General features: G+C 36.6%; 2 protein-coding genes across 3 annotated transcripts; one reads left to right on the top strand and one right to left on the bottom strand.

Moving 5' to 3' along the window:
- The first annotated feature begins 33,039 nt into the window (after window positions 1–33,039).
- Window positions 33,040–71,261, top strand: LOC131150895 (GTP-binding protein At2g22870). Its single transcript, XM_058101959.1, has 4 exons — window positions 33,040–33,732; window positions 68,725–68,794; window positions 69,828–69,990; window positions 70,520–71,261. The coding sequence occupies exons 1-4, from the start codon at window positions 33,234–33,236 to the stop codon at window positions 70,736–70,738; spliced, it is 951 nt and encodes a 316-aa protein (XP_057957942.1). The 5' UTR covers window positions 33,040–33,233; the 3' UTR covers window positions 70,739–71,261.
- Window positions 71,262–86,805: 15,544 nt separating this feature from the next.
- Window positions 86,806–91,092, bottom strand: LOC131150894 (large ribosomal subunit protein eL37z-like). Of its 2 annotated transcripts, XM_058101958.1 has the most exons (4): window positions 90,963–91,092; window positions 90,720–90,855; window positions 87,204–87,305; window positions 86,806–87,035 (listed from the first exon to the last, which is right to left on the bottom strand). In XM_058101958.1, exons 1-4 carry the CDS (start codon window positions 90,963–90,965, stop codon window positions 86,992–86,994), a joined length of 285 nt encoding a protein of 94 aa, XP_057957941.1. In that variant the 5' UTR covers window positions 90,966–91,092; the 3' UTR covers window positions 86,806–86,991. The 2 variants fall into 2 exon arrangements, with proteins under 2 accessions (XP_057957941.1, XP_057957940.1); XM_058101957.1 differs by having other exon boundaries at window positions 86,806–87,305; window positions 90,963–91,086.
- Between the last annotated feature and the right edge of the window lie 53,087 nt (window positions 91,093–144,179).

Raw genomic sequence — 144,179 nt, 5'->3', positions numbered from 1 at the left:
CAACCTTAGTACTCTTCATATGACGGTTAATTCGGTGTTTCATGCTCGTAGTAAACATATTGAGTTGAATTATCATTATGTGCGCGAACGAGTTGCACTTGGACTTCTCATTATTCAATACATCTCCACTAATGATCAAGTAGCAGACCTCTTCACTAAACCAATGTTAAAGGCTGCTCTCGGTTACTTTTGGACCAAACTCTGCCTCCTACCCTGACACAGTTTGAGGGAGGGTATTAGCACAACCCAACAGCTTATTTTGAGAATTTAAACTAGGATAGATTTAATTTATAAAATTCTATTGCAATCTTTAGTGAGAAAGCATATTTGCATAAATCTCTTATTTCTAAACTTACGAAAGTATACATCTTAACAGAAATTTGTTTCTTTAAATTCCATACTATTTTTTTCATATGAATTTGTATATTTAAAAAATGCAATATATATATAAAAAATTCATATACCCATGTCATGTTATCAATATTTGATATATTTGAAATTTGATGAAATCATCTATAAAATATTATTAATATTAAGTTATGACTTGTTCAATATCATGAACAATCCACATATCCACCCATTCAAGAGAAATCACAAAATAATGAAAATATAAACATCATTAGAAGATAATTATAAGTATGTAGTAATAAGCCTAAAAAAGTAAGAGCAAAGTGAGCGAATGACATTTATAAATATATGTTATTTTTTTAAAAAAAAATTATGATAATTTTAGAATTTTAAGAATTTGTATGTAACTTGTGGCATTTTATAAATGTTTATTAGATTTTTTGAAATGTTATGAGTTTTAATTAAACAATTTTTTATATATTTTTTTAATGAAAATTTAAAAATTACAAATTTTATAATACTATTTAAGATTTATGAATCTCTATGAATTTTGTAGAAACTTTTGGACTTTTTTTTAATCTTCTTGGACTTTGAAGAATTCTATGGATTTTTTAAAAAAAATGTACGCTTTTGATAAAATTTATAAAAAAAAAAATTACAACTTCATGATTAAAAACATTTAAAAAACTTGAAACCTTTGAGTGAAAAATCCATATTTTAGTTAAAAATATTGATTGTTTAAAAAACTCCGCAAAAGCAAAGCGTTAAATTTAGGAAAAAAGTAACATATTTCAGCAATTAAGCCACTTCATAAGTGATTACTTTGAAAAAAATGACATATTTTATAAATTAACTTAAAAATCAATTTTTTAGTGGGAGAACTATAAACTTGCCTTGAAATCCCTTTGAAAGTGAATCAAAAAATTTATAAAAAATACCCAAAAAATAAATCATTGACATTCATTTCAAAGAAATAAATCACTTAACTTCTTTTAAGTCTTAATGCTCTTGAGTCTAACTTTACGGAAGAAAGTTTTGAAGTTAATAAAATTAAAGATTGGAAGAGTCAAAGTCAAAGAACTTATTACAAAAAACCTACCCCTCCGAGCCTTTTATCAGAAGAATCAAATGATCTCCTTCCTCAACGAAATTTTCAAGGAAATGGAATCCACGAATGGAGAATTGATGGGCTAACTGAACATCAACTTCATTCTTTTTTACATCAAATGGCTATGGTAGCAACTGTCTATAGGCTTCATTCAAATAAAGTTAGTGAAGAACAAAGTGTTGCTCTACTTGTTCATGGATTTACTGGAACCCTTAGGGAATGGTGGGATCACTACCTCACTCCCTTTGAAAAGAGACAATTTTATGAATCCAAGAAAGTTAAAGTAGAAAATGAAGTTCATACCCAAGAAAGTGATGCAGTAGCAGCACTTATTTGGTCAATTTTAAGACAATTTATTGGAGAACAAAGTAGTCAACATGAGAAAAATAATGTTATTCTTCTTAATCTTACTTGTCCAAAATTATCAGATTTTCAATGGTACAAAGATATCTTTATTGCAAAAGTTAGGGGTAGATCAGATGGAAGGTCTGGTTTTTGGAAAGAAAAGTTTATTAGTGGGTTACCAAAACTCTTTGCTCAAAGAGTCAGAGATCGTGTCAAAGAAACCTTAGGAACAAATTACGAATCCATCACTTATGGTCAAATTGTTTGTACAATTAATTATGAAGGTCTAAAATTATGCAATGAACTTAAGATTCAGTCTCAAATGAAAGCTGAATTTGAGAAAAATAAAGGCGAACTTGGTGATTTTTGTGCTCAATATGGTTATGAGAAAATTCAAGCACCTTCAAAGAAACATCAGAAAAAAATCCATAAATGTAAACCGTCAAGAGAATATTATAAAAAATATGACAAAAAATACTATAAGAAAAAGAAAAGGAAACCTGAAGAAACTTCAAAATTTCAAAGAAAAGATAAACCCCAGAAAAATAAGAATCAGAAAACTTGCTTCAAATGTGGAAAGAAAGGACATTATGCAAGAGATTGCAAAGTTAAGCAAGAAATCAAAGAACTCAATATGGAAAGAAATTAAAAAGGAAAATGCTTAATTTAATCATAAATAGCGAATCAGAAGAATCTGAAACCACTAGTTCAAGCTCATCATTCTCTGATAAAGAATTTGTCAACAAAATTTATTCAAATTCTGAATCTTCTAATCAAACGATTTCTTCAGAAGAATCTTGTCAAGAAGATTTAGGATTCTGTTCTTATAATAAATGTTCAAAATCTATAAATGTTATTTCAAAAGAAAATGAAATCATTTTTGAAATGATTGAACATATTCAAGACCCAAAAATTAAAAACAAATATTTACAAAAACTGAAGAAAAATATAGAAAAAGAAAAACTTCCCAAAATCAATGAAGGATATAATCTTGAAGAAATTTTTAACAGATTCAAAGATAAAGAATCATTACCAAAAGAGGAATGAAGCATTCAAGATCTTCAAAGAGAAGTTAATCAAACTAAAGAGGAAATCAAAAGGTTAAAGAAACAAAGTGAAGAATTTAAGCAAGAAATGCTTCACTTAAATTCGAAGATTGACAAAATTAATTATAAAGGGAAAGAAAAAATCAATTCTGATAATGAAGATGAAAAAATCAATTCTGATAATGAAGATGATTTTCAAATTAATCAAGGATTTCTTCATTATTTGTCCAAGGTTAACATTCATAAATGGTACTCAGAAATCAAGATTGTTATCAATAAAGACTTTGTTCTCAAAGCCTGCGCCCTTCTTGACACAGGAGCAGATTTAAATTGTATTCAAGAAGGTCTTATACCTTCCTGTTATTATGAAAAAACCAAGGTACAATTATTTAGTGCAACAAATTCAACGCTCAAAATACAATACAAAATTTCAAACGCTCATATTTGTAAACAAGATATCTGTCTCAAAACTACTTTTGTACTTGTCAAAAATATGCAACAAGAAATCATACTTGGAACACCTTTTTTTACAATGATCTACCCTTTCAGAGTTAATGAAAGTGGTATTCATACTTCAATTGGTAGTCAAGATATTACGTTTGAATTTATTGATAAAATGCAAGAAAAGGAAGTCAATTTACTCAAAAATCTTGGAATAAGTAACATAAATCTTATCCAAAATAAACAAAAGCATGTCAAATCTTTATCAAGAGAAATCTATCATAAGAAAATTGAAGAACAAATTCAAACTCCAAAAATCAAAATACAAATTAATTTATTCAAAGAAAAACTTGAAAAAGAAGTTTGTTCAGATCTTTTGAATGCCTTTTGGGATAGAAAAAAACATTCTATCAAATTACCTTATACAAAAAATTTTGATGAAGAAAAAATACCTACAAAAGCAAGACCTATACAAATGAACAAGGAATTACTTGAATACTGTAAAAAAGAAATTCAAGAATTACTCAATAAAAAACTTATTAGAAAAAGTAAATCCCCTTAGAGTTGTGCAACCTTCTATGTTCAAAATCAAGCTGAAATAGAAAGAGGTGCCCCAATGCTTGTTATCAATTACAAGCCTTTGAACAAAGCTCTACAATGGATTAGGTATCCAATACCTAATAAAAGAAATTTACTCAATAGACTTAACACTGCTTCAATATATTCAAAATTTGACATAAAATCAGGGTTCTGGCAAATACAAATTGTTGAAGAAGATAAATACAAGACTGCTTTTACAATACCTTTCGGTCACTACGAATGGAATGTAATGCCTTTTGGACTCAAAAATGCCCCTTCAAAATTTCAAAACATTATGAATGAAATTTTTAATAATTATACAAAATTTACCATTGTGTACATTGACGATGTCCTTGTATACTCTGAATCAATAAGTCAACATTTTAAACACCTCAATATTTTTTACAATATTGTAAAAAGAAATGGATTGATTGTTTCTAAACTAAAGATTAAATTATTCCAAACCAATATTAGATTTCTCGGTCATCAAATTTATCAAAACAAGATTACCCAAATTCAAAGATCTTTAGAATTTGCAAACAAATTTCCAGATGAAATTACCAACAAAAATCAATTACAAAGATTTTAAGGATGTCTTAACTATGTTGCAGACTTTATTCCAAACATTAGAATTTTAATTAAACCACTATTCAAAAGACTCAAGAAGAATTCTCCATTTTGGAATGATGAATGTACTCAAATTGTTGTTAAGGTTAAAACTTTCATCAAGACTCTCCCCTGCCTTAGTCTCCTAGATCCTAAAGCCTTTATGATAGTCGAAACAGATGCTTCTGATGTTGGATTTGGAGGTATTCTCAAACAAAGAATTGATTCAAAAGAAACTCTAGTCAGGTTTCATTTAGGTGCCTGGTCCAGCCCTCAAATCAATTACTCAACTATCAAAAAAGAAATGCTTTCAATTGTTTTATGCATTCAAAAATTTCAAGATGATTTAATTAATAAAGAATTTCTACTCCGAATTGATTGTGCAAGTGAAAAAAATATTATTGAAAAAGATGTTAAGAACCTTGTTTCAAAACAGATTTTTGCAAGATGGCAAGCAATTCTTTCAGTTTTTGACTTTGAAATTGAATTTATCAAAGGATCATTAAACTCCATCCCTGATTTTTTAACAAGAGAATTCTTACAGGGAAACCATGGCAAGAAGGCAAACAACCAGTGATTTTTACTCAAAAGCCTCTTCTTCAAAACCTTCAGAAGGAATTCCTATTTCAAACAGGTATTCTCCCCTTGCGTGACCTTCAAGACCTAAAACCCCTAGTTTCAGAGAAATTCTAGAAGGTCAAGTTTCCCCCCCACATCCTTCTCCTTCAAAACCCACAGCAAAAGGTTACTTTACTAAAAGCTTTTATGAAGATTTGTTTCCCGTTGAACTCGAATGGGATGCATGTCAACCTTTTGAAATTATCAAGAAATGCTTTTTCAGGGGATGTCATTTTGATACTCTTGACATTCTTAAAGATAGACAATTTTATGAATTAGTTCTTACTAAAACTAATTCTATTGCTATTGATCATACTTATGATCTTCAAGATGCCACGAAAATCAATTTCTTAAAAATAAAGATTTTGAAGATTATTTCCCCTTCTGAATGGGGTCAACATCCTCGTACTTCAAAAGAATTTAAAGGAATTTATGTTCCTCAAACCTATGATTATCAAGATTATCAAAAGGCTTGGTTTTATGCTTTGTTTGTTAGAAATTTTACTCACTCTTAGTTTATTCACTTTGACCAAAAAAATTATCAAACATTTCCCAAAATGGTTTCTTACATGGTTCAATTTCTTTGGACTTGAAGTTGTTTTTTTTCCAAAACAAATCCAAAATGATTTTGATTTATTCAAAAAGAATTTCAAGCTTCCTTTTGATTACTCAAAAGGTTCGCAAGACTTAGCGAGTCTTCTCTTCTTTTGCTCAATTTTTATGATCACCTAGATCTCTTGTTGGGACTATATATTGGTTCCCCCTTCAGAAAGTTCTTTTGGACACTCGAAAACATTACGAAGAATTTTTAAAGTCCGTTGGTAGGATAAATTCTCCATGCCAGAAGGAAAAGTTCAGGCATGGCTAGCACAGTCCCTCGGCCTAGAAGCTCCTTGTCAAACTCAAAAGGATAAGAAGAAAGCCTTTGAAGACGATGATACTATGTCAACAGTATCATCAAGAAAGTCAAAATCTTCAACAAAATCAAAATTACTCAAGATGATTGCTTAACTCAACTCGGATGATTCTGGTTTCGAGCTCGACTCACCAGTCGCTCCAAAGATCAACCTATTGGGAACAGATATTGACACCTGGTACAAATTTATTCATGATCCAGAAGAAAGCTCCTCAAAAGGAAATTAAAGTTTGAGGCAAATTTGTCAAAAGTTGCGGCATATTTATCAAAAATTTCTCCTAAGGTGTCTTAGTGAGTAGTACTAGATGAATCTAAGGTGATGTATATTTCTTTCTTAGGCTCTTCATGGGTGCTTTGAAGTAAATCCCACATTTCTTTTGCGGTTTCACATCCACAAACGCGACTATATTCACTATCATTTAAAGCACAAAAAATAAAGTGTTTTGCTTTAAAATTAAACTCTACTAACCTATTTTAGATTAATGATAGCTCCTCTATTTATTTTGGTTCCCCTTCTTCATTTTTGAAGATATAGTCTCCCTTTGAAACGACCTGTCACATATTCAAATTGCACACTTGAATGAATATGGTCATACGATTTTTCCATGTCAGGTAGTTGGAACCGTTGAACATCAATGGTTGATATACGGATTGTCCTTGGGAATAAGTATCCATCAAATACGTCATTTGATCTTTTATGCTCTGAATTTTACTCCAAAAAAGCAAGCGTCTCATTCTAATAACACTTGTAAAATGTCCCACTCGAGAGTATATAGAGTCAGACGGGGGTGAATGGACTCTTTTCGTGTATTGTCGACTTTATCTACAAAATAATTATCTTGGCAAGATTCAAATGATTATATCACAATAGAGAAAATAAATCAAGCACAAGACAAATAATAAAGAGTAAGGAGAGAGAAGCTCAACACTGGGATTTTTACGTAGTTCGGCGCCAACCCTATGTCCACGCCTTAGCACCAAACCAAGGATTCCACAATCCACTAAGGATACTCCTTCACTGGCGGAGAAGCCTTACAACTAGAGAACAAATTCCTACACTCAGGAACAAGTCCCTACCCTCAGGAACAAATCCCTACCTTGCTTATAAAGAGCCTTCACCAAATGGTTCACAAAGAACCTAACAAGGTGATGGAAATACAAAAGAATGCTCCTCAAATGAGCTGATATCAAACACAATCTATCTCACACTATTCTATCAAGGATTGAATCACACAAGATTAATAAGTAAGGGAGAATTGAGCACTTGTGAATGAATAACTAAAATGCAAAGTGTTAGGATTTGGTAAAATGACATTTTTCACAATTATGATCAATAATGCTCAAAACCATACCTAAACAAGTCTAAGAACTTGTATATATACCCAAAACCACGAACTAGCCATTATTGGACCGTTGGGAGTTAATCCCAAAAGAAACTAGCCGTTTTCTAGCCGTTATTGCATTGGGCTCGAGACCACTAATCGACTAGTCCCACTTACTAGTCAACAAGTGCCACCCACTAGTTTACTAGTGCCCTAGACTAGTCTACTAGTCACCTAGGCTGCGAGACATAAAATAGCTACTAGTTTTTCTACTCGACGAGTGCTCTGTTTTTCCATGTCAAAAAGCTTTTAATTATTTAAAACATTCTTGGACAAAAGTATATGAAAAGATATTAAGTCTAATAAAGTTTAATACTTGTCCAAATGAGTTTCCCCTTGAGTGTAAGATATCTTATTAATAAAAACACATTTAAAAAACCATTTTGATATCTTATATACTTGTATGTCCTTTATTGAAAATATACTTGACTTTCTTTGAACCTTTAGGATATAAGACTTGTTTTGATAAAACCGAGACTAAGTATGAAGATGTTTAAATTACCAAGATGTTGGAAACTTGTCCCTTTGAAAAACAACTTTAAGTTTAGGATTATTTTGACAAACTCTTTGAGTTAACTTTAAATACCATGAATGTTGAGTTTGTTGACTTTATGTAACGCTCTGACCCGCCACGTAGGGCCCGGGGTTTTACTTAAGTGACGTTTGTGTTCCTGATACCATATTTAATATAAATGCAGTGAAAATAAATGATACATTCTCCAAACACATTACTAGAGTTCTAATTACTATTATACATAAATGTCTCCAAATATCCATATTACAACCCATAATACGGTACAAAAAGAAAGCTCAGTCCACACTACATATACAGACTTCACGACTAACTCGACCCCTCTAGCCCTGCTAAACACGATCTTTGGTGTGTCTTGAAAAGGTAATTTGTACATTTGGGCGAGTCACTTCTCAGTAAGGAAGACTAAGTTAAAATCAGTGTTTGGCCAGCATAAATTTTAGTGTATACAGAAAATAACCAGTTTTCCATTTAACCGAAAATAGTATGTAAATATATTTTCATTATACACCATTAAAAAAATGCCCTTTTTCCCTCCCACAGTATGAACCAATTCAATAAATATTTAACACCGTTTACATAAACTAATAGATATGCATAAAAGACACTCCCTATGACTAACACTGTAGGAACCCGAACTCGGAAAATAAAAGAAAATAAGTATAAAAGAGAGAAATAAAGGAAAACAAAAGAAAAAGGAAGGAAGTTAGCTGGCAGGACCAAAACCATAGACAGTTTTTTAGAGTAGGAGAAAATCATTGCCGGTTTTGGGATAACTGGGCGAGTCAACCACAAAATCAGAGACGTTTTTGTGAGTGCAAGGGAAATCAGTGGTTTTCCTCTGGGCCTGTTGCTTATAAATAGAATGAAGCTCATTTTTTTAGAAAATTTCATATTCTCTCCTTTCTCTCTCCTAGGGTTTCGAACTTTAGGGGTTCTTTTGAGTTTCTCTCACTCTCCTAAGACTACTCGGAGTATGTGTATATGCTCCAATCGCGGTTCTTTCATTCTGACTCGTAGGAGCTCATTTTTGGCCGATTCGGGAAAAAGTTAGGGTTTCGGTTTTCTAGCATCTCGGGTCATTTTTTGAAAAATAGGCAAGGGGATTATATTATGTCAGTGATGTTTATGAGTTCTAACCAAATGGAATGCTAAAATGGTTTTTAGATTTATATTTACGACTTTTTTAGGGTTTCCAGGCCTAGGGTTCAGTTAATCGACTTTATTTTCGAATAAATTTAAGTATGATATTTTTAAAGTATAGTATTGGACTTTATGAACGTTTTCACCGGTTAGGAAACTGTTATTTCAAACTATAGGCTTGTTTTTAAAACCAACCAAAGACAGTAGGGTTGATTATCTCCATTTTTCTCGTATTTAGCTATATATCTATATTTAGTAAAATAACAACTTGGAGATATTCATACCCCAGTTTTAGTCGCAATATTTACATTCTCAAGCAGATGATTTATTTATGAGTTACGAGATGAAAATTGTGTGGCATGAGTATAGTTTTTAATTAGCATTAAATGAGTAGGTTTTGTGTAATACTGAACTGTAATGGCTATATGCCGAGATATGAGATGTGATGGCTATATGCCGAAAGATGAAATATGATGGTTAAATGTCAAGTTTTTGAAATGTCGATTTTTACCGAGCTAGTTTGTGACAGATATGATGCGTCAATTTTTACCGAGAAAGTATCTAGCATATTTTTCACAAAATTATGTATAACTTATGTTATACACAATTTTATGAAATGAATTATGATTACAGTTTTATACGATACAAATTGCCATATATGATAATAGAGCCCTGTTATGATCTCATGCTAGCCACACACTGATGATAATATAATTCGTCTTACTAATAGGTTTCTCACCCTAACATGCAAATGTTATTTCAAGTCCTCCGAGTGATTGAGCCTAGCGTTCTATTGGGCTAAGTTTAAAAAGTAGACAGTCCTTGTCGGAGCTGGTAAGATATTAGACAATGTCTATCTCTTTTCGGGATTGTAATAGTAGATTTTGTTTTCAACTATGTATGTATGTGTGTGGAGAAACATTTAGAAACTCTGGTAAGTTTGTAAGAGGATGTATATATTTCCGCTGTGTATGTTTCTACAGATCAATAAGGAACACCTATTTTTCCCTTTTTTGGGCAGGTTGTATATGTATGGTATTAGAGAGATGTATATTATGCATATTTAGCAGCACTCCGAGCCCACCTAGAGGGCCGGGGCATTATAGTTGGCATTAGAGCACAAGGTTTCTAGGTTTTGTAGACCAAGTCAGAGAGTCTTACTAGAGTTTAGGTGTCAGAGTAGACAAGGATAGGAATGGGGATGATATGACTTTTGAGTTTTCCTTCATAAGCCTGGAGGGCGAAATCCATTGGCAGACTTCTGTGTTATTCTGGATCATTCGACGGGTTTAGAAAATCATGACAATCCACTGACGGTTTTGTTTTCGAGTGGAGGGGTGAAACTTGAGTTAGAATAAGGGTAATAGGTTGGTAGAGTACGTGGCTATTGAGGACGTTGGTTTATTAAGATAAGTTTTATAGTATTGTAGTTGTAGCAGATATGTAAGGTACCGAGAATCTAAGCAATTTTCTTAATTGTCTCTTTGGGATGGAGTCCAAGGATAATACTGCTAACGCTGGAGGCAGTAGCAGTGAGGGGGCTGGCCATGAGACTGGAAGTGACTCCATAGTGGTATTGTAGGACTTTGCCCAACAACTTATGGCTGAAGTTGTATGAATTTCTAGGGGGCAGGATCGCCCCACGACATAACTGGGAGGTTCTATTGATCAGTTCACCCGACTGAAGCCTCCTACCTTCACAATGAGTACAGACCCGATCCGAGCAGAGCATTGGATTCGGGAAATTAAGAAGATCTTGGTTGTTCTGTGTTGCACAGATGAGCAGAAGGTGCTCTATGCGACGTTTAAGTTAACTGGAGAAGCTGAGAGATGGTGGGAATCAGTGAAGATGTTGGAGGAACAGAGGCCAGTATAGGCGGTAATGACATGGGTAGTTAGAGATATTTTCTTTGAGCGGTACTTTGCAGCCTTTGTTCGGAATGCGAAGATGGAGAAGTTCATGGTTCTGACTTAGGGGCAGCTAACGGTTTAGCAATACGCCGCCAGATTCATGGAGTCATTGCGCTTTGCTCCATTTATGGTATTAGATGAGGCGAGGAAGACCTGAAAGTTTAAGAGGGGTATGAAGAAGGAGATCTTGAAGCATACGACAATACTACAGATTCAGGATTTTGCTATGCTGGTGGATAAAGTCACCGTGGTATAGGAGAGCCTGTAGATGGATTTAGAGGTCCAGAACCCGAAGAAGAGGCCGACGCCTTCCAGTTCTTATTCAGGTGCGAGGTAGGGCACTTGGAAGAAATATGGTGGTGGCGGAGGCCAGCGGCAAGAGACTGGTGGTGGTACATCTCAGGGTACCATATCTTCCTCAGCTTATCTTACTTGTGGCAAGCGGCATCCAAGGAAGTGTATGTGGGGATCAAGCGTTTGCTATTGGTGTGGTAAGCTAGGGCATCTAGAACTTGATTTTGGCACACTGGGGAGCAACGCACCCCCACAGTAGCCATATCGGGAAAGCTATTAGGCACCACGTGGCTAATGCAGAGAACACCAAAGATATGGTGACAGGTAATATTTATATGCTTTCGAATAAAGTTGTTATACTATTTGATTCAAAAGCAACACATTCCTTTATTTCTCAAGGATTCTTCAAACTATGTGGGATATAGGTACAACTATTAGATGATGAATTAGCAGTGGCTACATCGTCAGGGTCAGTAGTCGTATGTAGTAGGGTGATTTGGAATTTCCTAGTAGAGATTCAGAGGAGAGTATTACCAGTCAATTTAATTGTGTTTGATATGCATGACTTCGATATCATTATGGGGAAGGACTGGCTAGCAGCTATTTATGCTAACATCGATTATCACAGGCGAGAGGTAGGCCTCCAGGGAAGTAGGAATTCAAGTTTGTGGGGCTGTGTGTGCGTTTTGCACTATGGATCCTTTCAGCTATTTAGGCTAGGAGGTTACTTCTGGAGGGATGCCAGGGGTACCTAGAGTTTTTGAAAGAAATGCCAAGAGAAGAACTTAAGTTGGAGGAGATTCCCATAGCAAGTTAGTTCCCATATGTGTTTATAGAGGACTTACCGGGATTGCCTCCTGATCGTGAGGTGGAGTTCACTATAGAGTTGACTCCAGGCATGGTACCAATTTTGAAAGCTCCGTATCGAATGGCTCTAGCATAACTGAGGGAATTGAAGGAGTAGCTACAAGTGTTACTAGATAAGGGTTACATCCGACCGAGTGTTTCACCCTGGGGAGCACCGAGGCTGTTTTTTGAAAAAGAAGGATGGGTCGATGATGATGTGCATCGACTACAGGGAGATTAACAAGGTGACAGTGAAGAATAAATACTTGTTACCCATAATTGATGATCTGTTTGACCAGCTACTCGGCACACAAGTCTTCTCTAAGATCGATCTGCGATCTGGGTATCATCAGCTAAAGGTGAAATTGGAAGATGTATTGAAGGCAGCTTTCCGAACCTCGGTATAGCCATTACGAATTTTTGGTTATGTCATTCGGCTTGACGAATGCGCCTGCAGCATTCATGGATCTGATGAATAGGGTGTTCCACGAGTACTTAGATCAATTCGTGGTCGTTTTCATTGATGACGTCCTGGTTTATTTAGGGAGTCCTGAGGAGCATGCAGTTCATTTGAGGTTGGTACTACGGGTGCTAAGGGAGAAGAAGTTGTTTGCGAAATTTAAGAAATGCGAGTTCTGGTTAGAGCAAGTGGCATTCCTAGGGCGTATAGTGTCCAGGCAAGGGGTATCAGTGGAACCAAGTAAGGTAAAGGCGATAGTTGAATGGGTGAGACCGAGGAACGTGCATAAGGTTCAGAGTTTTTTGGGTATGTCCGGGTATTATCGCTATTTCGTCAAGGACTTTTCTAAACTATCAAGTCCTCTAATGTAGCTTATAAGGAAAAATAGTATATTTGAGTGGACTAGGGAGTGTGAATAGAGTTTTTAGGAGTTGAAGCAATGTTTAGCCACTGCTCCAGTATTGACCATTCCGTCAAGGGTTGTTGGCTGTGTGATTTACAGTGACGCATCCCAAAAGAGACTTGGGTGTGTTTTGATGCAACAGGGAAAGGTTATTGCTTATGCTTCTCACAAACTGAAAAAGTACAAGAAGAACTACCCTACGCATGACTTGGAGCTAGCAGCTATTGTATTTGCATTAAAGATCTGGTGGCACTACCTATATGGTGAAAGGTGCGAGATCTTTACGGATCATAAGAGCGTAAAATACTTCTTCACCCAGAAGGAGCTGAATATAAGGCAACGTAGATGGCTTGAGCTAATTAAAGACTAAAGTTAATGTGGTAGTTGATGCATTAAGTCAGAAGTCAGTGGGTGCATCGGTTTCAGCAGTTGTTGTACAACATCAAATCGTAATGGATCTGGAGAGGTTAGGAGTGGAGTTGGTGGACAAGGATCCACGGGCGTATATTTCCAGTTTAGTTATTCAACTAACCTTGCAGGAGAAAATCAAAGCTGTTCAGATGAGAGACGTAAAGTTAATGAAAGTCGTGGAGAAGGTGCAGAGTGAGCCGCAGATGGCCGTTAATGTTTGTGAGGATGGAGTTCTCAGATTTCACACCAGACTGTGTGTGCCTGACAATGCAGAGATTAAAAGGACGATTTTTAAGGAAGTTCATCGCTCTCTCTATACTGTTCATCCAGGGAGTACGAAGTTGTATAAAGATTTGCGAGAATCGTTCTGGTGGAGTAACATGAAGAGGGAAATTGCTAGATTTGTGGAGCAGTGTCTGACATGTTAGCAGGTTAAGGCAGAGCACTAGAGGCTAGTAGGACCATTTCAGTCCCTTGACATTCCCAAGTGGAAGTAGGAGCATATCTCGATGGATTTTGTATCAGGGTTACCTACAGCGGTGCATGGACAGAATGCCATTTGGGTGATAGTGGATCGACTGACGAAGACTACGCACTTCGTTCCCATCAAAGTCAACTATTCCATGAATAGATTGGCAGAGCTATATGTACACGAGATTGTACGACTCCATGGTATCCTAATTTCTATCGTTTCAGATCAAGACCCATGATTTACCTCTCATTTCTAGAAAAGTTTGTAGGATGCTTTGGGATCATAGCTCACATTCAATACCTTGTTTTACCCGCAGATGGATGGACAATCTAAGAGGACTATCCAGAATCTAGAGGATATTCTACGGGCGTGTGTGCTGGATTTTGGGGACAGTTGGATTCGGTATCGACTACTCATGGAGTTTGCATATAATAATAGTTACCAGGCCAGTATAGAAATGGCACCATATGAGGCTTTGTATGGTTGTCGGTGTCGATCTCCATTGTACTGGGATGAAGTAGGTGAGCGATAGATTTTGGGACCAAAATTGATTCAGTAGACCTCTGCAAAGGTCGAGCTTATCAGGGAGAGGATTAGCGCAGCACAGAGTCGGCAAAAGAGTTATGTGGATACTCGCTGATGCGAGTTAGAGTTCGAGGTTAGGGATATGATATTCCTGAAGATTGCCTCGATGAAAAGGGTGATGAGATTTGGAAAGAAGGGGAAGTTAAGCCCTTGATACATTGGGCTGTTTGAGATCATGGAAAGGATAGGTCTAGTTGCTTATCGAGTGACATTACCCCAAGCACTATCTCGAGTTCATGACGTGTTTCTCGTATTAGTGCTGAGGAAGTACGTGCCGGACCCTTCGCACGTGCTAAGTTATGAACCTTTAGAGATCAAGGATGTGTTAGCATACGAGAAGGTACTTCAGATTCTGGATTAGAAGGTACAGAAGCTGTGTACTAAGGAAATACCATTAGTGAAAGTGTTGTAACGTAATCACACGATGGAGGAAGTTTCATGGGAATTAGAGTCAGAAATACATCAAAAGTATCCTCATCTTTTTAGAGACGCTCAGAGCTAGGCAAGTAATTAGAACGGTAAGTAAGTGGTGCATATGTATTGTAGTTAGAGTAAGTTTGTTTATGATTTAGCGTATGTTTGGTTATCGGGAGAGTTTTTTTTGGATTTTGTAATCTTTTGAGACATTATGTTGTAACCACGGTATTCCCGCGCCATAAGTGAGGGTATGTAATAAACTTGTTCTCAGAAATAATTAGTAAATTTCGAGGATGAAATTCTTATAAGGAGGGGAGATTGTAGGAACCTGAAAACAAAAAATAAAGAAAATAAGTATGAAAGAGAGAAATAGAGAAAAATAAAATAAAAAGGAAGGAAGTTAGCTGGCAGGACCAAAACCGTAGACGATTTTTGAGAGTAGGAGAAAACCATCGCCGGTTTTGGGTCAACTAGGCGAGTCAACCACAAAATCGGCAACAGTTTTTTGAGTGCAGGGGAAACAGACGCCGGTTTTCCTCTTGGCCTATTGCCTATAAATAGAATGAAGCTCATTTTTTTAGAAAATTTCATATTCTCTTCTTTCTCTCTCCTAGGGTTTCGAACTTTAGGGGTTCTTTCGAGTTTCTCTCACTCTCCTAAGACTACTCAAAGTACGTGTATATGCTCCGGTCGCGATTCTTTCGTTCTAGCTCGTAGAAACTCGTTTTCGGCCGATTTGGGAAAAAGCTAGGGTTTCAGTTTTCAAGCATCTCGAGTCGTTTTTCAGAAAACAGGTAAGGGGATTATATTATGTCAGCTATATTTATGAGTTCTAACCAAATGGAATGTTAAAATGGTTTTTAGATTTACAATTACAACTTTTCTAGGGTTTCCGAGCCAAGGGTTCGGTTAACTTACTTTGTTTTCGAAACTAATCGTTAAAATTTAAGTATGATATTTTTAAAAATATAATATTGGACTTGATGAACGTTTTCAATGGTTGGGAAATTGTTATTTCAAACTATAGACTTGTTTTTAAAACCAACCAAAGACGGTAGGGTTGATTATCTCCATTTTTCCCGTATTTAGTTATACATATCTATATTTAGTAAAATAACAACCTGGAGATATTCATACCCCAATTTTAGCAGAAGTATTTACGTTCTCAAGAAGATGATTTATTTATGAGTTATGAGATGAAAGTTATGTGGCATGAGTATAGTTTTTAATTGGCATTAAATAAGCAGGTTTTGTGTAATATTGAAATGTAATGGCTATATGCATAGATATGATACGCCGGTTTTTATAGTATCTAGTAGATATTTTCATATAATTATGTATAGCTTATGTTCTACACAGTTTATAAAATGAATTATGATTATAGTTTTATATGATGTAAATTGCCATATGTGATAGTAGATCCCTGTTATTATGATCTTATGTTAAGAGTACGATACCGTAGCTATATGTATATAGGGGTGGAACCAGACGTCTCAGATAGAGTGTGGATATAGTAAAGGCGATTGGTGGCCTGGGTAAAGAACTCCCTGATGTAGAAACTCCCGGGCTCCATTAGATGTAGTAATTCTGGATGACTTTGCCTTTGGGCATAGGGTAGGCACTGTCGTACGACTTTATGTTTGACTTAGCATTAGTCGGACAGCTATTTGTTAGGTCCACCCTCCGGGCCGCACAACCCATCATGGGGGGAAGCATGTTGCACGTGTATGTGATAGCGTGACAACGCTAGTCCTTCATACCAATTTGTATTTTCTAGGCATATGTGGGCATATTTACTATAGAAAGGGCAATATTGAGCCAACAATACGTTAGTATGAAAGTATGTATTTTTAGAGTTATAGAGCATTACAGATTTTAAAATGGCAATTAAATGTGTTTAAATGTTTGCAGTATATGTACACACGAAACCTCATGCCAGCCACACACTGATGATAATATAATCCGTCTTACTAAGAGGTGTCTCACCCTAGCATACAAATTTTGTTTCAGGTCGTCCGAGGGATCAAGACTAGCATTCTGTCGGGCTGAGTTTAGAGAGTAGACAATCCTTGCTAGAGCTGGTAAGATATTAGACAATGTTTGTCTCTTTTGGGGATTGTAATAGCAGATTATGTTTTGAGTTATGTATTTATATATATGGAGAAACATTTAGAAACTCTGGTAAGTTAATAATAGGATGTATATATTTTCGTTGTGTATGTTTATACAGATCAGTAAGGAACACCCATTTTCCCTTTTTTTTGGACGGGTTATATATGTATGGTATCAGAGAGATGTATGTTATGTATGTTTAGTAGCACTCCGAGCCCACCGAGAGGGTTGGGGTGTTACAGTTGGTATCAGAACACTAGGTTGCTAGGTTCTGTAGACTAAGTCAGAGAAATGTTTGTTATGTACCATTTATGCTCTGAAGCTTCTGGAGCTTGGCTAAGCGTCTGAATTCGAGCTTTGAATCCTCCAAATTCTCCTTGGCTTCTTGTAATGCTTAACTCCACGGTTTTAACCTATTTTCCTTGAAAAGACAAACAAACCTTACATAACTTTGAACAATGATAACTCTAGGTCAATATATAATAAAATGATAATAAGCATAGGTAAATGAGGGTCTAAAATCATATATTTTAGGGACTTAGCATGTGTTAAATATTTTCCTAGAAAAAATTATTTAACTAAGGATAATAGCAGGCCATCTTGTCATAAACAAATCGAAGCTGGGCACCAAACTTAACTAAGAAACTTGGGGATTTTTTTTAAAAAAATTGATATTTAAAAATAATGTATTAAAATACTATGTAGAGACATTTTTCTTTTTTCTTTCTTTTTTCTTTCTTTTTGTCAAAACTTGTTCAATTTGAAGATATTTTTTTTTATTAAATTTGATATTTTAAATTTTTATTAAATCTTGTATACAAATTTTTTTTTTCCTTTTTGTGAAAACTTGCTCAATTTGAAGATTTTTTTTTAATAAAAGAACAAAACACAGTCTCAAAAAATATACTTCTAATTTTTAAGTTATGGAAAACATTTTCCATCTTCCAATTTTTAATTTTCCAAAGAATTATAAAAATTTTAGCTTATTTTTAAAATTTACAAGATTCATATTTAAAAAGTAGAAAATAAAGAGTTTGTTTAAATGTGTAAAATAATTTTTAATTTTAAGGTTTCAAAATAGTGACAAAAAGTATAACTTTTTTTTTCCCAATTTTTCAAATGTTATATAAACGTTTGGAATGATATATTTTGGGGTTTGATTTAGATTTTTGACAATCTAGAATAAATTTTATACATAATCCACGCGAAAAAAAAAAAACACAAAGTCTGAATTGCATTCTCCCATATGTAGGGGAAAGCATAATTCAATCAAAGTTGAATTACCCAAATTAACCGAACCATTTTTGGTTTGGTTTGGTCAAAAAATAAATTGGTTTAGTTTGGTTTTAGGTTTAGTTAATTTTTGGTTTTTGATTTTCGATTTAGTTTGGGGATTAATTACTCTCAGTTAACTAAATTAATCGATTATATTAATAATAATAAATAATTATATATAATTTTTATGTATGTTAAAATTAATTCTAATGTTCTACAGCCTACACAAGTAGACCCTGAACCGGTTAACCCTAAAATCTAAATCCTCGCATCTAGTCTTCCATAGTTCCACTCTTCGTCTCTTCTGCTTTTCAAGTTCGTGAATCCCCTTCTGGGCTCTAGGCTCTGGCTCTGGAACTGAGACTCTGAGAGTTTAAGGCATCTTCAAAACATCCCATCTTCAAAATTGTGTCTCCACTCTCCAATATTCACTAAGGTATCTTCAAAATCTTTCATTGTCTATTCATCTTCGTCGCTTTGGTGGCCCGACCTTTGAGTTCGTTGGTCACAACATGTTGACCTTATAGGTCACGCCCTGTTTGATAATGACAAATACTCATTATATCTAATGGGTGTTTTAGGTTATGTGTAGGAACTTAAATTGAAATATCTTAATGCACATGAAAGAAAGTGAAGATTGAAGACCCAATCTTTGTGTTATAATATATTTTATTCATGTAGAGGGTTTGTAATAGTAATTAGGGTTTTTACTTGTAATAATCACACACATCACATGCATAGTCTAATAGGTAAGCTCAGACTGAAAAATAATTGAAACAAGATTTAGAAATGACTTTAGGACACTCACCATTGCACTTGTATGTGTTAGGCATTTGAATAGGGTGATTGTGGAATGAAATAGGATCGAAATGCACTAAATGTACACATTCGGTCGACTGGAAATTCATGTTCTTTTTGCCCCCAATCGACCAACCCTAGATCGGGTCAACCGGTTGACCACAGTCCGATCGACCGAAGTTCAATAGTTCAATTAGCCCTGATCGACCGAACACTTATGAAGTCAACATTATTGACTTCCTAGTCGACCGAGAACTTTTTGTATTGTACCAACCTGGTTGACCGAGCTCCCACATGTGGGAACCCAATGGTTTGGTCGACCGACCAATCTAGTTCAAATCGACCTTGGTCGACCAAACCTCAAACATACTGAAAAATCGCCTCGAATATACATGTCCAGTCGACCGACCTAGGCAGTTCATTTTTTGCCCAGTCCACCGAACCCCAAGAACTTGGGTCGACCGAACTTGTCCTGGTCGACAGGTGCTCTCGGGTTGGACTTATTTTTTTACCGCAGTTAACTCGGTTAAATAGGGTTAAAATAATTAAATATCATTAAATCTTTTCTAATTATTCCAACCATGTCACTAACGGTTATATTTTTAGAGAAGTCTATAAATACCCCCTCATTTGGGATAATTACTATGAGATTAAAAATCTTGATTAAGAGAAATTTTCTAAAATTCCCAAAATCCATAATACTCATATCTAAGTTCCATTCACTCATACTTACCTTCTACTATTGCCTAAATCCTTCGTAAGTTTGTTTTGAGTGATTATTTGCTCTAAGAGGGTTTGCTCTCCTTTGGTGTGTGATTGTATGATATAACTTTTTGAGAGTCAAACCTTAAGTATTCTTAGGGGACTTTGTTAATAAGTCTATCCTAGGAAGACTTTGTTTGATCTTCTGAGATTGCACTTTCATTGCAACATCTTGAGAAGCTCGTATTTCATTTTGATTGCAAAATCTTTTCTAAATCATTTTCAAATATCTAGTGCATTTTATCTTGAAAAGTATTTGAAGAGATATTGGTTTATGAGGCGAAAATCTTTGTTACAATATTCTTTGAATTATATCTTTTGTTGAACACAAAGATTGAATCCCCTTTTGCAAACCAAAGTTATACGTTGCTTAAGCTTTATATGATTAAGATATTTAGCTGATTGAAATATTTGAGAGTTGATTGATATCTTTGTGTGAGCATTTAGATTGAATACATATTGTGATACAAAGATCCTACTGGTTTGCACTCTCACGCATTGATTACATCGATTGCAAATATATTTGAGAGTTGATATATTAAACGACATTGAGCTTACTTATAAAATCATCTGGTGGTGTATGTGATTGTGCGTAACTTGGTACATATCTGCTTTACCTAAAAGCATAAACATTGTACCAATCTCATTGTTTGTGAACATATTGTTGTATTTCTAGTCATGGGCCTGAAGAGAGAGACTAGTCCTGTGAAATAGTCTCGGATTGGCTTAGACCCAGTTAACAAAGCTAGGTACACAATCCTGTTAAGGCGTAGGTTAAGGTCAGCCCCGCTAATTGACCTAACTGTAAAGGTTGAGGTCAACCCTATCCTAATTGACTTGGTTGTAATCTGTTCCGCCCCACCCGTTAAGTGAGCCTTTAGTAGAATCCTCGGGCTTGCGAGCTAGAGGCGGGGACATAGGTACAATTGGTTGAAACCCAATAACATATCGTGTGCCTTGTTTTTATTTATGCACTTTATATTTACTGCATATGTATGTTATGGTGTGAATGATGCGCTTGATTTAAATTTCCGCACATTATATCTTTGGTGCATTGGAATTGCATAGAAAGACCCTAGGTCGTATCATACAGGTATTTTGTTTAACCTAGGAGATAAAATTTTAAAATTCCAATTCACTCCCCTTTTGGGAATACACCAATTCTAACACAACAATATTGCAACACGTCACGAGCTAAGCTTATTCTGGGCATTATGCTTGCTTGTGACCGCTTGTCTCATGCGTTTGAGATGAGTTTTTATCGTGTAAATACTAGTGTAGGGTTATTTTGTAGTATTTATTTCGTTGTATGCCAAATTAGGCAGTATGACTTCTTGGTCACTTTGATGTTTCCTAGTGCCACGATGAATTTTGCATGTAAAACTCTTTAGGGGAGGGTGAGTGTTCATCAGTCTTGTAAAACTCACTAGCTATTGTCAGTGTGTTTAGCCTACTTGCCTCCTTCGCTAAACACACAATGTCAATGGACGTGTTGTTAATGAATTGTGTTGCTTTAATGTTTACTGCTTGCTTGCCCCTGTTTTCATAATTGCTTACTACTTCCGCTGCTAATTGATTGAATACTAATGAAAGTTGTTCGTAGATGAATGTTGGTAAACGATAGGTTGACTAGTTAAGCAAGAGTGCTTTAGCTAGCATCGCATGGCCCTTTCACAAAAGTGTGAAAATAGTCGACCCATGACATCTAGTATCAAAGCAAAGGTTAGTCACTATATGAATCCAATTATTTTCGTGCTGAGATTTGGAAAGCTTTGGTAAATGACTATGACACCAGACAATGCTAAGAGAATCAGTGTGCTGGAAGCACAGACTGAGCTGCTAAGGCAACAACTAACAATGTGGCCAATAAGGTAGCCCAATTGAGGGAACTTATTGATGAAGTGATGGGATCACAAAAGCATTATGCAAGTTTGATAAGTGAAATGTCAGAGGAAATTCACCATTCGGTGGTGTTGGCCTAACAAGGCTTTCACATCTTGTTTTGATGGTAACAAATAAAGGATGATTTAACTAATTTGTGTTCAAATGATGAGATTTTAGGAACTCTAAAATGACAAGTTCAAAAAGATCAAGAAAGAATGACCAAAGATCACCAAGTGCTTAAAGTCATACTACATTTACAAAGTGATCAAGTGGAAGCTCAAGGAGACTCAAGATAGTTAAAGCAAATGCAGCTCAAAGAATGATCAATTTCAAGGAAAAAGAAAGGATATTCATGAAGACTTCAAAGATCAAAAGAGTTTTTAAGTTTTAGGAAGCTTCGTGTAAGTACTTCAACTCTAAATATCATTTGGGATGAGATGAAGTTCATTAGGGGATAAAATGGACTTAGAGACCTTATTTTAAAAAACCCCGAAAAATATGTTTTAAAAATAAGAAAGCAAGAAAGCCAAGGTTTTTGAAAACAAAGAGAATAACAGATTTTTCATCTATTTAGGCGACTGAAGTCACTGCTTAGGAGCCTGAAGAATTTCCTCAGGCAACTGAAGATTAAGTTCAGATGCCTGAAGATTTTCCTGAAAGAATCCTGGAAAGGCAGTGTAGCCTCAGGCGACTGAAGTTGGACCTCAGGTGCTTGACCCTGTTTTCAATAGAAAAAATAAAATAGTGGGCTAAAGGCTCAGGTGACTAAACCTATAGTTTAGGCGACCGAACCTCAACAACGACTATATTTTTTAAATGTTTTGATTTCAAATTTAAATTTCTTGCACCCCAAACTTTCAAAAAACTTGGGGGACACACCAAGTAATCTTGGGCAGCACAAATTAGACTCTTTCTAAGCTTATAAATACATGGTTTATAAAATCAAATAACACCAAGAATTGAAAATCATCTCTAAAAGCTCTCTTGCTCTCAAAGCTTTCTTGCCTACTGAATTGCTGCTAATCAACTGAGATTATTCTGAGTTATTGATTTCTTCTCTAAGCAAAAGTTTTGAGTTCTTGAATCTTATCAAGAGAAGAATACCGATGATATAATTCTTGAGGTTCATTGTTCATTCTTTTGGTATTTTGATTGAAGAATATTAGTGATTTCATATTGTACTAACTAGCTCTATCTCAGAGCATTCTTTGTACACATATTTGATCTTCTTCTTGTAGTTTTTTATAGTTCAAGGTTGTTTGGATCGTTGGACCAAGCATGGGGTATCGCTTGGAGTGGGGGCTCTATCCTTAAGGAGGTTGCAAAGGTTTGTTCCGCCCAAAAAGGAACGGTATAGTGGAAACTTTAGGTGGTATTGACTTAAGGCGAGGACGTAGGTCGGGGATAAGTTGAACCTCATAAAAAATCTCGATCTGACTCTTAACCTTTCTCTTTATTTTCTGCATATATAAATTATGTGGTGTGTAATCAAAGTGCAGGAAGCTAAAACAGAGATTGAGAAGACTTTTGACTTAAGAAAGTACATTGATCTTTGCGAAAACCTTAAAAGGAGTACATTGATCGTTTGTGAAAATCTTAGCTGAAAGAAAGCAAAAAAAAACAAGGATTGAATCAAATTAATACAAGGCTACAACTAAACTCTACTTTGAGTGTTTGGAATCAACTAAGTGCTGCAACTTGTCTATTGTTTGGATTATTTGTTTGTTGTTTGCTTGTGTTGAGATTAAGTGTGGTTTATGGATTGGTTAAACACCTAAGCATTATTGTGTGATTGTTAAATTAACAAAAAGGTTGTGAATTCATAAATTGTTTACAAAGAAAATTTTAATAACCTAATTCACCCCCCTCTTGGGACTACACCTTAACTTTCAAGTGGAAACTTTGTAATTGCGGATAACTGATATGGATGCAAAGATGAATCTGATAGTTCTTGCTATAGGGAACGCCAAACGTCCAGGAGTTAATAAGACCAAGGTACTAGAACCCAAGACGTATGGGGGTGCCCGTGATGCCAAGGAGTTGGAGAACTTCTTGTTTGACGTGGAGCAGTACTTTCACACTGTGAGGATAGCCTCAGAACATGTGAAGGTGGATACTTTGACCATGTGGTTGGTTAGTGATGCTAAACTGTGGTGACGTACCAAGTACAATGAAATTGAAATTGGACGTTGTGTAGTGGATAGTTGGGTAGAATTAAAGAGAGAGCTTAAGGCCCAATTATTTCTTGAGAATGTTGAGTACAATGTTAGGAAAAAGCTGAGAGACCTCAAGCATACTGGGTCAATCAGGGAATACGTGAAATAATTTTCTGCATTGATATTGGATATGAGGGACATGTTTGAGAAGGACAAGTTGTTATATTTTCTAGAGGGGATGAAACTGTGGGCAAGGACTGAACTTTATAGCCAAAGAGTTCAAGAATTGTCTACTGCACAAGCTACTGCAGAACACTTGACTAACTACGCTTCGAAAAACCCCTATTCTTCCAAATAGTCTGACAGAGGGGAAAATAGTGAAAAGCCTTTCAAGAAGGGCAAACACAAAGGTGGGGGAGCTAACTATAAAGCATCAACCTTAAAGGAAGCTTCATCGTCTCGTGGATTCAACGCACCCAAGGGAAAGGGTAAAATTTCGTGTTACTTGCGTGGAGGCCTTCATAGAGTTATGGAGTGCCCACACCAGGGATTCCTCAATGCCTTACAAGCTTCCACTTTGGGACAAGTTGTGGAAAGTAATTGGAAAGAGGGCGATACCCCGAGGAAGGGTGCAATGCGATAGGTGAGCACATTGGAAAAGCAGACAAAAACACCAAAAGTTACATGAGTAAAGGGACTAATGTTTGTGGACTTGAGGATCAATGGGAATAGTACCCTTTCTATGGTGGATACTAGGGCTACTCATAATTTTGTTTTGTAATTGGAAGCATGGAGACTCAACTTATTTTTGGATAAGGATACATGACACACAAAAGCGGTAAATTTCATAGCCCAACCTACTATAGGAGTAGTCAAGCAAGTGATCGTGAAGCTTGGACAGTGGGAAGGTCATGTGAATTTCACAGTGGTGCCATTGGATAACTTTCTAGTCATTTTAGGAATGAAGTTCTTGAGGTTGACGAAGGCAGTGCTGAGCCTTTCAACTGGTTCTCTATGTCTGATTGGAGATTACCCTTGCATGGTACAAGTCGTTGTGATGAAAATATATGATGGAAAGTCCCTTTTAGCCATGAAACTCAAGGATGGATTAAGAAAGGGTAAGTAGACACATCTAGTCATAGTGGTGGTAGATGAAGAAGTAGGCCTTAAGTTGGTGCCTACGACCATCAAGGCAATGTTGGATGAGCATAAAGAGGAGATGCAAGATAAGATGCCTCACAACTTGCCTCCATAACAGACTGTGGAGCATGAGTTCGAGTTGTTGCCAGGAGTGAAACCACCTACTAAAGGGCCATGTCGGATGGAGCCTCCAAAGGTATCAGAGCAGAGCAAAAAACTTGATAAGTTGGAAGCGAGATATGTTCGCCCTTCCAAAGCACTGTTGGGAGCATTAGTGTTGTTTCAGAGGAAACATAAAGAGCATACGCGGAAGGTGTTCAACAAACTTAGGGGAAACAATCTGTATGTAAATAAAGAGAAGTGCTCCTTTGCTCAGTGGAGCAACAGATTCCTTGGTTATGTGATTTAGTAAGGTCGTATCCAGAGGGATATGGAGAAGGTAAGGGCAATTCAAGAATAAAAAATCCCCACAATAGAAGGATTTGCGTTCCTTTCTTGGAACTACTAGAGCAGAGGTATTATTGGTTGCACATGCGTGATGATGTGGTTGGTTATACCCGAACTTGTCTCACTTGCCAACAAGACAATGTGGAGCTGCAGGGTTGCAGGAGCCCCTACTAGTGTCATCCAAACCATGGGAAAGTGTCTCACTAGACTTCATCACTAACTTGCCCAGAGTGGAAGATGCAGGGTTGATCTATACTTGTAGTTATAAACAGGTTTTTGAAGTATAGTACGTACATGGCCGCAACAAAGTGCTGTTCGGTAGAGGAGACGTCACAATTATTCCTTATGAATGTTGCAAAATAGTGGGGTGTTCCCTAAGACATTATTTGTGAGTGAAACTTAATATTCACTGACAACTTCTTGACATAACTTTTTAAGAACCTTGGTTCACATCTAGACATCTCTTCGAGTTATCACCAACAGACAAATGGAAATATGGAGAGATTCAATGGGTGACTAGAAGAGTACTTGCGCCATTTTGTTAATGACAACCAGAAGACTTGGGTGCAACTACTTGATGTGGCTTAGTTATATTTCAATGCCCAAAGGACCTCAACAACCAAGATGAGCCCTTTTAAGCTTGTTACAAACTAGCAGCTACTATTACCTCACATAGTGGATGAGTTGTCTAGAGGGAAGAGTCCCAGGGTGTACATCTTCACCAGAGAATCGTTGACGATCCGTGTAGAAGTCAGTCAAATAGAGTAGAGTTGAAGACAGTGCAACCTGAAAACATGAAGTTGAATATATCCTTGTACATATGAATTTCATATCCTCAAGGAAGAAGCAGCAAGAGTTCGTAGTGAAGTGGAAAGACCTTGGTGATAAAGAAATCAGCTTGATTATTGCAGAAGATATGCAACCGTTCGTGGACAAAGTTGAAGTGTACATAGCGCCAAAGTCTATGAGAACGTCGATCGCCAAAGTTCATATCTTCAATGTTTATTGCTTGTTTGCCATTGCTTTCATATTTGCTTACTACTTCCGCTGGTAATTGATTGAATGCTAATGAAAGCATTTCATGGATGAATGTTGGTAAATGATAGGTTGGCTAGTTAAGCAAGAGTGCTTTAGTTAGCACCGCATGGTTCTTTCACAAAGATGTGAAAATAGTTGGCCTGTGACACCTTGCCCTCCCTATTGCGCTTGCCTATCAATGACTTAGTCCTCAATCCTACCCTATCGACCACTTCCTAGTTTGATATCCCCCCACTCCCTAATAGCCAACTCCCCTTACTCACAGACTCAAAACTTGGAGCCTTGGATAACTTGGAAGTCCCAAAGGCTAAAACCCTGGCATCTTGGCCTTACTCTATTCATCAAGTCACCACATATCTTATTTATTTGAACATTGAAAAGGTTGGTAGGATCTTCCTAGAATTCCATTAACAAATCAACATTACACTTCACAATAACATGATGTTTCATGAATTCTTATTCTAATTTATCAAGGATGATCAAACATCAAATAGGCATGTAAATACTCTTGACTATCTATGTGCATGCATTAGTATCTAAAAATCATCCCTTCTCATATAATTAGAAAATCATTCCTTCTCTTGTGAAAGGGTTCAATCCCCAGGTTCGTGGTTTCTAAGCCACTGCTAATGTTACTGGACATCTACTGAAAAGGCGTCAAGACTTATGTCATCGTTGTTCCAACAAGGATCAGGCCATAGAGGTGCACTTTGAATTAAATTTTAAAATAAAATTTTAATTAAGAATCCACATTTTAAGAACTCATTTAATACTTATTTTGTTAGTTGTACTAATCAATGGTGAATCCTACCTCTTCTTGTGTACTAGGGAAATAAATACAACCACTCAAAGGAAGTTAGAACAAAATGACCAAGCTAGGATTAGCATGTTTCATAACTTACATTCCATGATAATAGAATGTGGCAATTGTGAGAATACCTCATTTATAGGAAAAGATTGTCGCAATCATATTGAAAATGCAAGGCGTTCACGCCTTTGGGTTGGATATGGATAAACACTTGTTCAATGCTTTCAAAAGATGCAGACAAAAAAAATAAGGGATTCTTTTATTGTTTGGATATGGATGAGAATAATAGAATAAAAAATATATTTTAAGCTGATAGTAGGAGTAGGGCAGCTTATGCTTCATCTTGTGATGCAGTGGCATTTGATACAACATACTTGACAAATAAGTATACATGCCATTTGCACCCTTTGTTAGGGTAAACCACCACACTTGGTCTGTAGAGATCCGAAAAATATAAAAATAAAAGAAATTGGGAAAAAGGAGATTTTTGACTGGGGGATGAGAAAACCGGCGATGGTTTTCTGAGAAGCATAGAAACTTGTCGACAGTTTTGGTAAATTACCGCGGCCGGGTAAAGGGTAAACGGTAAATCTAGGCCAGTTAAATAGAAAATTGGCGACAGTTTTCTAAGAGATAGAGAAAACTGACGACAAAGGATCTGCGAGCATTCTTGTAAAATGAAATCAAGTTCCTCTCTTACTCTCTCTCTCTCTCTAAAAGCCCTACGGTCTTCCACTCTTTTACTTTCGATTTCCACTTCGTTTAAGCCTGAATTAATGATCAAGAACCACCACGAGGTTCCTAGGAAGATTCTCTATAGCCTAGGCAGAGTGGAATTTCAGTTTGGGGTTATGGGGAATCATCCCAAAACTGAGGTAAGGATGTTGTTTGAGTGTTTATGGCTGGTTTTTTTAATTTATTGAAGGTATAGGTTTAGGATTGTGGATGTGAACGTAATTCTAGGGTTGATCTGAGCAATTAGGATTTTGTGAAATACAGGGTTTGGTGCGTTTACCACAGACAAGCTAAGGATCTTAGTGGGTGTTTCCTTAGGGACTTAGGTAAAGATGATAATGGTATATAATTTAGGAAATTATGAATATGCAGATTCAAGACAAATGTGAATATGATAGTCGTTCTGAGCATTCTGTTTATTGACTGGGAATATGTATATGCATTATCTCAGGGTTTTGGAATCATGAACGCCGTAGGTGTGAGTTAGAAATTAGTACATGAGTTGAGTTAGGCAAGTAAGGGAAATATGTTATGCCAGTTAAAATTTAGAAATTTTATTACTAAAGCATAGTATTTAATTATGGGGTCCAGAGTATGATTTTTAAATAATTCAGAGCATGGGATTTTACAATTATAGTGCAAGAGTTTTATTTAATTGTGTGGCATGGGGAATACTGGTATATTATAGAATTTTATACAGATTTACAAAATTATGATTTTATATAATTTTTACAGAAACATGATATACAATTTTATATAGAGAATGATTTACACAGTTTATACAAAAACATGATATACATATTTACAGAATTATGATGTATAATTTTCATAGTACCATGATATTTAGATTTCAAAACCATAACATTCAAATGTTACAATTTATTCAAATATTACAGTTTTATTCAGATCAGTTTATTTCACCATTATGATTATTACAGTTTACTACAGAATTATGGTAAAATACTAATATATATAAATATTATATAGTATCAGATCCTGATTGACCAGATCAAATTTTTGAGCACAATATCATAGCTATTTTAATTTAGAGTGCAACCACATATCTCAGATAGTGTGTGGATTTTATGTGTAGTCGATCGTGCCTTGGGAGAGATTGCAAACTACCAAGTAGTCCGGGTTGAGGCGGTTGATCTGACGATAGAGGTTTCAGTTGACTTATCCTGGTAAGCTAACCAGTGTTAAGTCCCGTCTATGAGCTGAACAACCCTGTCATGAGGGGTTAAATCATGACATACAACCATCTAGGAAAGTTTTCACAGCTATGCATACATATACAAATTTACAGAATAGCTGCAGATATATTTATAGTTACTAAAAGTATGATTAAATAGAAAGTTCAGAGACCGTTGTATTTTAAGCAACTTAGGTGTGAGTTATATTGTATTTTATCTTCACATGTTATCTAAAATTCAGTTGTATTTAGAGTATATTGCTCATGTAAACTCATTTGCCACACACTTGTAACAACATATTTTGTCTTACTGAGAGTTGTCTCATCCCAGCAATTTAAACATTTCAGGTGATCCAGTTAGACGAGCTGATCAGGCTCAAAGATAGAGGGGATCTTGTACCGCCCTGTCTGTAGGGTAAGTGAATGTTGGGAGATGTATTTTTGTGTGGATCATAGATGATCTAGTGGAGACTACTGGAGAGATGTGTATATATATGTTTTGGGAAAATACTGAATTCTAGTATTGTAATTATGGTTATATGATTTTGTGTTTTTCGCTGCATAGGTGTGTAATCTTATGAACAAGAATTCCTCGGTGCTCATTTTGGGACCAAGATGTTATAGTAGATTTTATCAGGGGCATCAAAGTAATATAATTTTACAGTCTAAAAATAAAAATGGTATGAATTTTTGGGTCATTACACGGTCGATATTGTTGGGATGTGGATTATTATCGAATAAGGACATTCTTGCATTTGTCTGGTTATTTAATGCTTGGCTCTCATGCATGGATGGACATTTGCCTAGTGCTATATCATTATCGATCAAGACAAAGCTATGAAGAAAAGCAATTGAACAGGTATTTCCTACCAGTAGGCATCGTTCATGCATATGGTATATTATGAAGAAACTACCTGAAAAATTGAGGGGTTATTCAAAATATGAGGCACTAAAATATAATTTGCAAGTTGTGGTTTATGATACTTTGACAAAGGATGAATTTTTGAATCTAGTTGGGGCACCTTTATTGAGAAATTTATTCTACAAGATAATGCATGGTTGAGTAGTTATACAAGGAGCGTTCTCGCTAGGTTTTGGTTTTTATGAGAGACATCTATTTGGCTAGTATGTCTTCCACACAACACATTGAAAGCATGAATGCTTTTTTTGATGGATATGTGAACTCCAAGGCATCATTGAAGCAATTTGTGCAATAATATGATGGTGTGCTGAGGAGTAAGATTGAGAAGGAAACTTAAGCTGATTTTAAAAACTTCTCTTCTGTTGTTCCTTATGTGAGTCAATTTTTTATCGAAAAACAATTCCAAGGAGTTAACGCTTCCACAATGTTTAAATGATTTCAAAAAGAGTTAGTGGCATTGCTTTACTATATAGAGCATTCTCCATCTTTACTCATTGAATATATTTGGCAAATCCCAGTGCTGGAACGGGTGTTTTTTGATGGGGTAAAAAAAACAATGTAAGTTTCTAGTCATATATAATGAAAGGAATGCTGATGTTTGTTGTGCTTGCAACTTGATTGAATTTAAAGGAACCCTTTGTAGACATATTCTCACAGTCATGATTAAAATAGGAATAGAACTTGTTCCCATGTAATATATTCTTCCCCGCTAGAGAAAGAACCTAAAAAGGCATTACACAAAGATTAAAGTTGAGTATGATGGTTGGTGTGGTAGTGATGCTATAATTCAACATGATGTAATGCTAACGAAGTTTGAACGTATAGGGGATTATGCGTTGGAGGATAAAGAAACCACATCTGTTGTTTGTGCAACTTTGGATGGATTGATCGAGACCTTACATATGCAAGACCTTGAAAATTGTGGAAAACAAAGGATGAGGTTGCAAGATGCATTACAAGTGGAAGGAACTAATGTACATAGCCTAGTGGTAGTTCGAAGACACGGGCAACCCCCAACCAATAAAAAGGTGTATAAAGTCAATCAAGATGTAAAGAAGTAAAGAAAAGAGCACTCAAGAAAAATAAAAAAAATTATCCATGGTACGCGGCAAAGTTAATTATTTTAATATTTCTTTTGTATAGATGAAATTTTAAATTACTAATTATTTTGAAAAATGCTTCAGTATAACTCACTATGTGATCAAACACCAACATCCTCTACCCTTGTTGAATTATCCTTACAAGAAGACATTTTTTTGCAGGTATAATTTTATTTCATTAATTTATTTATATTTTTAATTTATGATTGTAAGTTTTCAACGTTTCTATTTTAGGTAGAGTGGAGAGTTTCAACATATGTTGATGGAGCAAGTTGATTTTTTCTTTTCTAATCACCCCACCATGTACCAACACCCCACCATGTACCAATTCATGTCTGAGTAGAATTCTTGGTTTCAAGGTGGAGCCCTTTAGAAACCCGGCTATGGACACATTATAGAATTTTACTAAGTATTTTAATTCGGACATGCTAATGTATATTTTAAAGCGTTTTGACATGATTGTTTATTAGCTAACTTTCTAGAAATTTTTTTGGCATGATTGGTTATTAGTTAGATTATGACTTGTGTTCTAAGAAACTTTTTGGCATAGCTTATTATTAGCTATGTGGAACATATGATCATTTTATATAGCATTTGAAACTCTGGCTTATATCTTTTTGGATAAAACTATTTTTTTTCTTTATTTATTTATTGTCAATACATTGAATACCCAATTGCTTTTATTTTTATTTTTATTTTAATTTTTTTGCTAGGTGATTCCATGAACCACTTGATGCATGCATAAGTGCTTGTTCAAGGATTTAAAATAAAATAAATGATCTTTAGTTTTGATGAGAATTTAATATTGTCACAAATAAAGGATGGTGATATTTTCTTATATGACATCTCTAAAAATTGAAGTGGATGCTATTGAATAAACATTCTATTTTGTAAAATTCATTCAATGAATATTATTTATTGGTCTTATTAAGAGTGTTTTTAGAGAATAATGAAAATTGAAACTTGAATTGAATTTTTTTTTTTGAATTTGGAAGAACTTAATAGAAGGGACCATATTTGTTTTTATATTTTTTGCTAATAATTTTAGGGACCACTTGATGAATGTATATATAAGTGTTCAAGAATTAAAATTTTAATTAATGATCCTTTGAGGATGGGTGCTATAAAAAAATTAATAAATAATTTTGCTATAGAATCTAAGGCTATATATATAAGTGTTTAAGAATTTAAATTTTAATTAACAATTCTTCAACTTTTTGCAGAATTGACGCTATAAAGGAAAAATCAACAAACAATGATTCTAAGGACTATTTGATTGATGTATATCTAAGGCCTAGTTTGGAAGTTAGTAAATATTAAGAAAAAGAAAAGAAAATTTCAAGAAATTCTTATTTTTATGATTGTCAATAATAGTGAGAAGGAAAATAAAAAATAGATCAAATTTATAAATATAAAATTAATTTTAAACATTATCGATATTTAGTTTCTTTCTAATTTTTAGTCATATTAAAGTAAATTTATATTTTTTTATAGTATTTTATATAAAAAAAAATATAAAGAAAAATAAATTCCTTCTTTATTTTTCTTTTTTTTTCTTTACTCAAACAAAATCTTTAATCAAATGGAGTGTTTAAAAATTTAAATTTAAATTAACGAGCCATCGACTTTTACGAGGATGGATGTTATAAAAGAAAAATTAATTAATAATTAAAAATATAAAAGGCATATAAAGCAATTGGGCAGAAGTTATTAAAAAATCAAAAAGTAAAGGCAGAAAAACAAGAAAGGCCATACTCAGTGCCGAGAGGAAGAGCTAACTATCAAAAATAAAAAATAAAAAATAAAAAATAAAACTAATGGTAGTGACTAGTGAGGAACAGCGGGTGTTAGGTTGCCACTCTCCCGTGCGCTTCCCGCGAGCTGAATCCCCGCGTCACTCAGCAGTGTTGGTCTGACTGACGGTGAGCTCCCTCCGTCGCGTCTCCTAAGCAATTCCTTCTCTCATGGCCACGAGAGGGTAGGAGAGAGAGAGATAGTGCGATGACTATATGTAATTTAAGTTGGTTCAGCCCACCAATGTCGATGTCCATTGCAAAACCTTCCTTCTACACACATCTCTTCCTCATCCCCAAATCCAAATTTCTTCTCACTCCCACACGCATCTCCATCCCCAAATCCACACTTTCTGCCCCACAGCCCGCGCACATCGTCTCCGACCCACCTGGCCCAGAATCCCACTTCGACAATTCAAGCATTCCCCTAGAAAAGCTCTTTATCCCCCCGAACACACCCACTTCTTCCTTGAATTCCCCTTTGAGCGCTAGAGTCTTGAAGGGTTCCAACATAGTTCTCAGCGGGTATGCTAGAGATGCTCAGATAAAGCAGGCAGAGTTCCTGAAGAGCAGTACGAGGACGGAGGATTGCCCCTCTGATGGGTTGCCTGAGTTCGCCCTCGTCGGGCGCTCCAATGTTGGGAAATCTTCGCTGCTCAATTCGCTTGTCCGGAGGAAGCAGCTTGCTCTCACCTCAAAGAAACCTGGTAAGCAGCGTGGAGTTTCTGTTCTTTATTTCTTAGTTCATGTATACTTCGTGCAGTCTGAGTAATTTAATTTAGTAAGGATCCATTTGATTAGAGAGAAGAGGAGGGAAAAAACGAATCCCTCTCTTCCACTTTTCTAGAGTGGGGAAGTGAAAGGAGAAAGGAAAAGGGCAAAAGACAATTTATCTTCCTGAGGACCTCCTTTAATGTTTCAAAAATTCCAAAAAGATATTTACCTCTTGTATTTTCTGAAAAAACAAAAGTTTTGAAGGGTGTAAGTATCCTAAAAATCAAATGTTAGGAGAGGTCTGTGGGAGTTTTGAAATCTCAGGGACGTTCATGTGATTTTTTAAATCTTAGTGTCTTTTTCCTGAAGAAAAAAAGGTAAAGACTTTTTTTTTCGGGTGAAAAATGTGGAGAAATTATGTTAAAAAAAACAAAACTAAAGTACCCCTAGATAACCTTAGAAGTAGTCTTGTGGGGATATTCTTATAAAAGACAATCAATTTTTGTTTTTCTCTATATTTCTCTCTGCTCTTATTAAATCAAATAATGTGAGGATAATCTAGTTATTTTTTTTTTCTCTCTCTCATTCTTTTCTTCTCTTCTCTCTATTAGTTTCTTTTCCCTTTTTCTCCTCCTCTTTCTAACAAACCAAACCTTAAAAGAAAACAATAATTTTGAGTAGTTTTTTGTCAGTGTTGATAATTGGGGGTAAATGCTTACCACATGGAGTAAGTTGGGAAACCCACTATGATAACTCCCCAGGCCATGAATCGTCCTAGATGCGGAGTGGGGTAAACGACACCAAAAGTCTTGGCATAGGGAGGATAAGAAGGAAAGGTAAGGATGTTCAATTACAAGCCCCTATCTTCCTTCCATAGAGAAAATATCTCTGAAACTCTCATTGGCTGGAAAAAGAGGGTTTTTTGTACCCTTTACGGTCACCTAGTCCTTTTGTAGGGAAAGAGGGTATGGGCTACACAATGCATAGGATCAAGTTGGAAATAGTTCTAACAGTTTGGAACTATTTGGGGACACTATCCACATTCTCGTTGGAGTAACAAGGAAATAGTAGTTTGAGAATATGAGCATGAGCACATTTCATAGTTGTCTCATCTTAAAGAGCCAAGAATTGCATCTTGAATGCCTATGGGACATGTCCTCCTCACATAGAGCCAAGTTAGGAGAAAAGTTTGGAAGGACGCGAACTTGCAACAATGGCGCATAGATAAAGCAATTTAAGCAAAAGAGAGTTGAGACCCACTATGATAAATACCTATGAACCTTCTGACAATGAGTATTGGGGTAAATGGTTAGCATTTGAAGGCTTGACAAGGTATCGCAAGCCAAACTTGTTCAAGACACTATGCTTTCCTGTGACTATTTGTCTTATGTGCATGGGATGGGTAACCATTATGTAAATAGTTGTATAGGTTTTATTCATTGAGTGTGCCAATGTCTTTGTTTGAAAAGGGAGTATGACACCTTGGTCAGTTTTACGTTTCCTAGTGCCAGGGCTAGAATAGCATAAATAGTTCTATAGGGGAGGGTGAGGGTGCATCAATCATTGTAAAACTCACTAGTTCTTATAAACGTATTTAGCCTATTGGCTTCCCTCACTAAACACGCATTGCATATGAAGGTGTTAAGAAAGGATTGAGTTGCTTTACGATTTACCGTGTGATTCTTGTCTACTTACTTGTTTACTGCTTCTAGTTACTTTGCTTTCGATGGTTGTGAATGTGTTTTTGTGGTAAATTGCGGTATACTTTTGATTGATTAGTTAAGCAAGAGTGCATTAGCTAGTGTCGCATGGCCCTTCACTTGGTGTCAAGTGTTTGACCATGATGTAGGGGGAGGATGAGAAGGGAAAAGGAGGAGAAGGGAAGGTAAATATGATAAATTGCTAGCTCCAATCAATAGAAGTTTCTCTAACACTCTCATGGACTTAAGCATGACAATGTTTTTCTTACTATTTTCAGTCACCCAACCCTTTTACAGGGAAGCACACATAAGGATTTGAGATACGCTCTATAGGACATCAATTTAGAAAATGTTTTATTAGTTTGGTGCCATTTATGAAAACTATTTCACATTCTCGTTGGAATAACAAAGTGAAAGCAGTTTGAGAAGACGAGTGTGAGCACATTTCAGATTTCTCGTCTCAAAGAGCCCTTAGAAGAGGAATTTGCATCTCAAATGCCTACAGGACGTATCTTTCTCACATAGGAACAATTTCAAACTATGCAAAGTTTGGCATCGTCTTGGAAATCATTTCACATTCATCAAAGGCAAAACAATTTGAGAAGACAAGCGTGAGCACATTTTAGAGTTCCCTTGTGGAGCCCTCCTAGCAAGAGTAGTTGCATCTCAAATGCCTTGGTACAAGCTCTCCTCACATATGACCAATTGCTTGAGTTCACCCTCATTGGTCGCTCCAATGTTGGGAAATCTTTGCTGCTCAATTCGCTCGTCCAGCGGAAGCAACTTGCTCTCACCTCAAAGGAACGTGGTAAATAACATTGAGTTTCTATTCTTTAGTTCTTAGTTCATGTCTACTTCCTATAGTTTGAATAATTTATTTTAGTAAGGATCCATTTAGTTATATAGAAGGGAAGAGGAGAAAGAAAAAAAAAATGGGGTTAGAACTCCTTTGTTTGGTGAAAAATATAGAGAAATTATGTAAAAAAATAAAAATAAAATGCCACTAGATAACCTTAGAAGCAGTCCTGTGGGGATATTCTTATAAAAGTTAACCAGTTTTTATTTTTTTTCTCTATATTTCTGTTCACTATCTCTTATTAAATCAAATAATATGAAGATAAGTCCCCCACATTTCTTTTCTTCTCTTCTCTCTTATTTTCTTTTCCCTTTATCTTTGCTTTGCTCTAACCAACTAGGCCTTAAAAGAAAACAATAATTTTAAGTAGTTTAACTTGTCAATGTTGATAATGGGAAATATTTTTGGGGTACATTGGTACCACATGGAGAAAATTGGGAAACCCACTTTGATAACTGCAGATGAACCATCCCAAATAAGGAGTGGAATAAAGACACCAAAAGGCCTGGCATAGGAGGATAAGAAGGGAAAAGGAGGAGAAGGAAAGGTAAGGACGATCAATCACACGCTTTTGTTTTCCTTCCATAGAGAAAGTTTCTTTGAAACTCTCATTGACTTAGAAAGAGGGTTTTTTTGTACTTTTTGTGGTCACCTAGTCCTTTTGCAGGGAAGTGCACAAGAGGATATGAGATACATGCTGCACGATAACAAGTTGGAAATGGTTTTAGCAATTTGGCACTATTTGGGAAACTTCTCACATTCTCGTTGGAATAACATGGAGAAAGTAGTTTGAGAAGAAGAGCATGAGCACATTTCAAAGTTCTCTTATCTCAAAAAGCTAGGAATTTGCATCTTGAATGCCTACAAGACATGTCCTCCTCATATAGCACCAAGTCAGGAGAAAAGTAGCTTGAAGGACACCAACTTGCAACAATGTAATATAGACAAAGTGATTTAAACGCAAGAGAGTTGAGACCCACTATGATAACTCCTCATGAACCTTCCGACAATAAGCACTAGAGTAAATGGTTAGCATTAGAATGCCTTACAGGGTTTGACAAGCCCCACACTTGTTTAGGGCATTATGCTTGCCTGTTAGCTTTTGTCTTGTGTGCATGGAATGGGTAATCGTCATGTAAATAGTAGTATAGGATTTATTCATTGTGTGTGTCAATGCCATTGTGTAAAAAGGGAGTATGACTTGTTGGTCAGTTTTGTGTTTCCTAGTGCCAGAGCTAGAATAGCATAGAAAGCTCTTTAGAGGGGGGTGGGTGTTCATCAATCATTGTAAAACTCACTAGCTTTTGTAAACGTGTTTAGCCTACTGACATCCTTTGCTAAACACGCATTGGCTACAGAGGTATTAAGGATAAGTTATGTTGCTTTATGGTTTACCACGCAACTCTTTTCCTACTTACTTGTTTCCTGCTTCTGCTTACTTCGCATTCGATGGTTGTGAATGTGTTTTTGTGGTAAATTACGATAGAATTTTGTTGACTAGTTAAGCAATAGTGCATTAGTTGGTGTTTTACGATCGTTCACTTGGTGTGAAGTGTTTGGCCTATGACATAAGGGGAGGATAACAAGGGAAATGGAGGAGAAGGGAAGGTAAATATGAAAAATTGCTATCTCTTGTCCATAGAAGTTTCTCTAAAGCTCTCATTAACTTAAGCATCACATGGTTTTTTGTACTATTTGCACTCACCTAGCCCTTTTGCAGTGAAGTTCACATCATAAGGAATTTTGAGGTAAACGCTATAGGATATCAAGTTAGAAATTATTTTAATAGTTTGGTGTTGTTTGTGGAAACTATTTCACATTCTCGCTGGAGTAACAAGGCAAAAGTGGTTCGAGAAGATGAGTTTGAGCACATTTAGGAGTTCTTTTGTCTCTAAGAACCCTCAGCAAGAGGAATTTGCATCTTACAGGACATTTCCTCCTTACATAGGACCAAGTTCAAACTATGCAAGATGAGATGAAACTGTTGGCAGAGAATGTGCAAGTTCTTGTTGCTACTACCTTGCAAAGCGCTAGGTTAGAAGAAAAGTAGCTTACAGTATGCAAACCTTCAATGTTGGGGAAAATACAAAGTGATTAAAGCACAAGCGAGTTGAGGCTCACTATGATAACTCTTTATGAAAGGCCTAGCAAGGGGAGGATAAAAAGGGAAAAGGAAGAGAAGGAAAGGTAAGCATGATCAATCGCAAGCTCCTGTCTTTTGTAGCGATTGTTTGAAACTCACAAGTGTAAGCATCATAGGATATCAAGTTGGAAAACTAGTCCTTTAATAGAGAAGCACATAAGAGGATATGAGATACACTCTACTGAATATCAAGTTGGAAACTTTTTAATTGTTTGGTGCCGTTAGTGGGAATTGTTTCATGTTCAAAAAAGGAGACACAGTTTGAGAAGATGGGCATGAGCACTTATTAGAGTTCTCTTGTTGAGCCCTCCCAGCAAGAGGATTTGCATCTCAAGTGCCTTGAGACTTGCCCTCCTCACATATGACCAATTTAGAACTTTGCAAGATGAGATGAATTTTTGGTAGAGAATGTGCAAGTGCCTAGGGCTACTAGTATGCAAGAGAGTTGAACCCCCCACAGGGAGTGGGGTCGGAGATTGAGCAAGCAACCCTCTTGAGAATGAAGAAAGTTTGAGGCTGGAGAATTGAGTCGGAAAGATGTTGGAAAAGACCATAAGAAGCAAACCATCACGAAGCTAAGGTGAAAAATCAAAGAAACGTAATTCCCAAAGGAGATATTGGATGTATCAATGTCTATGCAATTCCAGGTGGTGACTATAGATTTGTACGATGGAAACATGGATCCAACAGACCACTTAAAGCCTAGGTAGTGTTGCACAGAGCATCGGTTGCAATTATTATTATTGTTTTTGGAAGAAAATTGGATGCAATTATAATTGTCACTTTTTTGCCACAACACTCAAGAAATCTACTTAGAAGTGATATTCAAGCTCATTTCATCCTTTAAGCAATTCAATCCATTCATGATTAGTTGATGCATGAGAAGGCATCTTTGAGCTTTGGGGGGCTTGGAGAATTCGAGTACCTTAAACTCTTTAATTTTAAAGAATTGATGGTTCCCAACTTTGAGCAAGTAGTGGCAATAGCTGATGTATATGGTTAAATCCCTCGAAGTTTAGCTTTGGAATTTTGCCAAAGCTCCTCAAGACTTTGCTAGAGTTGCTACAAAAGTATATTGCAATGGGAAAACGTAGATAAAGCCAGGAGAAATTTGAACATGAGAAAGACTCTAAGAGGAAAGAAAGAGCTATGGAGAACTCAAAGCTAACAATAAAAGAGAGGTGAACGGAAAACAAGAAGATGCTAAAAAAAGACAAAGCACCAGAGAAGAGGTCTTCAGTCCTTTAAGCACCTGCACTGGTTAGATCCTAATATAAATCTTAAATGACCCAAGGTTGCATTGGTTGGATCCCATGAAGCCGGGGATGTAGAGGCGACACCCCAAGAGATATTGCCTATCACATTGAGATTACAAGTGAGAGCTGTAGATTCCCTTCAACATGCTTCATTTAAGTAGCATCTCCCGTCTAGGAAAAATTTCTTTGCTTGATTTGTATTACAAGTTCCTTAGTTGAGTTTTAACTTCAGCAAAATTTACTTTAAGTAATTAATCAACCTTCAACAATCACTTAAATAATGTAATATTGATTAATGAACCAAGTTTAGTCAATATTCAATCCAAATTCAATTCATTGATGTTAAAGCCCAACTGATAAATTCTGAGTATCTTTAGAATTGCTAGAAACAAATCTCAGAATCTTTTGAATTAAAACTTAGATTTAATGAAATATAATTTCAGAGATTTGATTTTGTAAAACTTGCAACTTAAAATACCTTTCAGCTGTTGATATTCAAAATCAGAATTTTAATTGAACATATCAAATCAACCAACAACCAATATTATAGTATGCTGATTTCAAATATGGATTAAAATCAAAAGTCCAGCATTTCCCCAAATTCAGCAAGAGTTAAAGATCATACACGCAAGGTATGTTTGTGCAGAAAATTAAAGAGAGTAGGGAGAAGTGCTGAGAACTGGATATTTTACAAGGTTCGGCCAGAAGCCTATGTCCTTGCCCCAAGCAACCACTGTGAGGATTTTCCTTTCCAACTTTCTTTAATAGGCAAAGTTACAACCTCTCTCCTTCTCAGGTGGAGACCCCTCTCTAACAAGAATACCCCTTCTTGCTAGGCAACGATTGAATGCCCTTGAATCATCAAAAACAATAACGAAGAAACAAACTTTGTTTCGTACAAGAAAACTCTTTGTTAGAGCAGATTTGTACAATTTAAAGAACAATATACTTCAGCAATATAACAATATAAAGATTGAAGCTCAAGTTATCACCGTGGCTCTAGCTTAGATTGAAAATCTTAGTGAAAGATCAAAGAACCGTGAGCTTTTATCAGCAAGAACACAACAGGTACTTCAGCAAAAGTATTAGCAAGATAGCTTTGAAGAGTAGAAAGAATTTGCTTGAATGCTGATTGTTGTTGTGTTTAATTTTTGGGATTAACATGTATTTATAGATATGAAAAGTAAATTTTCGTATTCCCCAAGTTACTTGTAGTGCTTCCCAAGTTTTCTCAAAGTTTGGGGGCCAAGCAATCAATTTTGGAAACTTTTCCTCGCTGTTTTAAAATTTTAAATACGTCAGTCAGTCGACTGTGACATGAGGTCAATCGCCTGTGCCTCTTAAGTTTAGTGTATTTTTCTAACACAAAATGGGGTCAGTCGCCTGTGCCCGATGGGTCAATCGCTTGTCTCAATTCTGTCTGTTCAGTTTTTAACAACACAAAAATGTCAGTCGCTTGATGTTTCATCAGTCGCCTGTTTTGGTTCTGTTTGCTCAATTTTATAAGCATAATTATGTCAGTCGCTTGATGATAATGCATCAGTCGCCTATCCTTGCAACTTGTATGCTTTCAAGAAATTTGTTTCCAAAACTCTTTAGCTTTTAAACTTTGAATATTGAAATGAGACTTAAAAAAAATATTTTTCGTGGTTTTCAAAAATGGGTCTCTAAGTTAATAATAATTCCTGAGAGTTTCAAACATTTATATTGAAATTTGTGAAGTACTTACATGAGACTTCTTAAAGACTACGACTTCCTAATCACTAAGTCTTCATGCATTGCTTCCATTCTTTATTTTTGTTTTGACTTCTTGCTTCAATAGTCTTTAGCTTCATACGATCTTCTAGCTTTAAGTTCAAGCTTTCAAAAAACGTTTCAATCACTTGATCTTGATCTTTTATCAACATACTTGAATCCTAAAACTTCACTTAACTAAATATGTTAAGTTCCTTTGATTTGTTATCATCAAAACAAGATTCTAAACCTTGTTAGGCCAACAATGTGGTCTTATGAAAACTAGAACACTTGGTGGTGCATTGCACTTTGTTACTTTTATTGATGATCATTCCACAAAAGTATGGCTGCATGCCATGAAGACCAAAGATCAAGTGTATAGGGTGTTTAAGCAATTCTAGACTAGAGATGAAAGAGAGAGGCAGAAAACTGAACTGCATCCGATCAGATGATGGTAGTATGTAGGACAGGAAGCAAGACCTCAAAAAGATTCTTGTTGGAGATTAATAGAGAAGAATAAGACAACGGTGGTTGTGTTTAATTAATTAGTTTATTATGTTAAGTTTAATAGTATAGGATTATGTGTATTTGGGGGCTTGTTGGTAATATTTGTGTAATGTAGGAGTTTGTTGTAATTACATCTAGATTTAAGGGCATATGTGTAATTTCATGTATTAGAGGCTTTCGTATAAATGTGTGAAAGCCAATTACAAGTTGACAAGCTGGTTGCTGAATTTGAATTGAGAAAGTGAATGTGTGTTTCCCCCTTGTATATCATCTCCCCTCTCTTCCCTCTTCCTTCTTCCCCTTTCCTCCCTTCTATCTCTCATGGCTTTGGATCCTTGATCTTGTCCTACATCATTTGGTATCAAAGCCCAATCATGATCTCCATTCTTCAATTTTTCATTCCCCATTTTTCCTTCCAGTCGTTCTTCTTCCCCCTCCTTTAATCTTCATGCTTCTCTGTTCAGTGTTCTAATTCTGTTTCTTCCCCTATTCAGTTTCTGAATCTTCTGTTCTGTCCTTTTGCCTATTCCCTCTTCTACGAACTCTCTCTTATTCTTCTCCTCTTCTTCTCTTCCTCTTTGTACTCTTTCATGTTATTCTCTCTTGCTCTGATTTTTTAATATTATTGCTTGTTTTACATCAGATTGTTCTACAAGTTCAGAAGTCGCAGGAAGATCCCAGAAAAAGAAGCATTCATAGTCTGAACTTTTTCAAAAATTCCAAATGTGTCCCCATTTTCCAAACACCATCCCCATAACACCACCCATCCCACTGAAAACATAGCCCCTCAAAAATTTTCATCAACATCTAACCAGCCTTGTCGCCGCACATGCTGCCGTCGGCCTTCCAAAACCCTTAAGTTTCCTGTGTTTCTTTTAATCACACCTTCACGACCATTGCAATTCTTACCCCCTGGACCACCTTCACCTGAAATTACATTGCTGGAGACTCACCACCAGCTACTCACACCTCACCCGCTGGCAACATGCTCATAAAAAATCCCAGCATACCCCACAACTGCCAGAATAGCGATAAATTGCTCTAGCAATGATATTTTGGGTTTCTTTCGTGATATATATATTTTAATAGAAAAATATGAGATTTCCTTAGAAGGAGAAGAATTTACAAAGAGGAGAATAAGACATCCTCCCAAAAGAATTCTGGAAAAAATCCACAAAAGGAAAGAAACTAAAAACACAAAAATTACTTTGAATATCAAAGCAAAAAATTCTTCCAATCTCGCTGAATTTCTGAAAAGCTTGCTTCCTTAAAGCAACCAGAGCCAATGCACCATAAAGAAGCCAAATAATGGATATTTTCCCAAACCAGCTGTCTGCTCAATATTATACCTGAAAAATCTGTGCATTTCGCTCCAAACATAAACCTCACAGCACTGCGAAAATTCCACACGTCCACAGAACAGTCCTATCCTTTTTCCTTTCAAAACCTTCAAAAGAGATGGCCAATATTCCATCCACTATCGCTCGACAAACCCAAGTTTCTGCCAACACGCCAAATAAATTATTCCAGATGCTCCAAAAAAAATCACAATGTAAGAACAAATGAGGAGCTGACTCAGAATTCAAATAACAAAGCACACAAACATCTGGAGATAAGGCCTTCAAAGGTCTCCTAATTTGCAATAGATTATAAGTATTTGATTCTATTAAGCACAATCAGGCAAATGAAAGCATTAAACGTTGGGAGAGCTTTAGTATTGATTCTTTTGTGATATTTTGATTTGCAACATGATATTTTGCATGTCGACTTGATATTTTGCAAGCAAGTGTGATAATTTGCTATGAAAAGCGAAAAATTGTCGCTGCCTGCATAAAAAATCAGGTTTTATTGCAGCAATTTGTTAGTTTTTTAAAGTTGGGTTGGGAGCATGGATTTCAGGCCTTGGATTTGGATTTGTGTGGATTTGGACAAAATTCAATACAATTTTATATTACATTTTGTCCAAATCCACTCAAATGAAAATCCAAGACTCCTCCCAAACACAGGGTAAGTGAACTTTTTTTCATTCTTCGTGATACTCAAGATTCAGGGTGACTTAAAAGATAGTTCTTGGAAATTGAGAGTCAAATTTGTCGTTTCACAAGAGTAGATGGACTTTTGGTGATTTAGATAAACCCAGCTATATGGTGACAAATTATTGGAAAAATAAATGTCATTTATCATAACTTGGGCACTATTTCAAGCCTTTTCACACCTTTCTCAAGAGTGGAGGGAATGTTTGCAATTTCATCATTGATGGAAGATGTCCTATGAATGTGGTTTTCATAAAATGGGATCACTCATATGAAGCTTCTTTAAGAACCTCACCCAGAGCCTTATGAGATCTCCTAGGTTGATAAGTCTACTTTACATGTTTGTGAAAGATGTTTGGTTCCTATCCAAATGGGTGAATATTTTGCTAATGTTTGGTTTGATATCATGCCCACGAATATTGGCCATGTACTCCTTGGTTCTCCTTGATTGGATGATTTAGGTGTGATTCAAGGACACATGAGAACATATACATCTTCCACTATAATGGTAAGAAGATCTTCTTGAAGCCCTGCATTACCAGTCAACCAAGCCAAAGAATCTGTCAGAGCTACTCAACTTGAAGCAACTACAAGGAAATGAATGTGTTTGAAGACATTCAAAGTCTTTCAAACATTCCCTATTGTTGAGTTTGTCATCCCCTATATGTTCATTTGATGCTAATTCTCAACTCAAGTCTATGGTGCTGCCAGCGAAACGTGGTTTCTTGTATCACTGAAGCGCTAGCTTTCAAAGAGTTCAAGTTTTAATTTGTTTATTATGTATGTTTAGATTACTAGTATAAAATTATGTGTATTTGGGGGCTCATTTGTAATATTTGTGTAATGTAGGAGTTTGTTTTTCATCTAGTATATGTGTAATTTCATGTATTAGAGGCTCTCTATCTCTCTCTATCTCTTCCCCTTTTTCTCTCTTTTATCTCTCATGGAAGCAGATCCTTGATGTTGCCCAGCATAAGCCAGTGAACATTAAGGGCCATTTGATGAGTACTGCAGAGCTCAAGGCATTCAGCAATAGAAAACTCCCCCAAAAACTCCCTAATCAAATGGTTTGGCAGAAAGGATGAAAAGGACTCAAGTAGAAAGAGTGAGATGCATGTCATCACATGTTAAGTGCCAAGACCTTTTTGGGATGAGGCACTGAGTACAACAAGCCCATTTGATAAATCTCTCTCCATTTGTTTGCAGTATGACATGCTAGAAAGAGTTTGGAATGGGAAAAGTATTTCCTACAAACACTTGAACTTGTTTGGTTGCAAATCCTTTGTGCATATTCCAAAGGATGAAAGGTCAAAACTTGATGCAAAAATGAAGCCATGTATCTTTTTGGGACATAGACATGACAATTTTGGTTACAAGTTGTTTGTCCACCTGAAAATAAATTGATTAGAAACATGGATGTTCTATTTGTTGAAGACTAGATCATTGAAGACATAAAAAAAGTTCTTCAAAAAGGTGAAGACAAACATGATGACTCGGTTGATTTGAATCCAGCTCTCACTCCTATGAGTTCAAATCAAGCTATAAGATGATTAGGGTGATCGAGGCAATCTAGGTGATGTGGGTCTACCTACAACTAGTAATGAGGTGATTGAGCCAAGCAACAAATTGCAGAACATGGAGTGCCACCAATTTCATCTTATATTCCATTGATATCATTAAGAGATTGTCAACCCTCAAGTAGTTATTCCCCACATGAATATTTATTTCTCAATGAAGGGGGAGAACTAAAGTGCTAAGACCTAGAACATGAGCACAAAGAAGTGTTGTTGAAGACAATGCAAGAAAATTTGAAGCATGAGAATCATATATTTGAGTTGATAAAGCCGCCTGAGGGTAAGAGAGCTCTGAAGAAGACCAAAATAAAAAGTTCACAACCCAAATACAAGGCAAGGTTGGTTGTGAAAGGCTTCAATCAGAACAAGGAATTGACTTTGATGATATTTTTTCTCTAGTTGTCTCACTTATCAAAGTGGTGCTTGGTTCTGTAGGCAGTATGGACTAGAAGATAGATCAAATGGATGTGAAGACTACTTTTCTCCATGGAGAATTGAAAGAAAAGATCTACATGGAACAGCCAAAGGATTTTCAGGTGATAGGGAAGGAAAGAAAAGTTTGGTTTGCAGGTTGAAGAAGAGTTTGTATAACTTGAAACAAGCACTAAGACAATGGTATGAGATCATAAAGCAACATGATTATAGGAAAACTCCTTCTGACTGTCGTGTTTTCTTTAAAGATTTCTCAACTATGATTTTCTTATTTTATTGCTTCATGTTGATGATATGCTAATTATTGGCCATGATATGTCTAAAATTGACGGCTTAAAGAAGGATTTGAGCAAGAATTTTGTAATGAAAGACTTAGGGCCAGCAAATAAAATCCTTGGCATGACAATCACTTGTGAAAAGAAAGCTAACAAGTTTTGATTGTCGCAGGGGAAAAATACGTTGAGAAAGTGCTAGAAAGATTCAACATGGACAAAGTAAGCTAGTTAGCTCTTTTCTTTCTATTCACAATAAGTCAAGTTCCAAGCAATGTCCTTCCACCAAGAAAGAGAACGAAGAGATGAGAAGAGTTCCATATAGTTAGCAATTGGAAGTGTGATGCATGTAATGGTTTGCATGAGGCTAGACATTGCATTTGGTTTTGCTAGCAAGTCTCCCCAACCCTAGTAAAGAGCATTGGAATGCTGTGAAGTGGATTCTTTGGTATCTCCAAGGTACCTCCTCTTTATGTGCTTGCTTTAGGAATGGGAAACATGTTTTGGTTGGTTATATAGATGCAGACATAGATGGAGATAATTAATACTAGAAAGATTATGTTTGAGTACTTGATACTTCCACAAGGGGAGTTGTGGCCTGGCAGTCAAAGTTACAAAAAAGTGTCACTCTTTCTACGACTGAAGTAGAGCTTATTGCAGCTACTGAGGCTTGCAAAGAAGTGCTGGGGATGGAAAGATTTCTACAGGAGCCTGGATTCAAGCAAGAGAGGTATATGTTGCCTTGCGATAGTCAAAGGGCAATTCATTTTAAAAAGAATCATACTTTTCATTCTCAATCAAAACATACTAGTGTGAAATTACATTGGATTAGCGATGCATTAGATTTTAATTTATTAAAAATTGAAAATATTTTTATTGATGATAATGGTTCAAACATGATGACAAAATCCCTAGCAAGGATGAAACATTAAACTTGTTGCATGATTGCTAGTATGGTAAATTCCACCAATCGTCGGGTGATAGAGATTTGGTGGGTTTCCCTCCTATGTGGAGGATGGCCTACATGTGTGGAATTGTCTACTTGGATGTCTTGGTCAAATCGTAGGAGGAACTCATGTCCAAGTGGAGCATTCATGCTTGGTGGTAGCCCACTTTGCTATCTTGCATGGGGTGCTTCATTTATTAGTTGGTTGTAGCTTGCTCTAAAAGATGAACGGTCATCTTTGGAGAAGCTAAATCAATTAATTTGGGAAGTTATTGCTAGGAGGTGAGCTTCATGCATTCATGGGACATCCAAGAAGAGAGTGGGGGAAAGAAGAAAATTCTTTGCTGAGAATTCTAGGTTAAAGGTGCCTGCACAGTCATCTTGGTCTTGACAGATGGCGATTCCTCAACCAAGCTGAAATTTTGACAACTTGTTTGTGATTCATCCTTGTTCATTCTAGACTGTTTGATTGTCATTTGGAGCTTAGTATTCCTGGTCTTGTGGCTTGGACAGCAGCCTGATTTTGGTTGAGACCTTTCCATTTTTCACTATAGTTTTAATCCAACCTTGTTGGTGATGACTTATATTGCTTTGCATGCCAAATATTTGTTATTCTTGATTATTGTAGTGAATGTATGCCTCTAGTTTTAACTAGGGAAGACCTAGTGCAACTTTTTTTTATATATATAATGGAAGATTAGAAGCAAACTTGAGTCCCATGGTTTTCCCTTCACACCAAAAGATTTTTTCCATATAAATATGGGTGTCTATTTGTGTTGGTGTGACTGATTTGTGTTGTTGATTGGAAATTTGATAATTGATTACTCTACTTAGTGTTGATTTGAAAAAAGTGATAGATTAGCTTGGGCTATTGTGTTTTGGCTATCACCTACATACCTCCTTTCCCCAACATCCTAGGGCCGAGAGCTTCTAGACTTCTTTGATTGCCTTGTTTTTCTCCAGAGCAAATGTCTTTTTCTCCCTACCAACGTGGTCCAGTCTATCACAAATAGTGAGAAATGACTCTAGGATCAATTCTAGGCATTTCCTCCAAAATCCAAGACAAAAAACAAGCATTGCCTTTATAGAAATCCACAAGTATTGCTTCACATTCGACCTGGTAACCCTAACCCGAACTTTTCTACTCAAATTAGCTTCATCTATAGGGATGTCTTCTATAGCCTCTATTGGATATTGTTTTTCCAAGGTGAAGCCTTCAATATCTCTACGGTCAACATCTCCAACCGAGTTGCTTTTCCCTTTAAAATTATAAAATAAAATCTCCATGCTATTGGATGATGTCTCTATATTCCCCAACCCCGTCCAACATTGGGAATTTCATGTGGTAAATAAAGGTTGTTGACTTGACCCAGTTCAAACACAATATCCCAAAATCCCATTGTAAGCTGATTGGGTCTTAACTACCAAGAAATTTATCATCGTCAAGGCCAACCAGTCCCCACAAAACCAACAAAGCAATTGACCCCAGCGGTTGGACATGCTTCACTACAAAGCTTGCCAGTAGCGTCTTCGCCCTTTTTCAAGGGATCTTCTACAATCTTCATCTAGAGAAACATCTCCTGCTATAACATATGTGTTGATCTCTCGTTGTCAACAAGCAACCATTTAACCTCATAGCTTGTAATGGTCAATACAACTACTAATGCATCACTATGCAATTGTTGCTTGCCTTCAAGAACTCAATCTAAAAAGGATATGATGGGTCTGAACTGGTTTATATCTAATTTCACCTTTTTGTGTAGTCCAAGGTTAAGTGAGTCTCAAATTGATGCTTTCCAAGCTAGCATATAATCACCTCCTCTAAACCTCTAAAGATAATGTCAATAACCCTTATAGCAGTGTCCAAATCAACTTAAATCCCAATTCACCCCCCCCCTCTTGGGAGTATACCTAGATTCTCACACATCATCAATAAAAGTAACAAAGTGCAATGCATCACCAAGTGTTCTAGTTTTCATAAGACCACATCTCTAAATGCGCCAAATCTAAAACATTAACTTTCTAGATCAAGGAGCACTTTTTAAATGACATTCTATGTTACTTCCCAACTAAACAATGCTCATAAGGCTTTGGAGTCAAAATTGTCATTTGTAAAAGAAGCATTTTCCTGATTAGAAGTTCAAGTCCTTTTTGACTCGTGGCCAAGTCTTTGTGTTTTGTGCCACAACTCTGAATTTGGATCATTCTTTGCCATTAGCCTTGCCCTTGGAGAGCGTTGCCTGCATCAAGTAAAGTGTAAAGCACTTTTTTCTTCTAGCAACATTGCTTCTACAATTCTACTGCTCACCATTAAAGGTGTTATAGTACCCCTCATCATCAAGCTTCCATGTAGAGACAAAATCATGTTTGGGGGATGTCCCTCATCTTTGAGAATTAATTCGCTACAGTTGTTAGGTTGCAAGTATGCATCTCCTACGCTAACAATTGTAGATAAACAACCATTTCCCATCTTCCTCACACTAAAATCATTGTGTGTACATGATGAGAAGGAATACCTTCTGAAAATTGCATGAATGGAGGCACTGCTGTCTATCACCCAACTAGTCTCCTGGCAAGCAAGATTAATTTCATCATTATCACAAACAATAAGAAAAGCATATGAATTAGCAGCAACTTTGTCTTTATCTTCATCTTTCTTATCATTTGTTTTCTTTTTCTTTTCTTTTGACAATATTCTTTGTCAATAGAAGGCCATAAATTATGCCTTGTTAATAGCTCTCAATCTAGGCTGTATGTACTTTCATAAATAGGAGAGGAGATTTAGCTTACTATGTGTAGCTTCCTAAAATCACCCTATGTGCTAGCTAACCATATATAGCTTCCTAAGATCACTCTGTGTAATTAACAAGTACAAATTTAAGTTTCCTTGTATCACTGGCAGTTTTGCCTATATAATGAAAGACCTTCTCAAAAGAGAGGACAATTTGAACCATTCTGTTATGGTATCAGAGCTATTCTCTGAGAATTCTCAGTCCTAGCCTCAGTACTTATGGAGAAGTCAAATAATGTTTGTGTTAGATTTATTGGCAAAAATTATGCTGCTTGGGAGTTTCAATTGGAGACCTTTCTCAAGGGTAAAGAGCTGTGGGGACATATAGATGGCAGCAGCAGAGGGGGATCTACTGCGGAAAGGTTTGTGGCCGAAAAGGCAGCTTGGGATGCCAAAGATGATCAAATCATGTCCTGGATTCTTGGTTCAATGGAGCCACTTTGATTCTGATCGAGTCGTAATCTCACCATTGTTCGAGAATCTTGCAACCGTCACAGTTGTCGTCTTCGTCGTCATCTTCGAACTCTTGCAGTCGTCGTCTTTGTCTTCTTCAACAGATCTTCATCTTCCATAAACGCACTAAACATATCGAGGTTGATTGCCACTTCATCCCTGAGGCGTTGAAGCTCAGACGATCGCTCTTCCTCATGTGTCTAGCAATCTTCAAGTGGTAGATATTTTCACCAAGGTTCTCACACAGCAATGACATAATTTTCTTAAAAAAAAAATTGATGCTTATGGATAACCTGCATCAATTTGAGGGTGGATGTCAATAGAAGGCCATAAATTATGCCTTGTTAATAGCTATTAATCTAGGATGTATATACTTTCATAAATAGGAGAGGAGATTTAGCTTACCATGTATAGTTTCCTAAAATCACTCTTATGTAAATTAACTGGCTTACCATGTATAGCTTCCTAAGATCACTCTATGTAATTAAGATGTATAGATTTAAGTTTCCTTGTATAACTGGCAGTCTTGCCTATATAACGAAAGACTTTCTCAAAAGAGAGGACAATTTGAACAATTCTGTTATTCTTTATGTAATGTTTCTTACTAAAAGCAACATATTCAATGTCTTTCCTTGAACTAGACTTGTTTTCAGATTTATCACAATTTTTGTACCTCTGCTTTTGCTTCTCCCCTTACTTTTTGTGACAAGAGCTTCTGACTAAGAGGATGAAAAGCTTTTTCGTCCTTGCATCTTCATTTAATAAGCTGTTTTTCACTAAACTCATAGAGATAACTCCTTCAAGGGTTGAGTTTGTGATGGAAACTCTAAAAGTCTCCTTGTCTTATAAAGAACCAAGAAACCAAAATGCTTGCACCTCATCATCAAAAAAATTTTCATAGAGGCCAACTAATTTATATATAATTCCATGCATTTCATTCAAATGATTAGTGATAGGATTATAAGACTATCATCCCTTATTTCAAATTCATAAGTTTCTTTATCAGATAACTCCTTCAAGGGTTGAGTTTGTGATGGAAACTCTAAAAGTCTCCTTGTCTTATAAAGAACCAAGAAGCCAAATTGCCTGCACCTCATCATCAAACAGATTTTCACAGAGGCCAACTAATTTATAATTCCATGCATTTCATTCAAATGATTAGTGATAGGATTTTAAGACTATCATCCCTGTATTTCAAATTCATAAGCTTCTTTATCAGATACAATTTATTCCCCCTTGTTTTTCTAGCATAAAGTTCAACTAGCTTTGTCCAAGGTGAGTGTGCATCAATATTAACATGGTCCCTTCCCCTATGGAAGGGAAGTATGGAGGTGATAGCCAAGACACAATAGCGCAAGATAATCCTTCCCCTTGTTCAATTCAAATCAACACTAAATAGAATAATAAAAAAAAGGCAGCCCGGCGTACAAAGCTCTCGTGTATCCGGGGTCCGGGGAAGGGGCGGACCACGATGGATTTATACTATGCAGCCTTATCTTGCATTTTTGCAAGAGGCTGTTTCCACGCCTCGAACCCGTGACCTAGAACCTCTTGGTCACACGGCAATAGCTTTACCATTGCGCTTAAGCTCCCCTTCACTAAAGAGAATAATCAATCACCAAAAAATCCAATTAACTACACAAATCAGGCAAACACAAATAAAACGTCGATATTAAGTGGAAAAACCCTTTGGCATGGATCGAAAAACCAGGGGATTAAAGTCCACTTCCACTCTTCCACTATTTCAAAAAATTGGTTACAATTGGACCTCCCTAGTTAAAACCAAGGCTATGCATCAAGTACAATCGTCATTAATAACAAATTCTTGGTGTACAATGCAATATGAGTCATCACCAAGAAGGTGGAATCAAATTAGAGTGAAAAATGGACATGTCTCACCCAAAAACAGGTGTTTGTGAAAACCACAAAAGCAGGCCTCCTAAACTCCAAAGAAAAAGGATCAGCCACGTAAAAGCTGTTGAAATTTCATTTCAATCGGATGAGGAATCACCATTTGATTGTTAAGATCAAGCTGACTGCACAAGCACCTTTAACAAAAAAATTTTCAGCAGAGAATTTTCTTGTCTTCCTAATTCTCTTTTTTGCTGTCCCATGGAATGCACGAAGCTCACCTCGTGCCAGCAATGGCTTCCCAAATTAATTGATTTAGCTTCTCCAAAGATGATTATTCATCTTCCAAAGCAAGCTACGACCAACTAATAAATGAACCATTACATGCAAGACAACTAATTGAGCTACCACCAAGGATAAATGTCTTTTACTTCCACTTGGACATGGGTTCCACTTGGGCATTGACCAAGACCACCGAGTAGACCACTCCATATATGTAGACCATCCTCCACATAGGAGGGAAACCTAACATAGGACTCATTAAAGAGGTAAGCTATCATGGCTGGCTTCCTGGCTCTCTATTGTTGTATTGGTTAATAATAAGAGAATTGCATGTGTCTTGATTTTATTACTTGAATGAAGCATGCCCAAAAGATTGGTTTCCACTCTTGAAAATAGACGTGGTTGATGCAACCTTAGGGCATCGTTTGTTGAGTTTCATGGGTGTGTTCTTTGGTTATAACCAGATTTAGATGGCCTTTGAACGAATTGGACAAGACCTCATCCATAATCGAATAAGGAACATATTGTTATTGAGTGATGCCCTTTAGACTAAAAATGTCAGAGACCTTCCAAAGGTGGATGTATGACATATTCAAATACTAGATTGACATAAATAGGGAGGTTGATAACTTGCTCACTAAGAGCCCCAACTTGTAGGAACACGTATAAAACGTAGAAGACTTTTGAGGTTCTAAGGAAATACCAAATGTAATTCAATTTGAAAGCTCCCTAGAATGTGTATGAAGTTCAAAAGCTGATCAAACTTGTGGCGGCTTTGGGAAGATTTATTTCCCACTTGCAAGTGAGTGTCAGCCCTTTTTCTTTAGAAGGTGCTAGATTTTTTATGAACTAAGCAATTCCACCTTTGAACACATGAAGAAATTCCTTGGATGCCCTCAATCATTATTAAGCCCTATTTCTTTGCCTAGCTGCTGCCTTTTAGGTTGTTAGTGTTGTCTTAGTTGGAGAGAAGGACTGTTAACATTATCTGGGTCTTCCAAAAGCATTGAGGAAGAATGATGAGTTGGGCCTTAGAATTGAGTCAATTGGATATACAATACTAGCCTCGAGCAGACATAAAGGCTCAAGTCCTCACGGATTTTGTGGTTGAGTGCACCATCCCAAAGATAAAAGAAAGCGCAAATCAACTAATATGGAAGAAGGGGCAGCCACATCCAACATGGGGGGAGTAAGGGTAATCTTCATCAGCTTAGACCCAAGCCCTATGAAGTTGTGGCTCCAGTTTAACTTCAAATTCACGAACAATAAGGATGAGTATGAAGTGCTTATTTTTGAGCTATAACTAGCCTTGATGTTGGCAGAAGATTTTAGTGGTTCATGGCTAGTGGTGAAACAATTTTCTTGGGAATTTTGAAGTTGAGGAACCAATAATGAAGCAGTACTTGACCTCGGCCTAAAAAGAAGTAACTCAATTAAGATCATTATAGCTTTTCTCATCCCCAAGGCACAAAATCCCAAGGAAAATGATTTTCAAAGCTAGCAACTGCGTCCTTGGCCAAGAATCAAGAGAACCATAACAATAGAAATTGACTTTGAAAGAGCACGAAAGAGGAAATTTGCTGAAGGACTTGATAATCCTTTATTTGAAGGACTTGACGCTATTGTCCGATTAGGGAGAAGCAAGGAAATTCATACAAAGGGCAGCCTGGTATGTGCTTGGTAGGCTCGCCAAGGCTTGGGTCCTTAACTACAAAAAATAATATTTATGAAACCTAACTAATTCCAAGTTCAGTAGAAAGTGGGGAAAGTCTGGTGTCGATCCACAAGGACTTGAAGCGCATTTATCAAACCACTTCCAAATCAGTTTATTGTAGCCTTCTGTAAAAGAAAAGTTAAAAGATGGTATTTTACAATGAGTGAGAAAGATGGTATTTTGCAATGAGTGTGTTAACAACTACTGGAAAGCAGATAAAATCTACGTTGCCCTACTCCTACAAAGCGATGCTTAGATATGAATCAGACGCTGGACGCTGTGCCTTTGACTACGTTCAACTAGTTATACATTAGAGTACTAACCTGAGATTCTCAGGCCAAAGCAGGAGAGGGTCATTCGAGGGCATAGGGTAGCAAGGGTGCACTAGCCGTCTGGAGCACGGTCGGGAACCGAAGTATACCCTTTCTCAACGATCACACGAACACCTCCGCGGATCCGAAACCAACTACTTCTACCTGAATGAAACTGTAGTAGTGCTTATCCTTATATGCAGCCTTTCATCATACACAAAGCAATAAATCAAAAGCATTTAAATGAAAGTAGTAAAGAGAAAGCAAGTAAAAAGATTAATCCTTTGTATTCGAATCGCTTGTCACTAACGACTGTTAGTACAATTGAATGATCATCTAATCTAAGCAAATAAAAATCACTCCTTGTTATTCGAGTCGTCTCTCGCAAACGGCTGTCCCTGCAATTGAGTGATGGCTCTCAATGGTGTTCTAGGCTTGTCACTAACCTAAAAGAGGCCAAAGAGGAACCCAGAGTTCATGTTCGTAGCAAATACTTATAGGCTCTAAGGTTTACAAAGTTTGTTTCACAGTTTAGGAAAGTCTACAGCATATCTCACATAGAAGATCGTCACCGTCGACAAAGTTGCTCCCGTACTCCCCACGTGTGCGCCCTAGTCTACACTTGGGGGAAATCAAGAATTCGAATCTTTAGCGTCTTCGACTAAGTCGCACTTCAGGGTCTTGCTAGTTGAATTGATGGTCGAGACTTGTAGGATCTCGATCTTCAGGAATTCTTAGGAACTTGACATGGTCGCCTGTCAAAGTCTCTTGGTCGATGCTCTCGGTATTTCTAGGCCGAGGACACTTTAGTATCTCGCCTTAGTTGCCCCTGAGAGTCACCTTGCTGCATTTCGATCTCAATCTGAACTTCAAAGTCTACAGTGGAAGACTAGGTCGCCCTTGGTGTTGCTGGTCGCACCACTTGGTCGAGCAAAACCTTCTTTTCCTTTGATGATCTGGAGTTTCAGGAGTTTGGTTGAGCATCTGATTTGAGCTTTGCGTATCCTCAACTTCTCCTTTAGCTTCTCGTACACCTTACTCCTCAGTTTTAACCTGTTTTTCTTGAAAAGACCAATAAACCTTGCATAGCTCTGAACGATGATAACACTGGGTAAATACATAATAAAACATGGATAAACAAGAGTAAGTGAGGGTCTAAAAGCATGGATTTTAGGGGTTCATCACAACCCCCAACTTACACTTTGCTAGTCCTCGAGCAAAGCAAAAGTTAAGAAAATTCTAAAATCCCATCTACCTCCTCTTTCGCGGGAAACACAGTTGCATTTACCGTATGCAACAAGACTTTAAACCCCTAGGTTGATCCTAGTGGACAAGTTCTAGTCTCGTGAAGGTTTCCAGGGCGATACCCACAAACACCAATTCCAATGAACAACAGAGACACGTGCAGCCCTGTCACACCCTTTCATATACAGATATATCACTTATTTACACATAGGCTCTTTCACATATGACTCCACCAAGCACACAACTTCGAAGCAAATCACTCATGTAAGTCTTAGCACAATATAATCGTCAGGAAAAGCATAACTCACAGATAATCAATCAGCAATTGCAATTCAGAGCTAATATAGTCATGTAAATCCAAGTATAGATAGGTAATATCACAAGACATGTGTAAGGTGCATGATTTGTCACACTCAAGATACCCTTGGGCACCTATAGAACGGTTGTTTTGACTCAGCCTCACTGGTATACCCTAAAAAATACTCAAGAAAATAGGTTCTCTCGTCATATGTGAGGAGGAGTGTCATGATCAAACATCCCACATACTTTAAGGAACAAACGTTAAAAATGTGGAGTGAAGTAGACTCGAAATGAATTCAGCCTATGCATAAGGTGTCGGGTCCTTCACCCTAGCATCTTCTCACCTACTCATCACATCTAACCAAGACCACCTTAGATCAACTTTATTCATAAACTTGGCGTGAATACAACAGGTGCATTGGTAAGCTGAAGACTCTTCATATGTGTAATGGCGTGGCGTTGTGCCCTTAGCTTGACCTTTTCAACATTCATTTGGAGTAGGTAAATATATATATTTTTATTTCTTTTGTATCTCTTTTTCTTTCTTTTGCTCATTCTTCATTTTCTTTCCTTTCATGGTAAGCTAGGACAATCATTGCAACCTTTGTTTTGCTGTCTTCCTGCTACCAATGGGAATTAAACTCGAATAGGAGTCCATGAACTCAGTCTATCTCTAGGGATGGCTTAGTCTTTACGTCTTGAGCAGGCTACAAGACCTAAGTTTCTATCTCCCCGCTTGATGTCACCTTTAGGCTAGCAAATACAAGAATAAAGACTAGTATACAAGGAATATCCAGAAAGAGGGAAGTTGAGTATCAAAAACTTAGAGTTTGTCGTCAACAACTCAAGAAATGAACGTATGGCTCAACAGTACCTCACAAGGTGTCATAGTCTCCACGGTTGTTCTCTCAGTGCTCTCAAAGAACCCTAAGTGTTAAAAATCACGTGTAAGTGCATTCTAGCCTTATGAGATACCATGTAAATACTAGTCGTTACACCATCATATTTACATGAATGAATCATTAGTCAATTATCCCAGAGTTTCAACGCATAAATGGACCACATTATGCAAGACTAACACACAAGTAACTCACTACTTTGTTAGTGAGAATAATAAAATCATATATTGGATAAACCTATGCATGAACATGTAAGTGATATAAAAGCATGTGAAGAGTGTAGATGGAGCTAGCATGGCATAAAATAATCAATGTTCCTTGAAAATTTTAAAGTTTGTCATTTTTGTGCTTTAAAATACAATACCATGTAGTGTTTACCTACCCCTACCCCTAACTTAAGACTTCAGTGTCCTCACTGAAGTGTGAAAAGAAAGAGCAGAACTTGGGAATGGGAGAGGGCATTGCATGGTGCAATGGAGATCAAATGATGAACCTGTAGCACACATATAATTCCAGAAACATGCATGCAATAATACACTGTAGCACAAAAAACATTTATGCATCCAAAAACACCATGTCATTTGCATTACTTAACACAAGGCAATACAATATGTAGACGGTGGTTCAATTGTGGGGGAATGCCTGCCAAAGATTTGGTGTGGTGCAAACAAAGAAAAGAAAAGAAGAGAAAACAATCAAAATGTGTGCCGCAGAAGCACAGTACACAACCCACTAGTGAGCGACATGATTCCCAGATTAGCCAAGCTGATTTTAGTCGGAGTCTAAGTCAAAATCCGAGTCGGATGAGAACATTAGTGGTACGGCCAACGCAGCGTTATGTGCAGGTGCCGTTTCCCTCAGATACTGAAGTTGAGTAGGGGAGAGAGGATGATGTGATTGACGTGGCTGGAGAACCAAGAGTGGTGTTCGCTGGTCAGACAAGGGCCCCAGAGGCCTCATGATGGGATCATATGGTAAGGTCGGGTTGAATGTGTGGAATGTTAGTGGCTGAGGAAACCTGACCTCCTGAAGCCTGGGGGAAAGATATGGCGGCTGGTCAGTAGGAGGCGGTGTCATAGACTCTGGCGAGCGCAACTGTGAGTCCGCATTTGGTGCCCAAGGCATTCTCAGAGACTCTGCTGATCATCCTAGCTGTAGAGCTGAACCCCATCGCGATATTTGCCTTAGCCGTACACGTGGAGCTCGTACCACGTCCGAAGCCTCTTCTTGTGCTCTTCACGTCAGACGACCCATTGACGAGGAACCTTGTCTCGGCAAGGCTCGAAGCCGCAACCGTTTGGCAACAGGTTGGGATGATGCTTGGGACGACTCCGGAGAGGAGTCAGGTGAAGAAGACATTGTCGAGGAAGCCTAATGTGATCGAAATGGTGCTTGAGATCCTGGTGATGAGAGTCGATCAAGAGACGAGGATGGCGAGAGTCGAAGAGTCGGGTGCGAATCCGTAATTTAAATGACGTTTGACCCTTGCAACCTGGGCGCACCAACGCTTGTGCTGGTCGCATGTGGTTGCACCCATTTTCTTTAGAAGGAAACCATTACTCTTGCCCAGGTTGCTCCCAGCTGGCTGTGCCAGTTGCCGACATTGTCGAACTTCTCGGTATTTGCGAATTTCAGACAGGGCAGTGGCTGGACCCGGTCGCTTATGCGTGTGCTGGTTGCCCCTCTAGTTGCACCCCCAACTTTTCCTAAAGCTTATTCTAAAGACTCTAATCATACTTAATCTACTATCTACAACCTATGGTTTCAAGAAAAAATCTCGGGTTGCCTCTCGGAAGTGCTAAGTTTATCGTCTTCAGCCAGACGCACTTAAGCTCATTTCGACCTCATCTTGGTTCGAAGTTAAAGTTGTCCTCCCCCTTTTCCTTGTCACACCCATTTTTGCTTATCGCCAACTTGTTCGTTAGACAAGAGACTGTGTCATGATGTGCAGAAGATTGCTCAAAAGGGTCCCCCTATTCAGCAATGGAGGGTTTCTCAAGCTGAAGTGCATTATCCAAAGGGTCCCTCCATGGAAGTGAGAGATCCTCTTCCCCAACAATTTTGTCCATCAAGTCTTCATTCACAGCTTGGACAACTTTAAGTGGCTGTTGGGAAGTATGAAATATGTTCAGCCGTAGTTGCCTATGGCCAAAGGAGATGTCCATGATCCCTGCCCTGTATTCGAATCGTCTGTCACTAACGACTGTCAGTACAATTGAATGATCATCTAATCTATGAAGCAAATAAAAATCACTCCTTGTTATTCGAGTCGTCTCTCACAAACGACTGTACCTGCAATAGAGTGATGACTCTCAATGGTGTTCTAGGCCTTTCACTAAACCTAAAAGAGGCCAAAGAGGAAACCAGAGCTCATGTTTGTAGCAAATACTTATAGGCTCTAGGGTTTACAAGGTTTGTTTCACAGTTTAGGAAAGTCTGCAACATATCTCGCATAGAAGATCATCGTCGTTGACCAATTCGCTCCCATATTCCCCTTGTGTGTGCCCTAGTCTACACTTGTGAGAAATCAGGAATTTGAATCTTCAGTGTCTTCGACTAAGTCGCACTTCAAGGTCTTGCTGGTCGAGTTGATGGTCGAGACTTGTAGGATCTCGATCTTCAGGTATTCTCAGGAACTCGACATGGTCGCCCCTCAAAGTCTCTTGGTCAACCGCTTGGTCTATGCTCTAGATATTTCTAGGCTGAGGAGACTTAAGTATCTCGCCTTAGTCGCCCCTGAGAGTCACATGGTCGACCACTTGGTCGACCCTTGCAGCATTTCGATCTCAATCTGAACTTCGGAGTATGCAGTGGAAGACTAGGTCGCCCCTGGTGTTGCTGGTCGCACCACTTGGTCGAGCAAAACCTCTTCTTTTCCTTTGATGATTTGGAGCTTCAGGAGTTTGGCTGAGCATCTGATTTGAGCTTTGCGTGTCCGCAACTTCTCCTTTAGCTTCTCGTACGCCTAACTCCTCGATTTTAACCTATTTTTCCTAAAAAGATCAACAAACCTTGCATAGCTCCAAACGATGATAATAGTGGGTAAATACATAATAAAATAAGGATAAACAAGGGTAAATGCGGTCTAAAATAAGGACTCATCAATGCTATAGGGAGAAGAGTTGTATCAAAAGTCGTACACCTGTCCTTGTCTATGGTGCTTGCCATAGGATGAGGTGCAATAGTTCTTCGATAAGTTCATTAGGGAAAATATTTTGATGGTTAAGTTAATGAGAGTTTTAGGGAATCTTCTATAGAATATAGGGGGTTGCAATTGATCATCCTTCCCTTCTTTATTCCCCTTTCTTATTCTCTTGGCAATTGCTTGGAAGTTCTAACCCCCAATCCTTATTATAGGACAATTCAAGGGGAGTTATCTTAGTGGATTCTCCAACTTTCTTTGCATAGTACTTGTGTACCTCATATTATTCCCCATTGTTAGTTGCTCTCGTATCATAGCCTGGTAATTCGTCTAGGTTTAGGTTTAGGTTTCTTTATCCCACCAAGTTAATGGAGTTTGGATTCCCATGCCCTTCATCTCATTATCTGATTTGGGCTTAGCGGTGCTTGGTCATTCTAGTTCCTAGTGCTTGTGTTCTCTAGGGTGCGCCTTTTTTTGTGTTTCTCAACTCCTTTTCAACCAACTTTTTGTTAGGTGAGTGCCATGTGTCATAATTTTAACAATGGCTTTTGGTGGGAATTTCAGGTTTGTACAATTGTCCTTTCCAATGTTTTGGTTTCTTAGGCACATGCATAAGCGTGTGTTCTTTGCAATGCTTTAGTTCTTAAGCATGTCCTTGCACATGGGTAGTTTGGGATTCCTCAAATGTGTTGGGTCGCCCATGTGTCCTCTTTGGTGTGTTTGTGTTAGGCTTACATCTTTTCTTACCCAAATTCATTCATGCGGCATTTTCTTTCCTTGTTGCTTTCTTTGCATCTCTTTTTTCCTTCGTTTTTCCTTTTCCTTGCTGCACTAGTGACACTCATTCAAGTTTGTGTTTTACCTTCATTTTCTCTTATTTAAGGTTTTAGGCTTCTTAGTTTCTCATGTATGCCTCTAGTTCGTTTTTCTTTGTTTCCTATCAGTTGCATTCCTCCTTTTAGTTTTGCTTATTTGGCGAGTGCCATTTTTTTTTGTCAAACACTTTTCCATGGGCAAATCGTCCCCCTCCTCATCCAACTTCTTGATCATCATCATCCCTTACATGGAGAAGGTATTCTTCTTAGGTCAAGAATTCACTTGAAATGTCTTAGAGGCCACTCGTCTCCTGTTAGTGAGTTTGTGGCTTTTGTTGACACAAAGGAACTCTCTTTGGAAGAGTTTGTGGGTCCTTTGCCAAAGCTAAGTTCTCTAACCTTCAAGGACCTCCTTCAATCACTTAGACCTTCTACAACTCCTTTAGCTTTTGCTTCTCCCTAGGCTCCCTAAACCTCATGAGAGGGCTTATTCATCTAATCCTGGGGAGATCTGCATCTACAAGGATGTTCTTTGGATCGGTTTGGGTTTCTTACTTCTCCCTTCTTTGTTGAGGTCTTCAACATGAGACCTCCCCTTCTCTGTTGTTCCCTCCAAACTCATGGCAGACCCTTGCTGGTTCGTTGTGATTCTACTGTCAACAGGACAGCAAACAGCAAAAGCCTTGCTGTCCACACTTCTTTACTTATTTCAGTCCACAATTATTTCCTTATTTCTCCATTCATTATTTTGTACAGTTAGCATATATTTTGGACAGATTATAGTTTGCATGTATAGGGTTTGACAAATTATAGTTTACATGTATAGGGCTAGAATCATGCTGGAACTTATTTGCTTTCCATGTATAGCATTCTTGTAAAGTCTATATATAATATACAGAACTCAAGGCCAAACCATTCAGCCATTTAAATGGTACTTTGACATGGTATCAAAGCCAGTCAACTACTAATTTTTTTTTTTCTGCCAAATTTTTTTTGTCTTCTCGGTTTCAGATGTGTCTCTTGTTTCTGTGGCTATCGTGGATCTATTCTCTTCTGGAATTTTTTGGTTCTTTGTTTTTCGGTATTTCTGTGACTGAGTGGCTGTTGGAAGTTCGGAACAGCTTTCTATTGTTGTTCCGGTGCTTCTCTGTCCTTGTGATTCTTGGCACAACATGTTTCTTGGTTTGCAATTTATTTTTAGTGCAGGCAGGTCGTTCGAAACAGCTTTTTGTTGCTGTTTCTGGTGCTTCTCTGTCCTTGTGATTCTCAGAACAGCAGGTTTCTTGGTTCACGATTTATTTTTTAGTGCAGGCAGGTTGATCTTGGTTTTCTTTGTACCTGCGTTGATTTATTTTTGGGCTTCTCAATTTTTTGGTTGTATTTTTCTTTCGGCGCAGTTTGTTTTTTTGGGCTTCTCGATTTTCTCCTTCATTTAGCGTGGACTCCGCACTTGAGTGTGCCAAGTTTACGGGCAACAATTATTCTATGCGAGCTTTTCAATTTGAACTTTTCCTTGAGGGAAAATATCTTTGGGGTCTTATTGATGGCACAGATTGTGCACCAAATCCTGATAAATTCAAGGATTTAGCAGCTTGTCCTTCATGGGCTATGCTTGATGCTCGGATTATGTCTTGGCTTTTTGGCTTGGTTGAGCCACATATTATCCCCAACTTGTGGCCTTATTGCACCGCTCAATCCACGTGGACTTACTTAAAAACAGTATATCATCAAGATAACGGTGCCTGCCATTTTCAGTTAGAGCATGCGGTTGCCATGTTTCAATATGACAATAACTCCATCAACGATTATTATTCGGTGTTTCTGACTTTTTGAAACGAATATTCTGATCTGGTTACCGCGGATGTTCTTGTTGCCTCTCTTTCCATTATTTAGTGTCTTCACGAGACTAGTTGTTGTGATCAGTTTCTTATGAAACTTCGCCCCGAGTATGAATCTGTTCGATCTTCTCTGTTGAATCGCTTTTTTATTCCTTCGCTTGATGTTTGTTTTGGTGAGTTACTTCGTGAAGAACAACGGCTTAGTACTCAAGTTACTCTAGCACAATCTCATGGTAGTTCAGGGTCTGTCCCTGTGGCTTATGTTGCTCAACAATGAGGACCGCCTGCGCATTCTAGCACCTTGTAGTGTTTTTTCTGTAAGAATTTGGGCATATCGCTGCTAATTGTGCCGAGAAATACTGCTCTTATTGTAAGAAGAAGGGTCACATTATCAAAGACTGTCATATCCGCCCGCAGAATCGTTAGGCCCTAGCATTTCAGACTTCTGTTATTGTACCCCCCACAGTGACTTTTGCGGCCCCTGGCTCTTCTTTAGGTGACTCCTCTGTTCCTGCACCTTCTGCTGTGAATTACTACACACCCGAAATGGTGCAACAGACGCTAATTTCGGCATTATCAGCAATGGGGCTCCAAGGTAACAATTCTACTAAACTTTGGTATGTGGACTCTAGTGCCTCTAATCACATGACGAATAATCCCACTACTTTGTGTCTTGTTCAACCCTACGTTGGTCATTCTGCTATTTAGACTACCAATGGCAGTTCTTTGCCAATAGCTGTTGTCGGAGATGCATCTTCTAAGTTCACTGATGTGTTTCTTGCTCCTCAACTTTCCACAAATCTTATTTATGTTGGTCAATTAGTTAATAACAATTGTGTTGCTAATTTTTCTGGTGATGGTTGTGTTGTGTAGGACTAGGTAATGTGGGAGCCGATCGCGAAGGGACCTAAAGTAGAGCGCTTGTTTCCACTACTTTTGCCTGTTCCAGCACTTTCTCCAGTTTCTTCTATTAAGTATTTTGCTTGTAATAATGTTTCAAATCTTAGTATGATGTCGCATCGTCGTTTAGGCCATCCCAATATTTAGATCTTATCTCATGTATTGAACTCTGGTTTACTTGGTAATAAAGAACGTTCTTCTTTATCTTTTGAGTGTGCTTCTTGCAAACTTGGTAAAAGCAGAACTCTTCCCTTCCCTTTGCATGCTAGTAGAGTTTCTCAGTGCTTTGATTTTATCCATAGTGATGTTTGGGCCGATTAGTTCACATGAAAAATTTAAATACTATGTGACTTTCATTGATGATCATAGAAAATTTACTTAGGTCTATTTTCTTCGCTCTAAATTTGAGGTTTTTCATACTTTCACTCTGTTTCTAGCTTATGTTGACAATCAATTTTCTGCTTCTATTAAGACATTATGCACAGATTCTGGTGGTGAATATTTGTCTACTGAGTTTCAGGCATTTTTGGCTTCTAAAGGTAATATTCATCAACATTCATGTCCCGCTATTTCCCAACAGAATGGAGTAGCTGAACGCAAAAAACGTCATCTCCTAGATGTGGTACGTACTCTCTTGTTGGAATCCTCTGTTCCATCTATGTTTTGAGTTGAGGCTCTGAAAACTGCTACTTACTTGATTAATCGTTTACCTTCTCAAGTCCTACTCATGGAGACTCCCTATTTTTGCTTATTTGCTAAGAAAAGTAGTTACAATAACCTCCGTACCTTTGGTTGTGTATGTTTTGTTCATTTACCTCCTCATGGGCGACATAAATTCTCTGCTCAATTTGTTCGATGTGCATTCTTGGTATATAATGTGTGCCAAAAGGGATTTGTTTGCTATGATCCTACATTACATCTTACACACATTTCTAGGAATGTTATTTTCTTTGAAAATCAACATTTCTTTCCTGTGTCCTCCGTGCCCTCCTTTTCTACTGTGATTCTCCCCTCCTTTGAGGAGCAGTTCTCGGATCCTCATCAACTCAATTCTCGTTTTAAACCAAGTGTTGTGTATATGCGACGCTCCTGCCCACAGTCTCTTCTGGCGGGTCATCCTATATCTTGATCCTACCATGCTCCAAATTCAGTCAGTTGCAGCACCTCCAGAGCCTTTGGTACGTCACTCTCCTCGAGTGTCTGTACCCTCGGATAGGTATGGGTTTTCCTCTTCTAGTTCTGGCAATTTTGTTTCAGCCCTTGCTGCTGCATTGTCCAAGTTAGATATTCCCACATCCTACTCACACGCCGCCAAGCATGATTGTCAGTGACAAACTATGTAGGAAGACATTGCCGCTCTAGAGGCCAATCACACTTGGGACATTGAGCCTTGTCCTCCCACCATTGTTCCTCTGGGTTGCAAAATGGGTTTACTTTGTCAAGGTTCGATCTGATGGAAGTTTGGATCGTTACAAAGCTCGCCTTGTTGCACTTGAGAATAATTAGGAATATGGTGTCAATTATGGAGAGACCTTTGCTCCTGTGGCTAAGATGACTACTGTTCATACAATGTTGGCTATTGCTGCTTCTAGTGATTGGTGACTACATCAAATGCATGTCAAGAATGCTTTTCTTCACGGGGATCTTAAAGAGTGTATTTATATGAAGCCACCCCCGGGCTTGTTTCCCTCTCCGACTTCACATGTGTGTAAGCTTCGTTACTCTCTTTATGGTCTCAAACAAGCTCCAAGGGCCTGGTTTGATAAATTTTGCACCACTTTATTACAATTTTCATTCAAGTAGAGCAAGTATGACACTTCATTGTTTCTTCAGAAATCAGACATGAGTATTGTTGTTCTTTTGGTTTATGTTGATGATATTGTGATCATTGGTTCCGATTTTGCTTTACTTGCTCAAGCTCAAGGCTCATCTCTCAGAGTCCTTTCATATGAAAGATCTTAGGTCTCTCACATATTTTCTTGGTCTTGAGGTGCATCATAGTCCCTCTGTTATTTCACTCAATCAACACAAGTATGTTAGTGACTTGGTGGCTACAGCTGGCCTGCAGGATGGTACTATTGTTGATACTCTCATGGGATTAAATGTCAAGCTTCGCAACGAGGAGGGTGACTTACTAGCTGATTCCAGTTTATACTAGAGGTTGGTGGGTAGCCTTGTCTATCTCACCATTACTAGACTGGACTGGACATTTCTTTTGCTATACAGTAAGTCAGCCTGTTTCTTTAGACGCCTTGTCATCTTCATTTGGATGCTGTCTGTAGGATCATACGCTATGTTTAGGGCACTTCTGCCTATGGTTTATTCTTCCCTGCAGGCAATTCTACTCGCCTTGCTGCTTATAGCGATGCTGATTGGGCTGGTTTTGCGGATACACGTCGCTTCATCACTGGTTGGTGTGTGTTCGTAGGTGATGCATTGATCTCTTGGAAGAGTAAGAAGCAAGATAGAGTTTCTAAATCATTGACGGAATCTGAATACCGGACGATGTCTCTTGCTTGTTCTGAAATTATTTGGCTTCAAGGTTTGCTTGTTGAGCTAGATTTTTCTGAGATCGATCCTACACCTATACATGCTGATAATGCGAGTGCTATCCAGATCATGGCCAATCCTGTCTATCATGAGCGCACGAAGCATATTGAAGTCGATTGTCACTCTATCCGTGAAACATTTGAAGCTCGTGTTATCACTCTTCCATATATTTCCACTAAATTACAAATTGATGATACCTTCACCAAGGCTCCCAAGTCTCCCACTCGTCATCAACATTGCTTCCTAAGTAGCAAATTGATGCTTGTTAATCAACTTGCATCAATTTGAGGGGGGCTGTCAATGAAACAGAAAACAGCAAAAGCATTGCTGTCCACACTTGTTTCCTTATTTCAGCCCACAATTATTTCCTTTTTTCTCCATTCATTATTCTGTACAGTTAGCATATATTTTTGACAGATTATAGTTTACATTTATAGGGCTAGAATCATGCTGGAACTTATTTGCTTTCCATGTATACATTCTTGTAAAGTCTATATACAATATACAGAACTCAAGGCCAAACCATTCGGCCATTCACACAATACTTGGACATCTATATGAGTGTCAGATCCATTGTGATCTGAAGCTCTTTTGTTTCTTGTTCTTCTTGAAACAATGCCCTACTTTCTGAGGCAGATGGTACTTGTGTCAAGCCTCACCAAAAATTCATGCCAGGCATAGTTTCTTCCATCCTTGATTCGAAGGGTAAGTGCTTTCTCACACATTGTAAGAGGAGGTTAGGCGGAAGAAGGCTTGTTTGAGCTGTTATCAGCTTGCTATTTGGAGGCAAGAAGTTGCAAACCCAAATAGTGTTCTCGACCAGACCAAGTGAAAGAAAAATACAACTATTAGAGATTCTTATATAAAAAGACTAGAGATGAAATTTAGGGAGATGTAGTCCCATTACCTGGATGTAGTCATAGAGGCTCTCTGAGGAGTAGGATTCCAAGGATGCCTTGTCAGGGAAGATGGCAACGTTTCTTGAATGAGGTGGGATCTCTAGCACCAATCGACACAAGAATCGTAGATGGGGCGATGTGGGGGTTATTGACAACATTTGTAAATTGAGCAAAAAGGAGCCTGAGGCCTTTTAGTTGGTTTAGTTGGGGAAGGCTTGGCCTATGTGCTGGGAATAATGCCTTCCCAAGCCTTTGCATGATGTATACAGAAACTAAAAATTGAGAGAACATGGATGGGCAAAACAATCATCAATAATCATGCATGGATGATGTACATATATGTTCCCACTTCTAGGCCTTGGACTAGTGCATATTGAGCTTCACATCCTTTGTGGGTTCCTTCCACTTGGCCCTCAATGGCCACTCTCCTTACAGAGTGCAAAAGGGTACTTGCCCTTCCAATCATTGATGGAAGATTCTATGTTTGACAGAATTCTTTGTGGGACTTGGCATAAAAGCACTCCCAGCTCTGAAAAGTGGGGAGTTGTTTTAGGCAGAACAAGAAATGGAAGAGCTTCAGATGGCAAGGGATCTGATGCTCCTGGAGAATTATGGTGAACCCAGCAAGGATCTGCATGAGTTTGGAAGGATTGACAGAACTAATACAAATGATTTGCTGCAGGTGAGATACGAGGCATTTATCCTAGATGTGTGCGTTATCTAGAATTGTGGAAGTATGTGTAAGAAAAGAATGCTCATGTCTTTGTTCACTTTGAAGTTGCTAGCTTGTTTTGGAGTAGTCAGTTAGGTATTTTTGGGGAGGTTTGGATTTGTCTAGCTAATGTGGAAGGTTTTATGATGATAGATTTTTTTGGTTTTGGGAGGACTAAAGAAAAAGGAAAATTTGTGACTTTTGCTTGGTTCACCATCATTTGGGTGTTATGGAATGAAATAAATGAGAGCATCAGGCAGGGGAGGGGGGTGGGGTGGATAATTTTACTCCTGATTTACTTCAGGAAAAAGTTGTGTTTTAACATCACCTTGAGCTTTTCTTTTTGGTGTGTTGGGGGTTTTCTTTGAATGATTTGCATCATGACTAATGACTGCTGATTTAATTTTTACTTTTTGTGAGGATTCAAGTCCTCCCCTTTTGCTTATTTGGAGCATGCCTTGTCATTCCTCTATTATTTTCTTCACTCTCTTAATAAATCTTCTTTCATACATATATGCACACAAACGCATGTGCATGCATGCTGGAATTTCAGATGCAAAAGGTGCAAGATATTAGATTGGCTTTCAAGCTGTGATGATATTTTATACCCCGTTGCACATTTCCTTGCCTAGTAGACCTATAGACGACACAGTTTCCTTATTTTTCGATCTTTTGAATCAAGTGAACTTTTTACTGAGGATTCTATTAAGATTTTCATTTACTTCGTAGTGCTTTCACAACAACAATGATCTTTGATGATTCTATTTTGTTCAATTGGTCAGCTTTTTTTCCTTTTATTTTATTTAACTTGTTTATTTGTTTGTCTTTAGGAAAGACACAATTGATCAACCATTTTCGGATCAATGACAGTTGGTACCTTGTGGATTTGCCGGGATATGGGTATGGCTAAGACCTGATAATTAATATCCATATCAATTATCATGCACTATCGTTCTAGTTTTTGTAGAAAATTTGAATTAGGTAAAATGCTGTTAAAAACTTGTATTCATCAGCTGTTGGAGCTTGTGCTGAACACATTGAAGTTCATGGTATACTAAGTATAGAGTGCTATGGTAGTATTTGTTTGAGCCCTTGGTTTACTTGTTTTGAAAATTTCATGGAAAGATAATCTAAATCCTTAAAAATTCAATGCCTTGAGAATTTTGAAATGTTCTGAATGTAAAGTACTTCATAAATTTTCCTTTTGTCATCTGGATCACTCAAGCACATTTACAGTGACTGCATTAGGACTTGAATCCACCAAGTTAGGCTCCTGTATTTCCATATATCAAGAACTTTTCCTTTGTAAGACTTACAAAAATGAGATTTTAAATTTTAGGTTATTTTATTTAATGCACTATTTTTTAATCTATATATATATATTGTATTGGTTAGATGCCTGCTATCAGTTCTTACTTCTTACTCTTCTTGCTGCCAGTATTTTAATCAACTAACTTTTTCTGTATCTGAATTACTTCCTGGCCATATGTTAACTTTTCCCCCTAATAGAAGTCTGCACTTACAGAAGTGAAAAGAGGAATTTTTACTCTGGCGTTCTTGTTGCGCATTATCTTGTGCCATCTGCAGTATCTATTTGTTCAGTGTCGGCAATTGTGTCCTTTCAGTTGCATTGTATGCTGCGAACAGAACTGGCTTGAAATGTTATTGAGTTTAAACCAAAGACTTAGCTTGGATGATTTGGGGGAAGCATTCAGCAGAAAATATTGAAGCTGATAATATACCACTCCTTTTCTCGCCCCTCTCACTTCCCCAGCCATCCCCTTCCGTCTGCCTATTTTGCTTACTGTTTAGAATTATGTCACTTTGAGTCTAAGTCATTTAAATTTATTCAAGAAACCTTGCAAGTTAAGCTTATATTTCTGAATCAGTTGAGCCATGTGATGAGTGCCATATTTGCATGTAAATTGAACAGGTATGCATCTGCTCCACAAGAACTTCGTACAGATTGGGATAAATTCACTAAAGGCTATTTCCAAAACCGTTCAACTTTGGTTTCAGTGTTCCTTCTTATAGATGCCAGCATCCCTGCAAAAGAAATTGATCTTGAGTATGCTAGTTGGCTGGGTCAGAATCAGGTACTTCTGTTTATGTTTTTCCCGAAAAAGGAAGCAGGATAAACTATAATGACTGCATTAGATGTCAAGTAGCATGGATTGGATATCTTGCTATCATCCTCCGTCTAGTGTCTCAAAAAATCTTCTTCTTCTTCTTCCTCTCCTTCCTCTCTCTCTCTCTCTCCCGCACAATTATTTTTACATTTCCCCCCACTTTTTTAGTGGGATGTTTGGGAGGTGGAAACTCTGGCTTGTCTTGTCTAGTTCAAGCCTGAATCCCTGGAAGGATATATTCACTACGACTTCTCGGTGAGCATTATTTTTAATAAAAATCTCAAAATGACTGAAAACATGTAGGCCTCTGTGTCTGCACTGATTTGTCTCCCAACTGACCTGACCAAATTTTATCTAAAAGCCAAAATATATTTTTCCAAGAGCATCTCCATGTGAAATGAATTGGTTTAATTTTGTCTTCTTGAACCATGCCAGCGATCTTAATTGTGGTGGGTTGAAGGATAATATTTGCAGAGTCTATGTTGTTTTATTTCAGATACCCATGACATTAGTCTTCACTAAATGTGATAAGCGGAAAAAGAAGAGGAAAGGAGGTAAAAGGCCTGAAGAGAATGTTCAAGATTTCCAGGAGTTGATTCGTGATTTCTTCCAAACAGCGCCACCTTGGATTATGACCAGCAGTGTTACTAATCAGGGTCGAGATGAGATATTGCTGCACATGGCTCAGCTACGGAACTACTGGCTTGAACACTAGCAAAGTTCAATGATATAGTCGATTTATAATTTTTTGCTTTATTTTGTGTTGACATATTTGGGAATTGCTCATAATTTTGAATTTTTTTGGAATCATTGAAGTTTAATTTAGGAAATGTAAGGTCAGGAAGTGGGACTTAAGGTTTGGTTGTTATTGTAAAATCAGGGTTGATAATTCATTTTGCTAGGAAGTGCTTTATATTCAAAGTGGTTGCTGTCTTGTAACCGATCATATCTTGCGTCAACTGGACCAACCTGATGTGAAGGTATATATAAAAGATGTGCTCAAGGGAGTTGGGGCAAGCGGAGCACATTAGAACACTTAAGTTCTTGCCTTAATTGTTTTGTAGTTCCCTCAGCAGGGGTAAAATATGATGCTTCTTGTGGAATTGTCTTGATGTTCAAAGCAGCAATGCTGGGTCTCCTGTAATATAAAGCTTGGTTTTGTGAAAGATGGAGATGCCATTTTCTCTGCAATTTTGCACAAACATATGCGAGTTAAAGGCAAGTTACTATTAGTTTAAGTTGTGTTTTGTTTTGTTGCAATTATTTTTTTGAATTGAGAGAGTAATATTCATTACTGAATACATATACGGAACACTACTCACGGATGCAGTGGAAGTTTTCTTTACATTGAAACAAGCCTAGCCTGATATGGAGGAAATTTGATAAAATCATTCGAACCAGTCAAGGCTGATTTAGCTCAATAGTAAAGCCTGAGATAATCTCTACCCAGATGACCCAAAAAACACAATAAAACATTTACAAAGGGTCAAAATATCATAAAAAACAGAGATAGTATCCCAGCTTGAACAACATCCTCCTTGTATGTCATTAATGACTCCTTTACCATCAGTTAAAATCAAAATGGAAAATCATTGCTTCTCTTTGGCTGTAAGGAAATCTTCTCTAAGAGCAAGACTCTAGCTGGTAAGACTGATGAAGTGAAAAATTTAGATCCTTTGATAAACCAGAACTCATTAACATTCTCCCTAAAAGCCATACCTGCAGCAGCAGAAGAATTAGGTTTAAAACCAGCATCACAGCGAATGATGATATCAAAAGAATTATCCTTCAAAATATCAGATAAAAAATATCGGAAGTATCCTCATTTTCCAGATTAGAGAGGGGCCAAACAGAAAGACACTCTTGTGAAATGAAATGATGCTTTCTAAGATTCACTCTTGTAGGGATAAGATCCATTAATAGTTTCCAGAATAAAAATAAATTAAAATTTGGTTTCGCCCTCTACCTTTGGTAGCCTACATAACCATTTCTTTTTTAAAAACATGAGCTAGATCGTTACTAAAATGCTAGGCAAGAGGTGGGTTTTTTGTTTTTGTTTTTGTTTTTTTTTTTTTTTTTTTTCCCTAAACGTAAATAAAAGATGATAAGATAATTCAACTGAGGATACGCCATTTTTAGTAGGTGTCCATATGCATTTTATATGAGAATAGGAACTTGGAACTGACAATTTATCCGGATGTCTGCAAATCTCATTCGGGAAGAAGAAAGATAAGAAACATTTATCCCACTGCAGAGTGCTATTATTTCAAAGGTCCTAACCTTAATCTTGACACTAGTAATGGATTAATCAGCAAAGAAGTAGGAAAGTTAGGAATCAAGGTTCCTCCCATGGTGAAAAATTGCCATCACTTATGAACGAATACAAAACTTTTCCATAAGCGAAATGCCCTTATATTATAGGGTTTAGGAGCATGGATTTGGAGCCTTATATTTGGATTTGGAACCTTGAATTTGAACAAATTTCAATACAATTTTATGCTATATTTTATTCAAATTCAAAACATTTTTAAATCTAAAATCTCTTCAAACATAGCATAACTATGTTCTTCCAATACAAAGATGTTGAATTTGGACATTTTACTTTCCAAATTGAAGAGTTCCAAAAAAAAAAATGCCTTACAGATTTTGGCCCAAAGCGATTTGAGGTTTGTGAAGTATCCGCCAAACTTGTTTAAGCAACAAGGCTTTACTAAGAGACATACCATGAAGAGTGCTAGGAAAACATAAGGCATCCCATGAAGAGCAATGAGGTTTATCTTGTCTCCACTCTTTCAATCCCCACCAAAAATCCCTCAAATGAATACTAAAAAATTTACCTATTGAGTTAAGAACATTCCGATTGGTCATCTCATATACCGGTAGGTTAGCCCCCAGAGACTCCAACTTATGGTAAAAGGCGGGCTCGGGCTGCCAAGTTTCAGTTATACTTTTGAATTTATTGTAATGGTTTTGAAAAGCAACCACTTATCACTTTCCCCAAAATTAACACAAGTGCCCAAGCAACTTTCAATATTGCAAATTTTATGACTACCAATCCCACTAGCCATAAGTTCCCTTACCAGATGTTTGGATTGTGTTTGTATTTAAATTTATAATAGATTTGAATAAAATATAATACAAAATTGTATTAAAATTTATCTAATTTAAATTTAAATTTAAGGTCCAAAAATTACACTCTCAAATGCAACATTAAGGTCCAGGAAAATTTAGATTAACTGGCATGCAGATGTCATAGGGATTAATCCTTAATCTTGATGAGTTTTGGAGAATAGTTAAGATATTTTTTATCTCAAGAAGACAAGAAAAGGCTTCCAAACAGTGGTTGAACAAATAAGGAGACAAGGGCTCTTGTGTTTTGTTGCAATTATGGTGGTAGAATGATTTCTAAGGATATCCTCTTTCTATTAGTTTGCTGATGAATTTTTGAATGTCATTTGAGCATGCATTGTCTCTCTAAGTATTTGGCACGTGTGTTCCATACTCCATTCATTCTTGTAGCATAAGAGGACTAGTTTTTTTTTTTTTTTTTAGCCAAGTGTAGAATAATAGGAACTAATATAGGTTTGATCTTCAAAATGAAATGAGATAGGAATGAATAAAGAACATGAAAGCTAAAGTAATGAGTTGTATTCTATTATGTTTAATTCTATTCACTATGCACTTGGTACATAGGATGGAGCTGAATCAGATTTAGCATTTGTTCAAATTTCCATTCTTTTTCATGCCCTCTCACTCCTGTTTCATTTTACAAATCAAATATGATGCCAATTTTTGTCTAACATACATTAGATCTCTTCTTTAGGTCAGAGCATCCAAGTTTAAACATTTTTAATTTTTCATTTCAATCACTTTTGGGTGTGCGAATTAGTCCAAGAATGTAATTTGTAGCGAGACTTTTGGACAACACTTAATTTCACCAATTAGTTGAATACAAAAGTTATTTTTAAAGATTATTATACATTGTTGACCCCAACCTAGCAACATAAGATTTTAGGTGAAGTGATAATTTAATATGATATTAGAGCTAGTTAATTGGAGCTCCTAGGTTCTAGTTTCGTTGATTGTATTTATTGGGTGGTATTTAAAAATTATTATATTCCTTGTATTGGGTGTTATGAGGTGACAATACATTGCTAAAGATAGATAATAGAAAAAGGGACAAGTGATAGATGCTTGCACGATTCTAGAACGAAGCTGAGGAGGTCGGAGCTTCCCTTAACAAACCCTAATTTGAGTCAAGCAAACAAAAACTCTACAAATTGAAGAACGAGATTTGGCAAGGAGGCATAGCCATGTGATCTTAATTTCATAATTTTGGATAAAATAGTAATTTTATGCATTTATAGAGAAAAGAGGATTTTTGGTCACTACCACTTTGAAGTTTAAATTAAAAAAAAAAATATTGGAGAAAGTCATAATTTCATATCCCAAAGGGATTTGAATAACATAGAGTGCATCCTTTACAATGTGAAAGGAAATATATATAGGCCAATAATCGAACATTTGTGATTTTTGCTTAGATGACTTTTGTGCTCTGTTTGAAATTTTATTTTTTGACAACTCTGCTTGTTCCGTGTAGTTATATACTTCTATTATTCATAAAAAAAGAAACATAAAACAACATGGAAATAGAAATTCTCATGGTGAAATATGGAAATAGTTAATTATTTATAATTGTTCCATTTGATTAGTATATTATCTACTTTGTTTGAATCATGTGCCTTAAAACATATCACCTATTATATTTGTGAACTACTCATAGGCAATACTTATTGCATTATCATTTGAGTCTATTCTTGTTAAAATTGGAAAAAAATAATTTTCTCTATTGATTCTTGAATATTACAGGGGTATATATATACATGAGAGAATTGAGAAATGGAAAAGTGTATTTTTCTAAGATGGAAAGTGTATATTTCTCTAATACTCCCCCTCAAGTTGGAGCATGAAGATCCGTAATGTCCAACTTGCGAGATAAGTCTTGAAAATGTTCACGACCCAAAGCTTTGGTGAAGATATCGGCAAGCTGACTGTGGGAAGGAATATGCTTAGTGAAGAAGAAGTCAGCCCGTAACTTTTCACAAACTATATGACAATCGATTTCTATATGTTTTGTACGTTCATGGAAAACTGGATTCTGGGTAATGTGAAGAGCCGCTTGGTTGTCACAATATAAGAGCATAGGTTGGGAATGCGGTACTCCAAGATCATTTAAAAGAGTTTTGAACCATGTAAGTTCCCAAGTAGTGGAAGCAAGAGCCTGGTACTCAACTTCGGCGGAGGAGCGAGACACTGTAGTTTGTTTCTTAGTGTGCGAGGAAATCGAACTAGTGCCCAACTGAATGAAAAACCCAATGGTAGAGTGGCGAGTGAAGGAACAACTAGCCCAATTCGAATTAGAATAGGCGGAGACTTGAAGAGTATTGTCAATAGGAAAAAATAAGCCCTGTCCTGGAGAGGTCTTAATGTATCAAAGAACACGTACAACAACATCATAATGTGGTCGTCTAGGTTGGTGCATAAATTGACTAAGAATGTTGACTGAAAATAAAATGTTGGGACAAGTGATGGTGAGATATATCAAACGTTCAATGATTCGCTGAAACGAGCTTGGATCAGAGAAAAGATCACCATTAGTATTATTGAGCTTGAGATTTTGTTCCATGGGAAAGTGGGCAGGGCCAGCACCAAGATGACCGCTATCAGTGAGGATGTCAAGAGCATATTTTCCTTGATTAAGAAATATACCAGTGGGAAAGAGAGCAACTTCGAGGCCAAGGAAATATTTCAATTTGCCAAGATCCTTTAGTTTGAATTTTTGAGCAAGCATGACTTTGAAAGTACTAATATCAGAGAGATCATTATCTGTCATGAGAATGTCATCAATATAAACAAGTATAAAAGTAAAAGACTGACCTCGAGAATGGGTGAAAAGAGAATGATCGGCCTGAGATTGGGTGAAACCCCCTGCAAGTAAAACAGAAGATAATTTAGAGAACCAATTGTGAGAGGCTTGCTTAAGACCATAAAGGGATTTCTAGAGATGACAAACATGAGTCTCCCCTTGTTTGCAATAACCCGGTGGAAGGATCATATAAACCTCCTCATCGAGGTCACCATGGAGAAAAGCGTTGTTGACATTCAATTGAAGGAGATGCCAATTCTGAGCTGCAGCCATTGCAAGAACATGTCTAACAATAACGAGTTTAGCAATAGGAGCAAAAGTGTCATGATAATCCAAACCTTCTACCTGAGTGTAGCCCTTGGCCACCAAGCAAGCTTTGTGTCACTCTATGAATTCATTGGCTCGAAGTTTCATTTTGAACACCCATTTACAGTCAATTGGTTTTTTTCGAGGTGGAAGATGTTGAAGAACCCATGTATCATTGGTTTCTAAGGCTTGGATTTCAGAAGCCATGGCATCACGCCAATGGGAGTGTAGCACAACTTGAGAATATAAGGTGGGTTTGGGATGTTAGGACACAACAGAAAGAAAAACCAAATGTTGATTAGAGAAATGATGATAAGATAAAAAAGAGGAGAGACAATGAACCGTTCCTGAGGGACATCTTAAAACCTGTGAAGCTGTGGAGGATTATGGTAAAGTAGGGCAGATGTAATCAGCCAAGTAAGAGGGATGTGTGATAGCTCATTTGAGCCGTTAAGAGGTGGGTGGAGGGGGTGGTGGGGAAGGGGGTGAGGATGAGGGTGGTGGTGAGGAGGCCAAGTCAGAAGGAGGGAGAGATGAGGGACTAGGGTTAGGTGTGGTTGATGGAGTAGGTAAAGTGTAGTAATGATGTATATCAGAAATGGGAAGGGGAAGGACTGGAGGAGATGTTGGAGTTGGAGATATGAGATGATATGGAAAAACATTCTCTTCAAAAGTGACATCACGAAAGATAAAATTTTTTTTGTTTTCAAGATTGTAGAAACGATAAGCCTTATGATGAGTAGGATAACCTAAGAAAACACATCAAATAGCACGGGAAGAGAATTTATCGCGGTGTTGGCGAGTAGTATGGACAGAGCACAAGCACCCAAACACTCGCAGGTGTGTATATGATGGTGATTTTTGAAAAAAGAGTTCATAAGGGGACTTATGATTGAAGTTGGGTGAAGGGGTGCGATTAATTAAATAAGTGCCTGTGAGAATGCATTCACCCCAAAAAGAGACGGGAAGATTAGCTTGAAAACATAAGCACCGAGCCACATTTAGAAGATGGTGATGTTTACGTTCGGCAACACCATTCTGTTGAGGTGTATCCACACACATGCGCTCATGAAAAATGTCTTGATCATGGAAAAATGTTTGAAGTGGAGTGAATAGAAATTCTTTACCATTATCAGTGCACATGTGCTTAATAGTGCAATTGAAATGATTTTTAACCATGGCGCAAAAGTTCATAAGGCAAGAGAAAGTATCAGATTTCATGCGCATAAGATAGACCTATGTAACACACGAGTAGTTATCCACGATTGTTAAAAATAACGTGCACCAGAAAGTGAAACTGTAGGATAACCACCCCATATATCACAATAAATCCGATTAAAACAAAATATGCTCTTATTTGTATTTAAAGAAAAAGGTAAACTAGTGTGCTTAACTCTAGCGCAAACATCACAAGGCAAATGAGAAGAAGAAATATTTAAGATTTTTGGAATACATGAAATAGAAGGGTGACCAAGCTATGATGCCAAAGAGTAGTGTCAGAAACACGTTGAGAGTGAAAAACTAAAGCGGAGGGAGGTTTATAGTGGTAAAGCCCATCCCGTACTTCACACGTTCTAATCAGCCTCCTCGTTGATAGGTCTTGAAAGACACAAAAGGTGGGAAAAAATATAACAACACAATTGAGATCCTTGGTAAGTTTGCTGATGGATAATAAATTAAATTTAAATGAAGGCACATAAAAAAATATTAGAAAGGGAGAAAGTAGGAGAAAACCACATAGTGTAGGTATAAGTTATAGAAACGACGTCACCATTTAGAAGCTTAATGGGGCATGATTGATTGCGAAGCTAAATATTATCAAGAGAACACAAATTGGAATTCATGTAATCGGAGGCACCTGAATCAACAATCCATTCAGTGTTAGAAAAAGAAGCAGAATGGTAAGAGGCAAGATTACCGGCAAAATTGACAAAGTTGGTGTTCAAGGGTGATAAAAGATCCAGTTAACGGTATTGTTCGCTGGTGAGACTAGAGATAGCAATCTCAGGAGAGGTTGGAGAACCGGTGATAGTGTTTGCAGCCATTGAAGAACCAGATGCTTCCATAACGTCAGATCAGTTTAGATGAATCAAACCTCCCAATTAGGTCAGATCCAATCTTTGCAATGGTAAAAAAAAAATATAAATCTTCGAGTTGATAGCCTGGCCATAAGAATTGAAAGGCAAATGCAGCTATTGTTTAATTAGAGAAGTCGTGTGGTGTGAACGAACAAGTCACAGCAATTGATTTTGGAAGTAAGGCCTTGTAGCTTTTGGGTTAGTTGCGATCATGTCTTCTGAGAATATCGAGGATCAGCGGATGCTTAGAAGAAGGGGCAGAAGATTTCTTCCTGAAGCCAGTTCGACTCTCAGATGTAAGCAAGCTGAGATCCCATCTGCTGAAGGGTAAAGCTAAAGAACAGCAGCTTCACATTAATGTGAAAGATGAGCAAAGAGGCAATACTGCAGAGCAAAAAATAACAACACTACACACACAATACACATGCAATGCAGAATCACATCAGATTAAACATGTTTAGATGTTCCCTTTAAGACAACTCTCCACATATTCTAATCAATGTTTTGAAGGTAAATATGCATCCTTTGTTTCCATAAGATGTAATTGACACCACTGAAAACAAGAGGACGTGTGGAAGAGGGTCCCTCAGGGAAAGGGGTTATAGTGTTGTGAGCCATCTAAATCTTTTGCAAAAAAATGGTTAAGTCTGAGCTACTAGGCTCTGATACCAATTGTTGATTTTACTATAATCTCAAGAGGGGGGTGAATTGGTATTTAAAAATTTTTCTCTCCTAGGTCAGATATCCAGTACTAATATTACACAATCCTAGGGTCAATCTAAAGTAGATAATTAAATGAATCAATAAATGCAGTTGAAATTAAATTGCATAAATAAATTACTCAAGCAAGCACAATAAATCAAGTAGGACACCATATATTTTATTGAGGTTCAACAAATATGCCTACATCCCCACCTTGGATCACAAGCACAAAGATTACACTAAGGCTCACTTCACGGGTGGAGGGGCATTGAAATACAATCAGTTCAAATCAACATAGGGGCTAATCTCAACCTTTACAACCAATCCTTCTAGAGTGGATTAACGCCCCCTGAGGCCATGCCTGGAATATAGCAGATTCACAATACATTTGTGTACAAGTGTATGCTTCTCAAACAAGCAAATTTGTACCAGTATAATCAACACACTAGTATAATAGGATATGATAAGGTCAATGTAGTCTCAATGTATACTCTCAAATTAATTCTAGTATATCAATCAGAATGTGAGAGTGTATGCGTTAGGATCTTTGTGTCAAGATAATAATATCAGTTACAAGATGCAGCAACAAAGATCTTCAGCGCACAAGCAAATATCTCAAAAATATTTTTCTCAAAATCACCCATAAGATATTTGAAATTGGTTTGTAAAAAATTATTTCACAAACAAAATACAATACAAGCTCTTGAGTATTGCAATGATAATGCAAAATTCACAAGCTCTAAAGAGTTTTTCCAAGGAAGACTTATTAACAAAGTCTCCAAGAAAAACTCAAAGATTACTCTCAAATAAAATAAATCTCAATCAAAGAGATCAAATGAAAGTGTAGGTTTTATAAGATAATAACAAGAACACTCTTACTAAACGATTTTTGCAATAAGAATGAGTAAGAGTGGAAGTGGAGAGCTTGAAAATGAGAAATAGGGTTTTTGAATTTCAGAGAGAATTTGCTAATATATTTTCTAATTGGGTTACTAATCCATCCAAATGAGGGGGTATATATAGACACACCAAAAATTATAACTGTTCAGGACCTATTTGGTATTTTTTGAGAAAGTTTAAATAAGGTTAATAAAAATTAACAACGTTTTAATCTCAATAAAATTCGAGCAACCCGAGAGGTTCGGTCGATCGTTTTTAAGGTTCAGTCGGCTAGGTTACTCAGTTCGGTCGACCAGGGTGTTTTTGAACTGAGGTGTTGGTCGACTAGAGTTGAGGCGAATTTGGAACCTTTGAGGTTCAGTTGACCAGGCTTAGTTCGGTTGACCGAATTTGGATGTTCGGTCGACTAGGTCATTGGGAGGCATTGGGATTTTTCCATATGCTAGTTCGGTCAACTAGGGCGTTGATGTTCATTTTAAGAACGATCGATCAAATGGTCAAACTTTTGACCCTAAGGAGGTTCGGTCGACCGAAGTGTCTCTATGTGTTAGGGTTCGGTCAACCGAACACACTAACTTTGTGCATGCAATTCCTAACTCTTTTTAAAAACACCCTTGTTCACATAAATGTTAATTCTAAGTTAAGGGGCTTATTTATGCAATAATTTGGGACCTATGGTCCGTCTAAGGTCTTTGAGCTTATCTGTCATATCATGCATGCAATGCATTAATTGTTACAGACCATTAATATTTAAATATTATAGACCTGAATAAAATTTAATTAAATTACAATAAAAAAATATTATGGATCTTTATCTTCTTCAAGTCCATGTGCGTGCACCATATGATACTCCTAATTGATCATGCACACAAACTCATCAACCATTAAATATCAAAGTATTTGTCATAATCAAAATGGGATATGACATATAAGGTCAACATACCGGCACTCCAGTTTTAGTCAAACTGCTGCCGGAGATTCCTCATCCATGATGTCATACAATACATCATCAGTTGGACAAAACCTGATTATGGACACAACCTTTACTTCTAGCTTCTTCCAACTTGTGTCATCCATACCTTCCGACTTCTTTCCATATAGACCTTTCATCATCCCTTGCTGCACTAGCAAGTTGAAAGTGTGGTATGCTCGGATACCACTTGTCGGCCCAAGAGTATATAGAGTCAACAGGGGGGTGAATGGACTCTTTTGCTTATTTTCGACTTTCTATGCAAAATAAAATTCTTGCCAAGATTCAAGCAATTATATCACAATATAAGCAAAGTAAATCTTGCACAAGATATGAAATGAAGAGTAAAGAGTAGAGAAGATTAACACCAGTATTTTAATGTGGTTCGGCACTAAGCCTATGTTCACGCCTTGAGACCAACTCAAGGATTCCACAATCCACTATAAACTCTTTTACCAGCGAAGAAGCCTTACAATGAGAGAACAAATCCCTCAACGCTCACCAAGAGCCTTCACTTGGGAACAAATCCCTACTGCTCACCAAGAGCCTTCACTCAGGAACAAATCCCTACCGCTCACCAAAAGCTGTAAGGCTCACCAAGAAGCCTTGCAATTCGGTTCACCAAGAACCTTCATCAAATGGTTGACAAAGAACCTTACAACTTGGTTCACAAAGAACCTTTTACAAGAAGATGGGTATACAACACAATGCTCCTCAAATAAGCTGATATCAAATACAATACAATCCTCACACTATTCTTTCAAGGAATGAATCACACAAGATTAAAGAGTAAGAGAGAATTTAAGCACTTGTGATGAAGAACTAAAATGCAAATTGCCTAGGTTTTGTATTCAAAGATATTTTTCACTATGAACTTGTAAAATCACCAAAACCCTTGCTAAACAAATCTATGGACTTTTATTTATATTCAAAACCACGAGCTAACCGTTATGTGACCCTTGAGAGTGAATCCTAAATGATTTGCTCAAGAACTAGCCGTTTTCTAACTATTGGTGTTCAAGTCTTGATGTTAATCGTCGACGAGTGCCATCGATTCATCGACGAGTGACCTTCAGTCGTTGATGAATTACCCCTTTTCGTCAATGAGTCACTTGGGCTGAAAAACACATTTAGCTACTAGAAAAACCCATTCATCAACGACTCCCTACAATTCGTCGACGATTCAATGCCATTCGTCAACGATTGAACTGGGCAAAAACTCAATTAGGCTAGTGGTTTTATTAGTTGATGACTACACCTAATTAGTCAACGATTGCCTTATTTTTTTCATACCAAAAATCCTTTTAATGATTTAAACCATTCTTGGACAAAAGTATATGAAAGATATTAATTCTAATGATGTTTAATACTTGTCCAAAAGATGTTTCCTTTTGAATATAAGATATCTTGTTTATGAAAACACATTTGAAAGCTCTTTTGATATCTTACAAGCTAGTATGTCCTTTTATAAAAATATACTTGCCTTTCTTGAGGCTTTAGGATATAAAACATGTTTTGACAAAAGCAAGACTAAGAGTGTAAATGTTTATAAAACCAAGATATTTGAAAACTTGTCCCTTATAAAAACATATTTTGAGTATAGAATTCTTTTGAAAAACTCTTGTTTAAACTTTGAAAACCATGAGTGTTGAGTTTGTGACTTAATGAAATCCTAATACTCATGTGTCCTAATATGCATATGCACTTTCCTCAACTCTTGCTTAGAAATTATGCAACAAAACTGCAAGAGTTACAAAGAATACTACCTCAAACACTCCCCATTACATATATCTCTACAAGAAACTTCCTTAGATGTGCTTGAGTCCTTTCTGAGTGAGCGTCCTTTTGATCATTCCTATTTGACATCAACTTAGTCTGATCTTTGCCTTTGATCCAATACTTCATGTATTTGTTACTTGTACATGTACTTAACAAGATCTGCATAGATAGGAATACACTAGGAGTAACAAATAGGTTAATATCATCAAAACACAATAAATATGATAATGAAGTCACCAAGGCTAACAATCTCTCCCTTTTTTATGATGTCTAACCTATTAAGATTTTACTTAATCTTTGCATTTGTGTTTGTATTTACCATAACTTAATATGCAAAGATAAGTTCACCTAAAACCACTAATGGATTGTTATCATCAAAACATGAAAATTAAGATCATGTAGCTATCAAGGCTAACACAAGTCCTTCACCCTCCTCTGCCAAAGCCCGAAGTTTCTCCTTCGATCGAACTTACCAACTTCGAATCTCACAGAAGACATCCCAGCCATTGCAAACCAATAATTCTGACACCAATTGTTGTTCGCGGATGTGCAACGGAAGCCCTCACATGAACTCTCACGAAACTATCATTGGAACAAGCAAGCAAGCACTCGATGATGAACTATACTAAACAAGAAACTACTCAACAATGAAAATCAATGAAAGCAATAACCAAAAAACAAAAGAATTCACATGGTTCAGCAATTTGCTTACATCCATGGGAGTGGCAGCTGTTTTCACTGTCTCAATGAAGCTTACAAAGCCCAATCAATCTAGGGTTACATAATAATGATAATATACTAATCTAATGCATACAGAAGACCTCTAGTATATATATATATATAACTCTGTAGCGATCCCTCGAAGGAAAATCCTCCAAAACCTCCCAATCTACTAATCTTTGATTTGAAAATTTGTGACATCCGCGAGCGAAACTGTCGACGTTTTAGGCCAAACAGTCTACGATTTGAAGCTGAAAAGAAAACCCTTGCAGCACTGCCTGAAACCATCAACGGTTACACCCAAACCGTCAACAATTTGCCCTCAAGGCTGCACCCTACAAACCTCTCTCTTATTTATCGCATCACGGTGCTTTCCCTGGTACATACGTTCCACTTAGAATATAATCCACATCTCCAACATATCATATATGAATAAAATAATTCCTCAAAAATGTGCTAATATTTTAAGATAACTTTTTTTTTTTTACAAAGAAAAGCTATTTTCAAATTTTATCATAGGAATATAGAATATAAATCTTATTACAATTTAATTGAAATCACACAAATTTTTACATGATTATTGCCTTAAAAGATATTGTTTATTTCTATGAGCTAGTATACTCTAATTATTTAAAAAAAAAATTCCTAAGCTAAACATAATATCAAAATGAAAATGTGATGTCCATGGTACCCCATCAAAATTTTTGGAAATGTTATGTCCATCACATGTATTACCACATTTGCTTCTAGTTCAAAAAATTAACATGACTGTAATCAAATTGCCTATTCTCATACACCATTCCACTATTCTAGATAATGTGAGATTCCAATGAGTATCCAAATTCAAGGGGCTAAAATATCCCAATATTTAGCCAATTATAACAAAAGAAATACTTCCTATAATTTACTATTATCGCTCATTGTTGTGATATTTATAATAATAAAAATATTTTAACACTAAAAAAAAAAAAAAAGTATTATTATGTTATGGTAGTCTATTGTTATATATTTTAATCATCATACATATATAAAATAAATAATGTAATTTGCCCTACAATATATAAAATAACGCTTGATTACAAGATCAAATAATGTTATAATCCAATAATATTCTATAACATAGTAAAGAACATTATGATATTAAAATAGATATCATTAAATATTGACATATGTAAATATTATTTACATAGCTTAAAGAGTAATTTAATAAACTTACAAAAAATATTTAATAAAATCCTTTTGTTGAAACTAGGGATCATATTGTAAACTTTTAACGATTTTATATTACATGTCAGGTAAAAATATTCTCACAACACATTCTATTATATTTTTGAAAGTTAATTTTTTTAAAATATCATTAGGGATATAAACACCCAGATGAATAATTACCTTGACACACCAATTTGCCACAAGTCAACCTTATTTAGGGCATTATGCCTACCTATGACCTCTTTCTTTGTGTGCCTGAGTTGGGTTACCATCGCGTAAATACAAATATAGGTTTTATGCTTTAAGTGTTTATGATTTATGTAAAATTGGGTTATGATTCCTCGGACAATTTAATATTTCCTAATTCTAGAGTTAAAATAGTATATAAATCTCTTTAGGAAAGAGTGACAGTGTTCATTAGTCTTGTAAAACTCCCTAGTCCTTGTTAGATGTCTTTAGCCTACTTGCTTCCCCCTTTAAAGGCATGTTGCTAATGGAGGTGTTGTCAATGAATTGCATTACTTCATTGTTTACCACTTGTCGTTTGTTTTCATGAATTGCTTATTGCTTTCATTTATTTTACATTCAACTATTGTGAATATGTTCTTATGGTAAACTATGGCAATCTTTAGTTGACAACAAGAATGCTTTGCCTAATGTCGCATGATTGTTCACAAGTTGTGAAATATTAGGCCTGTGAAAGTTGATGTCAAAGCTTGATTAGCTGTTACGTGAATTTATTTGCTTTCGTTGTGGGATTATGTTAACCATTGATAAGAGACCATGCCAACCAATATTGAGAGAATTGAAGCAGTAGAGGCACAGGCTGATACAACCAATAATGTGTCCATGGAGATGGTCAAATTTGCTAACCGTGTTGATGTTTCGGAGTGCCCTCAAAACATCAATAAAATTCTCTGGTGGAAATGTTAGAGGACCTCCACCATATGGCAGAAAGTTTACAAGCTCAAATAGCGAAGCTGATTGCCAAAATGAACTTGATGGTTCTTGTTATGGGAAACTCCAATACTATGGAGTGTAGAGGACTAAGGTTCCAAAACCCAGAATGTTTAGGGGTTCTATGATATTGAGGAGTTGGAGAAATTTTTATTTGACATTGAGCAGTATTTTTATAGGATGAAGACAAACTTAGAAAAGTGATAGGCAACCACTACAATCATGTACTTGGTTAGTAATACTAAGTCGTAGTGGTGCACCAAGTATGATGAAATTGAGAATAGACGAATGTGTAGGTAGATTTGAAGAGAGAGCTTAAAGTCTAATTTTTTCTTGAAAATGTTGAATACAATGCTCAACATAAACAAAGAAACCTTAAGTACAATAGTTCAATTAGGGAATGTATGAAACAATTTTTTGCTTTGATGTAGAATATTTAGGACATTCGGAGAAAGACAAGTTGGTCTATTTCCTTAAGGGGTTAAAACTATGGACAAAGATAGAACTTCATCAAACAAGAGCTCAAGACTTGCCTACCTAAAAAGCTATCTTGCATGGCTTGACTTATGCTAGGGAAAGTTTCACAATGTCCAAAAAGAGTGAATAAAAAACTCTTTTTAGGGGAGGGTGACTCTTGTTATTCTTGGTAAACTCCTCAGTCTTTCTTGTAAATACTTCTAAAGAACAATTTCTTTATATAAAATTTAAAATTCATTGAGCAACATGCAAGTCCAAACATAATATATGAAATCCTTAACACAGCTCCTTCTCTTTCTCCAAATGGGGTCACATTGCCACCTAAGCGAGGCAAGACTCTGTCTTGAAGAAATCATTCATGATTTAAGATTTAAATGTGTAATTTTAAATAAAATTTAATATAACTTTGTGCTAAATTTTGTGTTGATCAAAATATAGATTCAAATTCGTAACTCAATCACCAAAACACTAACAAGTGTTTTAACACAAAAATTTCTTGGAGTGAATCCCAAGCCCACCCACACAACAAAACAACCCAAGACAAATGAAAATATAGCAGGTAGACTGCTCAGCAGCAAATCTTCAGAGGCAGAATTGCTCAAACTTCAATCCCACCAGTATCAAACGAAGCATATTTTTAACATTTAAACAAGACTAAACTCGTACAAAAACCATTTTCCTTCCTGTAAAAAATGGACTAATATTCCAACTTGACCAATGCTAACCCAAAGTGACCCATTAAAAGGTGCAAAGAGATATATCAAAATTCCTCTTACGAATAAATGATGTCAACATCTTTAAAGTAATGGTGTCTTGCTAGAACAAAGTAAATGTAGACAACATATTGTGACAGCAAATAAATGGTTCACTTAACAGTGCTTGAAAAACTGGTTTCCCGTAACAATTTAACCACCGCAAACAAACTACAAAGGGCCTTCTAAAACTTAAGAGGCAGCTGCTCCCTTCTTCCTCGGAGCTGCTTGAGTACCTGACCCAACACCACAAAGAAAACAAAAAGGGGCTAATCAGAAATAATAGTATAGATAAAGGGGCTATCAGAAATGAGTGTAACAAATCTAGAATTTGAAGGCAAGCAGGGAATTCCCAAAAAATAAATCATTCAGGTAAGTGAAAGGGGAAGGAAGCACCAACAGACCTTCTCTGAAGTTACTCTTGAACCTACGCGGAACATGACGGAGATACCTCATACGACCAGTTCCAGTTGATTTCCTCCGGATTGCCTTCATGCTCCAGTTGTCTGGAAATCAAACACAGAAATACAGGCAAAATACATTAACAAAAGTAGAATGCATACAACATTAAAAGGTCCAAAAATAAAAGATAATAAAAGTCCAACCACTAAACCGCACATAAGAAAAAACATGAAGAACAACACGAGCAATTAATGACAACAGGAGAAAGTTGATAGAGAGAGGTTAAGTTTCATGATCTGTAAATTAAAAAAGGCAAATTTATTTGGTTCAAAATAAAATGAAAACAAAATAAAATTTAGTACACCTGATAGTGACATCAAACAGAAGTCAAATCAGTAGGAAGGCAAGAAGGAAATTTCATAAAGTAACAGAATACGAGTAGAATTGACAATTGAGGATAGATAAAATCCGAGATCTGTGAAATTATTCAAAATTGACAAAAGCAGAAAAGAGAGAGAGAGAAAGAGAGAGAGAGAGAGAGAGAGAGAGAGAGAGAGAAACAGTAAGCCACGTCTGCATCTTACAAATATATTTCTTTTTCTCTGGGTGGGAGTGATAATACAAGGGAACAGGGGGTTGGGGGGCTTAAAGTCCAGAAATTAGAATAAAAAGGCACAAAATCCTAAATGCCTAATCAAGTGGTAGAAAATGAATGCAAAAACAAAATTAGATGGGCATTGGACTTTTTCCCTTCTAACCTTTGACTCTCCAAAATTAATTCAACATGCACAACATATTATATAGAGAGACACGTGTTCAACATGTAATACAAACAAGTGCACACACAGCCATGCTGTATGTTCAGATAGAGGGTGTTCACGGAAAAACAACTTTCTAGCAATCAACACATAAGAAACATAAGATCCATAGTCAGATGCATTTGATCAAACCCGTGATTTGAGAGTTGAGGGTTTTCAGTTTCATAACTTCTACTTCTTACTTTTCTATTTTTTTATGTTTTGTTGATCCTTGATCATTTCTATTCACCAACAATGCTTTGAAGAGAATAATATCCAGCTTATCTTTAATCCACTAGTATGATTTAATCAGGAAAAAGAGGGTATTTGAATCAGGAAATCAAACCACAATAAAGCAGCATATTCATAATTTTAGATAATCAATGAATCTAATGACTATAAATAAATAAATCCAAGTTATTAAACTTAGGATCCTTCATAAGAGTGTCAGAATGCTAACAGAAACAAATGTTAAGTGTTGGGTCAAAGATTGTAAACTCCTACTAATTAGATAAAATGAATGCAAAATGACCTATATTAACGAAAAATCTAAGTATTAATAACCAAAAAAATTGCCTCGTAGGTGTTCAAGAATGAGAAAACAACAAGTAGCTTATATGATAAAGCCTTAGTGTACAAAAGGGATCAAGAGTTCAAATTGTTGTCTTCCTACTCCAATCAAACTGCCTTCTAATGAAAAGGTAATGAATAGCATTAAAACATAAAAGTAAACCCAAGTTTGCAGCAAACAAACAATTGTAGAACATGGTCATTGAAATATATATACAAAAAACACAGGCAAACATAAGGGATCAAGGGTTCAAAGGGGATCAAGGGTTCAAATTGTTGTTTTCCTACTCCAATCAAACTGCCTTATAATGAAAAGGTAATGAATACTTGCATTAAAACATACAAGTCAACCCAAGTTTGCAGCAAACAAACAATTGTAGAACATGGTCACCTATAAGGGTGAGCATAATTCGGGGAAAACCGAATTAACTGACCAAAATTAGTCGGTTCTGTTCAGTTAAAAAATTCTATTCGGTCGGTTCGGTTATGCTTTCCAACATTTCGGTGAATCGGGTTTCAGTTCGGTGAATGGAGAATATTAATTCGGTTAATCAATTAACCGAATTAATAATTAATTAAATTTTAAATATAAATTAGTAAATTAAAATCTGGTTATTCATTATTCATTATTCCGGTATTCCCTCTCCAGCAGTGCTCTCGCCTCTCAGAAGCCAGAACGCAGAAGGCCCTCACTGGCAGTGAGTCACTGCCTCTCTCTCGCTCACCCGAGCTCGATCCTCCGCAGTCCACACCACCAGACTCCATCTTTAGGCGATGCCATCGTCTGTGTCTATCACCGGCCATCGTCACCAACACAGACTACACAGTCACTGCTCTCTGAAGTCGGAAGGCCATCACTGAGTCACTGCCTCTCTCTCACTCATCCAAGCTCACTGCTCCGCACCACCATCGCCATCGCCATCGCCATCGCCGTCGCCGTCCATCGTCACCAGCACACAAGCTCCCTCTCATTCTCATTTCTCTTCTCTCGCGCACATACCAGTTCACTAAGAAGTGAGAACCACCCCTGACTCCTCCTCATCGGCGTCAAGCTCACCCAAGCCCAATCGTCTCCCTAACCACCTCTTCTCCGCATCACGGCATCAATCTAGAATCTGGATAGTGGATACACCTTCCCGGCTTCCCCCCTTCCCTCACTTCTCGGATACACCTTCCCGGCTTCCCGCTTTCCCTCACTTCCCGATTAAATTCGATTAATCGAATTAACCGAAAAAGAAATTCGGTCGGGTTCGGTTCGGTGAGGCCAAACGGTTCGGTTGGTTCGGTTACCAGTATTCTTTAACCGAAATTTTCGGTTAATTTGGTTAATTAACCGAATATGGCCGAACCAACCGTTTGCTTACCCCTAGTCACCTAAATATATATACAAAAAAACAGGCAAACACATAACTAATTCCAAATCATCAAGCTAATTCATTCAAATTAGGATAGACATTAAAGCCACTATTTGGTTCACCAGTATGACCAAAATTGTCACTGGTGACTCAATCAAGTCAGTCATTAAAATTGTAGCCACCACCATCATTATTCATCTAATGCATTAGAGTACCAAATATCAGATTATGTCAACAAAATTTGACGTTCGAAGTTTCAGACATTTTGAACATCAATCCAAAAATAAATTGATTCTATAAATATGTCAATATTAGAAAACAAAATTACGAAGTTGTAATAACATATACGAGTGGACAAACACCAAAGCAATTGTACAAATAATTCAGTAAAAATTTCAAAATACAATGACTTGTAGCATCATACTATCCGGATACAATACTACCAATCTGACTACGATCTTATTCCAGCCCTACCAATTTGCAATGCTACATATAATCAAGATTGTTTTGGTAAAGTAAGATCGTTGGACAATCCTACGATCCAGGCCACGATTTTAATAACCATGAAAGAAAACTAAACACAGTTCATATTTGCTCAGTGAGAATCTCAGGCATAAAAAATGAGCAACGAATCAAACACGTGTTGTTATCTTACTTGAGCATGGAACATAGGATGAATCAAAATTATTAGATCGATCGGAAGCAGTATATCTCATCATAAAGCATACTAATCAATGCAAAAACTTCAACAACAAAAAAAAAATTTCATCCAACAAGAGCAAGCAAGAGAGATCACATTTTCTGATACGGGCAGAGGGGAAGCCGCAGGCGGCGCAACGGCTCTTCTGGAGGTGGAAGCTACGGCGACCGCACCGCACGCAAAGCGTGTGAGTCTTGTTCCTCCTCTTACCGAAGCTTCCTGTTCCCTTACCCTGCGTTCAGAAGAAAGACACTACTAAAAATCGCCATGAAAGAAAGAAAGAGAAGGAATACAACTTCAACAGAGTAAACAGAGTAACGAGAGAGAGAGAGGGCGCACCATTTCTGCTGTTCAGAAACCCTAGCTTCGAAGGGGCGTCGGTCGCCTTGTGACCTTTTATATAAGGAGAACAATAGAGGGCAGCGACTCCACTCTAATTTGCACTTTTGCCATTATTATTCGCTCTCATATTTTATTTGCTCTATTTTTTCCTGATATTTTATATGAAAAAATTGGACGGAAAAGATATTTTATATTTGGAAGAGACTTTAAATTTAAATTTTTATTAATTTAAACTAAATTTAAATTTAGGGCACCAAATCCATGTACTCAAATGCAGAAGACTCTATTTAATTGTGAAAAATAGTTTTATTTTTTATTTTAATTTTTTTAAAAAAATTACAATAAATTTAATTAATTATTTTTATTTTTACAACATTTATGCAATAAATAATAAATAATTAGGAAATGCAACTTACAAAACTAATTTTATTTTTATTTCTTAAATAATTAAAAATATAACTTTTTCCCCCAAAATTTCAATTTTATATAAAAAAGTTGAAAAACATCCTTTCATTACTTTTCTAAATTTTTAATTTTTACTTTACTTATAGAAGTATGAAATTCAAATCTTATACTTTAATCTGTGTGATTATGTATAGAATTTATTCTAAATATATACAAATCCAAATTCAACCTCCAAATTCCATGAACTTTTTTCAATTTTAGTATTATTGTATTAGAATTTATTTTATAACATAATCCTAATTGAACTTTTTTTCCCCAATTGTTGCGTCCCCATTTCTCGTTGGACCAGTTAGGGTGTTTTAATAAAAGCTCGTTGGATGAAGTAACGATTTTCTTATGGGCTATTTGTATATTGATGACACAGCATCTTAAAATCACACTATTTGATGTATCAATTTTTAACAAAAAGACATTAGATGGACCACCTATTTTTAAATGATGTGGCTAAGTGACGCTTTATATTGATGTGGTTAAAAGACACTTTAAATTGATGTGGCTAAAAAATGATTTAGATCGATGACATGGCATCTTAAAAGACGCTACTTAATGATTTCATTTTTCATTAAAAGACACTAGGTGGACCAGCGATTTTTACGTGACCATGCACAGAACACTTTTGCATGCTTGATACGCTTAATCTTTTATATATTTTTTATAATGATTTGAAGATAACTTATACATCATCCAAGATTCTATGAAAAAGGGGGCAAGGCTAGATAACATCTAATGCTTTACATTATTCAAATTTAATTGTAGTTTGATGATTTAATATAAATAAATAGAATCATGTGTTGAGAGACCACTAAAATACACTTATATTGTGTATGAGAGTACGAATTTCACTCTTTCATTTGAATATGTATAGATTTAGGCAAAATTTAATACAATGTGTATTTTATTTTATCCAAATTCACATAGAAAAATTCAATTTTCAAAGATAAATCATCTAAAAAGTTATTTTTCATATTTGGAGTCCACTCTCGCAAAAAAAAAAAAAAACCTATGTAAACTATCAATGAGTAGGCTTAAAGTAGAATCTAAAAATCTTGTTTTTCTTCCCAAACACAAAGCATACAATCATAAATCATTAGTAAAGAAACTTTTATAGTTGTTTTCGTGACCAAAATCTTCCATGCAACATATTCTTTGATTTCGACAAAAGAGTACATGCACGCTTATGTGTTTTATTTCTAATTAGCCTATTTCTACTTATTTAACATTCTACATTAACCAAGGGAAATGCCATTATTTAAAAGGACACAAGATTACTAATTTAACACCTTTGATCAAGCTCAGATGCAAAAGGGAAAAAAATAATAAATATCATTTGAACCAGGCTAGGTTTTTCTAATGGGAATATGCCTCTAGAAAATGTTGGCATTAGAGTATAGTTTTAATAAGTTATCGAATAAAAACTGTAGATGTTGACAGAAAACATGTCGATCCCTATTTCAAAGATAATATAATAGTCCTATTTAGCATTTCTTTTTATACAACAAAAAATTTGGTTTTTACGTATTAGCAACGCACTCCCCTCAATCAATTCCATCTAAAAAGACATCAATTCCACCCATGAAGACACTTCAGAAAATCATGAAGAAAACGATTCCACCCACGAAGACACTTCAATTCCACCCATAAAGACGCTTTAGCAAATCCCTCACTGTTGACTTTTTGTGTCCAATCCTTGTTTTGATAATGACAAACCACAATATCTCACTTGTGTAACTAAGTGTGAACAGGTTTATATTTCTGTAAGTACAAGTGATGAATGCAAAATGGAAGTCGTAAAGAGCACTAAGAAGAACACCAATCAGCGTATTCCATGGAGCATTGAGGAGCAGAAGACAAGAAAACTTTATCTATTTTCTAGGTTCTAATAGTAATTAGGGTTGAATGTGCATGCATCTTACATGATTTAAAATTGAAACTCTACCTAACCTTAGCTTGACCATAGGACGTCCAAATAATATGAAAAACTCTTTTCATAAAATTTCTAACTTATAAAAAGGTTTTTAAATGGTTTTAAAGTTAAAAAAAATGCAAAAACTAAATTTCTCAAAGGGGTCGATCAACCAGCCAGTCGACTGAATGTTATAAATGAGCAATTTTATCACTCACTTCGATCTCATCTGAAACTATGTTCAACGTGAAAATTGTGTAATTTTCCCATAGCTTTCGTTTGACACCAAGAACGTTTAAATTGGAGTTACATAGAAAAAGTTATGGCTAAAACACTAAAACATGTCCGTAACAACAAAACTTCCTTCATGTTTCTTCCGTCTCATTGATGGACATTTTTCTCAAACCAAAACTCATTATCTTAAAATGTTTTCAACATAAAAGTTGTGTTATTTTCTCTTACCTTTCTATTGATATCAAGAAAATTTAATTTGGAGTTGTATAGAAAAAGTTATGGCCAAAACACTGAACAATATCTGCACAGAAAAGTCGAGGCCGGTCGATCAAACTACCGAAACTCGCGAATTTCAAGCCTCGGTCGACCGTACCTTGAGCTTGGTCGACTGACCTTCTTGAGAAAGCATCCCAAAGGGTGAAAAATGGTTAGTTTTTAAAATAAAAATATATTTTAAGGTCCCAACGGTTATATAACGGTCACAAGCAGTTTTTGTCTATAAATACAACCCTAAAACACTTGAAAATGGTTGGAGAATCCCTTTGTTAATTTAGTTTATCATTCTTTGATTCTCCCACACTTCTATACCCCATTTGTTCTTTAAATTCTCTTTTTTTTCCTACTCTTATTTTATTTGAAAATCATTTTGAGAGAAAATATTCTTGGGGGTTTTATGTGAAGAGACTTGAGCATATATCATATACATATATATTGTTTGATAACCTTCTTTTTTTCATTTGTGATATATTTTCAAAGATTAAAATGTCTCCTGTTCTCTTCTTTTGAAAACCATTTTTGGGAAAAATATTTTTGGGGTTATATTTGAAGAGGCTTGAGCATATAACATTCTCTATATGTATATTACTTGAAGGCTTTTCTATTTTTCATGTTTTCAAAGATTAAATTTATCCCATATTCTTTTATTTGGAAAAATATTTTTTGGAGAAATTTCTTGTGAATAATGTCTTGGAGACTTGGGCTAATACTCATATATTTTGCTTGAATACCTTCTTGGGATTAATTTTACTAAGGTCAATCATTTTGAAGAAAACCCTAATATTCTCCTACTCTTATTTTGAAATACATTTGTTGGAGAATTTCTTTGGGTTATACAAGAGAGAGCCTTGAGCATATATCAATTTAATATATACTTGCTTGAGAGACTTCTCCTTTTATTTTATTAAGGTCAATCATTTTGATAGCAAAATCCTAGTTTCTCCTACTTATCTTGAAGTATATTTTTGGAGAAACTCTTTGGGTTATTTAAGAGCTTTGAGCATATATTCATTAATATATATTAACTTGAAAAGCTTCTTGAAAAAAAGGCTAAAACATATATTCATTTTTGCTTGGTAACCTTTATGATTTGAATTCGAAAAGGTCAATCATTTTAGAAAAGAAAATCATTTTCCAAACTCTCAAGTTTTACTTGAAAAATATTTTGAGAGAAAACTCATACTCTACATGAGCTTCATTTCAAAATCATATGAGAGTGCATATTAGATTTTAATGTTGTACATCCATGCTTAGTTTAGAAGCATTTGCTTGTACCCAAATTCTATTAAATATATTTGTATTCCAAGCGTGGCTTGAAGAGGGAGACTCGCCCTGTGAAGAGTCCCGGATAGACTTAGACCCGGTTAAGAAAGTTTCGGACTGGTTTAGACCCAGTTAGGAAAGTTAGGTGTGCCATCCTAGTAAGGCGTGACAATTGGGTTTAGCCCGTTAATTGAACTGGGGAGTCTCAACCCTGTAAGTGAAACTAGTTCGGCTCAGCTCGGAAATTGAACTAGGGTTTTCCTCGCCCCGTAAGGAGAAGATGTAGAAGGCTTCTGCTTCACCCGGTTAAGTGAGCAGGTATAGTGGAATCTTTGGGGGGTATGTCCAAGGCGGGGACGTAGGCTAGTTTGGCCGAACCTCGATAACAAATCTGGTGTCGCTCTCTCTATCTTATTTAAATTCCTGCACTTTAATTTCAGCATGTGTATGAATGTTTATTTACTGTCAAAATTATTTTCATACACATATTTGATTTAAATAAGATACTGCACATGTGTATGTTTGCTTTCACTGTTAAATTTATTTTACATACACGCGTATACATTGAATGGGATATTATATGTGGTGAATCGGCGTAATTGTTTAAATTAATGAAAAATGTTTTAAAACCCAATTCACCCCCCCCTCTTGGGATCACACCAATCCCAACACTCACCAATTAAAGAAGAATTCAAACCGTTGATGCACACTTATTGAAAATTTGATTCCAATCTTCAAGGAGCCAAATTTTTGAAATTCAAAATACCACAACTGTATCATTCATCCCCTATAAATACTACCCATTTGTATAGCCTAAGTGTTCACGTTGCCACATTTTGAAATAAATTTATTTTTTCTTCCAAATTCATTGTGTTTCTAATTTTCTTTATGGTATTAGAGTATGTGTGAACACTAGGCAAAAAAAAAATTTACAGTTCCTGTGACCAACTTTCCAACACAAGTCAAAGAGGCATCGTGCTCCACTAAGTCTATTGCACGCAAGTGTATGATACATATGCAAGTAAGGTCACTTAAAGAACACAATAAGTTCACTACTTCAAGGCATGTCGAATAAGGCCCCATGTTTGCCACTAAGTTTTCTCCAGTGTGTATACCACGTGTGTAAGTAAGGTCACTTCAAGAACATGATAAGTTGATTACTTTGAGGCACGATGAATAAAGCCCCATACTTACCATTGAGTCTGGTGCACACAAGTGTATGATATGCATGCAAATAAAGTCACTTCAAGAATATGATAGGTTGAGTACGTCGAGGCACCTCAAACAATGCCCTTGTGTTTACCACTAAATTTGCAGCAGCGAGTGTACGACACACGTGTAAGTAAGGCCGTTTTAAGTACATGATAAGTTAAGCACTTCAGGATACATCAAACAAGACCATGTGCCTGTCATTGAGTTTGCTGCATGTGAGCGTACGATATGTTGCAAGTATACCCACTTTAAAGAAGATGCATGATTCTTTAACCGCTCTTCTATTATAAAATGAAGTTGATTTGTAAACTCTTTACTCACCATGCCCCTTCACCCATTTTAGGGTTTGATTCCTAATACCCTATAACAGTTTCCATGTTAGATAAGGAATTTGAAACATCATTAGACATTTGAAGGTTATGACAGCATGACATTGAATTCTTGACAATGACAAAAAATAGGATGTGGATTGCAAACATGGGGCAGGTCATTTCTAGTTAGTACTATGAAGGTAATGGACCAAAGGAATTGTTTTTATAATCTTCACTAGTGTAAGAATTATGAGTGTTGATGGCCCCAATACTGAAACTTTACGCCTAGTACATGTGGCAAAGACTTCTTTAGATATAGGATTGAGCGCGCCAAAATAATGCGACGTTTACATCATGACAACAATAGAATGTCATTGCGACGAGCATGCTACTTTCTCTATAAATTGGCTACATAGTACATGCTTGACAACAACTAGATTTAGAAAAACATTTAGAAGTCAGAAGGACCCTCCAACATCCGGTATACCTATTGGACTTTGAGATGTCTAACGAGTCGAATAATGAAAATTAAGAAGACTAAAGTTGTTGAACTTTGTATTTTCCAAGTTCCATCTAATACAATTATTATGTTTAGTTTTTGTATATTCTTTGTATAATATAATAAGGTTGTGCTACAATCACCTATTTTAGAATAATTTTATAAGTTATAATACGTCTCAACATTTATACTATGGACAAACTATCAAAAAACTCAGTAGTCTCCTCTAAAAATTGAATATGCCCATTTTTATTTGCACCTGTCAAAATTTCAAGAATTCTCAGCAAAACTAAAATAAATAGAAAGTTGGTTCATAACATTCATACCTAGAATATGAACACTCATACTATGGGCAAATTGTGAAAAAATTTGGTAGAATCTCCTTTGAAAATCAAATATGCTCATTTTTATTCGCACATGTCAGAAGTGAAGGAATTCATAGCAAAACAACTACAAGCATGAAGTTATTTCACAATATTTATACCTATTACATTCACATTCATTGTCACGCCCCAAACCTGATAGGGTCTGAGGTGTTACTTTCTACAAATGATTTACAGTGGAAGTAAATAAACCTCATATATCATTATACTAGAGCACTAATTAACTTCATTAGAATCATATCTCAAATACTAAAATTAGCATTCTTACAAAAATTTAAAATATACAAACATAATCCAACTGATATTATACTAATTTTGAACCAACTCTGTTCTTTCTATTCCCGCTCGTGCACTTGCTACACCTGATTTCTGATACTCTCTTCAAAATTTTATGTAATGTAAAATAATGATTGTGTTAGAATTGGTGTATTCCCAAGAGGGAGGGGGGTTGAATTGGAATTTTAAACTTTCTTCCTAGGTTGAACTAGATGTCAGTTGAGTATAACAACCTAGGGTCTTTCTATGCAGTTCCACATACGCTGATAAATATAATATACGGAAATTTAAATCAAGTGCATCATTCACATAATAACATACACGTGCGGTAAATATAAAGTGCGACAATATACACAAACACACGATATGTTATCGGGGTTCAACCAACTATGCCTACGTCCCCGCCTCTAGCTCGCAAGCCCGAGGATTCCACTAATAGCTCACTTAAGGGTGGAGCGGCACCGTTTACAACCAGGTCAAATTAACACATGACTGACTTCAACCTTGACCAGGTCAATTAGTGGGGTTGACCTCAACCTACACGCCTTAACAGGATGACGCACCTAGCTTTCCTAACCGAGTCTAAGCCAATCCGGGACTATTCCAGGACTAGTCTCCCTCTTCAGGCCCATGCCTGGAAATACAACAAATGTGTATATAATCAAAATTTTACAGTGATTGTGCTTTTGTGTAAAGCATATATGTACCTAAATATGCGCAATAACATACATCACAATATGATTCAATATGTAAGCTCAATGTGGTCTAGATGGTTCAACTCTCAAAAGTATTTTCTATCAGTGTAATGCATACGTGAGAGTGGCAAACAAGCAATCTTTGTATCACAAGATATTCAGCCATTAAGTTCACACAAAGATGTCAAGTCTCAAGTATTTCAATCAGCAGGATGTTTTAAGCATGTAAGTACCAAATGAAGTATATGCTTGATTTGAAAAGGATGTGTAATCTTTGTATTCAACTAGAGATATGAATCAATGAATATTGCAACAAACATTTTTCTCACACAAACAAATATCTCTTTAAATTTTTTATCAAGATAAAGCACACTAGATATTTGAAGATATTTTGAAAATGTTTTGCACCCAAAAACAAATACAATCTTCTCAAGATCTTGCAAGGAAGGTGCAAGCTTAGAAGATCTATCAAAGTCTTCTTAGGATAGACTTATCAATAAAGTCCCCTAAGAATCCTTAGGTTTTGCTCTCAAATAAAATCGTATCTATCAAATAGAATAAGGAGAGCAAACCTTTGCAAATAGACACTCAATCCACTTACAAATGATTTAGATACTAATAGAGGGTAAGCTTGAGTGAATGAGGCTAAAAAATGAGTAGTATAAGATTTTAGGTTTTCAGAGAATTCTCCCCTAATCAAAGTAGTTAATCATACTTCTTTTTAACAAATGATCTCATATATATAGGAATGGGAGAAAATATGACCGTTGGGGACCAATTGGGTATTATTAGGAAAGTTTAAAGACGTTTAAAGCATTTTAACCCTGTTTAAAAAATATTTAATTGCAATAAAAATCAGGGCAACCCGAGAGGTCCGGTCGACCAGAATAGGTTCGGTCGACCAAGTCTCATATGGTTTGGTCGACCAGGGGACTTTTGAATTGAGGGCTCGGTCGACCAAGAGAAGGCGATTTCTCAATTTTTCGAGTTCGGTCGACCAGACCATTTTGAACTGGCTGGTTCGGTCGACCAGACCACTGAGAATTTTCTCGAAGACCCTTGGTCGACCAGGTAGTTGGAGTTCATTTTTGTCTCGATCGACCATATGGTCAAACGTTTGACCTAGGGAGGTTTCGGTTGACCAGGGCTTTTTGAACTACCTGGTTTGGTCGACTAGGTGGTCAAAATGTTGACCAGAGAGGGTTTTTGTCGATCGGGGCTTTTTGAACTATTCTGGTTCGGTCGACGAGGGCCTTGGTCAACTGTTGACCCAGGCTTGATTCGGTCGACCAAGGCAGAATGAACTACCTGGTTCAGTCAATCGAAAGTGCACCAAGTGTGCATTTCGGTCCCGTTTCAAATCATACAAACTCTATTCAAGTGCCTAACAAACATATGTGCAAGTGTGTGTGTTTTAGGGTCACTTGGGGTCCAATTTGAAGACACCGAAAAAGTCCGGTGTTGGTCGACCTTTGGTCAAAGGAAGGGAAAACCCTAAGGTCTTTCTAAGGTCCTTTCTCACTTATGGTTTGTTTGAGCTTACGTATTATCATACATGTGATGTGTGTGAGCTTATTACAAACCATAGCCATAGTTACTATTATAAACCAATTAAATGAAATATATTACAACATTGAATATAAATTGGTCTTCATACTTTACTTGCTTTGTGCACATCTTGATCTTAACACTCTTAGTTCCTACACAAAAACGCAAACACTCATTAGATACAATGAGTATTTGTCACAATCAAAAACGGGTGTGACCTATAAGGTTAACAAATTGGGATGAGACGACGTTTAGTAAGTAAATAAGATTATTATTAGTGTGCGGTCAAAGTGAGCTTTCACAGTATTATAGTTTCGTAAAATAACATTTAATACTGTAACTTCAAAAATGTATTTAAAATAACAGCAAATTTAAAAAAAATTGCATAAAACTTTTACTATCAACTATAACTGCAAAATTTTATAACCATACACTATAACTGTTAAATTGAACTTATTAACTTTAAAATTGTAATTATAATACTTACTTATATATACACACACGTTCCTTTATACCTTTCTCGTAAATCATCATTCAGACCCTTTTAAACACGACACTGTTTCCATAAATATACGCATATATTTTCTTTACTTTGTAGAAATATCCCTTAGGCCTGTTAACTGTAAGTTATGTTTACCCCTATGACAAGGTTGTGCGGTCCGAAGATTGGACTTAGTTGGCTAGCCGACCAAACTAAATCAAATTGCAATCTGTAAGTGAGATTTTCCCTATTAGGTCCTGGCTCGGTACCAAGTGTGCACTCAGGAGAAATCCACTGTTCTGTACCACTCTGTAAACAGTGTGGGTGCACTCTGATCCCTTTAAACTTTAAGTTATGGTATCGAGTATTTGTAACTTTGAACTTTCTTAGCCATAAGGGTTTTTAAAATATACTATACTATATAATTTGTAAATATCAAAGCACTTACTGAAGTCGTCGTCCAAGACTCATTTGCCAAACCAGTAAGCATTCGAGCTAAAATCACGAGGATTGGGGCCGTCCAAGACTCATTTGCCCCTTTACTCTAATACCAACAAATTTACTAAAACAAACATCCTTGTATATATACTTTATGCAATTAAAACAACATCATAAAAATTTTACCATATCTTAATTGTTTGTAAAACATGCAACGTAATTTAACGAGCTCATGTCACACAATTTTCGTGCTAAAAATATTTTCTTGAATAGAAAATAATAATGTTGTAAATTACCCGAGAGAATTAGAACATTTCTTAACCCAAATATAAACGCAAGTATAATAATAATAAAACTGATATAATTAAATATACATAAAAATAAACTTGGGTAAAATTTAATAAAAGTCTAACATAATCAAATTTATTTACTCTGACTTAACTCTGTGAAACAGTTACAACAAACTTTTAACTAATGAGATTAGAAAAAGTGGAGGAGTGAAAATTTTAAGTGTAAAAATTATATTTCTACCACTAATTCTTTCACTCACTTTTTCTTCTCTTTCTCTGAAAATATTTTTCATGCAGAAGTTGTGAGATTTCAATAGAGAGAACTTCTCTATTTATAGGTAGTGGGGAGTAACTAATTTTGAAATTAGATTTTCTGGTGCGGGGGCGGCTGCAAAATTACCAAGGGGGTTATGGGAAATTGAGTGGAAGAAGACAACACAATTAATGAGGATGGAGAAATTGATTAGAGGGGAGTGGGAAGAGATGTGTTGTAGGAGAGTCATGGAAAAAAAAAAAAAAGTGATGGGAAGGGTTTTTGTCCCCTTCCTTATTATTATTATTATTATTATTATTATTATTATTATTTTATTTTTTTCTTTCCACTAAGCTTTCCTTTACATTATATTCTATTTTTAAATTTATATATATATATATATGTATATATATTTACTTCACTCTTTAGCCGCAAACTTTGACTCTCTCTTCCTCTTCTTTTTTTCTAGAAGTGACTGAGTCGCAATGGTCTCTAAACACTCGCTTATATAAGGTATTTCTTAGGCATCAAATATGAAATCAATGATCCTAATAGAGAAACACCTCTATATTGACCATCTTTATTATTTTATTATTATATTAGGGTAGTGCGTGAAAGTAAATAACTGGTTATTGTCTATATATATTATATTACTATAATTTATATTTTTGGGATCATCACATCCTCCCTCCTTATAAAAAATTTCGTCCTCAAAATTTGTTTAATAAAATTTTTAATTAAATCGAGCACCTTGTATAATTTTGCACTCTTAGTTTATCATTCTATCATTGAAAAGGTGCGGGTATTTCTAACGTATTTCTGCTTCCAGTTCCCACGATGCTTCCTTAATGGCATGGTTGCACCAGAGCACTTTCACTAATGGAATCTTCTTTGAATGTAATTCCTGATCATTCCTGTCTAAAATCTGGATTGACACTTCTTCGTATAATAGGGTATCGTTAACTTCCAATGACTCATAACTTATCACGTGAGAAGAGTCTAAAACCTACTTTTTCAACATTGAAACGTGAAATCCATCATAAATTCTTGATAGTGGTGGAAGTAAGGCTATTCTATAAGCAACTAGACCAATCTTCTCTAATATCTCCAATGGTCCAATATAACTGGGGCTTAGTTTATCCTTCTCCCCAAACCTCATAATTCTTTTCATTGGAGCAACTTTTAAAAATATATTATCTCCTACTTCAATTTCCAACTCACACCGATGAGTGTTGACATAACTCTTTTGCTGACTTTGAGCGATTTTTATTTTGTCCCAAATGAGCTTAATTTTCTCAAAGGTCCTTTGTATAATCTCAGAACCTAAAAGTCATCGTTCACCAACCTTATCCCAATATAATGGGGATCGACACTTTCGACCATATAACGCTTCATACGGTGCCATCTTTATGCTGGACTGATGGCTGTTGTTATAGGTGAACTCAACTAACGGCAGATACTGAATCCAACTTCCTTTGAAATCCAGCAAACACGCTCTCAGTATATCCTCTAATATCTGAATGGTTCTCTCCGATTGTCCATCAATTTGAGGATGGAATTCCATGCTAAAGGTAAGTTGGGATCCCAAGGCTCTTTGCAAACTCCTCCATAATTGTGATGTAAATCGTGAATCACGATTCGATACGATAGAAACTGGCACGCCATGTAATCTAACTATCTCCTGAACATACAACTCTGCAAGTTTGTTCATAGAGTAGTTAACTTTGATTGGAATAAAAAGAGCAGTTTTTGTTAGAAGATCAACCACTACCCATATAGTGTTTTGCCAATGGAGTGCTAGTGGTAACTCGATTACAAAATCCATGAAGATGTGCTTCCATTTCCACTTAGAAATGTGGAGTGGTTGCAGTGGTCCTGCAGGCCTTTTATGTTCAGTTTTCACTTGTTTACAAGTAAGACACTGTTCCACAAATTCTAAAATCTTCGTTTTCATGTTATTCCACCAAAAAGACTCTCTCAAGTCCCAATACATCTTCGTGCTTCCCAGATGCACCGTATAGAGAGATTGATGAGCCTCCTCCAAGATTGTTCCTTTGATATCTTCATCATTGGGCACACACAATCTAATTTGAAATCTCAAAATCTCATCATCTAAAAGGTTGAAATCTTCCTTCAGTTCATTCTATACTTTATCCATAATCTTTATTAACTCTCTATCTTTCATCTATGTAGGTTTAATCTTTTCCATCAAGGTTGGTTGGATTACCAAGCTTGCAATAAAAGTCTGATGCTTTTTCCCCACTATTTCAACATTCGGCCTTTCAAAATCCATTATGATTTGATGCGGAATCAAGATTGCCGAAATTAAAGCTTTTGATGATTTTCGACTCAAGGCGTCTGCTACCATGTTGGCTTTTCCAGGATGGTAGTTGATGGTGCAATCATAGTCTTTAATCAACTCTAACCATTTTCTCTGTCTCACATTTAATTCTTTTTGCGTGAAAAAATACTTGAGACTTTTATGGTTTATGTAAATCTCGCACTTTTCACCATATAGATAATGTCTCCAAATCTTTAATGCGAACAACATAACTGCTAGTTCCAAATCGTGTGTAGGATAATTCTTCTTCTACTCCTTGAGTTGTCGAGAAGCATATGCAATGACTTTTCTATGTTGCATTAGTATGCACCCAAGCCCTTTCTGAGATGCTTCACTGTAGATTACAAAACCACCTTCTCCCAAAGGAATGGTCAGCACCGAAGTGGTAATGAGTCATTGCTTTAATTCCTAAAAGCTCTGTTGTGATGGCCCGATTTTCATGCCCTTTTTTTATACTATTAATCAAATCACACATTGGCCATGTCAACACCTCTGATACCATTTAAACATAACCCAAACCCCAGTGGGTACCGGGTAAACAGTCATTCTCATATACACAAACCTAACAGCGGAAGTCATTATATACATACATACCACAACGAATACACATACCAGAGTACCAACCATCCATACATACATGTCTAACACATTCCCAAAAAAAATACAAAATAGCCTAGGGAAATCAAACATTACTAGCTTAATCACTCACCCTGTCTACTCAGGGTAACAGCTCCTCTCTATCTCAGAGCTCTATCACCAGGTCTATCTTGGTAACCTGAAATATTTAGAAGTTTATGTGAGACACATCTTAGTAAGACGGAATAAATTATTTACAGTGGGTGGCAGTATGAGTTTCATTATATCATAACATATATTCATTTTAGTGATAATATCTTCTGAGAATAATATACCAATTCCACATTCATAATCATATAGATATAAAACACAAGCTTTCATAAGCTTTTAATTCAATTTTCAAATCAATTCACACGCAACCCATGTTTACTAACGAAGTTCTTGAGAATAGGGGAGATTACACACCCATACACGTAACTCCCGTATGCTCTGATATCTTTTGTATCCTTACCCGATTAACTCGGGTTCAGCTACAACTGATACTTATCAAGGCACTCACCTTACTCAGTAAGCCCTCAGGCAGAATGTTTTACTTCGCTTTAATTATTTATATTATTAACTCACGCTATTTCATTTCTCCTTTTCATTCCCATTCCCATTTCCATTTCACATCTAACTCATAAGTGTCCTCAGTAACCAATACATCCACATCTATAACTCATGGTTGCCCTAAGGATATTTTCCACCCATGCTTCACCCCATGGTTGAGTTCATTCTCCATACTTCACTCTATGCTTCCCCCATGGTCGAGGTTGTGCGGCCCGAAGGCTGGATCTAACTGTGGTTGGTCTACCCGGTTAGATCAAAATAACATACCATATACTCATCTGTAGTATGAATTGCCTAATATATACCCTGATCCGAACTCAGGGGGCAAAACTACCCTTCACACTGGCTCATTCGAACTATCATGCCACATGCTCCACGAGCCCGTGTGGTTGCACTTAATCATCATTAGTAATGGAACCGTGCTTAATACAACAATACATATCCATCCATCAGGGTTCTCATTTCCACATTTCAATATTTCATAATTAGAGTATTTACAATGCAATTTTTCACATTTCTAGTATTCTCATTTCACATTCGTATTGCAGTACTTACGTTGCAATATTCACATTTCTCATATTTGCATTTCAATATCCATATTGCAAAATTTACATTACAATATTTACATTTTCATATTTACATGCCAGTATTCACATGTCATCATTCTCTTTGCAATATTAACATTGCAATATTCATATTTTTAGTATTCACAACTCATTTCATCATTTCAATAATATTTCATCAAATCAATACTCATTTCATCTCATAATAACGTATACATATCTTATTCCACGTTGTTCCACATTTCTCAATAAAACATTTCCATATTTCATATTCCATCATTTCTCAGAAGATACTTTTTAGTATATATCACTTTTCATCCCACATTTCAAGTCACATATTTCAATTCATATTTCATAATCTCATTATTCTCAATGTAAATCATTCAACCCAATTTCAAATACATTTCAGTATAAATCATATGCCACACAATTTTCATCTGATATTTATATCATAACAATTTTAAGTAAAATATCATATTTCAATTTCTCATAATTCCCAACTAGTCATTTTCAGAAAAAAAAAAAAAAACTGCTATAATTTATTCCCCTTACCTGGCTTATTAAGATTTTGCTAAAATTACCCAATTTCTATGCCCTTTGGCACTTGCAACCCAAAAAACATGAAATTCACATTTACTCCAAATTATTCAACTCAACTCCCAGAATAATTTCCATATAACACTTCCTAGGTTTCGTATACTCCAAATTAACTTAAAAACTCTAAAATACACTACTTACCCTGGTTTGGGGATGGTGCCCCGGAACTCCAAACTGAAAATTTGCTCCGTCTAAGTTGTAGAGAATCTTTCCAGGAATCTTGTGGTGGCTCTAGATCGTCAATTCGGGCTTTAACGGAGTTAGAATCGAAGAGATAAGGAGAGGGGTTTTGTAGGATTTGTGTGTGTGTGTGTGTGTGTGTGTGTGAGAGAGAGAGAGAGAGAGAGAGAGAGAGAGAGAGAGAGAGAGGATTTGTGTTTTTATTTAAAAAATGAGCTTACGGGACTTCTTATCACGCCCACTAAAGAGAAAACCATCGACGATTTTCTCTAACCCTCAGAAAATCATCGCTGGTTTTCTATTTAACTGACTCGTTTTGTTTTTTTGTTTTTGTTTTAACCATTAACTTGTTACCACTCTACGGTAAATCCCTATAACCATTGACAGTTTTCTATCCACTCCAGAAAACCATCGTTGGTTTTCCCCTCTCCCAGCCAAAAACCTCTTTTTCCCAATTTCTTTCATTATTTTATTATTTTATTTTTCAAATCTCTACATTCTCCCCTCCTTATAAAATTTCGTTCTCGAAATTTTCCATCTATCACATTTTCCATCCTTAAATAGAAACACCACCATTTTATTAATTGTCCTCACTTATGGTGGAGGAATACCATGGTTATAAAGGAGGGTTCTAGGAGATTACAACCATTGAAAGAAATTCTCTCCAAAACCATTTTAATTAAAAACCAAAATACTACCTATCCTATACCATACAAATCAAAATACTTACCTTAACTCTGGTTTCCACTGGACAGGTGCGGGTATCTCTAGCGCATCTGTTCCTCCAATTCCCAAGAAGCTTCCTCTACTGCATGATTGCGCCATAAAACTTTTACCAGTGGTATGCTTTTCGTGCGTAGCTCCTGCTTAGCCTCATAATTGATCAAGTGGGAGGGATCTAGGACATATTTCTTCAACATGGAAACGTGAAATACGTCATGAATTCTAGACAAAACTGGTGGTAAAGCCAATATGTAGGCAATGGGACCCACTCTTTCAAGAATCTTGAAAGATCTAATAAACCTAGGGCTCAGCTTACCCTTCCTCCCAAACCTCATAACTCCTTTCAGCGGTGCTACCCTCAGAAACACATGATTCCCTGGGTCAAACTCTAACTCTCATCAGCGAGTATCTGCATAACTCTTCTACCGACTCTGTGCTGTTCTAATCCTATCTCTGAGAAGTCTAACTTTATCCCGAGTCTGCTATATCAGCTTTGGCCCCAAAATATGACATTCTCCAATGCCACCCCAATATAACGAGGATCGGCACCTCCTTCCATATAATGTCTCAAATGGTGTCATCCCAATGCTGGTCTGATAGCTATTATTATATGCAAACTCAACTAGTGGCATAAACCGTATCCAACTGCCTCCAAAGTCCAGCACACATGCACATAGCATATCCTCCAATATCTGTATCATCCTTTTTGTCTATCCATTAGTCTGAGGATGAAATGATGTGCCGAACGATAACTGAGAACCCATGGCTCCTTGAAAACTCCTCCAGAAACGGGATGTGAACCATGGGTTTTGGTCTGAAACTATGGACACTAGCACGCCATGCATTCTAACTATCTCCTGTATATACAACTCTGTCAGTCTATTTAAGGAGTAATTAACCCTGATAGGCAGGAAATAAGCAGACTTCATTAGTTGATCCATGACTACCCAAATGGCGTCCTATCCATGGAGTGCCGGCAGTAATCTTGTGACAAAATCCATCGCTATATGTTCCCATTTCCACTTAGGAATGTAAAGCGGCTACAATGTTCCCGCCAGTCTCTGATGCTCAGCTTTCACTTATTGGCATATCAAACATTGCACTACAAATTTGGCAATCTCTTTTTTCATACCGCTCCACCAAAAAGACTCTCGAAGATCCTTATACAATTTAGTGCTACCAGGATGTACTGTATACACGGATCGGTGCGCTTCTTCCAGAATCTCTTTCTTAATCTCAGGATCAGCAAGTACACACAACCTGGTATGGAACCTCAAGGCTCCAACATTTTATATACTGAAATCTTTCTCTAGACCATTTTGTACTTTCTCTATAAGTTCTACCAATTTTGCAGCACTCCTCTGAGCAGCTTTAATTCTTTCTTATAGAGTTGGTTGCAGCACCAGCTTGGCAATAAATGCCCGATGATTGCCCTCTACAAGTTCTATCCCAAGTCTCTCCAAATCCATCTGAACTGGATGCTGTATCGCCACTACAGATACTGATGCACCCATTGATTTTCGGCTCAAAGCATCAGCTACCACATTAGCCTTTCATGGGTGGTAACTGATGGTACAATCGTAATATTTTATTAGCTCCAACCATCTCTTTTGCCTCATGTTTAATTCTTTCTGTGTGAAGAAATACATCAAGCTCTTATGATTAGTAAAAATTTCACACCTACCCTCATAGAGATAATGTCTCCAAATCTTCAGCGTGTAGACCACCGCTACTAATTCCAGATCATAGGTAGGGTAATTCTTCTTATATTCTTTCAACTATTGGGAGGCATATGCTATCACTCTCCCTTACTACATTCAAACATAGTCGAGTCCTTTATGTGACGCATCATTGTAAATCACGAAACCCTCTTCACCTAAAGGAATCATCAACATCAGTGTAGTGATGAGCCATTGCTTCAACTCCTGGAAGCTCCATTCACATTCGTCAGTCGACTCAAATTTCACACCTTTCCTAGTCAATTTAGTCAATGGACTTGACAATTTAGAAAAAGCCTCAACAAATTTGCTGTAGTACCCAACCAAACTTAGGAAACTTCTGATTTCCTACACATTCTTCAGTTGCACCCAATCTATTACCACCTCAATCTTGCTCGAATCTACTGAAATACCACCCCTGGATATCATGTGTCCAAGGAAGGTAACATCCTTTAACTAGAACTTGCACTTCTTGAATTTCACATACAATCTTCTTTCTCTCGAGACCTATAGTACTATCCTCAGGTGTTTCTTATGCTTCTCTAGGCTCTTCGAATACACCAGTATGTCGTCGATAAACACTACAAAAAATTGATCTAAATATTGGTGAAGGACTGCAGGTGCATTGGTCAGTCCAAACGGCATAACCAAGTATTCGTAGTGGCCATACTGAGTCCTGAATGGTGTCTTTGAAACATCCCCTACTCTGACCTTTACCTGATGATACCATAGATCTATCTTTGAGAAAATCTGTGTCCCATATAACTAATCAAATAAATCATTGATGCAAGGAAGCGAGTACTTATTCTTGATAGTCACTTTATTAATTTATCAATAGTTGATGCACATTCTCATCGACCCATCTTTCTTTTTCACAAACAATACCAGTGCTCCCTAGGGCGACACGTTGGGCCGAATAAATTCCTTGTCTCTTACAACTGGTCCTTCAATTCTTTCAATTCTGTCAGTGTCATTCGGTACGACGCTTTCGAAATCGGCGTTGTCCCTCGAACCAGATCAATAATAAACTCTACCTATCGATCAGGAGGTAGTCTCGGTAAATCCTAAAAAAAAACATCGGGAAAATCCCTCACTATCGATATGACCTCTAATCTCAACTCCTTTTCTGATATCTCCTTCACACAGGCCACATATCCCTGACAACCCTCTAATAACAATCTCCTCGCCTGAATGGCGGATAACAACTGTGGTAGGGTGTGCACACAAGACCCCACGAACCTGTACTTCTTTCTTTCTAGAGGTCTGAACACTACCTCCCTCTGATTGTAGTCAATAATGGCATAGTGGGTAGCTAGCCAGTCCATCCCTAGTATTACCTTAAACACATGCATATCCAAGACCACCAAATTAGCTAATAACGATATCCCTTAAATGCATACTGGATAGTTCCTAAGTACCTTCTCACATATCCCCATAGCCCCTGTTAGCGTAGCCACAGACAAATTAACACCCAACTACTGAGTTTCTAACCCACAAAATTTAACAAACTCTTGGGCGATAAAAGAATGAGTCGCCCCTGAATCAAACAAAGCAGTAGTTGTAAATGACAGTATTGAAATAGTACCTGTCACTACATCTCTTGTCGCCTCAACATCCCCCGGTGTCAATGCATAAACCCGGGCCAAGGTGATATTCCTCTGCTATCTTCCTAGGGGTGCCTGGTGACCTCCTCTAAATGGACTAGGAACAGGCACAAGGTGCTCGACAGTCCCTCGCCATATACCTAGGCTGATGGCACTGATAAGAAATAATCTCCCTGACTCGACACTCTCTCGAGTGTCTCCTATAGCATATGTGACAAGACGGGGTTGTACTAAGGCTTGCATGCAGGTTCACTATGCATGTGTATTCGGACGAAAAGACATACCATAATGGCGTGCAGTGTTTGTGCCGATGAATGAAGAAATATGTGTTGTCTTTGTAATTATTAGTTCATTTCTTCATTTTGAGATGTAAATTTAATTATGGGTTGTGCACTCCTATGGCTTGTAATAATTGGCATCATGCATGGTAGGTAGGTATGCTCATGACAAACCCTAGTTGGACCTTAGGTACCTACATGTAGTACACAAGTCCCCAACATCACTTATTATATCAGGGGAATCAACTCAGGCAAAAAATGAACTTAATGGAAAATATTGAGTGGGTTCGGGCAACCGAACCTATGCCGTGTAAAACAGCTCGGGCGATTGAACAGTCAATATGTTGACTTGGTGTTCGGGCACCCGAATAACTTTTGAGTGTATCTCCCTCGGGCACTTGAACCTATGTCAGGTTCCTTTTCAACAACCCGGGCACCCGAACAATCATGTTCACAATGGGCTCGGGCAACCGAATTGGTCAGTTCGGTTAACCGAACTGACCAATTAACTGAACTAGGAATTGGGCACCCGAAATAACGAACAAATGCTACTGACTTTGGTTTAGCCGACCGACCAGTTCTTCGGGCACCTGAACCACTAAAAGTTGGATTTTTGACTATGTCTGTTCGGGCACCCGAAACCTCGGGGGTTAAAATATTTTTTACCAATTTATTAATGGGGTAAATTGGGTTAATTTTATTAATGGACTTTGAAACAAATTTAATTATACCCATTGTGTCCCCAACGGTAAAAAAATCCTCCTTGCCTATAAATACCTATTCATTTGTCATAATTAGTAAGGATTAGCAAAATCATTAAGGCCAAATTCTCTCATATTTTCAAAATCTTATTTTAGCCTATACTACTCCCATACACTCAAAAGCTTCATTTCTCTTAATTATCCAAGAGTTGTGAGTGTATTTAGAGTACTTGTGCTTCATTCTCTATTTGCTTAAATACTCTTATTTGCTTGATTGTTGATTGATTTTAACATTGAGAGTAAAACTTAAGTTCTCCCACTGATTTTATTTTATAGATATTGTGTGAGAAAGTTTAGAGGCTTGTGGTTCTTGCATTGTCATTTCAAGTTACCTAAACCCTTATTTTTGTGTGCAAAAAGTATTTTCAAAGCTTGCATACAAACACTCCTTGTGCTTAGTATATTGAGAACATCTTGCTGAGTTCATTTGAATCAACTTACTAGCATAATTGAAACTTTGATATGATATTGTGATATTCAAATATTGTGTTTCAAATCTTGCTTAGATATACACTCTTGATCTAGATTGATTATCTACACCTATTTGAGTGTTTTAGCACACATTAGAGCAATGAGCATATTTACATATCATACGTGCTTGCAATATTGCTTGAGCTATACTGGTGTACATATCTGCTTGTGTAGAAGCGTATTTCCATGTACAAATTTTATATACATTGGTTGTATTCCAGATGCGGGCCTAAAGAGGGAGATTAGCCTTGTTGAATAATCCCGGTCTGGCTTAGACCCAGTTAGGAAAGCTAGGTGCCCCATCCTGTTAAGACGTGTTGGTTGAGGTCAACTCCTTGAATTGACTTGATTGTAACGGATGTTGCTCCACCTGTTAAGTGAGCTTTAATGGAATCCTTGTGGTGGTGTGGCCAAGGCGGGGATGTAGATAATTTGGTCGAACCTCGATAACATATTGTGTGTATTGTTTACTTTTTTCACTTTACTTTTAATGCACGTGTATGTTTATTTGTTGATTGCATAGATTGACCCTAGGCTTGTGTAATACTGATGTTAGTGGATTGACCTAGGGGATAGAATTTTTAAATACCAATTCACCCCCCTTTTGGGATTGCACCAAAACTAACAATTGGGCATCTATCTGCCCTGTACTGTCCAATCTCCCACTTTTTGTCTTCGTTTTCCTCTACTATCCTACCTCCTCCAAGACCCTTGGCTAAACCCTGCCTGAAAATCTGAAGGCACGGGCCTCTTTCCCTAGCTCAGTGCTCCGGTGCCTCTCTGAAGGTCACTTTCAATCACGGTAGCTTTATCCACTACCTCCACAAATGTCTGGGCCCGAAAGCCTATAACTTGCTTAAACAGAATCTGTCTTAGACCCTCCTCGAACTTCCTCGCTTTCCTTTCCACATCCGGTACCAAATATGGAGCAAACCGAAACAACTCAATGAATCTAGCTACATACTGTTGTACTGTCATTAGTCCCTGCGTCAAGTGTAGAAACTCCGCTGCCTTCGCACTCCTGAAAGTAATAGGGAAATATCTCTAAAAAAAAGATCTCCCTGAAGCGACTCCACATCACCGTTATAGGATCAGGTCTTTGCTCCTCCAACAGTCTTGATGATCTCCACCAGTGCTTTGCCTCCCCTATCAACTTAAATGTCACAAATAGTAATTTCTACTCATCTATATACGGGACCCAGTTCTTAGCCACAAGTGGGTTAGCTCCTCTAGAGAATGATAGGGGTATCATATGTGTGAACTACTCAATTGTCCAGCTCCACTCCCTTGAACCTATAGCCATCTCTGCCATCACTTGCTGAGTGATGCTACATAATACAACATCAAGATATCTGCCACCCATACTGGAAGGCCCCGCATCTTCACCCCCAGCATATGCGCTACTACTCCATGGATCTATCTAGCAAATGGAATAAAACTGACTTAGAACTCTATCATCTCAACATCACTTAATATACTCAACAAACTAACTCATAAAATACTCCTCTATAAGCATCCATCTGTAATATCCTCAATCCCAATTTAAGATTCAGTCCTACCACTCAGAAACAAGAACCAGCGAGAGTGTCCATAATTTTCCAGAAGTCGTAACCTTAGGAAAAACACAAAAACAACAACGGAACTCTTGCCTCCAGGTCGCAAGATAGAACCCTAAATTCCAATCTCATCTTCTAACAACAACTGACTCATATCTCGTCAATATCCATTTTTATACTCTGGTATTGTATTCCACTGTTTACTAAAGTTTGCAGAACCTAGCAACCTAGGCTCTGATACCAACTGTGACGCCCGATTTTCATGCCATTTTTTATACTATTAATCAAATTACACATCGGTCACGTCAACACCTCTGATACCATTTAAACATAACCCAACCCTCAGTGGGTACCGAGTAAACAGTCATTCTCATATACACAAACCTAACAGCAGAAGTCGTTATATACATATCACAATGAATACACATACCAGAGTACCAACCATCCAGACATACATGTCTAACACATTCCCAAAAAAAAATACAAAATGCCCTAAGGAAATCAAACATCCCTAGCTCAATCACTCACCCTGTCTACACAAGGTAAAATCTCCCCTCTATCTCGGAGCTTTATCACTAGGTCTATCTCGGTTTCTTGAAATATTTAGAAGTTTGGATGAGACACATCTCAGTAAGACGGAATAAATTATCTACAGTGTGTGGCAGTATGAGTTTCATTATATCATAACATATATTCATTTTAGTGATAATATCTTCTGAGAATAATATACCAATTCCACATTCTTAATCATATAGATATAAAACACAAGCTTTTATAAGTTTTTAATTCCATTTCCAAATCCATTCATACGCAACCCATGTTTACAAACGAAGTTCCTGAGAATAGGGGAGATTACACACTTAGACATGTAGCTCCCCTTTGCTCTAATATCGTTTGTATCCTTACTCGATTAACTCAGGTTTGGCTACAATTGATACTTATCAGGGCATTCACCTTACTCAGTAAGCCCACAGGCGGAGTGTTTTACTTCGCTTTAATTATTTATATTGTCAACTCACGCTATTTCATTTCTTCTTTTCATTCCTATTTCCATTTTCATTCCTATTTCCATTTTCATTTCCATTTCCATTTCAATTTCATTTCATTCCCATTTTACATCTAGCTTATGATTATCCTCAGTAACCAATACATCGGCCTCTATAACTCATGGCTTTCCTGAGGATATTTTTCATGCCATGCTTCACCTCATGGTCAAGGTCACTCTCCATACTCCACATCATGCTTCCCCCCATGGTTGAAGTTGTGCGGCCCGAAGGCTGGATCTAATCACAATTGGCCTACTCAATTAGATCAAAATAAACATACCATATACTTGTCTGTAGTATGAATGACCTACCATATACCCTAATCCGGACTCAAGGGGCAAAACTACCCTTCACACTGGCTCATTCGAACTGTCACGCCACATGCTCCACGAGCCTATGTGGTTGCACTTAATCACCACTAGCAACGGTACCATGCTTAATACAACAATACATATCCATCCATGAGGGTTCTCATTTTCACATTTCAATATTTCACAATTGCAGTATTTACAATGCAATTTTTAACATTTCCAGTATTCTCATTTCACATTCGTATTGTAGTACTAACGTTACAATATTCACATTACTCATATTCGCATTTCAATATCCATATTACAATATTCACATTGCAATATTTATATTTTCATATTCACATACCAGTATTCACACGTCATCATTCTCTTTGCAGCATTAACATTGCTATATCCATATTTTCAGTATTCACAACTCATTTCATCATTTCAATAATATTTCATCAAATCAATACTCATTTCATCTCATAATAACGTATGCATACTTCATTTCATGTTATTCCACATTTCTCAATAAAATATTTTCATATTTCATATTCTATCATTTCTCATAAGATACTTGAGTACGTGTTTAAACTACGTAATTAGGTGGTTTAATTCATGCCTTGGGGTTTATATTTTTAATTAAATATCTAATTACTCTCAATATTTCAACACGGTGTCCTATTTATAATATCAAAATTTATGAATTTTTGGCATTTTTTTATCGCAGAAAAATTATCAAAAGCTAAAACCGGCACTAGTTCATAATTTGTGCATAATTTCTCCATCCGAGCTCTGATTGAAATGATTTGAAATTATATAGAAATATGAGAGGATTAGCTACAACTTCCGTGTTTTGAGTTTTGAGAGAAACGACCTCTAGGAGGATCAAGATTGGCCTCATTTGCAGAGAACAAAATTGAGAAAAAGAAAAGAAAAGAAAATTTTAAATTATGCCCTGATGTGACCCGACCATGCAACTGGGTCTGAGGGCTTTCCAGATCGGATCATCCTTGGCATGCGTAGGGTTTCCCTCTTTTCCCTATATATGTTTTTTTTCCTTCACCCGAGCCACCAGCTCCCTCTTCTTATTTCCTTCTCCCTTCCTTCCCAACTCTCTTTCCTTTTTCTCTTTTTTTTCCTTGCTCACGGCCACACAACAGCCTCAACTTCCTCTTTACTCTCTCGCAGCTCCCCTTTCTCCTCTTCTTTCTCTCCTTCCCTTCTTCCTTCTCCTTCCTCCTTTCTCTTCTCTTTTCTTGCTCCATGCTGTCCTTTTCTTCTTCTTCTTCTTCTTCTTCTTCTTCTTCTTCTTCTCCCTACCTATATACTTGCTGCAACCTTCAACCTGCCCCAGCCTAGAACTACTTGCTCCCAGTTGCCATTCCCTACTGTGCTGCTTCTTCTTGCGGCCATGCAACTGCTCAACCACCCCACCATCCTTCCAAGCTACTGGTTCTTTGCCATGTGGCTATTGGAGAGACCTGAACATGCTATAGTTTCTACTGCCGTGCAGCTGTTGGAGTGGAGCCCCCTAGCTGTTGCTGGAAGACCAACTTGAGGATCAACCTACTGCTTGCTACAGTCGTGCTCCCCTATTCTAGACCACCTTCACACACGGCTAGCTTCTACTTTCTCCTTCTGTCTCTTTTTTTCCTTTTTGTTTTCTTTTTTCTTATCTTCTCTTCTCTTTTAGTTGTTTTTTTTTATTCACTTTTATGAATTGAATCATTGTTATTGGTATTGTTTTATTTAAAGTTTTAATTTTTAAATAGTGTTTGGGTGTTATTATGAAATTTTATTTATTTTATTTTTCTCTCAATTCATATTAGCATTAGACTTAGTTTTGTTTGAGCTATTTTTAAAATTCGGTTTGGTTCCCAAAAAAAAAAAAAGAATAAAATACAAAAAAAATTTTTTTTTAGAAGTTAAATTAATTGTTTTGTTTAAAATTAAAATTTTGTTGAGTTTAATTTAGTTTAAGTTTAGTCTTAGTAAAGTCTGAGTTATTTTGTCGTGTTTCCATTTAGTGTTATTGTTAAAATTTTACTTTTTAGTTAGTTCTTAATTGCGTAAAATATTTGGTTCTTGAGTTTGCATTCGATTGAGATTTTTAGAATTTCGTTCCGAAGTTCAATACGTGTTTCAATTTTTCTCTTGTTAATTATAGGATTTTTGTTTCTCGTGATTTCATTCAGTGCATATTAGGAATTAGGATTTAAATTGTATGTTTGTTTAATTTATCAAAAGAAATCTCAACCATCCTGAAAAACCCAAATCTGAACTGTGTTCAGTAACTTTTTATTTTCTATTGGAAATACATAAAAGTTGAGATTAAATTACATTCCCTGAAGAGACGATCTAGCCCTTGGGCTAAATATTACACAACAGAACTCCTATACTTGGGATAGCTTCCGAGCTGTTCATTTTTAGAGTGAGTCAAGTTTTTGGCATCGTTGCTCAGGAATGTCGGTCTTAGCCTCAAATTAGTTTTTTTCCCATCATTTTAATTAGTTTCATGAAAAATAAAAAGAAAAAAAAATAAAAAAACTAAAAAAAAAGAAAAAAAGAATTGAGCTTTGAAAAAAAATTATGTTTGCACCTGCACCATGCACGCTTATGGATTTTTTACAGCTTCAATACACCACTGCACCATCTTACACTGCTTTACCTAATGACGAACTTAATTTCAAGATGCGACGCAGGAGGAAGTCATTGCTACCTTAGTTCTACGGGACGGAATTTGAGTGCCTTTATTGGCACCTGACAGAGTTCGAGTTGACTTGCAATATTTTTTTCTCTCGTGCTAGAACTAATAAATCTACTAAATTGTGTTTATTTCTTGTCTCTTTGAAGGCTACGTCACAAATGTGGTTTAATTCTTTGAGACCTCACTCTATCTCTAATTGGGCTGATATGGAGCATGAATTTCTGCATAGGTTTTATCCCTCACAGAGAACTCAATTTTTGCAAGAACAAATTATTCAGTTTATGCAGAAGGGTGACGAGACTTTTCAGGCTTGTTTGGAGAGATTCAAGGATCTATTATGTCAACGGAGGATTTATTAATGAATTACGTTTGCTTCAATATTTACTGCTTGGTTGCCACGGCTTTCATGAATTGATTATTATTTCCGCTGCTATCTGATTGAATGTTAATGAAAGTGTTCCATGGATGAATGTTGGTAAACAAAAGGCTGGCTAGTTAAGCAAGAGTGCTTTAGCTAGCGCCGCACGGCCCTTCACAACGGTGTGAAAAAGGCGGACCGTGACATTTGGTATCATTGATGAACACTCACTAGCAATTGTCAACGTGCTTAGCCTACTTGCCTCCCTCGCTAAGTACAACATGTCAACGGAGGATTTATTAATGAATTACGTTTGCTTCAATATTTACTGCTTGGTTGCCACGGCTTTCATGAATTGATTATTATTTCCGCTGCTATCTGATTGAATGTTAATGAAAGTGTTCCGTGGATGAATGTTGGTAAACAAAAGGCTGGCTAGTTAAGCAAGAGTGCTTTATCTAGCGCCGCACGGCCCTTCACAACGGTGTGAAAAAGGCGGACCGTGACATTTGGTACTTGTCCACATCATGGGTTTGAATTATGGAGGTTAGTTAATTTTTTCTATACAACTTTTACTCCTGATTGTAAACACTTTGTCCAGACCATGTGCAATGGAGAACTCTTCAGCAAGGAACCGGATTAGGCACTATCATTCTTTGATTACCTAGTTGAAAGTGTCCAACAATGGAATACACAATACAATCAGGCACCCATGACAGTACAACCTATCAGCGCAATCAGTGGCGGAGATAAATATGAGCCAACATATTACCTAGACACTTTTCCTCCTTAGTATCAACCACAACAGATCCCTTAGAGCTGTGCACCGTCAGGATTTCAATTTAATGCAGCACCTGCTCCACTGGGGCTATCTTTTGAGGAGGCCTTCCAGCAATTCATGCAAATTCAAATCAATCAATATACTCAGGCCATAAATGAATTGCAGGACACCGCTAATGTGATAAGCACGCAATTGGATATTATAGAAAAAAGGGGACTTCCGGTGGAACCTTGGCCTAGTCCTCAAGAATACCAGCAGCAACAACAACAAATACATAATGTTTCTCTTGAGAAATCGGAGGTTGTCATTACTTCAAGAACCAAGAAAGAAGTTTCCTAACCTAAGATGCTCATCAACAGACAACTAGTTGTCCTGACACTTGAAGTTATGGCTGAGACAAATGAAGTCAAAGAAAAACTAGAGGAAACGGGACTAGAAGTGAAGCAGTCAGTTAATGAGGAGGCTGATACTAAAAAGGAGTACCAACCCGTGGTATCTTATCCTCAAAGCTTGGCAGCCGTAGAACCATCACTCTCGACTGGAATAAATGTCAGGGAGTCCAATGCTGAAGCAAATCCCCATAGTGGTAAGATGATTGGTACGCCCGATAAAGAGGGTGAGCAGAATGGTGAATGTTTAACTTTCAAGGAACTAGGTAAAACTTTTAATGCTAATGCTTCTGAAGAACTAAAGGTAACTATTTAAACAACTTTTCCTCAAAAACCAGTTCGTAAAGAAGTAAATTTCTTAGAAAATATGCTGAATAAAGATCCTTTCTTATTAAAACAAGAAAGTCAATCAGTACATGTATTGTTTGGTATTTTGAAGAGTATCAATTCATTTGAGGCTGACTTTCGTGTAGGTATGCAAACTGATTCATTGTGGCAGCTCAAATTTGGAAACCTGCTAGTTCAATTTATAGACCTGCACCCATCAGACGAAATTCCTCTAGAGCCTCCGCTAGACAACTGTGATGTTTTTCTTTCCCTTCTTTTCATTTTATTTTACTTTATTTTAGTTTTAGTTAACTTTTAGGTGCATTTTTTTGTAGTTTCAGTTTTTCTTTTCCATTACTTCTCCACCCAGGTACGCCCTACATCTCTCGTGCACATCTTTTTTATCTTCCTTATACTTTCACATTGAGAACAATGTTCCACTTTAGTTTTTGGGGGGGGGGTGACAATTTGCCTGTGACACTGTGCATGTCTACTTGCTGGGTTTTATATAAAAAAACTAAAAAAAAAAAAGAAAGAAAGAAAGAAAGAAAGAAAGAGTATTGAGGAATTACACTGACTTATGCCATGATTAACACTGACTTATACTCTTTACATACTTGCATATAACCTAAGAATTACACACTTTAGTTATTTATGCGCAGTTTCTCTTTATATGATTTTGTAACTCCATGAAGAATTTATTGGTAGTACACTTGTGTTAATCTGGTTATATAAAATCTTGTATTTACACGACATCTCATGAGGGTGAATAGACACATTCACGTGATTCATTGCACTTAGGATTCCTTGTGAGCACTGAGAGAACACTCGTGGTGACTATGACACCTTGTGAGATATCCTTGAGCTATTTATCGTCCTTTTGAGTGTTAATATCAAATTAGAGTTCACGAAACTTAGTTCTTTTTTCTTCTAGATGATTCTTTGTACACTAGTCTCTATTTTTTATTTGCTAGCCTAGAGATGGCATTAAGTGGAGAGATAGAAACCTAGGTCTTGTAACCTACTCAAGATGTGAAGGCTGAACCACCCCTAGATATAGACTTAGTTCATGGACTATTGTTCAAGTTTAATTCTCATGAGTGGTATGAATACAATGAAAGAAGTGTATTGACTGTCCTAATTGATCAAGAAAAGACAGAAATTGAAGAATGAGCAGAAGAAAGAATAAGACAAATAGAAATGCACATGAGATGAAATGCTAATGCCTACTCTACAGAAATACCACAAAAAGTCAAGGACACGACACATGTTCCCCACATATGAAGACTCTCCAATCGCTTAATGCTTTAGATGTATTCAAGCCTAGTTTGTGAATAAGTTGATCTAGGGTGGTCTCGATTGGATATGACAAGTAGGTGAGAAGATGCTAGGGTGAAGGACCCAACACCTCACAAACAGGCTGGATCTTTTTCAGACTAGTCCACTTCATACATTTAGTGTTGTTCCTTGCAACATGTGGGATGTTTGATCGCGACACTTCTCCTCACATATGATAAGTGAACTCATTTCTTTTGAGTGTTTTTTAGGCTATACCAGTTAGGCCGAATCAAAACTACCATTTTATAAGTGTCCACTGGTATCTTAGGTGTAATAAGTCACACACATCACACATTTCTCGAGATTTCACCTGTTTATACTTAAACTTATATGACCGCATTAAGTCTGAATTGTACCGTTGGTTAACTTCATGTGAGTATACTATTCTTAAATGCTATATAATGATGAAACTTGCATGAGTGACATGCTTCAGAGTTGTGTGCATTGAATATGAATGAGCTTGTGTGAAATTCAGTTGTATTCCTGTATGTGAAACGGTATGATTGTGTTGCATAAGCATTAATTTCATTTTTTCTAGAGTTAATATTTGAGGATACCACCCTAAAATTCATTCACGTTATTTGCTAGAGACTAACAAAACGTTGGTTGGGGGGTGTGATTATGCACTTAAACTGCATAATTAGGTGGTTTAATTCATGCATTTGGGCTTATATTTTTAATTAAATACCTAATTACTCTCAATATTTCAACACAGTATCATATTTATAATATTTGGGTTTTATTGAGCAATTTATGAATTTTTGACATTTTTTTATCGCAAGAAAATTATCAGAAGCTAAAACCGGCACAAGTTCGTAATTCGTGCATAATTTCTCCGTCTAAGCTTCGATCGAGATGATTCAAAATTCTAAAGAAATATAAGAAGATTAGTTACAACTTCCGTGTTTTGAGTTTCAAGAGAAACGGGCTCCAGGAGGGTCAAGATTGGCCTCGTTTGCAAAGAAAAAAATTGAGAAAAAGAAAATAAAAAAATAAAAAAAAAAATTTAAATTATGCCCTGATGTGACCCAGTCATGTAGTCGAGTCTGGGGGCTTTCTGGGTCGGATCATCCTTGGTGTGTGTAGGGTTTCCCCCCTTTTCCCTATATATATATATATATATATATGTTTTTTTTCCTTCACACAAGTCCCCAGCTCCCTCTTCTCCTTTCCTTCTCCCTTCCTTCCCAACTCTCTTCCCTTTCTCTCTTTTTTTCTTCCTTGCTCACGACCACACAGCAGCCCCAACTTCCTCTTTACTCTCTCGCAGCTCCCCTTTCTCCTCTTCTTTTTCTCCTTCCCTTCTCCCTTCTCTTCCTTCCTTCTCTTCCTTCCTTCTCTTCTTCTTCTTCTTCTTCTTCTCCTACTGCCTTTCCTCTTGCTCTTTTTGTCCCTACTTGTACCCTTGCTGCAACCTTCAACCTACCCCAGCTGAGAACCACCAGCTCCTAGTTGCTGTTCCCTGCTGTGGTGCTTCTTCTTGCTACCGTGAAGCTGCTCCAACACCCCACCATCCTTCCAGGCTACTAGTGCTTTGTTGTACAGCTGTTGGAGCGACTAGAGACCCGAACATGCTGTAGCTATTGCTCCTGTGTTGTTGTTGGAGAGGAGCCCCCTAGCTGCTGCTGGAAGACCACCCTGAGGATCAACCTGGTGCTTGCTATAGTCGTGCTTCCCTGTTCCAGATCACCTTCACACATAGCCAGCTTCCCTTCACACATAGCCAGCTTCTACTTTCTCCTTCTCTCACTCTTTCCTTTTTGTTTTTTTTCCTTATCTTCTCTTTTAGTTGTTTTTTTAGTTACTTTTATGAATTGAATCATTGTTATTGGTATTGTTTTATTTAAAGTTTTAATTTTTCAATAGTGTTTGGGTATTATCATGAAATTTTATTTGTTTTCTTTTTCTCTCAATTCGTATTAGCATTAGACTTAGTTTTGTTTGAACTATTTTTAAAGTTCGGTTTGGTTCCTAAAAAAAATAATAAAATACAAAAAAAATTATTATTATTTTTAGAAGTTAAATTAATTGTTTTCTTTAAAATTTAAATTTTGTTGAGCTTGATTTAGTTTAAGTTTAGTCTTAGTAAAGTCTGAGTTATTTTGTCGTGTTTCCATTTAGTGTTATTGTTAAAGTTTTAATTTTTGGTTAGTTCTTAATTGCGTAAAATCTTTGGTTCTTGAGTTTGCATTCGATTGAGATTTTTAGAATTGCGTGTTTTAATTTACGTAGGAAAATCAGCATCTTTAATTTTTGTTTCGAAGTTCAATACGTGTTTCAATTTTTCTTTTGTTAATTATAGGATTTTTGTTTCTCGTTATTTAATTCAGTTCATGTTAGGAATTAGGGTTTAAATTACATGTTCGTTTAATTTATCAAAAGAAATCTCAACCATCCTGAAAAACCCGAATCTGAACTGTGTTTAGTAACTTTTTATTTTCGATTGGAAATACGTAAAATTTGAGATTAAACCGCATACCCTAAGGAAACAATATGACCCTTGGGATAAATATTACACAACAGAACTCTTATACTTGAGATAGCTTTTGAGCTGCTCATTTTTAGAGTGAGTCAATATTTTTCAGTATATATCACTTTTCATCATTTTCCACATCTCAATTCACATATTTCAATTCACATTTCATAATCTCATTATTCTCAATGTAAATCATTCAACCCAATTTCAAATACATTTCAGTATAAATCATATACCACACAATTTTCATCTGATATTTATATCATAATAATTTCAAGTAAAATATCATATTTCAATTTCTCATAATTCCCAGCCAGTCATTTTCAGAAAATACTGCTATAATTTATTTCTCTTACTTGGCTTATTGAGATTTTGCTAAAAATACCCAATTTCTACACCCTTCGGCGTTCGTAGCCTAAAAAAGCTCAAATTCACATTTACCCCAAATTATTCAACTCAACTCCTAGAGTAATTTCCATATAACACTTTCTAGGTTTTGTATACTCCAAATTAACTTAGAAACTCTAAAATACACCACTTACCCTGATTTTGGGATGGTTCCCCGAAACTCTACATTGAAAATCTGCTTTGCCTAAGTTGCAAAGAATCCTCCAGGAACCTCGTGGTGGCTCAAGATTGTCAATCTGGGCTTTAACGGAGCCAGAATCAAAGAGAGAATGAGAGGGGTTTCGTAGGGTTTACGTGAGAGAGAGAGAGAGAGAGAGAGAGAGAGAGAGAGAGCAAGAGAGAGAGAGAGAGAGAGAGAGAGAGAGAGAATTTGTGTTTTGTTAAAAAAAATGAGCTTGCGGGACAGTTTTCTTAGATCCTCAGAAAATTGTTGCCAATTTTCTATTTAATCGGCTCGTTTTGTTTTTTTGTTTTACCGTTTACTTGTTACCGCTCCGCGATAAATCCCTATAACTGTCGACAGTTTTCTATCCACTCTAGAAAATTGTCGCAGATTTTCCCCTCTCCCAGCCAAAAAACTTTTTTTCCCAATTTCTTTCATTATTTTGTTATTTTATTTTTCGGTCTCTACATCCGCTCACAATCCTTGGTCCATTTAACTTAACATTCTTTCTTGTCAACATCGTTAATGGGATTGGTGTTTTAGAGAATCCTTCCACAAATCGGCGATAATATCTGGAAAGACTTAGGAAACTCCCGATCTCATGAATATTGTCCAGCCTTGCCCAATTTGCTACAACCTTTATTTTATTTAGATGTACAAAGATGCCATCTTTGGATACCACGTGTCCCAAGAATGCCACTTTCTCTAGTCAGAACTCACATTTCTTAAGTTTGGCGTAGAGTTTCTTTTCTCTTAGGACTTGGAGTACTAGTCTTAAATGATTTTCATGCTCTTTTGTGCTCCTTGAGTAGATCAAAATATAATCAATAAAGAGTACAACAAATAGATCTAAACATTTATAGAAGACCCTGTTCATAAGGTCCATGAATGTAGCGGGGGCATTGGTCAACCCAAATGGTGGCCATATCTAGTTCTAAATGCGGTCTTTGAAACATCCTCAGTTTTTATTTTCAATTGATGGCACCCTGATCAAAGATTGATCTTTGAAAATACTTATGTTCCTTAGATTTGATCAAACAAGTCATCTATGCGCAGTACTTGTTTTTAATTGTCACCTTGTTTATCTCCCGATAATCAATGCACGTCCTCAGTGTCTCATCCTTCTTTTTGACGAATAAGACTGGTGCTCCCCATGATAACACACTGAATCTATTGAACTCTTTTGTCCAGCAACTCCTTTAATTGCTCCTTTAGTTCTTTCAACTCTACTAGTGTCATTCTGTATGAAGCTTTGGATATCAGTGTCGTTCCTGGTAGTAGGTCGATAGTGAACTCGATTTCGCAATCAAGGGGTAGCTCAAGTAAATCCTCAGGGAATACATCCGAGAATTACCTTACTATTGGGATATCCTCAAGCTTTAATTCTTCCCTTGGTGCCTCCACCACGCATACTAGATACCCCTAACATCCATCCAAGAATAATCTCTTTGCCTGGATGACCGACAATATCTGCAATGAAGAGCGTATACGAGTTCCATCAAACTTGTATTCTTGCTCTCCAGGAGGTCTGAGCACTACCTCCTTATTATAACAATCTATACTAGCATAGCTAGAAGCTAGTCAGTCCATCCTAAGAATTTTATCAAACCCTTGCATATTGAATACTACCAAGTTGGTAGGTAGTATTTTTTCCTCAACACAAATTGGATAACCTTTAAGTATTTTTATACATGTTACCGAGGTTCCCATTGGTATAATCATAGATAACTCAGTTTCTAATGGTTGAGTCCTAACTCCACACATTTTAACATAAGTTGTAGATATAAAGGAATGTGTGGCTCCATAATCAAATAATGCTACTACGTTGTTAGCTTTACCGTGATCCCAAGAGGGGAGTGAATTGGTATTTTTAAAATTTAAGCACTAGATCAATCACCTAACACCAGTATACTCACAACCCTAGGGTCAATCTAGTGCAAGAATGTAAATGTATATAAGAAAGTCAATAAACTAACTTAATCAATCACATATGTACTAGAAAGCAGTAAAGTAAAGTTGACACATAGAAATGTTATCGAAGTTCGGCCAATTTCCTATGTTCCCGCCTTGGCTAATAAACACAAGGATTACCACTAAAACTTGCTCACTTAAACGGGTGGAGCGACACCTATACAAACTAGGTCAATTAGCACAAGGCTGACCTCAGCCTTTACAATAATCCTTACTGGGCTGGATTACCGCCCCCTCAGGCCACTCCTGGAAACACTCAGATTTTACAAACAAATGGTACAAATAAAAGTGCTTTCAAGTAAAGCAGATATGTACCCAAATGCGTTCAATCACATATACCACAAATGATTTAATACGTAAGCTCAGTGTGGTCCAATAGTTCAGCTCTCAAATGTATTTTCTATCAGTGTAATGAGTGCATAAGAGTATCAACAAACAATTTTTGTATCTCAAGATTTTCAATCAACAGATTCACACAAAAATGTCAAGCAAGTTTCAAATGTATCAAACAGCAGGATATCTCAATCACGAATAATGTGTATATGCTAGATTTGCAAAAGATATATAATCTTTGTATTCAACAAATAATATGTGAGTGAATAAATATTGCACAAAGATTAATATCACAAATACAAATATCTTCTCAAAGGTATATCAAGTATAAATCACACAAGATATTTGAGTAAGTTTTGAAAAAGTTTTGCAACCCAAAACAAATACAAACTTCCTACGTTATTGCAATGAAAATGCAACACTCGGAAGTTCAATACAAGTCTTCTTAGGATAAGCTTATGAGCAAAGCCCCCTAAGAACACTTAGGTTTTGCTCTCGTAAAAATCGAATCAATCAAACACAAATGGGAGAGCAAACCTCTTTGCACAAACACTCAATACACTTACAGAGGATATGGAAAGTTATAGAAGGTAAGATTGAGTGGTTTGAGAGAGAGTAGTAGTAGAGAGTATTTTGCTTAAGAGAAAATTTTGGATATCGTTTTCTAATCAAGTTGCTAATTTTCCCAAATGAAGGGGCATTTATAGACATCCTAAGAATTATAACTATTGGGGACAAGCCTGGTATTATTAGAAAAGATTAATGATGTTTTAAATATTTTAACCCTGTTTTAAAAAGTTAACCATGGTAAAAAAATTCAGCGCAATCCGAGAGACCCAGTCGACCAGAACACTTTTGGTCGACCAAAGTTCATATGGCTCGATCAACCGGGCCATTTTTGAACTTCAAGGTCGGTTGACCAGGAGAGGCAATTTTCCTAACTAGTGCGGTTCGGTCGACTAGGGATATTTGAACTGAATGGTTCGGTTGACCATACCATTGGGACATCTCCCAAGGACCCTCAATCGACCAGAGCATTGGAGTACATTTTGGGTTCAGTCGACCAGGTAGTCAAAAAGTTGACTTTTAGGAGGTTCGGTCGACTGGGCTGTGATCAATTGGTTAACCTAGACCGGGCACGGTTGACCGGGGGCACAATGAACTGCATGAGCCAGTCGACTGGAAGTGCACAAAGTGTGCATTTCAGTTCTATTTTAATTCACAATCACCCTATTTAAGTGCCTAACACATATAAGTGCAATGATGAGTGTCCTATGGTTACTTTCAGGTCCTTTTTTAAGACATCAAAAAAATTTGGTGTCGAAATCCCTAAGGTCTTTCTAAAGTCATTTTCATTTTAAGCTTACGTATTTGATCATGCATGTGATGTGTGTGATTATTACATACAAAAAGCCCTAATTACTATTATAGACTCTTTACATGAATGAATTATATTACAACATAAAAATTGGGTCTTCACTAGAAATTTGGTCTTCAAGCTTCACCCTCACCATGTGCATTATGATCCGTCAATTTAAGTTCCTACACAAAGCCTCAAGCACCCATTGTAATGACCTCAAAATTAAAACATTTTTTTCCTTTCATTATATTATATATATATATATATTTATAAATATATATTAACTGTTATGATACCCTCTGCTGTGAAACTCGGGCCTTAGCAGGCACTGGGATAATCCTGTATACAATCTTTATACCTACGTAGCGAAAACATAAACCATACATCCATACATACTATACAATACCAGAGTTCAATACATTTAGACCATAGTCATATAAAACAACTCCCTCCAGTATCACCTATCCCAAAAATACAAAACTCAGTCACAAACTCACCCTAAAACCAGGGCTATCAAGAAATCACTCTATCGGTGAGCCTGATCTACTCACCTAGCTGGCTCACTGAAAAATGGTAAAATAATAGGGTGAGACGACATTCAGTAAGTGGAAATATGCTATTACTAGTGTGTGGCGACCGGGTCATAAAACTATAATAATAGTATGTAAAACTGCATGATTTGGTAAATCTATAAAACGCATATATCACATGTATAGTAGCTTAAAATATATGTATCATCTGAACTTTCTATCATTCATACTGCTAATATCACACTATATACAACAAAAGCTGTAAAACTGAACACATATACATAACTGTGCTTTATCCCTAGAACTCTGTATGTCATGATTTGACCCGTCATGACAGGGTTGTGCGGACCGTAGGCGGGACTTAACCTGGTCGGCCCTCCCAATAAGTCACTATACTCTACACTACCTCAGCCCGGCCAAACTGCATGCTCTCCTAAGCACGGGATTGGCTGCTACCTTGTCAAACCAGCTTCCTCAACTCAGCGAACTGGGGAGCTGCATACTCTCTGAGTATGGTTGATGGTATCCACACATTATCTGAGATATATGGTTGCACTCTATTTGTATTAGCAACGGTATTGTGCTTTGTATTCTGTATCTGTACTGTATCTGTCTGTAATCTTTTCACAGGGATTTGATATCATATATATATATATACTATACTCTTTATACTATTTTCATTATGTTTCTAAAATAACCATAACACCATAACTCTGTACTGTAAATTCTATAATATTTGTAGCATCTTGATGCTATAACTGTATACTTTGTCTGTACTTTCTACCTGTATAATCTGTCTGTACTTTCTATCTGTATTATCTGTCTGTACTCTTAGAGTGTTATGACATGTAGGAAAACATAACTTTCTATATACACCATATATGTTGTTCTATCTGTATACTATTAAATATCTGTCTGTGTAATCATCTGAGTAAAACTGTATATGTATACGTATTCTGTCTGTATAAAAATATATAAAATATCTAATTATATCTGTATAGCTTGCTATACTGAAAACTGTACAAAACTTCATATCAGGTAATATCTACTTCGGTCACACATACTTTAAAAATTCATATTCTATAATATAACTAGTATACATGCATATATATAAATGTATAAAATTTCTGATAACATAAATGAATCTCCTAGCATAACATATTTCCCTTAGTTTCTAAAAAGCCCTCACTAAACTCTGGCCCTAAGCCTGCAAGGGTCTCCACTCAACACCCTGAAACGACATCTCTCAGAACAAAACATTAGTATTTTCCTATATACGACATTTCCTATAGTTGCAAGGAAAGCAAATTCTGAATAAAACACTTTATCTTGAATTTGGGATGAATTTCAAACCCCTTCCATCGACGATCCGCTCCAGCAGACTTGTAGAGAACTTCGTCAGGAGCGTCGTGGTGGCTTCAGATCGTTGATCTGGCATGAAACGGGGTTGGGATCAAAGAGAGAAGGAGGGAGAGGCATTTTCAGAGAGAGAAAGAGTCTTTTGCGCTAAAATTCTACTGAAAAATTTGGGTTTTCACTATTTATAGAGCCGAATTTGTCGACGAGACACGTCATCTCGTCGACAAGTCCTTAAGTAATTTCGTCGACGAACCCTACCTCCTCATCGACAAAATTCAAACTACCCAAAAACCCCTCTTGGTATCTTCTCATCAACGAGGCATGGCTTCGTCGACGAAGCCTGCTGCCTCTTTCTGTTTCTGTTTCCATTTTCCTCCCTCTTTATTATTTAAATACCATTATTCTTCGGGTCATTACATTCTCCCCTCCTTATAAAATTTCATCCTCAAAATTTACTATTCATATAACTCATCATTCTTTAAAGGAAAAACGATCTACTTATTTTATTACCTGCCCTCACTTATAGCGGAGGAATACCATGGTTACATTCTATGTTCTAGGAGATTACACTAATAAAATTAAAAACTACTCACTATCTAAATAGTACATGTACCTGCACAAGAAACATTACCTAACTATTTACATTACCTGATTACTCTTGGACAAATGTGGGTATTTCTTTTTAATTTCATCCTCGGGTTCCCATGAGGCTTCTTCCATAGCATGGTTCCTCCACAAGATTTTCACTAGCTGAATTTCTTTAGTACGCAGTTCTTGTGTCTTTTTGTCTAAAATCTGTACTGGTGTCTCTTCATAAGCTAGTGAATCTTAGAGTTCTATCTCTGCATAGCTGATTATGTGTGACGGGTTTGGGACGTATTTCCTTAACATAACAACATGAAATGCGTCATGAATTCGAGCCAAAGCTGGTGGCAAAGTTAGCCTATAGGCAACTGACCCTATTCTCTCTAGAATCTCAAAAGGGCCAATATACCTAGGGCTCAACTTGCCCTTCTTTCCAAATCTCATAACTCCTTTCAGAGGACCTATCTTCAAAAATACTCGATCTCCTACATCAAACTTAGTTCTCAGCGGTAAGTGTCTACATAGCTTTTCTTCCGACTCTGTACTGTACTGATTCTTTCTCTAATTGATCGGACCTTGTCGGACGCCTGTTGTATTATCTCTGAACCCAAAACTCGTCTTTCACCTACTTCATCCCAGAAAAGAGGAGAACAACAACTCCTGCCATATAATGCCTCGTAAGGTGTCATGCTGATGCTAGCCTAATAGCTATTATTGTAAGCAAACTCAACTAACAACATAAACTGAATCCAATTGCCTCCAAAATCAAGTACACAAGCACGAAGCATATCCTTTAGTGTTTGGATCATCCTCTCAGTCTGACCATCTGTATGTGGGTGGAAAGCGGTGCTAAATGCTAACTATGTACCTATAGCCTCCTAAAAATATTTCCAGAATCGTGAAGTAAACCGAGGATCTCAGTCGAAGACTATGGATACCGGCACACCATGGACATGAACTATCTCCTAAATGTATGTTTCTGCCAGTCTGTCCATGGAATAGCTGATTTTAATAGGCATAAAATGAGCGGTCTTCATCAAACGATCTATAATCACCCAAATTGCATTCAACCCTTGACGCACTGATGGTAATCCCGTAACGAAATCCATCGAAATGTGATCCCATTTCCATTCTAGAATGAACATCGGCTGCAACTGCCCCGCTGGTCTCTAATGCTCAGCTTTAACCTGCTGACATGTCAAGCACTGCTGTACAAATTCAACTATCTCTCTCTTCATTTCACTCCACCAGAAGTACTCCCACAGATCCTGATACATTTTAGTGCTACCTGGATGTACGGTGTATAGGGATCTGTGAGCCTTCTCCAGTATAGTTCTCCTGATCTCGGTATCTGTAGGAACGCAAAGCCTAGTACGAAACTGCAGGGCTCCGTCATCTGATATGCTGAATTCCTCACCCTGACCATCTCACACCCTAGCCATTACCTCTGCCAACTCTGCATCATCACTCTGAGCTGCTTTAATCCTCTCATGTAGCATAGGCTGAACCACTAGAGTGGCAATGACTACTTGAGGACTCTCCTCTATCAATTCTACGCTGAGCCTCTCCAAATCCATCAGAATTGAGTGCTAAATCTCCATAACTGCCAGTACAGGTCCCCCTGATTTCTTGCTTAGAGCATCAGCCATAACATTTGCCTTCCCTAGATGATAACTAATCATGCAATCATAGTCTTTAATAAGCTTTAACCACCTTCTTTGCCTCACATTCAGCTCTTTCTGGGTGAAGAAATATTTCAGGCTCTTGTGATCCATAAAAATCTTGCACTTTCCACCATATAGGTAATGCCCCCAGATCTTAAGAGCATACACCACTGCAGCAAGCTCTAAATCATGGACATGATAATTCTTCTCATATTCTTTAAGTTTTCTAGACGTATACGCAATAACCTTGTCGTGCTGCATCAACACACATCCAAGACCCTTCGAAGAGGCATCACTGTATATTACAAACCCATCCTCCCCTAATGGAATAGCTAATACCGGAGCTGAAACTAACCACCGCTTTAACTCTTGAAAACTTTGCTCGCAGTCATTAGTCCATTCAAATTTTACATTTTTCCTCGTGAGTCGCATCAACGGACCTGATAAACTGGGGGATCCATCCACAAAGTGCCGACAGTAGCGTGCTAATCCCAGAAAACTCTTGACCTCCTGAACGCTTCCTGGCCTTTCCCAACTCACCACTTCTTCTATTTTACCTGGATCAATTGATACACCTGCTCCTGAGATTATATGGTCGAGAAAAGTAACCTGCCTTAGCTAGAACTCACATTTATTTAATTTTGCATACAATTTCCTTTCTCTCAATATCTGCAACACCAGCCTTAAATGATGCTCATGCTCCTCAAAACTCCTCGAATAAATCAATATATCATCAATAAAAACAACCACAAATTGGTCTAAATGCTGATGGAACACCCGATTCATCAAATCCATAAATACTGCTGGTGCGTTAGTCAACCCAAACGGCATCACTAAGAATTAATAATGTCCATACCTGGTTCGAAACGCTGTCTTCAAAATATCTTCTGCTTTCACTTTCACTTGATGGTAAGCTGACCGTAGGTCAATTTTAGAGTAAATCTGGTTCTCATGAAGCTGATCAAATAAGTCATCAATCCTAGGGAGAGGATATTTATTCTTGACTGTCGTTTGTTTATCTCCCTATAATCGATGTACAATCTCATGGTTCCAACTTTCTTTTTCACGAACAGAATTGGCGCTCCCTAGGGCGACACACTGGGCTTGATAAAATCCTTGCCCAGCAATTCCTATAATTGATCTTTCAATTCTTTCAACTTGACTGGAGCCATACGATATGGTGCTTTAGATATTGGTGTAGATCCTGACAACAAATCTATAGTAAACTCAATCTCACGGTTGGGCAGCAAACCAGGAAATTCTTCTGGAAAGACATTTGGGAATTCCCTCACTACTAATATGTCATCTTGTTTCAATTCTTCTTTTGGAAATTATTTTATGTATGCGACATACCCCTGGCAACCACCCTGTAGCAACCTCCTCACCTGAATAGCTGACACCAGCTATGGTGAAACACGTACACGTGAACCCACGAATCTGTATTCTTACTAATTCGGGGGTCTGAGAATTACTTCTTTGTGGTGGCAATCTATGCTAGCGTAATGAATAACTAGCCAGTCCATGCCCAGTATCACATCAAACCCCTGCATATCTAGGACCACAAGATCGGCTAACAACACTTTCTCCTGAATACTTACTAGAAAATTCTGAAGCACCTTCCTGCATTTTACCACGGATCCCATTGGCGTACCCACAGATAATTCTACATCTAATAGCTGTGTCTCGACCCTAGTCATTCTGACATACCCCACCGATATAAAAGAGTGGGTGGCACCTGTATCAAACAAAACAACAATTTTATATAGTAAAGCAGTAAGGGTACCAATGACTACGTCTCCGGCCGTCTCAGCATCTCTCAGCGTCAATGCATAGACCCTCGCTGGTGCAGTATTTCTCTGCTGACCTCTATGAGGAGCCTAGTATCCACCCCAAAACGGTTTAGGAGCTGGTGCATAATTCGACAGCATTTGACACAATCGAGCCATATGACCGGGCCTTCCGCAGCGATAACAAACGTTTTCCCCTAGTCGGCACTCACCAGGATGTTTCCGTCCGCATCTAGGACAAATGGCAGGAAGTTGCCCACCCTGAAATCTACCGTGCTCCACCATCTATCTCTGGCCTCTGCCAAATCTACTTCCTCTCCAAGGGCCTCGACTGGGACCCACCTGAAAACTCGAGGGCGCAGTACTCTTCCTTTGACTCTGTGTCTTCGTCTCTCTAGATAGACTCTCCTCTGCTATACTAGCCCTATCAACCAACTCTAAGAAATCCTGAATCCTCAGTACTGCCACCTACTTGTAAATATCACGCCTCAGGTTCCTCTCGAACATTCTCGCCTTCTTTACTTCATCGAGAACGATATATGAGCAGAAATGTGAGAGCTTGATAAATCTTGCAGCGTACTGCTGGACAGTCAATGATCCTTAAAACAAACTCAGAAACTCCTGTACTCAAGCCTCTCTGATTGAGGCAGGGTAGTATCTATCAAAGAACACATCCCTGAATTAAGCCCAAGTCATCGGTACTGGAATTGTCCTCTGCTCCACCAACAATCTGGTGGCTGCCCACACTCTCTCGGCCTCCCATGCCAGTCTATACATAGCATATAAGACTCTCTACTCGTCGGTGCAGTGAAGTACTGACAGAATCTTCTCTACCTCCTACACCTAGCTCTCAACAACTATAGGGTCAATCGCCCTAAAAAACGCTGGCGAATTCATCTTCATGAATTTCTCTATGGTACATTCCTAAGCTGGAGGTGGACCTTCCTGTTCCCTAGAGCTCCAAGCAATCTCAGCCATAACTTGTTGAGCCACACTACGAAGCACAGCATCTGAATTTCCACCTCCTGCATTAGAAGGACCCACTCCATCATCACCACTAGCGTGAGCGCTACAGCCTCTTGGGTCCATCCTGCAAATATACAAAACACCGTTTCAGAATCCTATTTCCCTACAGACCAAACTTATTCAACTAAAACTCCAAATTCTCTATTAACCATCCCTCCTAATCCTAACCCCAAATCACATCCCATAACCTAAATACATAACTCATCGATAGTTTACTATGAATTTCCTGAAGTCATCACCCCAAGAAAAACACAAAAACCACCACGAAAATCCTGTATCTAGATCATAGAATAAAACCTCAAATTCTTTTCCTATATTCTAGTATTGTTTCCTGCTACACTCTAAAGTCTACAAAACCTAGCAACCTAGGCTCTGATACCAAATTGTAATGACCTTAAAATTAAAGTATTTTTTTCCTCCCTTTATATTATATATATATATATATATATATATTAACTGTTCTGATACCCTCTGCTATGAAACTCGAGCCTTAGCAGGCACTGGGGTAATCCTGTATACAATCTTCATACCTACGCAGGGGAAACATAAACCATACATCCATACATGCTATACAATACCAGAGTTCAATACATTCAGACCTTAGTCATATAAAACAACTCCCTCCAGTATCACCTATCCCAAAAATACAAAACTCAGTCACAAACTCACCCTAAAACTAGGGCTATCAAGAAATCACTCTATCGGCAAGCCTAATCTGCTAGCCTAGTTAGCTCACCTGAAAAATGGTAAAATAATAGGGTGAGATGACGCTCAGTAAGTGGAAATATGCTATTACTAGTGTGCGGTGACTGAGTCGTAAAACTATAATACTAGTATGTAAAATTGCATGATCTAGTAAATCTGTAAAACACATATATCACATGTATAGTAGCTTAAAATATATGTATCATCTGAACTTTCTATCATTCATATTGCTAATATCACACTATATACAACAAAAGCTGTAAAACTAAACACATATATATAACTGTGCTTTATCCTTAGAACTCTGTATGTCATGATTTGACCCCTCATGACAGGGTTGTGCAGTCCGTAGGCGGGACTTAACCTCGTCAGCCCTCCAGATAAGTCACTATACTCTACACTACCTTAACCTGGCCAAACTGCATACTCTCCTAGGTGCGGGACTAGCTGCTACCTTGTCAAACCGGCCCCTTCAACCCAACGAACTGGGGAGCTGCATACTCTTCGAGCACGGTTAACGATACCCACACACTATCTGAGATATGTGGTTGCACTTTATCTGTATTAGCAATGGTACCGTGCTCTGTATTTTGTATCTGTACTGTATTTGTCTGTAATCTTTTCACAGGGATCTGATATCATATATATACTATACTCTTTATATTGTTTTCATTATGTTTCATAAATAACCATAACACCATAACTCTGTACTGTAAATTCTGTAATATCTGTAACATCTTGATGCTATAACTGTATACTCTGTCTGTACTTTCTATTTGTATAATCTGTCTATACTTTCTATCTGTATAATCTGTCTGTACTCTCTGAGTATTATGGCATTTAGGAAAACATAGCTTTCTATATACACCATATATACTGTTTTATCTATATACTGTTAAATATCTATCTATGTAATCATCTGAGTAAAACTGTATATGTATACGTATTCTTTCTATATAAAAATCTGTAAAATATCTAATTATATCTGTATAGCTTGCTATGATGAAAACTGTACAAAACTCCATATCAGGTAATATCTACTCCGGCCACACATACTTTAAAAATTCATATTCTGTAATATAATTAGTATACATGCATATATATATATATATATATATATATATATATAAATGTATAAAATTTCTGATAACATAAATGAATCTCCTAACATAGCATATTTCTCTTACTTAATTTCTAAAAAGCCCTTACTAAACTTTGGCCCTACGCCTGCAGGGTTCTCCACTCAACACCTTGAAAACGACAACCCCAAGAACAAAACATCAGTATTTTCCTAAATACAACATTTAAATAACTGCAAGGAAAGCAGATTCTAAATAAAACACCTTACCCTAAATTTGGGACGAATTTCAAATCCCTTCCACCAATGATCCGCTCCGGAAAACTTGCAGAGAACTTCTCCAGGAGCAACATAGTGGCTTCAGATCGTCGATCCGGCGTAAAACGAGGCCGGGATCGAAGAGAGAAGGAGGGAGAGGCCTTTTTAGAGAGAGAAAGAGTCTTTTGCACCAAAATTTTGCTAAAAATATGGGTTTTCACTATTTATAGAGTCGGATTCATCGACGAGACACGTCATCTCATCAATGAGTCCTTAAGTAATTTTTTCAACGAACCCTACCTCCTCGTCGATGAAATTCAGACTGCCCAAAAACCCCTCTTGGTATCTTCTCGTCGACGAGGCGTGGCTTCATTGACGAGGCCTACTTATACGCTCGTCGACGAACTCCCTGTGTTCATTGATGAGGCCCTATGTAAAAATCTTTTGAGTTATTATATTCAAAGTGCAATGTCATCGACGAAGCCTGCTGCCTCCTTCTGTTTCTGTTTCCATTTCCCTCCCTCTTTATTATTTAAATACCATTATTCTTTGGGTCATTACACCCATTAGATACAATGAGTATTTGTCATTAATGAAAACTAGGCATGACCTATAAGGTCAACATACATTCTTGGAGAACATGAGAATAATACCTGTCACCACATCGTTAGCATTTTCAGCATCTCTTGGAGTGAGGGCATAGACACACGCCTGAGTGGTATTCTGTTAGTTGTTGCTCCTAGGTGCCTGGTTGCTTCCCCTATGTTAATTAGGATTGTAGGAGTTGTTCTGCGGGCATTCTCATGCCAAGTGACTAGCTTTACCATATCGATAATAGACCCTTAATCCGACCTAACACTTACCCTAATGCATTTTGTTGCATTTTGGACAAGGGGGTTCCTAGTGCATTGTTCAGATTTCCCGTTACTTATCCTTGCCCCAAATTATTATTATTGTTGTTGTTAATCTTCTTCTTTTTCTTCTTCTTCCAAGGCCCTTGATTTCTACCAGAGTGAATCCCTTGAGGCATGGGCCTCTTTCTTTGTTCGAACATGTCTGTACTCCGTTATAGACTTTTCTGTACCACCATTGCTTTTTTTACCAACTTGGAGAAGTCTTTGACTTAGAGTACCACCACCCATTGATAAATCCTTGGACTCAAACCTTCTTCAAATTTTCCAAACTTTCTTTGATTCTTCTAGGATTAAGTACAATGCGAACCAAGATAATTTAATAAACTTGGCCGCGTATTGTTGGAGAGTCAAGTTTCCTTGAATTAAATTGGTAAATTCCTTGGCCTTGGCATCTTTAGTAGAGGTGGGGAAATATCGCTCAAAGAAGATCTCCTTAAAGCATTCCCACGTAAGAGTTGCTGGTCCTGGCTTCTATTTTAAAAGAAGCTTAATTGAATTCCACCAGTGTTTAGCGTCACCGGTCATTTTGAAAGCAGCACATAACACCTTCTGCTCGTTTGTGCGACGAAGGACTTCCAGCAACTCCTCCATTTCTCGAATCCAATTTTCTGCAATGATTGGATAAGCTTTTCCTTCAAAGGTTGGGGGGTTTATATGATTGAACTATTCAATTATACAACTCTTGTTAGTGGATGGACAATTCCATCCCCTAGAACTTCGTAGAAGTTTTTCCATAACTTGTTGTGCTACTTCTTGTAGCACCAACATAGTGTTGACGCCTTCTTCATGGAAGGAATCCACAATATCCTCATTTCCTTTAGTATGCACGTTGTTGTTCATACCTTCTTCATAGGAAGAATCCACAATATCCTCATACATGTTGTTGTCTATGTCTTCTTTGTGGAAATTATCCACAATATCCTTGTTTCCTTAAGTATGTACGTTGTTGTTCATGGAGTCCATTTTGAAAAAGGACCAAAGTTGTTTTAAAACTATATTCTTATCCTAAAGTTTAATCAAAGTAATAGGCACAAGAAAAACATCTTAGTCTACCTAATCCTACCCACCTCATGTTTAATGCCTATGCTCTAGTAAAAATTAGTTACTAGAGTCTACAGAACCTCTAATCTATGCTCTGATACCAAGTTGTCACGTCCCAAACCCCGGTAGGGTCTAAGGTGTTACTTTATACAAATGATTTACAGTGGAAGTAAATACACCTCATATATTATTATACTAAAGCACTAATTAACTTCATTACAATCCTATCTCAAATACTAAAATTAGTATTCTTAAAAAATTAAAATATACAAACATAATCCAACTGATATTATACTAATTTTTAATCTACTATGTTCTTTCTATTCCCACCAATGCACTTGCTATGCTTGATTTCTAGTACGCTCTTCAAAATTTTTTGTAATGTAAAATAATGATTAAGATGAGATAACACTCAATAAGTAAATAAGATTATTATTAGTGTGCGGCCAAAATGAGTTTTCACAGTATTATAGTTTTTTAAAATAACATTTAATACTGTAACTTCAAAATTGCATTTAAAATAACAGTAAATTTAAAAATTTCTATATAAAACTTTTACCATCAACTATAGTAGTAAAATTTTATAATAGTAGTAAAATTTTATAACCATACATTGTAACTGTTAAACTGGACTTATTAACTTTAAAATTGTAACTATAATACTTACTTAAATATATACATTTTCCTTTATACATTTCTCATAAATCATCATTTAGGCTGTTGACTCTATGAGTCCAATCCAGTTTTGATAATGACAAATCATTTGGTATTTGATCTGTGCATTGAGTTTGTGAACAGGAATCATATTAAGCATGCACGGAAAGAAAACGAGTCGTGGAAGCCATAAAGTAAAGCTGACAAATCTTGGCAAGATCCATGGAAATCAAAGAGTACAAGAATCAAGATGCAAGCGGCAAAGTTCAAGAACATCTTGGGAATGGGTATTTAGAACTTATGTATTTACATTCTCGTATGATTTAATTTGAGGCTCAACATGACTTAGAATGATTTTAGGATTTATGCATTTCATGTATATCATTAGGGGACTTTCATGGACTTAGAAATATTCTTAAAACCTTGGAAAGTACCTTTATAAAAGAGCCAAGAAAAAAAGTAAAATAGATTTTTAATAAAAAAAAAAAAAAAAAGGAAAATTGAGAAAAAGGGGACTTCAGTATCCTGAACTCACCCTCAGTAGTCTAAAGAATTTCTTTAGGAGCCTGAAGATTAAGTTCGGTAGCCTGAAGAATTAATGGGAAAATACAGTAAGAAGGTTGAGGTACTTCGGTTGCCTGAAGTCACTTTAGGAGCCTGAACTTCAACATTAGTAGCCTGAAGTCACGGGAAAGTTTAAAAATCAGATTTTTATTAATAGAACTCGCAAGCTTTTTCTTTGATCCAACAGTTGAGATCAATCCTAAGGGTAAGACACTATAAATACTAAATATCTAAACCCTTGAACTGAGCTAAAACACACAAGAAAGAGAAGAACACATCTTGTTGAAAGAATATTGGAAAACTTGCTCCTATTGCTATACGATTGCCTACACTTTAATTTATATTCATCAAACTTGAGCACATCAACTTAGAATCTTGAAGGGAACTTGTTTACTCATCAGAATTCTCATTCTAGTATTGAGGTTTGATCATTCAAGTGATTATCTTCAATAACTTCTCAACTCATTACTTGTTCTTGATTATCTTTAGAAAAGTTTGATCTTGTGTGTGTTTATACATATAAAAAATTGTTTTTGAAAAGATCATTACTTGAGAAAGATGTTTAGCTATTAATTGATTTTTTTGATTCAAGAGTATATATATATATATATATATATATATATATATATATATATATATATATAGTTTTCATAGAGCATATTATTGAAAAATCTATTTTTGATTAAGTATTAAAAGGTTGATCTTAGATATGAATATACATATACATATTTATTTTTTAAACAAGATCATTACTTGATTAAGGTTGTGTGATTGATTGAATGGTTTGATTCAAGTGTGTATTAAGTTAAAAGATTTATATTTTAGATATATTAAAACACTTGAATATATATCCTTGGTATTCATAAATATTTATTTTATTGAGGGATGTTTTGTTTGGAAAATCTTATACTCAGTATTTTGATCTTTGAATTACATATCGTATATATTTACATATTACAAAGATCGGGTTGTGATTAAATATTTGATAGAAAGCTTTGTGATACAGATTGATAAAATATTCAAGATAAGACTTTTTATCAAGTTCACATTAGATATATTTGTGCATCTTTACAAAGTGAACTAGAACCCTAATATACTCCAAAGAATTTCAAATATTTCTTTACTTGGGAGTTTTTGATAAAAAGGGTTTCGTGTGTTAAAGCATATCATACATAAACTTTTTCAATCCCTTTGCCTTGCATTTTGGAGGAATGATGTCAAATGTTTCACAATAGCAAATATTGTTTCATTCCTTACGAATCCTATAGGACAAGCCTAGCTATAGAGATTGTGAGGGAGTGTATGCTACTTTATCCCAGGTAGAGGTAAATAGTCCTAAGTCCAAGATGGCTTGTACTTTAAGCATAGCAAGTATGCCCTTACTACTTGGCAAAGAGCATTAGGGGTATACTAGACTTAACTTAATAATGCTCTAGGAGACATGTTCTCCTAAATTGCCACAAAAGGGAAGGTATTCAAAACATATGTTATAAAGATATTACATGTTAGTACTTCATTTGAATACCACTTGTTGTTATGATGATTTTTACTAAAAATTAATTTCATGAATGCTATGATTTAAATATTCTAACTGTATATCCAAGCAATCATATATCATCAAAACAAGTTATGTGACTAAGAAAAATATCTCCTCTTCATAAGAGATGGACTTATCTAACATGCGAGCTTTAGAAATTTTATATTTAAAACCTTAGTAATTCACATAAGAAGAACAAGATTTTTTTCATTTATCACAAAAAAAATTTATTTCTAAATAACAAGTTTTGCATGTTATTTCATCCCATAAGCAATAGCCAATATTTCAAAATGATATAAACCAAACAACTGAGGATATATGCAATTAAAGCATTATATTGGTTTTCAAATTTGAATATCAATATTGGCATGGATATCAAAAGTTTCCAAAAAAGTAATTTAAACATTTTAAAATGCATAGGGTAGGATTTTAAGATTTTAAGCACAAACTTAGTCACCATATCCCTTTTAACTTTTTACCTAGGTCAACCTAAATTCTAATTCCTAATCCTAGGTTCTAAGGAAGCGGTGTTTAACCAGACTAGGTAACTTTGGGTACCCACTCTCCTTTGGGTCCCAATGGGTTTCTTTTCTTGACAACCCATTCCATCTTCCTCTCTTTGTCTCTTTCTCCTCTATAAGGGCAAAAATATCTAATATGACCATTTCTTTCACAATATAAACAAATCTTATTTTAAAGTGATGGTCTTGACTTATTTGCATTATTTTTACTTATTGAGGCATAACTTTGTGATTTATGAGAGGATTTTAAATTATTTTTGGAAACATTATTTTTCTTAACTTCTAAAGATTTCTTGGAGTTTTCTTTTCCTCTTATTACTTTGCCATGATCTTCATTTTTCTTTTTCAAGATAGTATTTTCTTTCAAAACATTTTTAATTTTATTTTTCAAAATTTTCACCTCAACTTGAAAAGATCCATGGTCTTTTTGAGTCTTTTCTATAAGCTCCTCATTTTCCCTTTTTAAGGAGCAATTTTCTTCTTTCAAGATAGAACAAAGACAAGGATACTTGCCTTTGGATTTTGACAATTTTCCTTCTAAATATTCTATCTTTTCTTTTAAAGTTTCATGCTCTTTTTGAGAATTTAAAACAAACTCTTTATTTTTCCTTTTAAGGGATTCATTTTCTTCTTTCAAAGAAAATTCCATTTGTTTTGACAAAGCAAACTCTTTCTCAACATTTTTATTCTTCCTTTTTACTAAAAGTAATTCATCAAACAATTTAACACAACTATTCACAATTTCATCATATGAAGGTGCATAATCTTCCTCGTCTGAACTTACGTCATCTTCTTGTTCGTTAGCCATGAAGTAAGGATGTGTTTCTTTCTCATTTTCATCATTGGTGGCTAATCCATCAATTTGATCCCAAGTAGCACCATTTATGGCATTATGATCCCCATTTAGAAAATTTTCTTCATTTTGATTTAGGGGACAATTTATCATGTCATGCCTAAAGTTAGTACAATCACAACATTCAATGCATGACTCTTCTTTTTCTTTTTATTGCATTCTCTTACTTAAAAGTTTCTTAAGTTCTTTTGTGAAGAATGCAATATTATTATCTTCAATTATTTTTTGTCGATTGACAAAGATGATTCTAAGACAAGACCATTTTCTATCTTAGGGTTTTCTGGATTTCTTACTTCTTCAATGGTCATAGATGACTTAGGTAAAGATTGGAGAATTTTTTGAATATAATCTTCCAATGAATAAATTCTACCAAATGCTTTCAAATTGTTTGTGTGTGAACCGAGTGAGCATGGAAGAAATTTCTTCACAATAATTTAATTTCAACAACTCAAATTCTCTAACTAGCATGCATATTTTTGTTTGTTCATTTTGAGATGAATTTCCATAGATGTTTTCAAGTACATCCCAAATTTCTTTTTCGGTTTTCCATTCGCAAATAAAACTATGTACAACATCATTTAAACCACAATAAATAATATGCATTGCTTTAAAATTGAGTTCAACTAACCTTTTTTCGCTTGGTGATTGTTCTAATAAAGCCTTTGGAATATCCTCATTTTTCTTTGTGATTGAGAAGTTTCCTTTGGAGATGATCTCCCACAAATTCAAGTTGTATGCTTGAATGAAGACGGTCATTTTATTTTTCCACGCATGGTAGTTGGAACCATTGAACATCGGTGGTTGATATATGGATCGTCCATGCGAAGGGGTGCTCACCGAATACTCCATTAATCATTTACACTCTGGATTTTACTCTAAAAAATACAAGCGCCTTGCTCTGATACACTTGTTGGGAGTTGCAGCCCAGAGTATATAGTCTAAAGGGGGGGTGAATAAACTCTTTTCGTGGAATATGTATTTTTATACAAAATAAAAACTCTTATCAAGATACAAGAAATTATATCGTAATATAAATAAAAATCATGCACAAAGTATAAAATAAAGAGTGTAAAGGAGAGAAAGAACAACACCGGTATTTTTACGTGGTTCGGCACCAAGCCTACGTCCACACCTTAGCACCAAGCCTAAGATTCCACAATCCACTATAATCACTCCTTTCGCAGCGGAGCAAGCCTTACAAACTTGGGAACAAATCCCTACCACTCACAAAGAGCCTTTACCGATTCGGTTCACAAAGAGCCTTACAACTTGGTTCACAAAGAACCTTTCACAAGAAGATGGAAGATTACAAAAAATGCTCCTTACAATGAGCAACTATGATTTACAACTCAAAACTCACACTATTCTCTTAAAAATTGAATCAAACACAATAAGTCAGTAATAGAGAATGAGCACATGTAATGAAGAACTAATACGCAATGTGTTAAGCTTTGTATAAAATGATGTTTTTTTCTAATAATGATCAAAGACCTTTAAAACCATGTTAATACAAGTCTAATAGCTTGTATTTATAGCCCAAGAGCCTTAGGAGTAGTTAACTAGCTGTTGGGGGGAAGAAAAGATATTTTATTTGGTAAACTAGCTGTTTTCCGCCCGCTAGCATCATTCTGCTCGTTGGACTCGTTGACTAGGCCCCTGCACTCATCGACTAATCATATAT

The sequence above is a fragment of the Malania oleifera genome, chromosome 3, assembly GCF_029873635.1.
Source record: "Malania oleifera isolate guangnan ecotype guangnan chromosome 3, ASM2987363v1, whole genome shotgun sequence".
NCBI classification, from domain to species: domain Eukaryota; kingdom Viridiplantae; phylum Streptophyta; class Magnoliopsida; order Santalales; family Ximeniaceae; genus Malania; species Malania oleifera.
This window is presented reverse-complemented; position numbering and strand designations above follow the sequence as displayed.

What these genes read in the sequence shown, in the direction of transcription:
- LOC131150895 (XM_058101959.1), top strand. Translation starts at nt 33,234, where the DNA reads ATGACTATATGTAATTTAAGTTGGTTCAGCCCACCAATGTCGATGTCC. An exon ending in TCTCACCTCAAAGAAACCTG is followed by an intron (nt 33,733 to 68,724) that starts GTAAGCAGCGTG and finishes GTTTGTCTTTAG; the next exon opens with GAAAGACACAATTGATCAAC. An exon ending in GTTGGCTGGGTCAGAATCAG is followed by an intron (nt 69,991 to 70,519) that starts GTACTTCTGTTT and finishes GTTTTATTTCAG; the next exon opens with ATACCCATGACATTAGTCTT.
- LOC131150894 (XM_058101957.1), bottom strand. An exon ending in CTCTGCCCGTATCAGAAAAT is followed by an intron (nt 87,306 to 90,719) that starts GTGATCTCTCTT and finishes TTTGATTTCCAG; the next exon opens with ACAACTGGAGCATGAAGGCA.